A 126,184-nucleotide genomic window follows, 5' to 3' on the forward strand; every position below is an offset into this window, starting at 1 on the left:
GTTTGTGTGAATCAGGATGTTGTAGCCTTCCTGTCAGTCAGTAGTAAATTAATACCTTAACAGGTCTTGGATAACTTCTAGTGATGTTCTCATTTGGAGCAGATCTAAAGCTGATGTTTTGAACAGTTGTTAGTATTAAAGATGCGATGGCACTTTACAGGAGGGTTGGGGTGTAAGTTTTGGTGTCCTGGCCAAATTCCAAAAGGGGTAATTAAATTCTGTCCATCTAAACTTCCCCCTGTGGTTTTAGTTGGCTCAGGTATTCTTAATTTCCTGTCTTAAAATGTTCCACAGTGTTGCAGCGGTGCTGTTAAACAGTTGCCAGGTTTCACCTCGCGATGTGTGAGATGATTCATACCCTGCAGATCTGCAGATAGCAGCACGTTCGGTGCAGCCTATGGGAGCTGGAGAAAATGCAGAGTTGGAATGACAAGATGTCATAATGACTGTTCCTTCCATTCATTTTCTAATTTTGTGATGCTTCAGAAAGATATAATAAAATCTCTCTGGTTTTTAATGAAATAAGCTCCTCTCCCCCTCGACCCTTCCATTCCTTGCATGCCCAGGAGAGAAGAGAGAAGCTGAAGAGATATGTACAGGGTTAAATGAAAACCCAGATCCCTGACTATTCCAGGATGTGAAGAGAACTGATGTCTACATTTGACCTGCACAGAAAAACACTTTTCACCTCACATACTCTGACGCTTTGAGAAATTTCAGTTCCACATCAAAGCTTTATGCCCTTATGGTAGTTTTTCTTCTTAAAATGTAGCAACACAGCACCAAAAGAGTACTGAAGGAAAGATGAGCCCAAGTTAATGTGTCTTTTAAGTTGCTCCCTGTTTTGTTCTTTCACTGGCAGTTTAAAAGCTAAACGAAGTCTAAATTACACACACACACCCCCCACAAAAAAAAAAATACAGCCTCCAGAAAATCCTTGTTCAGAATGGTATACACAAAGCTGTTATTTGCCACTCCTTCGTTGTTATCTGCCCTGGTTTTTCCCTTAGTTTTCTTCAGTCTTTCAAAACTTCTGAACTTAGTCTGGGTATGAGGGAAGAGCATTAAGTATTCTGTCTCTCATCAAAAATAAGTTAGGTGATAATGTCTTTGTTAGGGAAAAGAGGTTTTTCTATTAGCGGATTCAGCCCACCCAAAAATCCAAGGAGTGCTCCAGAGACATCTACCTGAATCCATTGCTCAGGTGAGAAATGCAAAATGAGGCTTTTAACTTTAGCACCTCAGTTTGTTGACTAAGGAGGGAAGAATAGCCCTGCCATTTTAACACAACATGTAATGTGTGTGTCTTGTGGTACAGCTCATGAATTTATCATGAGGTAGCAAAACCAGAATAGTAATAAATTGGTGAGATTCCATTTTCATACAAGTTTCTGAAAAATCTCAATAGCTATAAAAAACCCACTGTGAGCCCAGCAAACTGTCACTACTGTCCTCTGCAGTGCCCAGTATAACAACAATCTCTTTTGCAAGAGCAGGGAAGCAGCTGAGATGTGTAACAGCTCAATACTCCTGGTTTTGTGGCTTTCCCCCACAAACCTTGCTTCAGGAGCCATCAGCAGTGCAGCTCACAGGGAGAGCTTTGTCCAACCTGTCTGCTGAGCAGCTCAGGGAGTTACTGCCTGGATTACAACTGCTGGGCTGCCTGGGCTGCAGCTCTGTGTGAGTGAGGGATAATGGACAAACTTTTAAACTTTTTAAATAAAAAAAAAAAAGCTCTTTCAGAAAGAGACAGCAAATATATGCCAGGTTTTTTAATGACAAAAACAGAGCAGTAAAAAAGGGGGAAAATATTAATGCTACTTTGGGATAAAAGTGCTTTGAAGAGGCACATCTTTAACTAATCAGGAAGCTCTGGACAGTAGGCCTAATCTTTTTGGTCTAAGCAAAAAAATCTATGCATACATTTTTTCTGGCAGAAAGCCAGTTTTTCTTCTCTTGAGGGTTCCTGAAATGATATCAATTGGGGCTTGACCCTAGAAACCTTGGGGGAGCTGAATTCCCAGGAACCACTGAGTAGTAGACTGAAGGGAAAAAAAATTTGTGACACCTTGAGTGAAAAAATGTTGAGCCCTTCTTGGTGAGGATAATAATTGGCTATGAAAACCAAAAAGAGATTAAAAATGTGGTGTAGGGAGTCCCAGTGATGCTGTTTGAAAGTCAAGAGTTTTCATTTTTGTCCTCGTGAATGCAGGCAGGGATCATTTGCTGGAACTGCTCCAATCCTACTGCCCTTAAACATATAAAACTCCCACTTCAGTCAATGGGATCTGTGCATGCTGAAGAGCAACTGGGTTGAGCTTGTAAATGTCTGACACGGACTGTGTGACACATGGGCGCTCTTACGGCTGATTGAAGGAACGACGGATCAGCAGCAGACGAGACCTTTGCTCAAATAGGATAACAACACCATGGCAATATTTTCCTAACGTGTGAATAAGTGCTTGAGGGACAGGGCATACAATATTCCAGAAACCAAAGTGTGGGAGATGGCTGAGAAAGCTTGCTGAATTCTTAGCTAAACACCAAAAAGCCATATTAAATATTAAATCAAATTATTAACATTAGAATATAAAATGTTAGCATGACACTTCACCTTCTCTAAAGCTGCATGTTGCCACTTGCATTTGACATAAAATCATGTGCTAAATGAATGATTTTCTGTAACTGCTTTCCAGTATGAAATCAGTGGGGTGGAAAAGCTATCATTTTGTCAGAGAGGAATTTCCAGACATGACTGCATGATGCGGTTACTGGAAGTGGCAGCAGTGGGGTACATGTGTGACACTTGGCCTTTGTAGTGTGTGAGGACAGAGGTATAAGATGGTGTTAAGCCACCCTGAAGCCCTGGAGCCCTTGGGTTCCAGCTCCAGCACAAGTCCTATGCGAGAGGCAAAGCAGTGTTGTTTTCTTCTGCTTTATGCCTTGTTAAATTCAGCACAGAAACAGCTAATTGTGAAAGGATAATTCTGCATTTTTGAGATCACAAATTTATCTGATTCTAATCAATTTTTTATATATGTTTACTTCAAGCTTAAACAGAAACCTCCACCATGTAGGTGTACAAATACGTTTGAAGAGGCTTATGTGGTGTCTGGGACCACCTGGGGATCATACAAAAATTTTATCCTTGTTCTTCCAGTACCAAAATCAGTGTCAGAGTTTATAGAAGCAATTCAGAAGAGACAGAAGAAGAGAAGTGGTGGTCAGCTGTGTACACATAAAGGGCTTCCCTTCTCAGGAAAGCTGCTTCTTGCTACTTGAGGCTGCTTCATAGCCCCTAACAGGGCAGGACATCTCGTCTGCTTTCTCACAAAATGCAATGTTGCATGTTTATCATCTTTTTTAGTATTGCCATTTCACTGAGGGGTAGGCTTTAATTTTCTTTCAAGTCCAACACAGTGAGAGGGGCCCTTGCTAACACCATTTTTCCCCTTTCCTTAAAAGGGATGCATGTAGAAATATTAATTCCTCATCAGCTCAGTGCTGTCCTTTGTCTTTCCTCCCCCTAACCCTGAGCCCTCACAGTGACACCTCCTGTGTAACCATTCTCAGGGTAGATAGGCTCTCTAAAGACAAAGGTGGATAGCAGTGCTAGTTACCTGAGTTACTTGCATGGTTATGACCATGGCAGACAAAATTCCATCTCTGTCCACAAGAATTCTTTCAGGAGTTTTATGTAAACAATGTATTGGCAACAAAAAAATGGAAGTAGATGAAAGGAACCAAGCTAGTAGTTAAGTCAGGCTCCCTGGAAAAATAGAAGACAGGAGTTATGGTTGGACTACTCTGAGCAGGACCTGAACCAGAAGACCTTCAGAGATCCCATGAAAGCTCCTGGAGTCTGAGTGTGGGTGGAGGGATGGGGTGGAAATGCATCAACATGTTTTTGCAATGGATGTGCCCAGTCCAGATCTTGGACAGCCATAATGAGGCTTCATGATTCAGAAATGGATCCCAGACCTCCCAGAAATCTGTGTACTGCTTGGCAGGCTTGGATAAGCCGCATTAGTTTCAGGACATAAGCACAGAGGCCCAATCACTAAGGAAAATACAGGAGGCCTTCAAAGTGCTTGAAGTGAGCACCTGATGTCTTAAACTCAGGGCAAGAAGCTCTGGGGAATTTGGAAGTCCTCAGCAATCAGACTGAGAAGCTCAGTCTTTTCAGTGCCAAATTAGTGGGGATTTCTGAGGATGTCTGGGTCCTACAAGAAAACTGGTCACGGTTCAGCAGTGTCTGTCACAACAGGACTTTCACATCTGTGTGTTTGCAATAGAATTTGTAATTCTATAAAGTACTTCAGTGCTTGTGAAGCCCATTGCATGAATTAATAAATAATAATATCTTGCAAACTGCAAGAAATTCTGCTTCAAATCTAAGAGGACTCTAATCCTTTCATGCTAGGAGGACAACTTTTCTATATTCCCTTTCTTGGTATGTCAAAGATAAATTTTTCCAAAACATTTGAACAATTTGACTGGAACCCAAGGGAAAATTATGGATGCATTGTGGTGGAGTAATGAGTCAGAAAGTTTTCTTGCCAGGGATTGAGAAATGCCTGACCTCATTTCTGAGAACAGTGCATGAGAGGGAGAGATTTTGCCCTTAGTGGAATTCTAAATGTTTAGTGTAGACCTCTGAGCACAAAGCAACAGCATTCCTGTTACAACAACACACACACACGAAAAAAAAAAAAAAAAAAAAAAAAAAAAGAAGTATGTGTGATTATTCTTGTATTTACCTCTAGAGAAATACATTTTTAGGCCAAATTTAAAACTAATTTTATGTGTCAAAAGAATATAATAGTGAGCATATTCTAATTATTGTTTATTGAATATATAGCTTTGACCTAAAGTGCAGCTTTATATACATATCATTGTCTTTTAAACCCTAAGTCTGGGAAGCCAATGGGGGCCAGCCCCCTGCACCAAGGCAGGATTAGCCATATCTATTGCCTTTTTGACAAGTATTTATCTAATTACTTCTTAGAGATCTCCAGCACTGAAGATGCCCCGACAACCTGTTTCAATGTCTAATCTGAGTCATCCCTGCATTCAAAATTAAGCCCAGTGTCTCTGAATGTAGAGGACAACAGGCACATATTAGCCCTGTGATTACAGTGCACAAGTTTTACTGAACTCTTAGCAATTAAAATTTGGGGCATTTTTGTGTTTGGTGTGATTTAGCTTTTTTTTTATAGTCCCTGGGTCTGTAATCAATATATGTGTTTTATAAAAAGAATTAATACTGTGCCTAAATGTATAAATAATTGCACATTTTGTATCATTTTCTTCTGCAGAGGATGCTTAATTGCTTAAGTGCACAACAAAACTTCTGTGGCTGCAGCTACTCTTTGGGTGGCAGGCTGGGTGTAATCCCCAGTAGTTGCAGGCAGCTCTCTGCTTTGCTTTTTTGTTTGCTTTGCTTTAAGATCTACCTTTGGAAATCAATAAACAGTATTATTCACTGAATTCCATTTATTTGCCACAAATCTGTTTGAACTGACTACATCAAAGATCACTGCCATCTTATCAAGGTATCTGGTCATCAAACCCACACAGGTGAATGTAAAAATCCATGGAAAATTTACCAAAGATGATAGCTCACTGAAGTTTTCTCAGTGGTAATTGTTACAATCAATGATATTCTACAAAGTAAGTTCCTACATATACAAAACTTTTTTTATTATTTTATTTTTTAAGGCAGTGGGTACCATTGTCTTTAATGAAAATCAGCCTTTTTATCCCAGAGGCCAATATAGCTCCTGGCCCTGGAGTTTGAACCCTATCTCCCTACACTGCCAGAGCATTCTCATTTTTCATCCCCGCTGAGAAAACAGCTACAGCACATTTCCTAATTTCTATCATATGTTACTGTATTTTGTGAAATGCAGTTCTTTTTTTTTAATAAAAATAATCAAATAAAACACTTTTGAACAAATAGATGTTTTTCACTTTTTGCCTTACTTGATCAACTCATTTGAGAAGCCAGTTATTTTCACTAAAGCTAGAATTTTTAAGACTTCAGTCAAAAATGTGACTTTTTTATATCTTATTAAATTTCATGTGGGTTATGTAGAAAATAAATTACATGCAACTGCACTACCTAAGTACCACTGCTGTATTTTTTTTTTCACTGAGCAATTTTTGAAAGCATTATAAATCATAGGCTAAATTTTCCTGCCCTTCCTCCAACCTTGCTAAGCCAAAATCCCATTAAAGTTAACTTTGAGATTTGGCCCCATGACTGGATGAGTATGGGAAAGCCTGTAATTTATAAGGCCATATCCAGTCCATTATATGTCTGGAAAATGTGCAGAAATATATTTTTAAGAGACTTTTCTCTCCAAGTTCCTAAAAAGGCCTGAGTAATTTCAGGGAGGCAATCTGATAGACAGATTTGTATGAATATTTATATAACTAATAACAGAGCCAATATTTCTAAATATTTTCTAAGAATGTTCACTCAAGTAAAACAGTGAATGTGTCTTGGCTGTTTGTCTTCTTTCCATTTACTTTCTGTGACTATTCCTGCAGATGAGTTCACAGGCAGGACTGTTGAAGAATATTTGAGAATAATGATACTATTCACCAAGTGAATTTAAACTGGTAGTTCAGAGCAGTTTCATCAGAAATCTCTCCTAATTTGTGAATAGAAATAATGATGTGTAGCAAATGAAGTTCAAAATTATCTTGCATTTTTAATTTTGAACAGTAAGTCTTTCAAACATAAACAATCTACAGGTGATATTCAGAGAACTTAAAAGAGTAATTTCCACTAATTCAAGAAAATTATAAAGCATCAAACATGCAAACAGAGAAAGGTTAAAACAATTAAGTAGGTTATTTACTACAAAATACTCATTCAACCATAAAAACTAACCCCAAACAGATGTACACTGCTCTGATGTACACTTGTGGTCTATTTGAAGACAAATTAAAATGCTTCTCTTAATATCAAATAAATACCCTTCAAAATGCTTCTTCAGATCTTCAGTCATTACCATGAACATGTGTGGCGCAGAATCAATCACTGCAAATATGTGCATCTTAATGGTCAGGATCTGAGTGGTGATGTCTGTATTTACACCATACAAATTAATAAATTCCCACATATCCTAAATGCTTCACATCAAGTTCTTCATTAAATATATTGAATTTTGGTGGCTGGGATGAAAACAACATAATAAAAATTTAGGAATGCCCTAAAAGCCATTTCAGTTGTAGCCTGAGTCCCCACTGATTGGCATGTCCTACAAAGCTGGGGATTCACATTTTATCTCCTCCTTACTGTTTAATTAAGGAAAGGAAATCCAGGGAAATGCATCCATTAGGTCCATTTTTCTCCCTGCTTACTGCCCACCAGCAAGGGAGGAGAGACTAAAACTTCTCTGTCTGAACAAGCAGTATGGACACATTTACAGGACATGCAGAAAAGCTGGCATTGATTATAAGAGTGTCTTGGATCCATTAACAGTAAAGCTCAGTATAGATTTTAAAACGGTAGACTGTTAAAGTAACAGGCATTTACTACAGGGCCAAGTACTTAATTCATGGAAGTTTTATATTCTTATATGTTTAAACTGCTTGCACACATATATATATAAACCCATATGCTTAAATGTGCATATGGCCTACAATTGTTCATAGAAAAACTTCCATAACTTGTCAGACATAGCTGGTTATAACAGTTTGCAAGCACTAATATGACTGATTGATGTTAATGTGTTCTGATTAAATTTACTGCTGATTAGTTGATCATCACTTGGAACAACAAGAAATTATATTTCACTCTTTTTATTACACTGATTGGCATTTAGTTTATCAGCCATGGCACCAACGGGAATTATGAGAGCTAAGTGATTTCTAATGAGGATATATTAATTACACAAATGTAAAGAAATTCAATCAATTCTAATCTGTTTCATTTTAAGATGAGCAATCATGAAACTAAGAAAAGGAAACATCCAGAATCCTACAGTAGTCCTTAAATTTTGCACAAGTACAATGAGTTATACATTAACTTGATCTCCCTGTGCAATGGATATTAGCTTCTGAGGCTTTTTCCTCTGATTCTGACTGAAGATTTGAAGAACTCTATCTTTTTTCTTTTAACATATTGTGTTTTTTTCATCAAGAAGTAATTCCTAATGGGAGAAATAATTATTTTGGTTTTATGTCATAACGTTTCATGTCTTCTGGTGTAAGAGAAAATTATTTTAAATAACATTGTTATTAGTTTAAAAACATGAGTAGAAAAGAATCAAGGACATAAAACATAAAAGTCAAAAACAAAAATAAAGCCATTAAAAATCAATTTAGAGTACTTTCTTAAAATCTCATATATCTGCCTTCCACTGCTTGAGGGTGCCAAGACAAAATGTTGACTAATTTTGCAGTTTTTAATACCAGATTTCTGAGTTTTGGTTCATGATTCAATTACACCCCTACTCTCTGGTTTCACATACTGATATCATCAGTGCCATAGGCCCTAATTCAGCAAAGCACTTGTGTATGTGTACAAATCCCATCCATAGAGGGATTTGCTTTCTGTCAAATGGGGATCTGCTGACATCACAAAATTAAATGGGGGAAAAAAAACCCTATAGTCAAGGTTTTCATATATAACCAACCAGCTGTACATGTAGAACTCTGCTTGCATTTTCAGGATACTGTCCCAGCCAGCCTGCTTAAGCTGCTCTGGACTATGGGGATGCAGTATCTTCCCACCAATGAACTTTCCTGCCTTTGCTTCACATTTTCATTTACCCTCTCCCCCTTTCTCTTTGTCAGACGAATTTGGTGGTTTACAGGCTGTAGTCTGCATCCTGCTTTAATGCCTTCTGAAAGCTGCTTGTTGCAGGCTCAGGATCATATCTATCTCATTTGTGAGTATTGTCTTTAATGCTCTTGCTATCTTTTAGACCTGCTAATGAAGGCTGAAGTGTTTTACTTAATGTACACAGAAGGAATTTCTTTTAATGCATTCTACTCGGGGAATAAGTCAACAGTTTCTTATGAGCACATGCTCCAAGAAGAAAGCACACACGCTCCATCTTTAGGGAATTGCTGGCTGTCTTAACACCTCTCCAACATGATTAATGCTAAAGCTCTTAGAAATATCCGTCTGTCCATGTGTCCAACTTCCACAGGCTGTGCAGAAGCAGCAGGAGTGGCCTATTGGTATGAATTATTTATGGCAGGGGGTAAAGCATTTTTACGTATTCATATGTTCACCCATTAAATGCAATTCAAAACCCACAGGAATGCACAGAATTTAGGGACTTCACCAAGCTCCGGGAGCCTTAAAGGGAAAGAAACTTATCTGCCAACACTGAAAAGAAAAATCATTTAGGAAAACTGTTTCTAATATAGTATTTCAAATGGAGGATCTTAAGACACTTAATATTTCTTAATTATTTTACTGCCATGGTACTGACCATAAGATAGATTCCAAACTGACAGCACAGTTATTACCTGAATGCTAAAGTTCAGCTTTACAGATGGATGTGCTTGCAGCATGCACTCATTAAAGAATACATTTCCAAACAGATTTAACTATTTATATTATTACAAGGCTCCTGAAATAAAAGAATTTATTATTCATTGATAAAATGCTTATAAAGCACAGTTTGTTTTCATGAATTCTTACCTTAACTCACAAAGGTTTGTTTATTTTTACAGTAAAATAGAAACATGTCCTATTTTCAGATGTGTGCAATTTATTAAAATTCTCAAATTCCGTATTTAAATATGGTTCTGCTTTTACAAGGTTGACATTCAACTAATGGTGTTTAGCCATCACTAAATACTACATAAGTGATGGAGAAAGGAAAAATACTCTCCCGCTATGTTTATGGGTCCTGTGACGTGTTTCCAGATGGACTGTGTTGTATGGGGAAGGGGAGGTATTAATATTAAGAGCTTGGTTATTTTAAAAGTGTCTAGCCAGAGCTGAAGCAGCAGGTAAACAAATCCCAAACTAACCATAAATTCAAGAGATTCAGAGTTGACAGTCCTCATCAATCTACAGGAAGATGCACAATTGCTGTAGAAAAGAGTCTTTGAGAAGCAGCCCCTTGCTGGTATGGACAGTGCCAGAATTATCACTTGGCAAATGCCTTCAACAGAGCTGCAGCCTTGCTGGGAAGTCTGAGCAGCCCATAGCCAATATATTTTGGTTAGTCTGGGGAATGGCTCAGGCACAGAACAGTCTAACTGGCAGACAGGAGCTTTAACAGTGTAGGTGAAATCTACTGACAACTGGTCACAAAACTGATGTGTCAGAACAGGGCAAGAAGAAAACACATGAATTTTCATGAGCTTGAAAAAAAGGACTGTCACTAATATCAAACCAACACCCTTGGTCAGATTTCAAATTCTGCAATAATTATGAGCATGTAAGAGACTTTCCTAAAAAGTAGTGTTTCAACTCTAGAAAGGGAGTTCTACCTCTGGAAAAGTTGGAAATCTGTCCTAATTCTGGAAAAGCCATTTGAATACTGATTCCCAAGATCACCAAGAAGTATCACATGGGGCAGAAATGAAGCACAGAATATTTCAGACCAGCTGCTTTATACTTGACAAAATCATAAGAACTCACCATAGGAGTGGCCAAACAAATCACTGATGATGACGGAGACGGGCCTAAGAGCTCTTGGGTGCCAAGACAAGCACTGAGCAGTCTGAACTTGAATTTGTCCAATGTAACCTTCAAACACTTGATGACACATTTCTCTTGTTCCCTCCCATTGAACCACCACCATGTCCAGTGCCCAGAATGAGCAAGGTTCCATTGATGAGCAGATCTTTTCTGGAGAATGGGAGTCCAGCATGAGAAAGACAAGTTTGCCTTTTGCATACTCCTTTGGAATCACTTATTTGTGTTCACTGAAATGACAAAGAAGTTTCTAAAACATTTTTCTGAGCTAGCTATCAATGATATGAAACCAGCAAGGTACCACAAACTTAAAGGCATCATGAAGAAGGCAAAAAATAGGTAAAGGTAAAACAGGAAAGCCTGTGGAACTACAGCAGCAGTGAAGTTAGTATTAAAGAAAAACAACCAATCAAACAAAACTTCTTAAAATTACCTGAAAAAAAAAAAAGCCCACTTATTAAGTTTACATGCACTGTCAGATTCACAGGTTTGTTGATGGTAAGGAAAGCCCAGTTTACTTCTTTAACAGTTACACAGAATATGTTTACAAGTAAAAAATAACATCTTGTGAACACTTATATTTCAAAAAGTGGAAAAAACCATTTTTCATAAAACCTGATTGATAATGTCAGTAATTTTTTTAATAATATTTTGAGTTTAAAAATAAATACAATTGGCTGAAAATTATTCAACAGGTCCTTGAAACCCATTAGTCTTGTCTGCCATTCCTAAAGGAACAAGAAAACTCGTGCATTTAGGGAAATTCAGACCAGTAGTTACATCTGGTATTTTGCTGGATTTATTACCGTGAAGAGAATGTCAATAGGAAGGATGCTGCTACATTATTTTCTGACTTTATCTAAAGCAATACACTGGAGAAGGCATGTGAAGGTAGACAGTCCTTACTTCTGAAAGGGGAATATGCATCCTGGAATATATGCTTTGCATCAAAACAGATTTAGGAACAAAAGCTGTTTCCCTGCAGAGGTATTTCTGATTCTGGATCTTTTATTGTGAAGGTTTTTGTTCCTCTATTGTGATGCTGAAATGGTTAACAGCAAACTTTTGAAATGAGATTTGAAAAGCTTGATGAAAGAGCCTGATGTTTTGCCTGATTTTTCTTTTCCTCTGCGGACAAAGGCCTTGAATGCTGAAGGCTGAAAAGCCTATTATCACCAGAAAGAAATGTAAGTAAACAAGGCATTACAATAATGAATTCTACAGTACACGAAGGCAAGAACCAGTTCTGTGCAGCAAGCAGTGAAAGATTTGGCTGTATCTTGGCAATTTTTCAAAAATGATAACAATAAGAGGTTTTGTCGCTTCAGACATGTAAATCAAAAGGATATTTCAGAACTAAAAACGATACCGAGAGTTTCTAACCATTGACCCCAAACCAGCATTCAAAAATAGACATTAAAACTAAGAAGCTATAATCCTATAAGCACAATCAAACCTAAAGAGCTAAAAAGATTGAATTTTTAAAGTCCATTTGAAGTCCATTTGAAATTAAGTTGGCAGTAACTACCCTTATCCACAGGAGAAGAATTTCTGATATTCAAAGTTAAGATGTGATAAAAAGGAATAATCCAAAAATTATACCAAGAGTATATTTCAAAACCAGCATTTGAAATGGTCTGATATTCCCCAAGCTTGTTCGTAAATAAACAGCAAATACAGAGGCCACACACAAAGGTAGTTTGGACTATAAGATGCAGAGCATTTTATTTGTAAGAAGTTAAAGAGTGCATAACTGAAACATGAAGAATGGGTAATTTGATATTTAGGCTCTTTACAGCGTATTAACAAACTATGTGAATGTGCCTAAAAGCAAATAAAACCAGCAGCTTGGCCAAAGTGGGGCAGTAGAGTTTTGGTGGAGCAGAAGGGACGCAGTTAAAACTTACCTACTGATGGAACTTAAAGTTGTTTGAAATTCCCAAGGCAGAAGAGAGTGTCCGTGTATGTGAGCAATGCCTTACAACCTCTAAAAGAACACAGAAAAGAAGGGTAAAGTTGGCAACCCGTTAATGCTGAATTGAGCCTTTTGCACTGCCTGTCTCATCTGTGAGGGAGGGCAAGAGCCCCTGCTGCAGCAGTGTAGCTTTTTAATGCCACTGACAGCAGAGCACTGCTGTCGGATCTGGGGCATCCTATGGGAACGAGCAGTGTCGCTTCAAGAGACACATCCAAACAGCATGCAGGATTGGACTAGGCACTTGTTCCTTTCCTTACCTAAGCCATCTTCACAGACTCATATGAAGACAAGCAAACAAAAGAGCAAAAGAAGGCTTAAGCAAAACACACACTCAGGTGAAGTGAAACTCCACCACAGATGGGGTGCAGGTTGAATTCAGGTATTGGAAACAATTTCACTGAGATCCACACTGCATCTGGCAATGCCTGGGCCTGCAACACTGCAACTGCTTTTCTCTCATATCAAACTGGACAAGTGTGACAGATTCACAGCCTTCCCTTTGCGATTTGTCCCTTGAGTAATTTGCCAGAGCCAGGTTTGCAGAGTGAGAACACAGGAAGTTCAGTGGCAAAACCCCTCAAATCTCAGTTCATGGTTTTGTGTTCCTCTGCATCAATCTTCCCCACAAAGACAAACCCAAAAGACTCCACTTGACAAGCCTGATGCCTGAAAGGGCAGCACAGAAAAGGCAGAAGAGCCTCTGAGGATATTTTATCATAGGACCTAGGCCAGGAAGTGTAGCTGAGAGGATCTGATTTGGGTGAAGATGACCTTTGGGGTACAGAGTCTTCTTGTATAGATGGTCATCAAAGGGTCAGCACCCAGGCTACAACATGAAGAAGGCAATCCCAAACTAAGGATTTGGTCCCTGGGAAAAACTTTCCCTCTTGGAGGGATCAGACTGGGCTTATATCCAGGCTTGGATCACCCCTAGCTACAAGTATTTCTGTGCAGGTCAGCAAATTTCAGTGCAAACAATGTACAAACCAATGTCAGTCCAAGCCTTCTCCAGGATCAGAAGTGAGAATAACATGCCACAAACACAATAATGTCCCCCTATAAGTTCAGAAATTTCTGTATGGTGTTGGGTGGCAGAACATGGCATGGTCTTATACAGCTATGGGTACTTTTGAGTAGAGCAGAAAAGTTCAATGTGTTCTGAATTAGTATGTTCTAATCCAGATTCCCTAAAAATCTGAGATCTTTCAGTAACAGAACCACCTACAGGGAAAACAAAGTAAAAAACCCCTAAACAAACAAATTCCCAAACAAAACAAAACAAAAAACCCCAACAACAGAATCCCTTGACCTCTTTAAGATCTACAGAAATAAAGTATATTTACATGAATTGTGACATTAGTAAACTGTGAGACCTTTCTTAAGGTTTCTACAAGTGGCCCAGAGTAGAGCTGAAACCTCTACTCTCCAGTGAAATGTCCACTTTCCTAAAGGTCTGCCCTTGCTTCAACATGGAGCTGAACAACTGAAAAAGCAGCTCATGGTTTCAGTTAACACCAAAATTAGAATCAAGACCACAGATTTGGTTTGTGATTTGTCCCTGCTAGATCAGTTCTGCTGAGGGCAAGAAAAGTTAGCTTCAGTTAAAGCTCCAGCTCAGGAGATATAAATGAACTAAATAAAGTGTCAGAAACTATGATCTTTTTTAGTGATAAATAGTCCACTTGGGTTTATTTTACAGATTCCATTTAATAAATCATTTTAATATAGATATGAGGTAATATTTTCAGGCCAATTTGAGTTGCTTGGTGCTGACTACCATAGGATATATATATATACATGCATCTACACAAAATGAGGATGAACTAAGTAGACAAATCAAATGGTATAAATATTTATACTGTGAAACAAAACTTGATTATTTGCTGAAACACGTAATTAGGCATTAATACTTCATAATGTGGAAACATTTATCTAAAAATACAAAAAATTTATATTTTATCCTATTATTGTTAGAGACCTAATAATATGCTGCTTTCAGAGACATAAATTGTTGCCATGAATGTGAAAACTCTTGTTTAAATAGTGTGCAAGGCAAACAAAAATAGCAACATAATTTTCTACATAGACCTTTTATTCAGAAGTAGTTGGTATTTAGTACACTTACTGGAAGCAATGGGATTACAGGTGATCATGCAACTTCTAGCAGTAGAAGTTACTAAATTTTCTGCCTTATCAGCATATCTCATGCATGCAGAAAATTTATTGCTGTCATAATGAAAAAGTTGTTGCAATAGCCACTGGGCTGGTATATTTTTTTCTCAACATATATATGGTTCCTCCAGAATTTTCTACTTTTCACACACATGATTAATTCCCTATGGATGGAAGTGATTCTAGTAACTCATTGACCACATCAAAATACTTTATGTGTCTAGAAGCTGAACCTGATATTTGTATTAAATTACTCCATTTGGATTGAAATATAGGTAGTGAAATACAGCTTCCATACACATTCCACAATGTTCATGCTGAGTAGGTCACAAAACCATTAAAGTGTTATTGTAAAACTCAAGAAGGTCTGGGGGCTTGGGAAGGGTGGTGGGGAATGGGATGAACCTGAGTGAGAACAAACAGGTCAACCTAGAAAAATGCTCAAATTCCATAGACCATACTGACTTAGTGTATGTTATTTATCCAGAGAAGAAAATGTTATGCAGAAGTGAGGAAAAACACAGCATGATATGAGGAAGAATTGCATGGCAAATCAATCCATTTTTTGTGATAGAAAAGGAAGCTCTAATAGGTTGTCATTGGACAAGTAATCCTAATAGGAGAGTGTAGATTCTAGGCCATGTGCCAGCCTGGTTACCTGTGGAAGCTATTGAGTGGGTTGAAGACAAGAAAGCTTGACATATCTGGTTTTGGGTGGCTATAATTGTACCCCTTAGTTTCCAGCCTAAGAACAGACTCATGGAACACAGAAGCTTTGCTGAGCATTGGGATCAAATTAACAAGGTATAATGAATTTTTTTTTTCACTAAAGACTTGTACCTAGAAATATTTTCCCACTGTGGGAAATCCATTCAGCTCACAGTGAACACTCCCCTTCTAATAGAAGCTGAATTTGATGCCTGTTTAGGTACCACCCAGAGCTCTAAGCTTCTTGGCACTGTCAGGATGTATTTCACGCCTAATATGAACATATCTGATAGGTACAGTCCCTGTTGGCCACCTGTCTGATGCTTGGTCTAATAGCTAATTCTGACTACCCCAGAGGGTAATAGTGCTTTTTCTGCTTTTGCTTAGCTTGTCTTTCCATTTTTCATTGGCCAGGGCCTTAAATTATGCCTGTCTACTTCATATATCCTGGTCAGTTACTGCTCCATGCAGCTGCACCTGAGAAACCAAAACCCTATTAGCCTGGGTGCAATACAAACATCAGCTTAAAAAAAAAAAAAAAAAAAAAAGAATAGTTCAGGTAGCGCTGACCAAAGTTTGAAATCAGGCTGGTTTAGCTAATCCCAGAATACACACCAATGCACATAGATCTAGTCTGCCTGAAAATACATCCATTTGCCTTGTTTTTAACAATGCAGCCTGTATTAATGTTTGTATAATAAACTGCTAATGACTAGATAATAAAGATCTACATGCCTTACAGCAGCAGTCATTGGCAGTTGAAGGTCCTCACCTTCAGGGAAAAGAGGTCCTCACTTCCTCATATCTTAACAATCTTGGACAAGACTTAGGCCAAATTGACTAGCTGACTATTACTGGATTTTATGTTCTTTACAAAGAATTTTGGTGTTAGGCTTCTTTCTATTACATTTATAAAATTATGCTGTTTTTTACATATTTTATTCCATATTCTTGTTATATAAATTGATTTACAGTGATCTGGTTTTAATATTATCAATTAACTTATTCTAAAACAAGTGCTTTGAAGTGCTTTACTTTTTTGGACTCTTGTTTCCTGGAAAGCTGCCTGTGATTTCCAGTCAGGTATGGAAGTCTTCTGTCCCTTTGAGAATATATCTTCAGTATCTGACTCCTCCCATTCATCATCTGGTGTCTCAGAACTCTGAAATGGGAGCGTGGCAAGAGTGGCCAAGGGTGGCTACAACTTTCACCATTACAGTATTGAAGGTGTCCCCATGTAAACACTGACTAACCACAGCAAAGGTCCTAGAACAAATCCTTCTACCCAAGCAAGTTAGGAGAGCTGAGCTTTTCCCTAAAGACTGGATGCTGCCAGCTTTCTGGATGTCAGTTAACTCAAACATTGGGGAACCTTCAGTTCTGCATCCCCAGAGTATAAAAAACACTGCTTTACTCCCCCATCCTATTCCTTAGACTTACTGAAAAAAGTCCCTGCAGACATTTTTTACTTATATAATCAACTGATGGGTTAAACTCATCAAGGAATAAAGAATAGGTATCGTATCAACAACTCACTGCAGTAAATCACATTTCTTAAAATTAGAAACTTGTTAAATAGGGCCTTGATGATAATTGCTAATGTTGAGTATTTATGGTAAAGTGACACAGACTTAGTCATTAGAAAAGCAAAATTCAGCATTTTGAAACTGGGTTTTCACTGACTATTGAAAGTCAATATGCTATCACTAGAATTATTTATTGATCCATTAAACAGTTTTACAGACCATTGCTGTATACTTGTTAACCATCTTTTATGGTTCAGTCCATCTTGTACTATGACACATTTCCTGGATGAACTATAAGCAATAAATTCCATGTTTGCAATGTGTTTTTGCAAAACTGTAAAATCTATGGAGGTATCAAAAATAAAATTTTATAACACAGATGATGCCCAGACATTCCTTTCCCATTGAAAATCCTAAGGAGTGACTTGCAGAGGACTCTGGATGAGCATTTCCCCCTGATTTCAGTAAATGCTATGAATAAATCCTCAAAGTAACGTACTGAAATATCTTACTCATAGAAGATTGCCATCTAATACCATCTCCTTTTCTGATTTAGGAACCTGTATGAACAGAAAGCACTTGTGGGAGAAGAGAGAGCTGCTTTGCCCACATACAATTGCAGTTCAGAGGAGAAGACCAGCCCTGGGAGATACAGAGGCTGAGGTGCCTGGATTTGGGCACCTGGCTCAGATCAGGAGTGCTCCTTCAGTAGGATCCCAAGGAGTGAGACACATCCTCCAACCATGCTCTGCTCCTGCTCACAGCCCAAACTTCAGTCAACATTTTCCACCCCCTGGATCAGTTTAGGATGAAACTTTCCAGCTGTCCCACTGCTGCTGTTCTCTTGATGTAGCTAGCAACGGAACGAAGAGAAGCAGAATATACAGAATACTGTTATTTAACATAAACAGAATACTCCTACTCCAAGGGATATCTTTTATTTATTCATAATAAAATATCTCTAAGAAGCCACATTTGAAAAGTATAGATTAATCAAATAACTTGCCCATGGGGGTTCTAGTAGAGCTGAATTTAGGCACATTCTGTGGAACATAGAGAAGAAGAGTATGAATCTTGGTTCTTCATCTCCCTAATGGATGCTCTAACTACCAAACTCCTCGGGACATATGCACACAGTCTCTCCCCCGCTCACTCCCTCTCCCTCCTTCTGTTTCATGCTTCGAGCCCACCCACTGACTGTCCTCCTGTTTCTTTGCACAGACTGAGATGTTGGCTGTGGCACTGGGCAGCACTGATAGCAAACCATATGTAAGTTTCTATATGCTAAAGAATGAAAATATTTCCTAGTTGGGTCTTGTCCTAATTGTTGTACCAATTTTGTCAACTACAAATCTGCTATTTTTAAAATAATTGATAGAGTATATTTTTGCATACTTTAACAGAAGCAATTAAAGAGAAAAAAAAAAGGTTGAAAGATACAGATGCAACAGAAAATGTTTAGAAAATGAAAATGAAGTTTTACACTCCAGTACCCAAATTCAGCTAACACATACTTGGACTGGGACAATTAAATTGCCACACTTTGTCTTACTTCAAAAAATTTTTGTACAATATCTCCATATGTATTCCTATTTTTTTACATTAAATGACAAGAATAGAGAAAAAAAAAAGAGCTTGTATGTAAAGCCTATCCTTTTAGCACAGTTGCTAAAGACAACACTGCATCAGTATTGGATTTGCTTGGACTTGAAGAACAAGATCTTCAGATGTATATAAAAGAGAGGTTAGGTATTTAATCTTTAAATGTAGTACTGAAAGCCGAAGTCTTGCAAAAGAAAATAAGAGATGAGTCTTTTTTATCAATGTGGGTGGGTTTTCACCATCATCTGCTTGTCCTAGTCCAGTGATAACCAGGAAAGAAAGACTGGTGGCACTTAAATTCACTAGCTGGCCTTTACACTGGGACAGTGCTTAGCAGTTGGGCCAGGCAAATCAGTCAGCTGGGCTGCAGGCACAAAAGCTCACCCTGAAATCTGAAGCAAGGACAGCCAAGTGCACACCGAGCTGTCCTCTACACTTGAAAGCACATGACCATTTGTCACAGCTTTCAGAAAAGTATGGATATGAGCAGGTATGTGATCTTTTTCTTACAACCCTGGACAATCTTTTGGTAACATTATATGGGTGCCAAGACCTCACTGCTTTTCTGTCAGCACACCTAGCTGCACACTGACCAGAAATTAGTCCTCAGTATTTTAAGGGGATTAGTCCTAAGTATTTTAACAGCAAATATTTTCCAATAACAAGAAAAAGCATTTTATCCTTTAAGGATAAAATATTTTCAAGCACTGCAAAAGCTAAACAAGAGAGCTCCAAAGGTTTGGGAATTCTAAGCCCTGATTGATTAGAATTAAGCATTTATAATGAAAGAACTGATTGCCTCATTCACACTGTCCTGTAGTATTTCATGAGGTATTTGAGGGGTGCAGGTTTTAAATTAAAATATGACATTTTTAATGCAAAATTCAAAACAGTAGTTGCAGCTAAGAAGTCTGAACTAGAGAGGTAGGCATTCTCCCTTTCTGTAATTTTATTTATAAATCCATAGTCTCTCTGGTGGGTCAGGTTTTGTTTTAATGCATTTGAATATTGTGGCACATCACAAACATTATAAGATGGGGCTTAACTGCTAGAATGGAAGAGTGTTGATTTTATGCTATGCCTTGCGATAAATGTGCCTTTGTGCAAAGCAGTAAAAATTGGTAGAGATGGGATACAAGTAGCAGTAAAAAGAAAAATGTTGAGACTCTTTTAAAATACATCCTGCAGTTTAGCTATAAAGCTCCTTATTTTTAGAAAACCAGTAGAATTGTTCAGGCTCTGCCCCTGCAGTTTCAATAGCAGTCTAGTGCTTTAAAACCCTGACCTTGAAAAGAAAGCGTTTACATTGTAAATGTACTGGCAGTATGGAGACTATTCTATGACTGAGTATCCAACTGCAGCAAAAAGTTCAGAAGCAGGTTTTCTTTCTTCTGAAAGGCCTAATCCATGGGGCTTTTTTAGTGGTAAAAGCACTTGGTGCTAATTGTGACTTACTTCTAGCAGTGAACCTGCATAATTCTCAAATTTCACACAGCCAATTAATTCCCATGAATACCAGGAATCACAGACTTTGATAAGCATTTTTTGATGCTTAGATTTTCTGCAAACATAGGGGACCTCTCAAAGCTGATTCTTGTGTCTAAAATGAACTGTGGTTTCATAGCTTGGGGTCCCACACCAGTTTATGATGACCAGAGTACTTAAAGAATAAGCAGAAAACAATCTGTGGAGGTACCACAGGGATGAAGTGTGCACTGGAGGGATGTGCAGCCCCCCTGCTCTTGGGCTGCCTGTCAGAGGAAGGAGGATGGAGAAGAGACAATGCACAGCTGCAGGGACTCCCTGCATTGAGCCCAATTCACAGCAAATCCTTTGTAAAATGTCTCAACTTCAAGAATCTCCTTGAAAAAGGCTCACTTGCCCCATCTGCTCACAAAGTTAACAGGTCCTCAGCTCTGCTCTTAAGACCTTGGTCACAACCCTACGGTTTAGGTAGACTTCTCTCTTGCTTCTGGAGCATAGATTTACAATCTTTATTACGGACAAAAAAGTAGCACACCTCTCCAATCTTATGATACCCGTCCTTTAAAAACAGGTTGAATGTTCTGAGCATTAATAAACAAATCGGTTAATTTGGGCTAAAATTAAACTGGTTATTTAAAGAAATTTAACATCTGTTCTTTGACCTGAATAATCTTAAAACTACAGACTCTCTCAACTCTCCATGCAGTTAAAATTAGTCAAAAACTTGTGCACAAGCTGTACTTCATAAAAATAGATTGCAGTTAAGATAAATTGCTAATTATTGTTTTATCTAATTGTTGTAACTATGCAGAATGCAAAGAGGGTCAGGTCAAAAGTTAACTCTTAAGTGGAGCTACTTCAGCGATGTAGCTGGTCATCATCCTCCTCTACAGCTGGTCTTCACCAAACCAGTCTGCTAGATATGACAGGGACTCAGCTCTGGGAGGTCATGTCAAGTCTCCAGTACTAGCATATTTTTTGCACCAGTCTCACTGGCTAAGTGACTGAAAGGTCTCTTAGCTGGTATTGTGTGTGTTTCAGATTTAGGATGACAATAATATTGATATCACACTGAAGTTTTAGTTGTTAATGACCAGTGCCTACACCAAGTCAGTGACTTCTCAACCACCTGTCATACCACCTGTCAGTGAGGAGGGTGCAGGTGCCTGGAGCTGGAGGGGACACAGACAGGACAGTTGACCCCAATGAACCCAAGGGATATACCATATCATATGGCATCATAGGAACTGGCAGGAAGTTGACTGTGGGGCAACTGCTAGGGGACTGGGTAGGCACTGGTCAGTGGATGGTGAGCAATTGCATTGTGCAGAGCTTGTTTTGCTCTTTATCATTATTGCTATTTTCCCTTGCCTTTCTGTCTTATTAAACTGTCATTATCTCAGCCCATGAGTTTTACCCTTTTTCCAGGTCTCTCCAGATCTCACTGGAGGAGGGTGAGAAAGCAGCTGGGTGGTGTTTAGCTGCTTGACAGGTCAATCTGCAACATGCTGCACCAATAGCAGATGCCTTCAAGTTGCAGTGGTACCATGACTGTGTTAAAGAAGCCTGATGAATGCTAGGAAGATCTAGAAATTTCATTAGTTAACCCTGCTACATTGAATGAATAACTGATGAAATCATTAAAAATAAAAACCCACCAATTGTGGGCATGTTCCATGAATTTGTGCTAAATATGATATAATCATGACCTTCTAGAGGAGTGTTGTGAAAATTTGATATTGGGCCATCCTCAAAAAGGCTACTGAGGCAGCAGTTATTGCTATACAGGCTCTCAAGCCTCTCAAACATCCTCAGCACTCTGTGTTATGCTTCTTAAGCAACTAATTGGTACGCTCTTCACATCACAGCTGGACAGTTTAATACAGAGCTGGTCATATTCCTGTGTCAATGGCAGCTTGATAGTTATGTCCAGGGACTCCATTTGACAAGATAAATAATCAGGTCACTGTAGACTGCTTGCTACACATTCAATTGAATCCCACCTGCAAGAATTCATCAAATGACGCCAACAAGACAATGTCATTCTAGCAGTTGATATCCTGAAGTAAAACAGTGTCAACTCAAAGGTCCATCAAGCAGTCAATGAAGACCTCAAAAAATAGCAGAAAGTCACAGCCTTGCCAAATAAACCCACCTTGTTAGCAGGGAAAGCACAAAATAGCTATACATTTTTAAGGTTTTATAAATAAACCAGGGCAGTCAGTTTGGGAGTTAATTTTCATTTAGGTTATCTTGAATAATAGTAATGATCTGTTCCTCTGATCTCTGTAAAATAGAAGATTCTTTATACTCCTGAAGTACTTAAAGCTGTGAAAGACTGTGCCCTATCCTCTATCATAGTGTTGTAGGATTAACAACTGTTTCCCCCCCTTAAACATTGTTTTTAGAATTTTTTTCTACAGAAAATTTCATGGACGCATGAAAGTGAAAAACTTCTCATTCAAAATGGTTGCTTTTTCCTTAATGGAAGTGACTTCCTGGTATGAAGTTGCACCTATACTCTGCTTAAATAACCAGAGTCAGAATATAGCCCACCAGACTCCCTGCCCTGGCTCTCTGAGGGCATTTTTATGGGTATGGGATTTGTAATAGCTGAGCTCCCAGTGTCCAAAAATGAAACACTCAGACTGCCCATCAGTCCCAGCTACCTTTGTAGCATATGGTATGAGGTACAGGCTGAGTGCCTTCCTAGGAAAGATGCCAAGAAATCCAGTCTGCAGGCTGTCAGCCAGCCCATGGCACCAGCATGGCACCAGCAATGCAGAGCAGCAGCCTGGTCATCCTGCAGCTCAGCCTGCAGACACCACCAGCACAGCCCCAGCCCACGGCAAGGGACAGAGGTAGCCAGGATTCCAGTCTGATCCTGCTCTTCCCTGGCCGCTTTGAGGCTTGCAGGGCTGGTGAGCAGAGAGCTTATGATGAAAAAGCAGAGCAGAAGAAGCTTATATCAGAGCCATTCTGAGAAGAACAGCATGTTTCCATTGTTCTTCCTGCAGCTGAGATCACAGGCTTCTCTTAATGAAAGTAGCTGCTGGCTATATTCTTAATGGCAACACAATGATGACACAAAGAGGAAAAAAAAAAAAGATAATTTCTATTTTTAGGCAAACATTTGAATCTGGAACTAAAAACACAAAATGCCCCTCGCTGGAATGATTTATTTTATTTGATAATGTTAGACAGCAGAGCTTTATTGGATGCTGTTTCTGAGCATTTCTCATGCTATCTTCTATATGCTTCCTTAAAAGGTCAATTTCCTTTGAAATTTTAGATACTATGTATGTTGGGTTTTGCATAATTGCATGATTTCTACAAACTTCTTGTTTAGCTTGAGCTTAAATTGAACTTTATTTCAATGCAATCAGTCTTTTTCCTTGACACAGAATATTTTCTGCTCTTAAGCACCTGCAGCTAGTTGCACACAAGTCCTTGAAAACAGAATAAATAGGTCATCCTGTCTATTTCTTTGCCTCAAGGAAGAATCAACCATACCTATGTCATTCCTGGCAGATATTTGTCCAACTTGTTCTAAGCAGTTCTAATGTTTTAATTTTAACAATTTTCTTATCTATTCCAACACTTAAATATCTTCTCAAAATTGCAATTCTTATGAGATTATGGAGAATTAAACCATGCCACCACAACTTGCACTGGAGTCCTTTAAATTAATGTGAAATTATATCTTAATGTAAAAATGAACAACTGTGCCTAGCAGTTTGTTCATGATGGGTGCCCTCTCACTCACACAAGAGATAAAGTAGAGCTTCCAGCTCTATAAGCAATTGCAAATTCCTTCTCTTCATTTCCCTTTTCCTAATTCTGTGAGCAGGCATTGCATATCTGAGCTACCTGCATGTCTCTCAAGGTTCTTCAGGGGGCCTTTATTGAGGAGATGTTAGATGTTTATGCAGGCGCAATCTGGTGCTAAGATTAAAATTATACAGTAAGCATCTAGATATGTATCATGAACACAGATCTTCCAATTTTATGTACTTGATCTTTGAATCATATTCTCTAGCTGAACTATTATTTGAGACCTTGGCAATAATCTCATGTTTCTGGGCCCCACACAGCTATTGCAGGCAGTACAGAGCCTTTAAGAGGGTGTCAGCTCTCCACAGACTGACTTTGTCTGCTTTCACCATCTCCCAGCTGCTCACCCCATCCTGCCTCCTTGCAGGACTAAACTCTGGCTGTGAGCTCCTGGAGAAAAGCTGTCTCCTCGGCACACACTGGTACTCCTTGTTGAGCAACACCTTGATCCTTTCACAGTGCCAGTAATCAATACTAAACAAGCATAACTAAATTCAAAATAATGACAGTGTATCATCAAAAGCTGTTTCAGTAATAATAGTAACAAACAGTTGTGGGCATTTCATGTAAATGGGCAATCTTTTAAATTAAGCTGCTCTTCAGAAAATATATTGCATTTCTTTAGAGATTCACAATGAAAACAATGTTTTCATTAAAGAACTCTCCATAGCATAGAGGTTTTTGAGGAAATTTCAAGGTAGACATAGAAAATTTTTACTGATGAGATTTTTTTCCCACAATAGGAGCAATAACTGGCATAGTCCCTTCATTCACCCTCCTGCCAGCTACTTTATTAGCTGTTTTAGCTGTCGTGGCGCAGGACAAACAAGCCACCAGAGAGACCAGTTGAAAGGCAGGTTAAGCAGCTGAATGAAAGAGGGCTGGAGGAACAGGGGAACATAAAGCAAATACCTTTAAAAAAAATTAAATATTTTTTATGCTTTTCTTTAAAGTAAAAAATGCTGTGGGATTTACTGAGTCACCTGTTCTTTCTCCTGAAGTGCAGAACTCTGATTTTCTGAAAATCTGGAGACTGCTGAAATCAGCTGCACTCATAACCTGAACAAAGACTGGCCCATCCTAAGAATATTTTTTCTCTGTAAGTTATAACAACCAAGCTCGAATAGGCTTATTTATTATTGTGCAGGCACAAAGTAACTGGAAAGAGGAAGAAAATTAAGATATCTTTTCCTGCCTCCATTACTGCTGGTTGCTGAGTCACATTCTCCATCCACCCCCTGCAAGACAGTGGTGGGTTTGCAACTCTCCCTCCTCTCCAGCCGAGGTTGCCTGGGGCCGTGCCTTGGGTGCCCTGGGCACCCCTGGAACCTCGGCAACTCTGCACAGCTAAAATCCTTATGGTTTTTATCTGCAGAGCACAGTGGGAAGTCCAAAGGGACTTCTGCAGCAGAAAAAGCACCCAGTCCTTTATGGGGTACATCAAACTGAGTGTCCAAATTGCTTGTGAACCTGACTTTATATAAAGAGAAGCTTTAGAAAAAGCAGATTCAGCTCCTCAAAGGACAAGCCCTGGTGGGGTTCTCCTGAATCTGTGAGGCAGTAAGGCACCTCCTGTCCCAGCAGAGCAGCTCCGAGGCAGATAACCCTGCTCTGCATGCGCGCAGCTGAGCACAACTCCAACATATGTTCCTTGCTTTTTTGGCTGAAGTTACTGTTGTCTTTCCTTTCCTCTTTCTCTCCCCTGAACTCTCTCTCGCTCTAACTCTCATAGGAGCAATAAATGCCAGCAGTAAATATTCTCAGCCTTACAAGAATTTCAGTAAATTAAGGTTCACATCCAAGCTTTGGGCAACTTCCTGTGTTCTAAATGGGATCCAAATGAAGGTTTTCCAAAGCCTATACAGTATAATAATAATAAAAAACATATCTAAATCATTAAAATGAGTGACAGCATTCCCTATACTAGTTCTGGACTCCATAAATAATGTATAAAACCAATCTGCATTACATTAGCAAAAGATAAAAATTAGAAAAGGGTGAGAGTAAAACCGTTTGATTTTTCGGTGACACAAAGAACATCATCCCCGCTCCTGAGCTGCGAGCTCCATCTTATGGGGAGTGGTGGAGGTGCAGAGGCTTTCTGCTTACCGCAATACTATTATTCTTTAGATTTTCAGGCATTTTTAATAAATCATTATGATGATAGAAGCTCTATTTAAAAATAACAGCAAATCAAAGGAGGTAAAGCAAACTAGTACAACTCCCCCTCTTGCAGCCTCACCACCTGACATGCCTCTGCTGCATCCCACCTTTCCTCCCAAACTCACTTGTTAGAAATGGGCGAATAATTTGTTCTATCACTTGTGGTTGTAGCCCAAATGAATGCACGCTGTCACGCACCGTGTCCCCACGGGTGAGCCGAGCGCTGCCCACGGTGCCTGCCAGGGCAGAGCACGGGGACCGTGCCCCCTCTCCGGCTGTCCCTGCCGCTGGCAGGATGCCCACGGAGGAAGGGATGGGCTTCCACGGAGGCACACGGGCTTCGGGCCAAGGGCTTCATGGAGGTACCTGGGCCAAGCCCTGTTTCTGGTCCTACCCTAGGGATTTTTCCAGCAGCGTGAGCCCTGTAATAGCGCTTTGGTTCAGCTCAGCTTTACGGGGTTCCAGAAGGGCTCCATGGGGACTGAGCCCCGTGGAGCACAGCTCCACCTGCTCTGGGGTGGCAGAGGGCAGAGTGGGAGCCCACGCTGTGCTGGCCAGAACAAGGCGCTGCTCAGCCTCCCCTGCCTTCTTCTGCCCCTGCCCACACCTGGCAGATCTGTGCTGGAAGGAATCCTCCCCCAAAAATGTTTGCAATTGCTATTTCATTTATGTAACATTTGGAATGTACTTCCAGGATGAAAGACTACTTATCTGGTTAGCTTTATTGCCTAATTTCATCCCATTATGCCTTGAGAGATACCCTTTGATGCCAGGAGTTCCTGTAGGGCAGCACTATCTCTTCGAGCCACTCTTCAAATATTTGTGAATACATCCCTCATTCTCTTACCAAGAGACGTGAGATAAAGCATTAAAAACCTAAGCTTTTCTAGTGATTGCCTTTTTCTTTTCTTTTTTTTAATGCACTCTACAGAACTGGAGAGGCTTTAAATTTAACCATTATTTTCTAGGCATTATTAACCAACAAAAAGTGCCTTGTTACAGGCAATGGTGAATAGAAATGCAGAGTTTACAAAGCAATACCCTCCTAAGCACTACCAAATGCAGCAACCTCTGCTCTGTCAGTCTTGTAATTAATAGAAATTTGGACACACCCTTGGCTTTTAAAAATTGCAGACCAGAGCTCAGAGGAGGCCTAACAAATGAGACAATATCACAAAAGGGAGAACACAGATATTTCATCAAAAATGGGCAAAGTCTCCCTGGAGGGCAGACCACAACAGAAATGACACCCAGATTAAGCACATTAATGAAGTGTGTGGTTTCCACAGCTGTTGTACCACCAGAGGTACGCACAGGTAAGGAGACACTTCCCTCCACCCACTGCTGAGACTGGAGCCAGATGTTTTTGGACTTAGGACACGTGCTTTGCCTGCTGGGGCTGAGCAGGGGGCACTCTCTGAATTCCCAGGTGTTTTTAAATTGTAGCTCCAGCTGACTCTCCCAGCTCTTCGGGATCTGCAAAAGAACAAAATGCAAATCTAGTTCCCTTCCTTTTTCCTTCCAAAGCAACTATGTAGTTTGGCCATACTGGGCACTTATGCCCAAAAGGATCTGCACTAGACCTCAAAACTCCAAATTTCATATGAAACTCATGGGACAAGTGGAAACCTACAGAGAGGTGAAGGACAATAGGCTGGAGGACCATGCCATTTCTTTCTCAGCTGAGGCAGGAGCTCACCTTGACAGTAGTGGAAGGTCTGAGTGCTGATCCTGCTCTTGAGCACAGAAAAGCGCAGGCTTTGAAGCAAGGTGGTGAGCTGCAGGTCTGAGATCAACAATGCTTTTTGTGATGGAGGAGGAGAAAGCAAGACATGAAAACCAGAGGAAAGAGAGGCAAAAATTAAGGATCTTACAAATTTAACCTTGTATATATTAGACAGAATAAAGTGTTGGTGCTCTGTAACATTTATACTCAAAGCAGGAGGAAGTACTGTTAGGTGGATTACTGCAGTTCAATGGCCATCAGCTGTTCATAAATCAAGTACCCAGAAAGACTGCAAACTGCCCTGCTGCCATGACAAAGACAAGGTGGTTAATGTTTCTGTTGTGGATTAGGGTGGCACTGAGGTAATATTACAAATAACACCAAGATATTACCTTTTTTTTTTTTTTACTTCTCAGTTGAAGGCCAAGCAAAGTTTGGTCAATATTGCTCAGAATCAAACTTTTAGGGGAGTGCTATAAGCTTTATAACATACATACATGCCTGTACTTGCAAATAGTTTCATAATTTTTTGTTATTTTAGTAAATTCAAGAACGATTATGCAGGAAATTTGTCAGTATTTTCTTTCACTTACTTCCCTATTTGTGTTATATAAATTTCTGTACAAGCTGTATTTTAGTATATATGTATATATAATTCCATTCCCTTTGCTGAGGCAGTTTTTCAGTCTCTGCAATTTGGCATCAGTCTAGTAACTACAAATCATCTGGTCTGTTCAGCCTGGAGAAGAAAGGAATGGCTAGAAATCCTCTAGATTCTTTAGGGAGAATGAGCAAAAGAGAGTCTGAAGGCTTTCAGAAGGAAGAATCGTCGTGCCCCAGTTTGCACAGAGACTGATCTTCCACTGCCAGGAGGATCAGGAGGGGTCTGGGATGTGGTGGTGGATATAGCACACACGGCTGTCCTGCATCCAGACCATAAGGTTCTTTCCTCTCATATGCTTTTTGTATATAAACTCCTGCTAGTTAACTCTGACTAGCCTAGCTCTTGGAAGGGACTGTTTTCCCACATTAAATACATTCTGAAAAACCTCAAGACACTATAAGATCTATAAGAACTCCTCCTCTCCAATGCCCTTTTTATGCTTCCTGCTATTTTTCTTTGCCTATGTGCAAAGACTCAGAGGATTCCACAAAGGCATTTCCCAATCTCATTAACTGACCAAACTGGGGGGGGGGGGGGGGGGGGGAAGTCACAGACACTGATTAAGCTAATATTTGAGTCTGGATTTCCACATTTTAAAATGTACCTGTGCCTTTGGTCTTCTTGTACAGCTGATCTGCAGCAGATCTGTTGCTACTCATTGCACCTGCCTAGTGCCTATGACTGTGGGATTCCCGAGTTTTTAGCTGAAGGCACTGTCTGATAGATGGCACTATTCTAATCTAAATTGAAATACATTTGTGTGAATCACTGTAAGGAAAAAAAACCTCTAAATTTAATAACGTACTCTTCTATGGTTTTGTTTGTTGATGAAAAAATAAGTGAAATGAAATGAACTAAAATGCAAACCACATCCATCCCTACATTCATAGAAAAAGTCATTTGCAGCAATTTTAGCAAAATGCTCACAGAACTCATAGAACGTATTTCCTCAGTTTCTTGTTATTATAGGGCAATTGGTCCATGTCTATCAAAAAACTTGGAGAAGCATAATGTTCCTATGTGATAAAAGCACAGTGTTAGTGGACAAACTGTGCACTTATATTTTTTTGGCTTCACAAAAAAGGCAGCTGCTGTATTTTGAATACCTACCATGTTTCCAATATGTGTGCACATCTCACCGTTTGCCTGCTTAATCCTGTCAGTAGGTACATTACAAAGGGTACAGACTGCTGCAAATGATTCCAAATACTTTGAAATTTATTCACCCCTTTCTTTTTGCCTTTATTTATTAAAAAGGCAAGAACATTTGTCTTCCAAATCTTTTACTGACTTTAATAGTTCAGCTTTTATGAAGCACACAGGTTTCATGAGAAAAGCTCATCAAAGTCATTCATATTCTATATTCATTTGCATCAATCAATCCTCAATTCGCCTCATATATATATCAATTTCTTATTCATATTCCTCTATTATCCATTTCTCCCTTGTACAATTGATTATGTTTTTAGTTTAACTTTACCAGGCACAGTCAAGACTGTTACAGAGGGTCAAAATTAAAAATAACATTATTGATGCTGTTTTTTCCCTTGGTAAAATATTAAAAGACATATCTTATTCACATTGATCTTCCTTAGCATACATTTGCTGGTTCAGTAGGTTCCAGCTATTTTCCTTTTGATTTTAAATAAAGCTTTTCAGTAAAAATATTTCTTTCAGACTATTCAAATCTTTTAGCATGATAAACAGGCATTGAAATTTGAATGAATTACTATATAGGTAAATAGTTCTTTATTCCACAAAAATTACAGGAAGTGTTGTGACAAGTATTTGCATTTTCATATACAGTTCTAGCTCTTTCAGATACTCAGGAAAAGTACACTAAATGCTTTGCAGTTTAGTCATAGGAAAGGCTCTTTCTTAGGCATGAGTCTCATTTTAGAAGATCTAATTTGGGAATAACACTATCATCTAACATTAGTTAATCAGATAGGTGTGATTTTAAGTAACTTCAGAGCCTGAGAAGACAAAACACTCAGGCCTTACATTTACTGTGGGTATGCAAAAGTCTTCCTCAGACTTCTCATATGACTTCAACATACCTGTTCATGGTCTGCTGAGGTGCATGGAGCTCCAGGATATAGAAATGTACCTTAAATCCTGATTTGGGGGCCCTAAGCTCTAATTCCTACCTTGAAGATCCTGGCAATTAATGGTTATGTTTTGTTTCCTATACACAGAAATGGTCACTACACACTTGCAGTGTGGGTACTGCTTTTACACACTGGTTCATCACTGCAGGGCTCAGAGCTCTGACTTTCTGGCACCCAGCTTTAAATGGACACTTGGCTTTCCAAGAGTATGGGATTCTCTGCTAGGCATGGCGAAGTCTAAATAGGGGTAGGAAGGATCTTGAGTCTACTGTTATTGTTCTTTGCACTAACTAGCTTACCAGTAGTTTGTTGCGAGAAGAATATACAGTAAATCAAAGTGGTTCCTAATAAAAGTGAACATTAACATTTCTCATTTGGCTTCTTGCAGGTGAAGAAAGAGCTTCCCCTCGGCAGTGTCTTTTCCTGAATAAGATGATGCTCTGTCTCATCAGCCTTTGTCTTTTTAATTTTCCTTTGGTGAAGATGGATCCTTGGCTGTATCAGAACCAGTGGGAGAGGTGTGGATTATGGAACTTCTTTCTTCTCAAGAGGAGGAACTTCTAATGTGGCTTAAAACTGCAAGTGTGAAAACCTGTCAAGTTTTATCAGCTACATGCTTTAATTATTGGATTCGAAGTCTGGTGATATCTTACATCAAGGAATAAAGACATTTACAAAACCCCAGGTCTTTATGGTAATGGTCAATAACTGATCAATAAATACAAAAAAAACACTTCCCTGTGATGTAAAACAGTGGCCCAGAGGAGACCAATAGTTTAGTGGCATTAAACTGCAGCTTTCCTCATTAGAGCTCTTGGTAAGGTGTGCCCTGTGATTAATGGCAGATCATTTATACAGCATTACCAGCAGCAAATAATTCTAATTACCAATAACATTAAATCCTGATCACTATGCAAATAATTTACATAATGTAATGGAATATCTGGTCATTACAGGGCAAACAATTCACAATGTTAACTGAGGTTAGTCAGTTATCACAGAGTAAATAACATTAGAAATTAAACAAAGCCAAGCTAATATCAGGTTTTATCCAGTCAATAAGCAGTGAATATATCCTTAGCAAAACACATCAGACCATGTAAAAACACATCAGACCATGTTACTTTGCTGTCTAATGCAATACAAATTCGAGATAACATAAAAACATCTTATCTAGCAGGATGTTCCTGGCTATCAGGAGATGTGTAAACAAGGGGGTGGAGGGATTCACGGTGAAGCTTACTGATTTTTATTGCTTCATAGATTATATTTTCCTGTCTTTGATGCTTTTTCTTTGATCCTGTCTTCAGAGGCAGGCCACAGGATCCTTACACTGCGGAGGATAAAGCACCATGGCAGTCAAAACCAGCCCAGATGAGGCCGTTCTGTGTTCACATGCTTGAAACATAGCTGTAGAGGTAGCATTATATTAAATCTGGCATTAATTGAAATCTGTTAACAGTTATTTATAATCATGGAATCAGATAACGTCCTCATCCAGCACATGAGGCATACAACATTCCAGGAATATGGTGGGAAAGAAGACAGCACAATATACAGGAGGTAATATATTTGGGGGGAAAAAAGGCAAAAGGCAGCCCAGAGAAGGCTGTAATACCACAATTCTGAAAATATGGATGCAAGAATTGAGTTACATACTTGACTAAGGATAAGGGTGGAGAGAGGTAAAAGGAATGGTTGGGTGTTAGTTTTTGGTTTCCTTACTGAGACGAAAGGGTAAGAGACAGACATTGCTACTTGAAATAATGCCTGAAACCTAACAGCTGCACTTGTGAGCTTCAATAGAGAAGATTTTTTACTAAATATATATTGATTTTATTTGCTTTTTCTCACTTTGTTTTGTCTTCTGAAACGATGAAACAGAAGAGGTTACTTGGGTTACAACGTCAGACACTCAGGTACTCTAGGTAATCTTAGGGGCATTAAAGAATTTTTCATAAGAGACAAGTCTCCCTTGTGATGTTGGAGGTTATTTGGACATCAGCAGTGAATTCTAGTTGAAAACTCCATCCACGGTAATCAAATGAGAGACAAAGCCTTGGTTTGGCCGCTATCCTTATTTGATGTTGCTCTTGTGACTAGTTTTTGTTTTTGCAGTGTCTCAGGTTAGGACAGACATTCTTTGCAAGATCCCACATGCCTGTTCAACCATTCCACCCCAGCTGTTTGCACAGCCAGCACTGTCCTGGAGGCTCTGCTCCTGGAAGGGATCTTGGGTAGATTTGCTAAAATGCTTCTGGCCCATCTAGTGCAAAACAGTTTCATCAGCTGTTTAGATAACCCAGTTGTGCAGCAAATGCTGACAAGATTCCTCCTGAGGTCAATACCCTCTAGCAGAAGCAAGTAGCCATACACCTGGGGGAGAGTATTTCCAATGGGCATAGCTGAGTGAATGTTCACCCTGATCTTGGCTGGCTGTGATGAACAGCTGTACAGTAACTGAGCATATTGAAAGCAGGTTAAAAAAACTAGCTCCCTCATAGGGATGAGAAATGTGGGGCATAGTCTTGAGGTTTGGCATCTTCAAGGACCTACAAAAAAAGCTGAATTTTCATACATGCTGCCTGGTTTCTGCTCTTACAGAATCATAGAATATGCTGAGTTGGAAGAGAGCCATCAGGACCATCGAGTCCAACTCCTGGCCCTGTGCAGGACACCACAATAATCATTGTGTGCCTGAAAGCTCATCTTGTCTTTTTTCTTACACATATGCAGAATACTGCTTAGAAATTATTTATGGAAACATTGTTGCATTACCTATGATCCACCTATGCTGTATTCAGGCTACATAAACTAAACCAGGGAAGAACACGTTCATAGAGTATTGCTCTATCTACATGTTTTCTACATGAGCATTTGTATTTGGTAATTTTCTCATCAGAGAAAAGTTCTTGTATTTCATGTATATTCACATATTCTTCTTCCTAACCCTAATCTTGAGGCCATCACCTCTCTCATTTTAAATAGCACTGAGCAGAAGATGGAAATCTCACCAAAAAGTATTCATTTGCTGACCCCTCTGAATTTGGGCAGAGGAGATAGTGTTTGATGGATGGCATGGAGTAGGAAAAAATAATGGTGTTTGCCTCTTGCAAACTGATGTAGCAAAGAGAACATAAATTAAGCAGGAGTAAGGCAGCAAAAGAGAAAAGAAAGTGGTAACTGACTTTAGAAAATTACTTTAGAAAGGGGAAAAGTACATAGACTGCCTATATTCTGCACTATGAAGAAGACAGCTGGAGTAAGCAGCAATAGAAGACTTTAGGAAAATTTCAGGTTATGGAAGTAAGTTTTATGGAAAGGCAAACACAAGCAGAAATGGGAGACAAATCTTGACAAGTTTTTAACTTGAGAGAGCAGTAAAAGAAGAGCAACCTCCTCTGTTAAATGAGTCATAGGTCAGTATTACAAGTATTGAAAACTTTTAGAAAACTTGAAAGAAAAGGTAATTAAAAAAAAAGACATTTATTTTGCAAAGTCAAAAGAATGGAAACAGTGATACTGAAATAACTGCATGACCTCAGACAAATCAGGTGTTTTTCCGGAGTGTTGTCAAACTTAACTATGAGTATCTAGCCAGCTCTTAGGCAGTACCACGAATGTCTGTGATCCTTAAAAACTGAAATAAATTTAACCATTCCATGCAAAACAACACATCAAAATACATTAGAAAATCCTCAATTTATTTGAAACTTTATGGTTGATAAAAGATATATTACTTTAACAAGTAATTATTTTAACCAAGGTTGCCCTGTTTTGGTGACTGAATTAGTCAGGAAGGCCCACAGCCAAAAATCATCCATATATGATTTTATTTATTTTTTTAAAACCAGCAGTTCCACTGAATAAGTCAAACACAGGCCAGCTTTCCTATTGCAAGTTCAAGCTGTTAGGGAAGCAGCAAAGGTAGAAGCTCCCCAGTTCTTCCAAGGTGCAGCACATCCAGAAACAGCACAGCCTTGTTCAAAGATGCAGGGAACTGCAGGGCACATGCAGAGAAGTTTGGATTCTGGAGATGGCTGCAACTTGCATGTCCCCTTTCAGCTGGATTATTGAGGTATCTCTAAGGTACAGAATGCAGAAAGTGTGCAGAGCTCCCTGGCGAATGATACAGGGTGAAGGAAAGTTTTTATGGCCATGAGAACTTAATAAATAGCAGCCAACCCAGTTTTCTTACCACATGGCTTTGTCTTCTAATCACAAAGTAGGTTCAGAAAAGAATGTAGCCATAGATGGTATATGAGCCATGTGTCTCACCACTAGCTCTCTGCAGTTCAAAAAGAGCAGGTTATGCTGTTAGCATTTGTCAAAGCACCCTGTGAGAAAGCAAGAACATCATGGCATATCTAGGTTCGAGAGCTTTATTTCCTCTGTCTGACACCCCTCATCAGTCTCCAGCCTGCTGTGCTTTCTGAGCACCTGTAAATGACAGTGTATTTACTTTTACTTTGCTACACCCCGTGGAATATTCAAAAGATTACTGTGGTAATCTTTTATTTACTCTTGTTGCACAGAGTGCAACATACCAGATCTGCTGCAGGTACTAAAAAATCAGCTCCACATACTTTCTACAAAAACATCATTTCTTAATTCACCATGATCATGTACTATTTGATCAAAACTGAAGGCAAACAAATACTTAAAGCAATTCAATATCATGATGTTGTCTTAACTGAATTTCTCACTCTTCCCTATGCAATCTTCCAAACTGGAGCTACAAAATCTTCCAACAGATGCTCCTCGACCTCACTACAGCTGCACTTCCCTGGGAAAAAAAAAAAAATCTCGATTTTGTTATAGACCAGCAGGTCACAGGAGCAGTCACAAGATGGCAGCAGAGAATTAAAGATGTCTGATACCTTGCGTTTGGACTTCGGTGATTTCGCTAATATTGACTTACACTATAAACAGTGAGATATTTTAGCAGTGCCCAAAACATTTTCTCTTTGGCACTACATTTAACAAATATTTTATAGAAGCCTAGTTAAATATTTCGTTTACATTTTCCTAAAGAATTTCAGGCCTTTCTTTAAAAAGCTGATTACTGTTTGATTTTCTCCATAGTGAGTCTTTCAGAGAGAAATTGTTCTTATAAGCAGACAAGCACAAAAAATTTATATCCATGTTACAATTAGGGAATTAGTGATAATTCAACTCCTGTCAAGAACTCTTCACTAGCAACTATATAGATCTAAGTCCACATTGAAAATAAAAAATACAGTGCAGTGAAATGCATTTTTAAAACTCAAGAAGTTACTCATAAATAACTGGACACGTCAGTAAGACAGTAGTGAACAAAGTGCTGAGTTGAAGGTCTCTAAGACCAACAGAGAGCCAAGAAAAGCCATCATTAAAAAGGATACCACAGGTGTGTACAGCCCCTGGAGTACACTTGCCTAATCTATGTCTCCCATAATTTGTGCTGTCTGTTTATTTCCCCCCCTAGAACTTACCAGAGCCAAGCCACAGGTGGAAGGATAGACTACTCAGGGCATATTTTTCTCCTACTTCAATTTTTCCCCCGAGGTGGCTTTTACAGACACATCTCGCAGTGGCTCTGCCAGCGGTGTGTCAGCACCACCAGCTGCACACAGCTGTGTTGTGGAGCCTCTTGGTTTGGCCATGCAGTCATTCTTTGTTAACCTAGCTGTGGCAAGTCTCTAGAATACAAAATGTAATTAATAGCTGATTGTTTCACAGTTCACAATGCTTTGTATTATTACTAAAAGTGTTAATTACTTAATGTCAACAGAGATTGTGGGCTTGTTACCATTATTACAGATATGCAGATTCCATAGGCTATGTCACTAATGTTTCCAAAATACCCCTATAATCCATACATACTCAGAATCAATGGAATTTCTTCATCACACACATGATCAGTCCCTGCACATTTTTCACTTTCAAAATGGCATAAGCTCACAACTGACAAATCAGGAACACATGAGTGACCCAGAAGCAATCTTCCCTTTCTGGCTGCTGATGCAAAGAAAGCCACCAGGATCACATGGAAGCAGAAGCCCAGGCAGAGACCGATGCCCTGGTCCTGCCTCCAGTGTGAGGTAGAGACCAGTGGTGGTCCACCAGCAGAGTGAGGTAGAGACCAGTCAGCATCCACCAACCAGCAAGACAAGAATGATCTCAGTCAGCCTGAAATACTGCTGAGCCAATTTTGTCAAAGCTGCAAAAGGGGGTGAAAGCAGAACATAGCAGAGGCATGGGGTGGGCCAGAGCTAGTCCACTGCTTCACCTAGCTGATCCACAGGAGTGCAACCACAGAAAGGCAGCATTCAGTCACTTGGGCCTCTTTTGGTTTTAAGTGGTGAGTTCTTTTCTGTTGCTGGTATTTGCTCATTGTGTAGCCCTAAAAAGTCCTATCATACTGGAATGCACAAAATCTCTGTATGTTTTGGATAAACAGATAAGCATAGCCATAGCTGGGGGGATTTCTGCTTACTATGAGGCAGTTTCCTGTCTCCAGCAGCCTATCTTCAATCCCAATTGTTTTCTTCTGAGGAAAGAACAAGAAATCCTGAAGTATACCAGGCTGGAATAAAAAGTGGTCATATAGGCAGATTTTTCTAACTCTCATCAGTTAAAATTTGATTCATGTCCAAAAAAATTGAAAATTAATTCTTACGACAGAACTGAATCTTTGCCAATTCAATTCTGGATATTACAGCTTCATTTCCTATTTGAACCTCTTGTGCAGCATACCTATATGCTATTAAAAGAGCTTTTCTTTATCCCTACTTTAATTCAATTTCAGTTGGGGAGATAGTCTGAATGCTTTTAGCAGGGTGAGGATTTATATATGTATGTGTATATATATATATGTATATATATATATGTATATGTATATGTATATGTATATGTATATGTATGTATGTATGTATTTATTTCTGACAGGCATGATTACACAATCTCTGGATGACAAAGTGAACCCTTGCTATCCTTTTCCTGAGTGTTTATCCAACACTGACATGAATTATCTTAGATATTACCTTTTGTTTATTTATTGTAGCTATATGACTCTATGAATAACACAAAAGTAAAATTTTTGTGGGGCCTATATATTTTAAATCCAAGCTTAAATTAATAAAAAAAAATAAAACTGATATTATTTTCAAGAATAACTAAAAGTCATTTGCTTTGGATCATTCATGTAACTCTTCATTTGCCTGTTATATCTGCAAGCTTCATATCTATCTTGTACTCAGAAAGAAAACCTCCTGGCTTGTAAAAAGCACCTTGTCCTTCCCTTTTGTTTCTTGAACAAACTAACAAAATGTGTATATCATAGTAACTGCTTTTTTACCTCTCACAGCTGTATTCTTCATTTCCTCGTAGTTCACTCATTTTTCATTGTTATCACTTGATTGTATTTATTAAAATCTCCTGTTCAGACAAGAAAATTCTTGGAAAAATTTTGTTGTGCTTTTTTTGTAGGGATGATGCAGTGAATTGATATGACGACATACACAACTGTAGCCCTCATGCAAAGGAAATCCAGATGTAAACCAAAGTTATGGTATTTCCCTTCCTTTTTGATTTCCTATTTGAGAATTTCAGAGATTTCACAGATACAACACTCATTATGCACATCACACACACAAACACACACCCACCCCATGGCAGCAGGATTGGAACTAGATGATCTTTAAGATCCCTTCCAACCCAAATTGTTCTATGATTCTGTGTTCCAGGATCAAGCACCACAGTTCTGGTAAAAGGTGGCATATGTAGTAGTATCCTCATTTTATACATAGGGAAAAAGGGCTATAATGATTCTACATGTGGAATAAAGAAAGAAACATGCTTATTCCTTATGTGTTAATGACACACTGTTCTATTTTTCTTCTATTTTAAATGGTCATTGTGAGTCTTCTACTGCAGAGAAATCCCTTACTTAGCCCCTCTGGCTGGGAAGCAGAGATGCTTTTAATTTGTATCCAAATTGATGAGATAGCTTTTTAACTAAAATATTCTACTTTTTGTTCCATGCATTTCATTTCTAGTTGGATTCAAATGTCAACAAATTGATCCTTGGCAAACTAAGCTTTCCACTACGTAATATCATTTCCTCATTGAACTAATTACTTCATCATATCATTGCTTTTAAAGTAATTGGGGACTCATACATCCATATTCTTTATGCAAATTAAAATGAACAGCTATTTTAGCAAATGGGAAAACTGCCTTGTTAGAGTAGTTCCCAACCTGGAAATTCATTTCCCACAAGAGACGAAGTCCAGTTGTTAACCCACAGCTAAATTTAAGTTCCAATTTTTAAACCTGGGTATCTAAAATGACATTCTACAATGCAAATCTAAAATTTTAAATACAAATGGCTCCCTTGCAAAACTGCTTGCCACCTCCAACTGCCTCCAACCCAGTAGGACACAGCGCTCTCACGTTCTCAGCACTGAGTTATCTGCTCAGTGATCCCTGAAAGCCCATAGAAACTGGGCTTTGCTGCACAGAAAGAGCTGGCCCAGGATCAGTGTATTCCTTAACTTCCTAGAACAGACAGCTTCTAGCACAACAGTGTTTGGGCAGCTATTGCAAACATATGGGAGGGTGTTTCTCTCTCCCAGGACACCAGTTATTTTCCAGAGTGAAACACGCAGCTCCTGGCTGTGCCTGCTGGACACTGTGGTGCTCATCATGTGCCTGATTCAGCCGGACATTAAATGTGCTTACTCAAGTTGGGCTAGAGGTCTGAAAAGTCCACAATACTGTTCAGGCAAAGTTGTAAAGTTTGGCTGCTGAAGACCTGAGCAAAACGTGTTTAAAAAAAACGTGTCCTGGAGGAACTGTAGGATAAAAAGTGGTTGATTTGACATGAGTAATCTGAAGTCACAGCCTCAGAAATCAAGAACATGCTGTGAGTAGGAAAGAGTAAATAAGAAGGCACAGTAGTTCTGTGAACATCATTATTTTTTTTCTGCTAATTCTCAGGTTTCTCTTTCTTAGCCCGTATCAGGGACTCCAATTTAAATGTATCCTTGTGCTCTGTGGATAATCAGAAGGTATACTTTGTATATTACCATAAAGTACGCTGCTTTCAATTAAGATGATAGCTTTGCATTCATCCAAGGGGCAACACGCAGGCATTCAACTGTTCTTAATACAATTTATAAATCTCCTGATTTTATTTCAAACAATCTCACTTAAGGAAATGGGAGAATGATGGTTATGGATTGTGAAATATAGGAGTACTGGGAGGGAACTGAATGTACCAGTTGGGAATATAAAAACGAGGGAATGAGTCATGTAATTTCCAGTCATTCGGAAAGGGTCATCTTGACTGGGCAGGGCTACAATTATTAAAATTTATGTATCAAGCATTTATTCAATGAATAAATGATCTTCTAGAAGACCATAATGATCATAAATGACCTGTTAGCAATGCTGCGATAAAGGTTCTGTCAGCAATTAAATTATAGGGATTTATAATACAGAACTAAAATAGTGCACCCTGGTCACTAAAATAACTCCAGAGTCAGACTTTGGATCAAGTTATCATAACCAAGCAACTGACTAATGCCCACAAAAATATCCATATACATGGGAGTCATCTTTATGCAAGCTGATTGGATAATTGCATGTCTAGGCTTGTTTTCATCAACACCTCCATGGGATATTGGGTACTTGGTCAGGTGAACATGCATCTCTGTGTGCAGGTGCTCTAAATAAATATGAATATCAATGCATATTGGTGCAAGTTTTTTAGGCCAGAACAAGCCATTAAAATGTAAAGAAGCACATATTCATAAAGCTGAGCTAGAAATTAATCTAGAACTTCTCAGTAAATCCTGCTAATTCAAATGTTGTCAGTACTTTAAATGCAATAGTGTTTCCATACATAATTTACATGACTATTTCTTAGGCATCTGCCTGTGTTTGAAAATGTGATCTCATTTTCAAAAAAATGAATATATTTCATTTTGTTTCAATTAAATTGCTAGATTTTTTAACCTTTTCCTGAACCAGTAGGGGGAGGGGCCACTTGAATCTGCTTTCTAGAGGGACCCCTTTGGAAGTTTCCTCCCAAATTTGCCCTTAACCAGGACAAATGGCTTCCCCAAGACATATGTTCTGCTATTCCAATGAGAACTCAGCAACTGACAAACAGAATCTCAAGTTTTACACTTGATGTCTCTCCATGAGTTCTGCCAACCCAAAATGTGACTCTGGGGCATATAAATTGTTGAGAATTACAGAATCTCACATGAATAATTTGAAAATGGAAAGGAAAAATATGTTTAGTTATTGTTATGCAACTTGATTCAAATATAGGGCAGGTAGGGTTACTCTGCACGAATATTTTCAGCGTCAAGTGCCTTTCTTTATGATCTGTCAGTACTGAAAGAACAATCCCAATACATTTCACTGGATCTTGTTACTCATCAAGGTAGAGCAATTCCAACCCCTGCAGTTCCAAATGATAATTGGACTTGTAAGGAGCTTGCCAAATTAAAATTGCCTGCTTAAAGTATAAAACTTGAGCAAAAAAAGGACAGAAGATTTTGAGTTTAGTTGATGATGTGTTCTTATCAGGCTACTACAGAGGGTCTTTGGCACATAAGAAATCATTCCCTTGATGCTCTCACTATGTTGTTGATAGACACAATTTGATATATTGATGGATATACTTTGTAAATTTATCAAAACTCTATACCTGCACACTAACATATAAAATATCATACAGACTATATTGGTGTTACTGAAATTAATTTAGAGTTGAATTTGATCCAAATTCTGTTCTCACATTTGACAACTGAACTGTAAGAGTTAATACCAAAACCAATAAATAAAGCAAAAATCTATCTAAAGGGGTGATTATTGTTAAAAAAAAACCACAGCACTGAACACCTTCCTGAAAGAGAATGGATGATTTTAGAACATCTTTCATGTTAAAAAAAAAAAATTTAAATTGACCTTGATTTCAGCTCCTAAAGTTGACCTTGATTTCAGTATTTTGTTGTCATATATATGTAAATAAACATTTGCATGTCTATATATGTGGAAAACAATATGTGTGTTCATAAAGAGCAGTTCTATAGAAAGTTTCTCACCCTCTTTATATGGATTAAGTGGATTAAGTGGATTAAGTGGATTAAGTGTACCTAGTCTAGCATTGTTTAAATAACAAGTAACAATTAAACAGTAAAACATTTATTCTTTCAAACTTCAAATATTTCAAAACCAGTCCCAACCTCATGAACACTGCATGAGTAAGGTGAAGGTCATGACTTTATTTTGACTTACAGTGACTGAAGATTTAGTCTCAAAGTCATTAGTCCTATATTTATAAACAATACATTTCATTTACTCTGCATGCTATAGTTTATGGTTTTCACATGCAAGTATAATTACAAAATGAACCATGATTTTCACAAATAGAAATCTAAGCTTAGTGTCCCAGAACCTCTTAATAGATTCAGTTAGTCCTACAGGAGGCACAGCGTTTTTGAAGAATGCACAGGCCTTGGTGGGATGCATCAATGAGTGCTGAGAGAGCTGGCAGACACTACAGTGAGGCCACTCATGATCATCTTTGAAAGGTCATGGAGATCAGGAGAGCTGGCTGAGGACTGCAGGAAAGCAAATGTCACCCTGGCCTTCAAAAAGGACAAGAAGGAGGACCCAAGGAACTACTGTCCATTCAGCATGGCCTCTGTGCCTGGAACGGTAATGGAGTGTCTCATTCTGGAGGCCATCTCTCTTCACATGGATGACAGGAAGGTGATCAGGAATAGTCAGCATGGATTCACTGACCAATCCACTTTCTCTCTATGATGAAACAACTACCTGGAGGAATAAGGGGAGAGCAGTAGATATTGTCTACTCTGACTTCAGCAAGGCTTTCAGCCTCCCACAACCTCCTGATAGGGTCAGGAATGGTGGACTGGGTGAGTGGACAGCGAGGTGAATTGAGAACTGGCTGAACAGAAGATCCCAGAGGTTTGTAGTCAGGGGCACAGGGTCTAGTTGGAGGCCTGCCACTGGTGGTGTCCCTCAAGGTTCAATACTGGGCTAACTTCTTCATCAGTGGCTTGGATGACAGTCCAGACATGTCCTCAGCAAGTTCGGTGACAACACAAAGCTGGGAGGAGCTTTGGGCTGGTCCCCCTGAGTGCTGTGCAGCCCTTCAGAAGGACCTGGGCAGGTTGGAGAGACAGGCAGAAAGGAACCATCCAGAATTCAACAAAGGCAAGTTCAGGGTCCTTAATCTGGGAAAGAATAAACCTGGGCACCTGCACAGGCTGGGGGCTGACCTGCTGGAAAGCCCAGCTCTGTGGAAAAATACCTGGGGGTCCTGCTGGACAACAAGTTGCCCATAAGCCAGCTGTGTGCCCTTGTGGCCAAGAGGGCCCATGGTACCCTGGGGTGCTTTATGGAGAACACTGCCAGCAGGTTGAGGGATGGGATCCTGCCCCTCTACTCAGCCCTACTGAGGCCACATCTGCAGTGCTGTGTCCAGTTCTGGGCTCCTCAGTACAGGAGAGACATGGAGCTCCTGAGGCATGCCCAGCAGTGGGAAATGAAGATGATGAAGGGACATAAGCATCTGTCTTATGAGGAAAGGCTGAGGGAGCTGGGCCTGTTCAGCCTTGAGAAGAGAAAACTGAGAAGGGACCTCATCAATGTCTGTCAGTATCTGAAGGGAGGGTGGCAGGAGGATGGAGCCAGGCTCTGCTCAGTGCTGCCAAGCAATAGGACAAGAAATAATGGGCAGATACTGATGCCCAAATAGTTACAGCTGAACATGAGGAAAAACTTCTTTACTGTGCAGGTGACTGCATGGAACAGGTTGCCCAGAGAGGTTGTGGAGTCTCCCACACTGGAAATAGTTAAGAAGTGTCCGGATGCAGCTCTGTGCCATGTTCTCTGGGATGGTGCTGCTTGAGCAGGGAGGCTGGACCAGATGATCTACTGTGGTACCTTCCAACCTTATCCATTCTGTGATTCTGTGATTTTTACTGCCTAAAGTCAGAAAACACCCTTATGCTCAAATCTAACACATTTGAATTCTCTTCTGAGTAGAGATGTTTCTCAGAAGCAAAAGACTTAAGATCTGAGATCTCACAACCTAATTTTAGGCACAAAGCTTGTATATATGTATATCTATACATATCTACATTTCTATACCTATATATCTTCTTACATTATCATCTTCTTACATTATCATAATAGAAATGCTCTTGCTGAATTGAGATCTTCAACTTATTAAAATCAATAGGACCATTTACAGCAAACCTGATTGCTAATGATTCTCATAACAGAGATTTCCAACTCCACTTGGGTTTGGCATGACTGAAAACTCATATTGTAAATTCAGTCATAAAACTTCAGACACTCCAAATTTGGGATTTCACCTCTGCTCCCTGGGTCTGAAAAATATGAAGAAACAGTAGGCTGAAACATATACAATAGCATTTTTAGAGGTACCTTATTTTCTGACACCTAAATGAAACACCAACCAATTTCTGTAGGATATTGGAAGTTTCATTCTTAGGTACAGGAAACTCATGTTTAGGTGCTGACCCTATTTGCCAGGTGCTCTCCTCTTCTCAATTCTTGACTTTTGGAGCTCTTTATAAGCATTTTTCCATCTGCATTTTCTCCATCGATTTCCTCCCACCTAGTCCTCTCACACTTCATGTCTGGCTTAGCTTTCCTGAGGAAGCAGCTGGGGATGGAGTCAAAGGCAGCTGCACTTATATTTTATAACACTTAAAACTATCTTGTCTTGTATAGAACCATCTTTGAATGCTATGCAGCTACAGGCACATAATGTAAGAAAAAGAGAAAATAAGAGATTTCAAAACCTTTTTTTCCAGCATCTCAGGGTGAAGGATGTGATAAAAGTAACTTGGAATTGAAGAGACTTAGGAATCGTGGTACTACTCTACTCCCAAACTTTGCTTTACTTTGAACTTCATGGGGAAATGCCCCATCACAGAGTTCAGTGATGCTGATGTTGAAAAGACACTTTGTTGCTTTTCTTGCATAAAAGCTGTCAGAGCTTCAGATGTTTGCATTCCAACAGATGCTGCAGTTTAAGTATTAGTTGTGTCATTTTAAACAAGATATAAAACCTGAAGAAATCTTGGCACTGAGAAATGGAGATCAGGTCATGAGCAAGAAAACAGTCACAGATGGTCACAAAAAAAGTATTGCCTTGATAAAAAAACCATGAAATTTGAAAGAGAAAGAAATATAAAAATATTACACTGGGAAACTCTTAGAAGTCTTAAAAATCAAATAATATTATCAATTTTATTTTTAAAATAATGTGAACATGCATTTAAAAACCTGTAATACTGAATTAACTTTCTGCAACTCTTCCCTTCAGTCCTGCTTGAACAATGGACCCAGGATAAAATGCCATATAAAAGCATCTCAAAAGAACTATTTATCCAAAAAATTCAAAGATGGCAGGTGTGGACAATCATGGTGGACAATCATTGATTTTTAACTGTGCAGTAGCTCCTGTGCTATATAATGAGGTATCCAAAGCAAACAAACAATGGAAATGTACCAGTGAGAAGTCAAACTTGACTTTCAGGTACTGTAGTATTGCATAACATGATTTGTACTTTCATTATTCAAGGACATGCTGATGTTGAGTAATGTCTTTAGCTTACCTAGGAGTCAACCTAATCTTTAGCTTACAGCATAGCAAAAAATATGGTAAACCTTAGCATTGTCATTTTCTATTGAATTTTTTTAAAAGTGAAACAGCATATGAAAATTGCTGATACTGATTATTTTTCATATGTGAGGATTATCCCATGCAAAATTAATGTGCTGCTTAGATGTTGAAGATAAAATGAAGGAAAAAGTCTTTACGGGATTTTTTCCCCTGTGGGTGTAAACAGATATTTTTAACTTTGGCTACCAATCACAACCGACTGAGACAGAATTAGATTATATTTCCAACCAATACCTTGCAAATATATGACAGCTGCAACTCTGAAAGATTTAGAACTAAGATTGTTAATATCAGTTGTTGCTAAGAGATGCATTGCCTTCAGTAGAAGAATGAATATGCACTCACATAATAAATGGATCAATGAACTAAAAGTCACAAACTCAACACAAAATAAATTGTTTATATTACAAAAGGGGCTAAAAATATTTTATTGTGGAAATAAGTCAGCATTATTGCACTTAGAATTCACCGTTAATTTTGTTAACTTGCCTCCTCACAGAAAGTGTACACACCAATGACACTTTTAAAAATGAAAAATTATTGATAATCACATTCAAGAGCACAATACAAGATAATTCTTGCAGGAGACTCAGGAAATTAAATAATTAAACCATACATTTTTAGTATCTAGTCTGTTTTGCATAATATTGCAAAGTCTAAAGACGTTTGAGCCCCACTAGCAAAAAACTGACAATGGAAAGAAACCAGATGTTTTCACATAGTTATGAGGATTGCAGTTACTTGTAACTGTTTTATATTGCAGTGTTATTATCATCATTTTAACACCTGCCTCTTCTTTATTGTTACATAATGTGTTTTTTTTTTTCACTTAACTCTGCTTGGGGCAGTACACTGAGTTTCTCTAGACTTCTTTCACATTTCCTAACCTATGTCTGCAATTTACTTCTCATATGAAATATAATTTTGGTGATAGATCTATCTTCCATGTTTCTATTACTACCTAAAAAGAAGATTTTAGTTTACTTCTTTTTAACACACATCACTTATATATCCTCTCTCTTAATAGGGCTGTCTGAGTTGGTGGGGGGTGAATGACGTAGATGACAAGGTCTGAAAAGACAACAAAGCCAGCAAAAAGCATTAACAAAAAAATTATTATGCATTTTCAGAGTCTTCTTCTTTGCGACCTGTTGTGGCTTGTGGGGTAAAAAAATTCACTCTCCTCACTAGAAGAGAGAGCAGTTGCAGCAATGAGTACTCAGGGACTAAAGCACAGCTAAGCTGGATACACTATAAAAGTTTTAATACTTAACAGTGCCAGAAAAACATTTCTGATATCAAATTAGTAAAAATCCCTCTATGATGATTATACATAAGATACATTTGTGGTAGTTTAAACATTGGTCTACTATATGTATGGAAAATTTAAGGCAAAAAATAAAGTAGCTTGTGCAAAGAAAGCCCCAAAGATCAAAAGAGCAGACATTCCTCATAAAATTTAACTAGCTCTTACTTCTCAGTCTGTATTCACCATCCTAGTGGTTTTTGCTGTTCTAAGAATGAAACTGGGTTTTCCTCCTGGGAGACAGTCATTGTTTTGAAACAATCCTCCCCACCTGCTAATTATCTCTTGGGGAAAAAGGTGGAACTGCAGCTGTAGGAACATTGACAGGGCTGTGTCTTGTTCTAAGAAAATCATTTCAGGAAAAAGATTCGAGAACAGTGCTGCAGAGTCACTCCATAGCATGTCTCAAAGCAGATAAGCTATGGAAGACAAAAAAAAATCAGCTTTTCCTGCCCAAATAGCAGATGGTTCCAGGTAACTCCCAACAGCTGATATCATAATGAACCACTACTTCCTCTGTGAACACTGCTAACCTTTCTCACCAGGAAAATTTTCTCCTCTGTCTTGGCTAGTTCAAGGCCTCAGACACCTAAACACTGGATTTTGCTGCAGTTGGGTTGACCTTCCAGAAGTGGCCACTGTGCCAAAATACCACATGTAATATTTGGAATATATGTATTTGCTTGTGAAAAAGAACATACTAATAATCCAGCAAATTATGTTTATAAACTGTATGTAAATACAGAAAAAAAATTAAAATGCAGAAGGACTCCATGGGTAAAAACTCAGGATATCTGCACAATGTGCTTTTGAAGAGTCAAAAATAGAGTGAATTCTTAGCTGAACCATATTGCAGTCATAATATTATCATGCTTTCAGCTGAATTACTGTCTTGGGTCAACCCCTGGAGACAAAAATGTATGTGCTGTCACAACTGGTGCCAGCAACTCATTAGATAGCTTCTCAGTGGGCTTGAATAAGATGTTAAATGATGCCTGATGCTGCAAGCACCTTCTTTTCCGTAAGACTGACAACGAGGTTGTGACAAGTTGTTGTCCTTAAATATCATGCAATGCTTCTTATAGCTGGATAAAACTTTGATACAGTTGGAAGGAGAGAAGCAGAACATCTCTCAGGGCGTCATGTAACTTTGCACAGACTGCACCAGCCTTTCAGCTGAGAGAATTTTTCAGTTCTTTTTGGGGCTTTTGTTCTGCATCCTATTTTTCAAATTGCTTTTTTCATCTAAAGAGAAAAGATGAGAGTCCAGACTGATAATGTGTAGTATAGTAGCTATCACTGTTAGCTCCCTCTATGATACTCTTATTACACAGTATCACTGTCTGCAAAAAGCACTCCACTGTCTGAAAACACAAGATTCGGATTTGGATATAAAAATTGGATTGAATACAAAATTGGATTGGATACAAAGTTTGGATTGAAAATACAAGATTTGGCTTGAAATGCTAGATTTGGGGCATTTAGAACTACTAATGGCAATGGAAATGGACACATCCAGTCTATCCAAAGTCCAAAATGCTCTTTGAGACAACTCTACAATTAACTTATAGAGTTATAGGTGAAGACTACTATGGCCTTCCAAAGAAAGAATACAGCATTCTTTGTTTTCCCAGGGTGAGAGGCTAAATATTAAGCTGACTGAATCTGGCCTGTGAATGCATGATAAGAACAAAAGAACTGAATGTGAAGGAGATCTCCTACTTGAAATCCAGGCCAGGTATTTTGTCCTCGTGCCCACGTGAATTCTCCTGCAAACAAGTGGTTCATTGTTACCTTGAGCTGCCCGCTTCTTATACACACGTTTGTGTATAAATTAGAAGCAGACTGTGGCAGGAACAATTATTTTTCATTAGTATGGTCTCTAGCAAGCCTCATCACCGCCAGTACCAGGCTGCCAGGAACGAATGGCATTTGCAGCACTTCACGAGCCGCGCGATTTCAGGCCCTGTATTTCGGACTAGCGGGGCTCGCTGAGCTTTTGCGGGCTCTTCAAGCCCTGCGGGGCGCGGCGAGCTCCGTGCGAGCCGGGCGGGGCAGGCTCGGCAGCCGCGGCTCCCGCCAGGGCCGCCCCGCCGGGGCAGCGCAGGGCCGTGACCTCAAGCGCCCGGCCCAGGCCAGCTCGTGCTCTCCGGTTCACTGAAACCCTGTTGGCTTTAAAGTTAATAATTCACCACTCGCTTTCCATTTTTGAACAAGGTCTTTATTTGCGTGGTTCAAGGTTTAACCAGCTTGTTAGCAACCGCTTTGAGGTGCTGTCCCACAGTCCACGGGGAGGGGAAGGAAGAGGGACGTGAAACCGTGACCATCACACGCATTTTGCGAAAAGGGGCGGGGGCCCCGCTGCCTCTCCCCCGCTACGCAAACCCGGTTTCTTCCGCTCCAGGACCCTCAGAGCCAGGGCAGCCGCGGGGCGGGGCAGGGGGACGCGTCGGGTGAGGGCCCGGCCCCTGAGGGGTTAACGGCGGCAAGATGGCGGCGCGCCGGCCCGCCCCTCTCCGCCCCCCGCGCGCGGGGCAGTGGCGCGCGGCGGGGCCCGCGGCTGTCGCGCGGTGATGAGTCACCGGCAGGCGCGCGGCGCGGGGGTGGCGGGCGCGCAGCGGGCGGCGAACATGGCCGGCGTTGCCGACGCCGCCGCCGCGCCGGGCGGCGGCGGGGAAGGGCGGCAGGACGGCGGCCGCGGGGAGCCGAAAACTCTCTGGGGGAGCAGCGAGCCGCGGCCGCCCGCCGCCGGCCCGGGGCAGCCGTCCCCGCAGCAACGAACGGAGACGTTGGGCTTCTACGAGAGCGACCGGGGCAGGAGGAAGAAGCGGAGCCTCTCGGGTGAGGGGCGGCGGCGGCGGCGGGGCGAGCGGGCTCCTCCTCGCGGCAGCGGGGGCCCCGGGACAGGGTGGCCCCCACGGGGGACCGGGGCGGCCGTGGCGGTGTTGCCCGGGGCGGGTGGCTCTTGGCTGCGCCGCTGCCCGTGCGAACTTGGGCGAGCGACTTGAGAAAGTGCGCCGGGACCGGCCGGGCCCCGGGCACGCCGGGCGGCCCGCAGAGAGCTCTCGCTCAGCCCCTGCCCGTGGGTTCGGTCCCTGCCCGTGAAGTGGCCCCGTCGGTGCGATGGAGCCCGTCGCGTGGCCGGCTGTGGCCGGCTCTCCGCACGGGGCTGTTGGGGAAGGGGAGCGCGGGCGGACGGGTCCCCTGTCCTGTCACGCAGTTTGTCAACTGCTGCTGCTCTGGAGGTTTGTAAGCAGCACGGGCATCGTCCGTGGAGGTGTGCTGTGCCCTGAAGGTGGGACTCTGGCTGTCAGGCTCGACACCTGCTCGCTTCCAGCGGGCGCGGAGTGTGGCTGGAGCGGAGAGGGGCCGCTCAGACCGAGGCCTCGCGTTCCCGAGCCCCGCGGGCCGGGAGGCTGCGGGTTCGCTCAACTTTCTTGCTGAAGTGCTAGAATGTTTCATCGTCTTACCAGTTCTTGTTACACGCTCACAGCTGCTACTACAGTGGTCTTTGCTTCTGCTGCTGGCAGTGACGATGCCGTTAGAACTTTAAAGTAGTACGCGGATTATTAAAAGTTATTTAAAGTAAATTAAATATACCAGCTGGGGATTTATAAGGAAAAATAAGGGGAAATGTCATGGCCTTTGCTATCAGTATGCAGCTATATTAACATTTAGATTTAGATTATGTCACAACCTGGTTATTTCAGGTATCTACCAAGTAATTTTTTAAAATACCCTTGCCGTTTCTGTAAAAACTGTCAGTCACCATGTCAGGATTAATTTAATGTTGGTAAGGTTATAAATAACTATATTACCACTGTATTCTTAATTTATTGGCTTACCGAAAATCTGGAAAGTGTTTGAGGTGTTAAACTTTCAAGGCTTTCTCAGTCTTGGCTTGAATGTAGTAACACAGGTCTTATAAAAAAAAAGAAAAGAAAATAATGGGAATTAGAATTTAACTTTAGTAATGTGTCATCAGTAATTGAATGCTTCCCTTCGAGTTTGATGCGTGCAGTGTCTCTTTCCGATGTGTTATATCATCAGACATGCAGCATCATTGACTGCAGTTCTGTGGTGTTGATGAACACTACAGAATATAAAGGTGATGTAATTTTCATAGTTATAAAGGAATTAGCTTGATTGTAGTAGTATCAATTGCTTTGAGCTGAAAAAAAAAGAATGATCAAGATACAAACTGATGTGCCTGAAAAACAGCTGAACAAATAACTTTATAAAAAGGAGATTGTTACTGGAGGTGGTGGAGAATATTTAACTACGTTCATGCAATTGATTTGAAATTTTAAAATAGCTGAAAATGTTCAATGCTCTTTGAGGCTTCATTGTAAGAAAGCATAAAAATGGGCTTCTTGATTGAGCAACTAAAAATTCTAACTCATCTAAGGGTAGCAATATGTTAAATAATAGAAGTAGGGGTTTCTTCACTTTGATGTAGCAGGACTAGTACTGTAAAGAGAAGTTGATTAGAGGAGAAGAAAATACTTTTAAAAATATTTTCTTGATTGATTAATTGGCATGCTTATGAAAGAGTTGCGTATTTAGGATTGACAGGAGTGAAGTGAGTGCCTGGAACTGCTGTATTTAGGATTAAATTTATTATTGTAGAATAGAAGCTTACTGAAGTGCAGTGCATTTCACATTTCCACAATTTTTCCTCTTCTTTCTGGTTAATGATTATCCTTTGTGCAGCTATGCATTGAAGTATAACTTAGCTAAATCATTATCTTCTTACCTTGAAGGAATTTGTGTCTTTTGTGGTTTTTGAAGATGCTTATGCTTTCCTGTCCTGAGGTGTGGAGGTAAATGAGCATACTGTAAGCACTAAGAGTATGAATCTGTCTGAACAGATTAAACTTGGGCCACAGTCTAAAACTTTGTGACTGCAAAAGAGGGGAATTTGAAGTAGGGAAGGAATTTGAAGTGGGAGGTAGAGTTTAGTTTTAAAAGAAAATGTTGATGCTTTGATAGCAGAATTAAGCTGTTTTTCAAATGATTTATTACTTTGTTCCGCTTTGGTGTCTCGTGCTGTTCTTTTGGTTACTGTGTTTTTCCTACAGGGTCAGCCTCTAATCTGTTTCACAGCTGGCATAGAGCTGAGGCTGGTGCTGGGCGGCAGTAAGTGCTCAGAAGGGAGGTGGCTGAGTGACTGCGTGCTCCAGTGCATCCCCTGTCACTGGAGAGGTGATTTTGCAGTCACATTCTGGAGCTTGTGTATTGATCAGCCTCAGTCATGAGGATTGATTATCCCTCAATATCTAGGGAATGAAAGTCTAAGGTGTTGAAAACTTAAAATAATTTGGTTTTCAGCAGTAGGCCTCCAAAATACTTTGTGTGAGATAAGGAGGGGTGGGAATAAATAGCTCATTAGCTAAAATCTTAGAATATCTGAAGTTGGCAGTGAAGTTGAAGTACCATGAGTTACCTCATGGTACTTGCCCATATGCATGTATTTACCCGGCAGGAAACTTGAGTTGTTTGAGATTGCTGTATCTTTAAGTTAGAGAAGGTTTATTATTTGAGATGGAAGAAAATATACCTGGGCAGTTAACAGAGTAATTACATGGTGTGTTTATATGGTTTTACTTTCAAGTTTTTAAACATTGAACAATTGGCCTAACCAAAAATGTTGCATGTGGTAGTGTTACAAAGGAAGACTCCAGAAAACAAGTTAACAAGAGGTCTGAGCAGTGATTTCACGGAATGAACTTTGATTGAAACTTTATATGTAAATATTAGTTTATTACTACCCATTAAGCAACATGTTTTTTGTTTTAAAATAAATGCCTTTAAGGCATTGAGTGGTTTTGGCCTGTTTACTAGAAGTGGATCAGCAATACATAGATCATCAAAATCACTGTCCGGTGACAAGCTCATACACAGGAAAATAGGTCAGTTCTCATCATTTAAAGAAAATCATTATTTATTAACAATACATAATTAACGGGTAGTTAGTGAGTTTTATAGCTGTGATCAGTATCAGCAACATGATAAATCACAATACCAGACATACAGAGAACATTAATGTACCACCACAAACTACAAGGTGCCTGTAATACCCACCCCCCACCCCCCGAGGTAATGTGGGCTGTAAGCACACCCTCTTTTGCTTCTTTTATATTTCTGCTTCAGCTGATTCCTTCTTTGCTTTAAAACTCTTTGTAATCTTCTGGCTACTGTGAAAGTCTTCATCTTCAATGTGATGACTATTGAGAAGGCATTGCCTCAGACAGTTTTGGGTGAATTCTTCATGCAAAGTGTCAATACTTGCACTTCACTCTTCACAGCTAAGTTGTTTTACTAAGAATGTATATACAGCCTCTTCCTGCCCTGAAAAATGTACAGCATTCTATCATGCAAGGTTACTTCTCACTCCTCTACTCCCTAAGACTTTGGCTGATATTTGAATTTACTACTTGTGAATGTGTGCTTGTATCATAGTAAGTGTCTATAGTTTTTAATCTGTTTGTCTAAATAAATTATTTTCATCTTCTGGGTGTTGTGTGAACATTGAGAAGTTATGTTTTTAAATGCCAATAACCAGAGACATTGATCTTCATTGTAGTGTTCTGTCACTTCTGAAGTGTTACAAGGATGTGGTAATGTCAGACCTCATCTGTGAGTGTTGAAGCTTAAGTTCAACCTTCTTGTGCTGACAGCCTGAATTTCATAATTATAATTTCATATATTATAAATTTTGTAAGACTCTTCTGTGCAAAGTCTTATTTAGAAGCGGTATGAGCTGCTTAAACACAGGCCAGTCAGCCTTCAGGTTATTTACATACAGCCATTAAAGCATAGGAGATCTGTACGTGCTTGATGGCTTTTTGGTTGTGAAAGACCTGGTCACCAAAGGTTCAGTGTGTTTGTACTGTTTGTGCACTGAATCGCTTGGGGTTGTGCATCTGCAAATGTTTTGCTGTTGCAGAAAGCTATCCTTTAAAATAAAGAACAAGTTGCTAATGCTGCTGAGAGAGAAAATAGCTTTTAAGAAGTCAAAAATAGAGTTTAGTAAATTTAGGATGTCTGATAATACATTAAGGATTAGATTCACTCAGCATGTTGCATTTTATGTAGCAGCTTTCAGTAATGTTTTATAGAAGTGGGATGTCTGATTGCCTGGGAAAAGTAGCTTGTTTGTTGGGAGGCAGCAGGGGAATGAATGGGAGAGCACCGGACTTGCATCTACTGTAACTCCTTCCATGCAAAGTTATTTAACCATCAGCAGAAACCTTTGGGGATAAAGGCCATGCAAATGAAACATGTAGTAAGTAATAAGTAACAAAAGTATAGCAGCTTCTCACCCTCTGGAGGCCATGCCTGAAGTGACTTCTGCTTATGTGTGTTCCTGAATAGATCTTTCCTTGCTGAGATTCATCAGTGCTGAGCTAACAAGAGGTTATTTCCTTGAACACAATGAAGCAAAATACACAGAGCGGCGAGAGAGAGTGTACACATGCATGCGGATACCAAAAGAACTGGAAAAGGTGAAGTATGCTTTAACTTTTGATTCAATTTGGAGATGATATCTGTTGAATTAAATTATTTAAAGAACTACTTATTTTAAAAACACTTTTGCTACAAAAACAAGGTGTAAACCTCTATAATGAGGTTTTACAATGTTTTTCAATGTTACTAACTTAAACATTTTTGTTAAGGTTTTTTTTGCCTCTTTGCTTGTTGCTGCTGGCAACTCGTGTTATTAGCAGAGACAAGTGCAAATGATGACAAATTAATTCAAATATAAAGATGTCACTGATCCTTAAACGAATAATCAAGCAAAATAAAACTTTCTACAGCAAAATGTAATTTTACATTAATTTTTTTTTTTTCAAAGATTTTTTCCAATGTAAAGTTCTTTGAGGATGGGAAGGTTTCAGTCTTATAAAAATATGGTGACAGATGAGTTTTTCTAAGGTTTTTAACTTAATTTTCATAGTCTTTTATTTTACTTCTTGCCACTGTTTTCCACATCTCCCCTCTCTGTCCCAGTGTTATGGCCCTTCCTGAGGGATTCTTGCCACTTCCTTTATGTCAGCTTAGATATTCTTCTGGCCCTGCAGTGAGCCAAGGTTTTGTTCTGGCTTAACCATGTTGATTTGGGAGCAGCAGCAGCAGCAGTATGCTCAGGATTGATGAGTAAGGCAACAGCAGTTAATAAGGTTTGGCTAGGCTGCAGTATAATGATAACATTAATACTACTGCAATTCCCAAAATCTCTAGGGATGAAGTTACATAGGGCTAAATCATTCTAATTTAGACTGAAGGAAGAAGCTTGTTTTGCTCTTTTCCCACTTCAGTCTCCTGCTTTATGCATACTGCCTGTTTTGCATGAGCTGTGGTGCTTGTTGGACCGTTCCAGGAGTTCAATCCACTCATAATTCGGCAGTGAATGTTTTACTTTCCTTGCTCTGTTTGCTCTGTGCTAGAATAGTGAACTGATTTGCTCAGCCAATATTCTTGAGAATCCAGAGTCTACACAAGGACAGAAGGAGAGCTTTATAACTAAAGATGAAAGAGCAGTGGAGGAGGGAGGAAGGGTGGGCAGGATTCCCTTGGTCAGTAGTGCTTGTATTCCCCCTTCAGTATCATTAAATTCATCCTTCAGCCATGATGAGGCCTGGCTTTACCAAGTTAAATTTCCAGTCAGTTACTGCAGAAAATCTCAGAATGAATGAGATTGGGATGGACCCATGGAGTAGTCCATGCCCTTGCCTAAAGCTGTGTAACCTACAACAGGTTATTCAGGGTTGAAGGCTTTGAACATCTCCAGGAATGGTGTCTTCACATTGTCAGTGTTTACCCATTCCAGTTTATGACAGAATATTCCACTTATGGCAGAGACTCAGTTCAATGATACAGCATTTCTACATCATCTCCATTTTTAATTATGTAGATTACTACATGCCATTTCCAAGGCACAGAAATTATTCTAAAGAATTGTCACTATAGCTTTTCAATAAAACTTTTGGTGTGTCCAGCAGTCTTTTTATAAATAAGATTAATGCTGTAAGTGGTGCAACTGATGGGTTTTGCATGGTAAATCAAACTTCAGTCAGTGCTTTGAATATGAAATATTATGAAACTGAACAGTAAAGAGATTTTTAAAATGATAGTTATCTTTTTACAGTGAGATTATGAAATAGCTTTTTAGTTCTTTGCATTGGCTTAGTCCATGTTAGTATACATACTAACTATATAAAATTGAGCACATAGAAATCAACTAGTCTACAGATCATCACCTGTTGCAGAAACTGCTTGCCGACGTGATACAAAAATCCACTTACTTGAAATAAAGCATGTGAGACACTAGTAAAGGAAGAGAAGAATTTTCTTGATGGCTTGTTTTTTTAGTACCTAGTAGTATAATTACAGAATAAGAATGAAAACTATAATCAGAGTGAGAATAAACTGGAATAAATTTATCAAAGCCTAATCTTGGGTGATATTACTTAATAGGCACTTATTTAATATCCATAGTTTTAAACAGGAGTGTAATATTCAAAGGGTAGTATTTTTGTTGTTGTTCTGAGTACCTCTTTTTATTTAGAGAAGCTAGATAATTTACCATGTAAGTGCTACTTCCATTCAGGCATTTTGTGTAGTTTCAGTGGGAGCTTTTCATTGTAGTAGGTTACTTATTCTAAATAAGGTCGTCTGGTAGTCTCTATTCCTGCCATCTTAAGGGAACAGTTTTCATTTGATCTCAAAATTAAACTTTGTGCTCCTGTATTAAATTATAGTTATGATGATTGAAAAGCTCTGTAGGCTTTTCTGTTAGTTCCTTAATATCTGGAATGGATCAGCAAAAATAATGTTTACAGAAAGGAGTGGAAGGTTCAACACTGATTATATTTAATCGAGTGTCTGTAGTAAAAACATTGGAAAAATGAGGATGTTAAACAATAATTGCAAATATTAATGCAACCTTATAGAAGGTGAAAATATGTCCTTGCACTCAGGTGGAGAAGAAGTCTGTCTAAATCTAAAAGAAAAAAGTAGTGTTGTTTTTGAGATTATAAAGATGTCCTCAAAGAACACAAGAAAAATGACAGGCTATCTTTCTGTTTTGTTTGGGTTAAGGAGTTTAAAAATACTAAGTGTTCAGTTCTGGTCATCTTCAGTGCTTGAATATTCAACATGTAGTTTAAAAGTTATTTTAAAAGAACTAAATAGCTTAATGTCATGTTAAATTGCATACATTTATCCACAATTCATGTAACCACTGCTCCTGATAACTTTGAAAAATAACTCAAAATGCTGACATTTTAGAAAATGGCAGTAGAGGTGAATGAGTAACTATCAGGAAAGAGATGTTAACATCATGATGGTATTGAAGTATTCTACCACTGTAGAATTGGTTGAAGTAATATTATAAAGGAAAATAAAAACTCAGGGATGATCATAGTGCCTAAGTCAGTTGACTTACGTGGCTTGTGGAGAGTTGGAGTGCAGTCTGTAGGATTGCTTTTGGAGTTACAAGAATGGATGAGGTGTAAGAGTGCTCACTGGACATGGGACTGGCCATTGCACAAGCTAATGAAGAAGGTACTCTGAAAGGCAAAGGGACTGTGAGAGATAAAAGTAATTTGCTTGTACTTTGCTTTACACCCTCACCCCAGTATCTTCCTTTCCCATCAGCGGTACATACAACTTTCACATGTAAATGCATATCTGACATGGATATCTAGGTCTGCTTAGATGTTGCTAGTCTTAATTGTGTAGCCAGTTAAGCTGGCTTCTATGGGATTATCCTTGCAGAAAAAAAAACCTAGCTTATGGTCTGACAGAAGCATAAAAGCATGTTTCTAGATTTACATTTAGATAGAACACAGAATCATTTAAAGAGCAGATAAAGGAGGAATGTCGTACTTTGGGATTGTAGAATTTATGTCAAGTTTAATTATCATAGAGTTGCTTGGCTTGTAGCCACAATGAATGGCTTTAATGTTTGTGCAAATTAAGGATAAGACATTTAAACTGAGAGCACAACTGGAAGTTTACCTGTTTGTATGTTACATTCTTTGTGTGGAAAAGGTGGTTATTCTCTGAAGGAGATCTACCACAGCTGTAATTAGCTGTACAATAGAAAATTTACAAGGTAACAGAAAACTTTTTGGGGGGAGGAAATAATGTTGAAAAAGGAGGTAGGAAGAAAATGGTTGCGCACACTTATGCACAGCTCTGTGGGCTTTTCCCCTAAGGTTAAAATATGAACTTTGGTAACCTTACGGGAGAGTCCCCATTGGAAAATGAGCTACAGTTATATTCAGCTGCAGTTTCTATATTAAATAAAGACTAATAAGTTCAGTGAGCTGTGAAAGTCTACAAAAGCCTTCACTGCTTGGACCTTGTGGTGCAGAATTTTTGCTGAATAGTCTTCAAATGCATAGCATGTTAATTTTTTTTACAGTTCAGCTGATTGAACAAGTGAGAATATTGTGCTTATTTGGTTAATTAGTCTTATAAAGAATTATGTTATGAAATATACATTACATAAAACTTTTGTGAATTTTATAAACTACTAACGTACTTCTGTTTATTTTTGTAATTTAGTTGATGTTTTTTGGAATCTTTTTGTGCCTGGATGCTTTTCTGTATGTGTTCACCCTGCTTCCTTTGAGAGTTTTTCTGGCCATGTTCCGGTTCATCACTTTGCCTTGCTATGGCTTACGGTAAGTTGATTCAAGAGAAAGGTGCTGCTACCCTTAAATAATATTTCACCGTTTATGTGTGTGCTTCATTTTATGGGCTTTCAGTGCTGTTTGAACTACCAATGACTTCTTCCACTGTAAAATAGAAGTCTTAGTCTAAATTAGCCAAAGTAAAGGGGTGTGTGTGACCTTTAAGCTTTACCAGCAGTCACTAACTGTCATCATTGCTTCCTTCAGACACAACAGTTTGATAACAGCACCACTTAAGCATATTCAGGTTAGTAAAGGAGAGAGATGTCACCTTACCTTATAGTTTTGTTCTTTTATCTAACATCTATATGAACTTTTTTTTTAATTTCTTAGACTTGGCTCATGTCTTTTGATAGGTTTTGATATCAAAATAGAAGTTGTTTTTTAATAGTGAAAAATTCCTTATTTTCGTGGAAAACTTTGCTGAAGAGATCCCTGAATAAAATGTGTTCTTTTCTTTCCTCTGAAGAATCCTAGATCAATGCCTTGATTTTTTGTTCATATCAATACTAAGAAGTTGCTAATACATAAAATTTTTAGTTTTTCTGGCATAGGCATCAAAAAATGGATAGAATTAATCTCCTTCATAAAACCTGCTACTTCATGGTAAAGTTGGTTGTGAAAGCCTTAAGTGTAGCCTAAAATAAAAGGAGCATTTGTATTGATGTAATATTTTTTCTTGAATAAAGACTTCAGGATCTTTATTCTGAATTTTTCCAAAACTTGAAGTTGATTCATGGTTACTGATTTTATTTTAATTTTTTAATCAAATTGTTTGTATTTGCATTATCAATATTGTCTTTTAGATATAAAGGTCTTTTATATGCATAGTTTAGAAATGTATGTTCTGATTACAGCAAATGCAAAAAAATAATATTGTAATATATAGTCTGCAGTTGAAATGTTTGTATTTGGTAATGTTAAACATAGGCACTAGATGGCAGTCTCTTATGTTTTATTGTGCTGTTAATTTTGAACTGAACTTCAGACCTACTAGGTCAAGAAAGTTTTCTTAGCAGTGTAAAAATGACAGTTATTTGGTTTTAGCCTGATGACAAGGCAAATTATGTGCCTATTTGTAGATATCTATATAGATGCTATTAGTAAATTCAGGTAAATGCAATGGAGTTCAACATATCATTTGAATCTTACTTTTTCTGTTTAAAAATTTTCTTCCTTGTTTATAAACTCAGCTTTGCTTTTGGCAAAAAAAAATTCTGCTCTTCTGAAATTACAAGGAAAGATTTCAAAGACCAGTTGCTGGTTTAGGTTGTTGTTCAATATGCTGACAAAAGTGACATTTGAAGCACCAAATGCACTCACACGTATGTGATATGTGTATATATGCATACATGCACCTGCAATGTAGTCTGCTTGCTTGACAGTATTTCGTGTGTAAGGCACAATAGAAGCTGGTTTAATCTGTTGAACTTGACTGTGTTAAAGTGTTATCAAGTAAGATGCTGTGAAACTGAGATTATTTTGAGTGAAGAAGTCTTTGTTTTTGTAACAACTCTTGAAGCAATTTCTTCACAATTTCTTCCAATGTATTTGGAATTTAGTTTGCTACTTGTTCAGAGGCTTTGTCTAATTCATTCACGTTCTAAAGTTTGTGGCTTTTTACTGAAAGTTTTACAACTCATGTCTATAGTATGTAATAGAACTTCTTCAGATGTAATAATTCTTATTTCCCAGTATTCAGAGCCTGCACTTTGAATTTTTGGGGGTTTTCTTGTTTTTTGTAGTTATGCTGGTTTTATTTGTTGCAGCAAAAAATATTGGTGATTTTCTTCCAGCTCAGGAAATACATTTTTATATATTTGTAACAAAATAGAGTTGAATAGGTAAAGCACATTTGCAATTACAAAAGGTACTTACAAAGCAGGTGGCTGTTTATCTTCTGGCTTGCTCTTCCTTGCAAATATCAAATAAATGTTGACTAGTTGTTGCTTGAACCTGCCACATCATATTCCATTCTGTGTAGTAAATAAAAGTGCTCCTCCCTTCATCTTGACTTTTCTCTCAACATCTCAGTGATGTAATTGAGCAGTGAGTGTTCTGTTTCTCTTCCAGTTTACTCTTCAGTTTATTTATTTCCTCATAATTCTATCTTCTCTTTTCAGTGTAGGGAAAGATTATATTACCCATTATTTTTATTAAAACAATAAAACCACATTCCATATAAATGGGCTAATTCCTGTCTATGATATATTATGCAAAGTGCTTAAATACAGGGGAAGTGGTTTATAGCCTCTTTCACATGTTGTAATAATTCATTTTACAGAGTTCTGAAAGGAAACAAAGAGTAATGTATCTTAAAGAAAATAATTTCCTTTTTCTGCCTAGACAGTGTAAGCACTTCAATTTGACTTCTGTCTTCCTTCATCATTTGATCTTTCCTTTGAGCAAATTTAGTTCTTGTCAGAGCTATATTGGTCCTTTTTGTCAGAGCTATATTAGTCCTGACAAATCAATCTTTTTAAAAACTTCAAGAAGTTCAGTCAGAAGAATCCAAGATTCTATCATTGAGTGTTTAATTGTTTTTGTTTAATTACTGAGATCAAACCGGCAAAGGCCGAATCATCGCATGGTGGTAGTTTTGTCAGGTCCAGCTTCATTAGTCTATAAGTGGCAGGGTGCTTTTAAAAATTTAACAAGCACTTTACAAAATTAAATTACATCTTTTGAAATTAGAAAAAAAACAGCTCTACTGTATTTTCTTTTGAGACAAGAAAAGAACATTCCTAAATTATTATCTTTGAATCTTGTAGGCTATTCTCACTTTATTAAACATTCTTTGACAATATAAAAGGTTCATTGTTCCAGCGAAGTATATGCCAAGGTAGACAGAGAAGTGGACCTGGTGGAGTTCTGTTTGAATTAGAGTCCTTGGTGACAGGCTCCTAACACTAACTCTACCCAAAGTTGAAAGGTACAGTTTCATTTTACAATTCAGACAATTCTTTTTATCAATACCTCAGACCCAGAGATTCTGGGTAGATTAATACTGCTGCCTGTTTTGAAGCTCTTTCATAGAGCTAACTTATTTTTCTTGAAAATATGTTGCATGTCAATAAAAGGTGATACGGGAATGTGGAAAAGCTCTTCTGTATTATTTGTAAAGCTCCCTAATATGAAAGCTAAAATTGCATGTTAGTGAAACTCTGATAAGATTCCCAATTTAATTATGTTTGAAGGCATTTTCCATCATCTCCCCAAAGCAAGAAAGGATTTGTGAGGGAAAGTAAGGGTTTTTCTCCAAATTCTAGTTTTCTCAAGAAAATACAGGAGCAGATTATGTATTTTCTTACATGTAAAGATAGATTGACAAAACCTTTACAAGAGACCTCTCACACACACCTCATGTGCTGTGGTTCCCCACCCCCTACTGCCAGGAGTGGGTCCAGGGATGAGGGCATCACCTGGATGATGGAATCCCAAAAAAATCCTGCTTTGTGTGAGCAGCACCCACCACCCCTCACATGCCCCAGCTCCTCCAGTGCCTCAGACCGGAGCTGAATCCCACCAGGAACTAGAGCACGGTGCCACTGACACCACAGCTGTGGGTCCAATCCCTGCGCAGGCTATTTACTTAAGAGTTGGGCTTAATGATCCTTGTGGGTCCCTTCCAACTCAGACTATTCTGTGAATTCTTCCATGTGGAAGTAGATATAGATAGATGATAAATACCTGTTCTGTATTTTTCTTTTACTTTGCTCTCTGAAATAAGTGAATTTAGGTCTTGTCAGCAATAACATGAATAACTTCAACTATATTGTATGTACATCTTAAAATTCCCATTGGCCTCCTGTGAATTCACAGATTCATGTTTTTCAGTAGGAAATACATAGAACAGTGTTATTCCAAGAAAGAAACTATTGAAATAAAGCATATCTGGAAGAATAAAACAAACAAATACAGTGGCATTCTTCTTGTGGACATTATTTGTTCATATAATCAGGCTATTAAATAAATTTGAACCTCTGTTATACACTTACTCCCAAGCCTTTTTTTTTTTTTTTCTCTGAGGAATTTAGCTATGAAATCCATAAATTTCCTGTTGTCACCTGGAGTTCATTTAGAAGTTGTGCATCTTGCCCACCAAAATGTGTAGCTTTCTACCAACCAAAAAAGGAAGATGCATTCGGTTTTTTTTTTAGTATACTCTCAGGTCAAGTACTCCTTTCTCCTCTCCATAACAGTGCATAGTGTAGCAACATTACAACCTTCTCTTTCTTTCTTTCTTGTAAATCAGACCGAAGGGAAGAGCACTTTCACTTCCTTTATAGGATGGAATGTGGTGTCACAGGGATTCCTCTTTGGTGAGTAAATCCTGATTTTCTTTTTCCTTCTGTGCTCTCAGCCAGATTCACACACCTACAGGTAATCAGTAAAAAGGCTGGTTACAAATGAGTGGTATAGCTAAATTAACCAACATACCTCAAAAGAGAAACCAACACTTAGTTTTAATAACAAACACATGAAATTGATTCAGTGCTATATGTGGTAGGTGTCTTTTTTTATGTAACTTTACATCATTGTGAAAATAAGTTATCTTAGATTTAAAGCATTTTTCACATAGAGACTGTAGACCAATTTGGCCCAGTTTAAAAAATGGTATCTTGGAAAAGCTATAGCCCCTGCTGTACTTCAGTTTATAGTGCCTTAAGCTTTTTGAGGTGTCTTCTATGCTTCACTCAGGTTCATAGCTATATTTTTGTGTGTACTTAAAGCAGGTTTTTTTTGTAATGCTTAACCTCAATCTTAGGAAGTTCAGAAAGTTCATTGCCAGGTGTCTTAATATTAGACTTATAGATAATTCAATGCATAATAAAATACAGCACTCTAGCATATGTTAACTATCCTCAGTTATATTTCATTCTGTTATTTAAAAAAATAAAAGCTTAACGAAAGCTTATTCTAGTTGTCACTTATTTGAAACCTCGTTTTGTTTTTTTTTGTTTTTTTTTGTTTTGAGACAGCTCTCATCGGGGCCTAACAGCAAGGTTGGTTTTGTTTCATTCTTAGCATGGTCTCGTGCTGTATTGTGTGCATGTAGAGGCTTTTGTTTGAGAAATGCAATGCCACCTAATCTTGGCAAGCTTGGCTCTCAGTTTCTTAGAATTCCACATTTGGGACATATTTTTCTTATCAGTCTGTATAATCACAATTTTACATCAGTGAAGTCCTGCATACTGTATGGTGTACCACTTCTTAAAATCTCAAACTGGAAATTAGATTTCCTCAAAATAGCTTCTTTTCCTGAAGCTAAACTTGAGCATTATTGTAGGAAAATATTTCCAGTAGATCACATAGTCCGTTTAAAAAAATTTTAGTGTGTACTTATGTGGGCAAGTATACCCTTCAGACAACCTCACTTGGATTTTATTTTCCCTTACATCTTTACTTATGCTAACAGGAAAATATACCCTTATGTGTTAATGTAATATTTTTTGTTAGTGCTTAATGTAAAATTGGAAATTTATGACACCACAGTTCTTTTATGAAGGATATATTGAAGAATTGAGAGTTAGGTAAAAACTACACATAAAACAAAACACCGTTGTTCAGTTTCCGTGCAAATATCTTTGATGTAAAATGGAGAAAGCAAAGATACCTAAACAAAACTTTAACTAGACCACCATATCAACAACTGAAATATATTAATATAAACCTCAATGGTTGCCTTTTTGAAAATGTTAGCATTGATAATACATAATAGCATAGTACAGTTAGAAGAGGTTTGCTGTAAAATACATGGTTAAACTGGTAACATGCTAAAAGACTTCTTCAGTGCATTATTAGCTGAACAATAAACCCAAATAAAAAGGATATTTTAAGTGTCAGCATTTATAGAAATATTACTCTTACAAAAAAACTTTAAAATATACATATGTGTTTGTTATTAAGATGAAAATATCAATCTAAAACATTTTTACAATGACTGTATTCATATCTTTAAATTGCTGTATATATGACATCAGTATTGGAAATTTTGTATGTGATGACTTCATAGGAGTAATTGTTTAGAGTAGTCTGAATTATTTGGATGAGACCAAATAGTCTAAACTAAAGGAACCAATTAAAATCTAGTGAATTATATCAATAAACAAGAAAAAATATTGAATGCCTGTTGATTAAAAAAAAAAAAAAAAAAAATCAAAACCCAAACAACTCTAAAAGATGATTGGAAAACCATATGTAATCAGATTATTGAAGAATTGAGGAGCACCAGGAGGCCTGTAAGACAAAAATAATCATATGATATCATGTGACAGTCTGTGCAGTTAAGTTTAAAATAATATATTCAGAGTGCATTTGGGTTGGATGCCAAAGTAATTAAGTACTCAGACAAGTGTACTTGTCTGCAGATTACACAATGTAGTGAAAGCATTGTTCATTTTGTAGTGTCAGTTGATGAAAAGCATACCAGAAACAACCGTAGTGAGACTTCTTTTATATAGCAAGAACAAATTTCTCTTTGTTCAGGTTGCATTTCATGTTCCAAATGGTTTAACTACTTTAAATTCAATAAGCAAATCTTATTAAAATACCTGACACACCAGTCTTGGTTTTCTTGGAAATCACTTGCTTAAGCAGTCTTGTGCATTAGCTACTTGTGATTTTGAACATATTAAAGACAAATATTGGTGATTTATTTTTAATAACGCTCTACTTGATGCTGAGTAACTTCAGTTGTACTGCTGTTGGAACAAAAATTAGTTTGGTGGGGTAGATACCAATGCTTTGCTTCTTTAATTTATTAAAGAGGAAGTACTGTGAAATACATCATGCTGTTCAGTAGCAAACATTAAGGATCAATAGTGTGACCACCTGTTAGTCATAGCCCCTGTGGATGATGGAACCTAATGCTTTTCAGCCTGTAGATGGAGACAGAAGTCTTACTACTTCATAAAATGTGGATCATGGCATTTTGACTATGATGCTAAATAGAAATACCTTGAAAATTACAGACAGATAACTAGTTCAACTAGTTCCTTAAACTTTCACTTGAGTTTGCTTAAGATGAGCACTGGTTTTCACACTAGATTTTTCTTCATTGGGTAGGTGTTTTATGTAGATTGTGATATAAGTTTGACTTGATTTTGTAACAGAGGGGATTTTTTACAAGTGCCACAAGTTATCTTGAAAAAAAAATTGTTGTTTACCCAAGTTTGTGGGTAGCCGGTATATTTGGTAACATTCTAGTTTGATAGTATTTAAATTTAATTATATAGAATATCAAAGTAATTCTTCTAACTATTTGTGAGGCAATTTGCTTGCTTTTAGCTTTCCGAAGGGAGAGGACATACACAGATCCAATGGTTTTCTACACAGAGGAAAGGCTTGGATTTACACTTTCTAAATTTGTCTCATGGTTGACTAACCAAAAATTGGAAATTTTGAAGCATGAGTATTAACCCTTGTTTTTTATTGTGTTGTAAAAAGTAGGTTTTTTCTGTAACACTGATTTGCTCAGTTCCTGGTTGATGTCAGTCAGTGCATTGTGGAAATTTTGCCATAGTTTGACTTTCAGCTGCTTTAAATACTGCAGGATAAGCATTGAGCGTGGCATGCTTCTGCTTTTTTAACAACTGACTGGGCTGAAACAGAAGCATGCTGAGGTGGAATAGTGAGGTATAGTAGTATGTCTTGCACATCACTTTATGTTAAAATGAATAATAAGCTTGTATATCCCCTCCAGTATGGATTTCTGTGTTTATGGTATTTTGAGAAGGAAGGCTTTGTTTCAGTGGAGATTTTCTGTCAATTAGTAGATATAATGATAAATATCCCAAAGGCTGAGGAGTTTGAACATCTTTGTTAAGTGCATGCTGTAGAATGGTGAAGTCTCTGTGTGGTTTTTTTTTCTGTATTGTCATAATTTGCCGGTTAGCATTACAGTCTGAGAGAGTTTATCTGTAAAGGAATGCTTGGATTTTCACTGAATTTATGCAGATTGAAGGATCATCTCATGTTTAAACATTTTGGTGTATTCAGCGCTAGTAATAGTAAAGCAATATTTTGATAGTAAAGCAAGATTTTACATAGTGGATATTAGAAAGAATGGATAAGTCTTACTCTTTAGTATTAAGATACTTGGCTGTTTGAAGAAATTTTAAAATTTGATTCCTTGATAGTCTAGGCTATACAGCTAATGTGGGAACTTGAGACTTAGCATAATGAAACCACTTGTACAATTCTGTAAAGAGCATCTTAGAGGGCATAACTTGAAACAAAAAATCTTTGAAGTAGTAATGGGATGATCATAGAATCATTGAATGGTTTTGGTTGGAAGGGACCTTAAAGATCACCAGTTCCAGCCCCCTGCCGCGGGCAGGAATACATTATACAAAACCAGGTTGCTCAAATAATGGCAGAAAATAATTCGGTAGAAAGATATAAATCATGTATCACAATAAGGTGCATTTGAAGGACAGTCCAGATGCTCTGGATCCTTTTATTTACTAGTTTAAGTTGTGAAAATTGCAAGGTAAATTATATTCAGCTAAATTTTGAAACCATGTAACATTATTTCTGGAATCTGGTAGGATATTAGAGGAACTATATCTTGGACAAAGGCTCTCATGATACTGTCTTTCAAAAGCAGAGTTCACTAAAGCCAGGCACATGTTAATATTTAACTCAGTTGTGCAGCATCACTGTATGCCTGGGATAGCTTTGAAGGAAAAGACTAACTGCTTTCTACAGAAAAATTCTACTGCCCACTGCTTTGTTACATTGCTGCCAGAATGACTGAAGCTGTATCATTGTAGTGCTCTTTAATTATTGTTCTCATTTTGTCACTCATGAGAAAAAAGACCCATATGTAGTTTTCCTGTGAAATCTTCCCGTCTGTGTTCTGTCATACTTCATGCACAGCTGTAAAAATGTGAAGTGTTTGGAAGTGAGCTAAGCTGTTTCAGCTTCTCATATCTCCATTCAATGGTTTCTAAAGTTGTACGTTATCACATCAGCTCAGTAATGTCTGATTCTTAAAACTTGGGTCCCTACTTTCAAGTGAGATATTGAAATTACCAGCACTATTTTATGTTTTTCCTATTTGTTTTTTGGCTTTTTTGTAGTTGTCATAGCTTGACCAATGTGAGCTTTTAATTTTGTTTCTTTGAGATTCTGCAATGTGAGCTTTTAATTTTGTTTCTTTGAGATTCTGTAGTACTCATGATGTGCATGACTACAGCAGTATGAGTTTGGTTATGATATTAACCACAAGGTCTGATTAGTTAGTGCTTAAGATGTCCTGAAAGTACTTCTCAGTGTTGGCATTGAGTGGTTACTGGAGACAATAAGTAAAAACACATATTGAGAAAAATGAACGCAGAATGCTGGGATGCTATGACAGGCATGAAATCGCATCAGCCTGTGTGTGTTTATATGTATTAAACAGCTTAATGCAAAGGACAGGAATGATTTGTGACAAATATAGATTGAACCGTGTGCCTGATTGTGTATTAAAACTGCAATGGTCAGATCTCACCGAACACTGACTACATCATTTCATTCCTGCAGGCTTTGCAGTCCTGTGTATTCACCAAAAGGTGACAAATCATGAGACCTAATCCATTTTCTTGATTTCCTTGTCTTTGTAGGAAATAATTGTCCCTTTTCTATATTATATGCAGAACTACACCTCAAAATCCTTTTTTAAATGTTATTAACCAGAGCAAAAGATGATTCAATAACAATGCTTCTGTGGATTTATGGAGGAGACATGTTTAATCTCTCTCAATTGGAAACATGTAGACATTAGTGGTACACTGTAGATTACTTGTTTAGTCAATATGTAAGGGTCTTTTCTAGTGTACAATGAAAGAACAATGGAATATATTTTAAATACTAGGATCTTCTTACTTTCTAGAAAGCAGTTTTCTGTAGTTAATCTTTGTAGTAATCCCTTGTACTGAGTAGATGGTTGAGATGCTGGCAGCTCTTCTATCATCAAACTGAGGAAATTGAAACTGTGAGGATATTTTTGTGACTAAGATGTTGTGGTTTAGTCCCAGCTGGCAACTAAGTACCACGCAGACACTCACTCACTCCTTCCATCTTCCACCCATGGGGAAGGGAATTTGAAAATTATGGTAAAGCTCATGGGTTGAGATAAGAACAATTTAATAATTGAAACAAAATATGCTAATAATACAAAATACGATAATAATAATAGTAGTGAAAAGGAGAAGGAGAGAATCTAACAGAACCCTAAGAGAAACAAGTAACAGAGTTGTCCACCAGCCAGTCCCTGAAAAGTGATAGACCCATTCTGGGTAACTCTCCCAGTTTATATACTGGGTGTGATGCTCTGTGGTGTGGAATATCCCTTTGGCCAGTTTGGGACATGCTGTCCTGGCTATATTCTGTGCCAGCCTTCTGTGCAGCTCCTCACTAGCAGAGCAAGAGACACTGAAAAATCCTTCACTCAGGGTAAACACTTCTTAGCAACAACTAAAACATTCAATGTGTTATCATCATTCTTACACTAAATCCAAAAAACCAGCTACTAAAAATAAAAGGCAGTCTGTCCCAGCCCAAACCAAGACACTTGTTCTGAATTTGTCAGAGCATTACTGTTGTTTATGCTTCTCATGTGAATGAGAAGCACAAGAAGTAATGTAGAACTTTGAACAGAACATTGATGGATTGTATTTTTAATTAAAACAGACAGAAACAGACAGAAAAATACTGTTTATTGCATTTTTTCCCTAGACATACTGACAGACTACTGAGAAAATAAACCAAGTCACCTCTTGAGATGTAGGACAAGAGGACTTCAAGTTATGCCAGGGGAGGTTTGGATTGGATATTAGGAAAAATTTCTTGACCAAAATAATTGTAAAACAATGGAACAGGCTGCTGCTCAGGGGAGTGGTGGAATCACCATCCCTGGAGGTACTTAAAAGATGCATAGACTATGGTTTAATGATGGACTTCGCAGTGATAAGTGACCAGGTGGACTTGATTATCTGAAAGGCCTTTTCCAACCTAAATCATTCTGAAATTCTCTAAAAATATTATTTGAATGGAATCTGTTCTACAAAAGTTTAATTCCTGTAAAGCCACAGCAATCAAGAGTAGTTTATCTGACTATGACAGCTTTTGAATTGAATTTCAGTGATAATCAAGTTTGTTCTGTACACAGCACATTGTCAAAATCTTTTATAGGCTGCAAGTTTGTATGCAACTTCATACAGAGTTAGTCTCTTGAGACAGTTTTCAGAGTTGAGACCACCTTTAGAAGAGCAGCTGTGCTCCTGGTTTTATGTAGTCTCTTCTCAGAATTTGTAGTCCCCTGTCATGGTTGCTGTGTGCATTTACATTGGCTTCTCCTGAGTTGATTTTACTTGAGTGTAGTCAGATGAACATCAACACAAACAGAAGAGTGATGGAGTTACCATGACAGAACATCTGCAGCTTGTGACTGGTGGTTGAGTGTCTTTGATGCTACTTGTAAGCCAGAAAACCTTTGACGTGATATTCTCAGTCTGTATTGGCTTGTGGCCATGAAAGCATTTTCCTTAGACAATCTTTCTGGACTGCTTCAGAAGCTTCATAAACAGATTCTACTCACTAGTGCATTTCAGTAAGAGACCATCCTATTGTTAAAACTGGTACCTTAACAAACTTTTAAGAGACTGTGAATGAGATTTTCAAGTGGGTGTCTCTTTTGTTCATCAGGTTTTCTCTACCATGTACTCACTACTTCTCTAATGATAAGATAGTTGTTAGCTGGAAGAATGAAGATGCTGATATTCTGAGTAATAAATTCAGATTCTCTTTTTCATGTGTTAAGGCCTGGCATTACTGTTGTGGCATAATAGTACCTTTATGACTGTATCCCAGTCTGTGTTTCAGAGTTTAAGTGTTGGCTGGGAAACTTGTACAGAAATGACTGAATGCACTTTCAAAATGGAAGTAGATTGGAGAAAAAGGAATATGCTGTTACTCAGCATATGAACAGTAATCGTAATCATGGGCTTGTTTAAGTCTTGTAAATATTTCAATATATACTATTATATTTTAATAACTATAATAATTTAAGTCAGATATAATTAAATAAGGCAGTAAATTTTCAAAGTGTGATTTTACAGGTTGGGGGGGTGCGTTTTTTTTGTGTGTCATGCAAAGACAGTCATAGGCTTTTTAGACAGTGAGCAAAAGGTACACATTCAGTTTTCTTTAATTTTTTCAATTGGTGTTTGCAGTTAAATGTCAGTTTGGGGGCTGAGGAAAGGAAGAAAATTCACTGAGGCATTTTGTCAAGGACTTAGGCTGATGTAAGATATGGTGTGAAGATTGTTTGTTATTGGAGGACTTCTGAAAGCAAGAAAATGTCTCTTAGGGAGAGAAAGCCCATGGAAGCAGTTCTGGTATGCTGGACAGGTTGAATTCTTTTATTTAGAATGTAATTGTTTTTAATACAGTTTATGCAGTAAAAACTATATCATAAAAGGAGCAGTTGCTCTCTGTTCAAAGTGCAATACTGTAAATCTGAGAGTTCTGGGAACTTTCTTGCTCATACTCCCAGCAAGAGCATGACCTATATGCCCTTTGTGGAATGTCATTGTGTGGTTCCAGGAGTGATATAATGCATGAATGTTCTTTTCAGGGCAATTTTCTTTTGAATGGAAGACAGCAAAGAAACCCATATAATAACACTCCAGGTGTGATTTAAATAGAATGAGTGAGGTAGCAGGGATTTTAGACTTCTCTGCAGGGTCTGTAGAACTACTCCAGAGGTCATAAGTAACTGTTTGGATGTTTTTTACAAATGGCATACATTTTTACAAGATAACTCTTAATTTTTTTTCTAAATGTGTTATCTGTTCATGGGAACATTGCCTATTCACTGGATGACCTACTGATTTAAGAATGCAGAAGCTGAAAATTCATGACTTGAATTCTGCTAATTGCTTGCGACTCTGTGAAACATTAATTTCTGTAAAAGCATTTCAGTGTATTTAAACAATTAAATATATTTAATAGAAATTATTTCCTCCTTCTTTATATTTAATTCTCAACCTTTTGATATAATTCAAAGGCTTTTTAACTGCTTTGCCTCCCATTAATACTAAACTAAATAAATAGACAAGTGAATACGACCTTGCAATTTCACTATGCTTATGTATACTATTGTGGCAATTGAGATAAAGATATTTTCTTCCTGTAGTTTTACTAGGAAGAAATTGTGTAATGATTCCTTTAGTCTCCTGGGTTACTCATGGAAAACTTCAGCATTTGGTTCACAATCAACCTCCAGCTCTGATGTCAAATTGTTTGCATTTACTGCTGCAGAGCTTAGAGCTAAATGAAGATACAGAATTTACAACCTGTTCCCTCAGCATCTGGTTCATTGTACTGAAATTGAAGATGACTGCTTCATATCTTTTTGATCATAATGAATACAATTTTTGTACCTGAGGAAGTCAAAATCATAGAATTGTGTGGAAGTGGGAAGGTAAATTAGAAACAAAGGGCATGCATACAGAAGGTTATTAAAAAGTGGGAACTCTTAACAAATATAGTGTTTTAATTACAGGGATGTGGCTAGTAAGAAACTGTGATCCTGTTTGTTTGTGAGTGTGATCTATAAATGTGTGTCATAGTCGTGGTGTTGGAGTGAGGGGCAGGGGAGGAGGCATAATAAACTACATTAAAATATATCCATGATGAACAGCTTCTGTAAATTCATATTCATTTTGTAACATCTGTATTTTGTGGGTATATGACATTTAGTGGAACTTTTTGCCCTTTGTGTTTCAGTGACAGACGTTTGCTACAACCTGCTCAGGTATGTGACATGCTCAAAGGAGTTATATTGGTCATCTGCTACTTCATGATGCACTATGTTGACTACTCTATGATGTATCATCTGATAAGGGGACAGTCTGTCATAAAGCTCTACATCATCTATAACATGCTTGAGGTAAGAATGTTGACATCAAAATATGAAGCATGCTTTTGTCAGACTGTCTAAAATATTTTATGTTCCAGTATTTACTTAGAATGTGGCGCATCTGGTATTGTCACAAATCAGCTCATACCTAAGATAAGAAGCGCAGATGCAGTGAGACAGGTTTGTGAACAATAAGATTTTAGGTACTGTTTCATAATGCCTAATTTGTGGAGCTTATCTTAATCAATTTCATAGCAAGAAACTTGAGAAATGGAAATAAAAGAAGTGTCTTATGAAATGCCAGGTAATGAATGAGATTTTGAACTTGCCAGGAAAGTAGAAACTGTTGATTTGAAATAATGATAAGATCCTGAGAGAGAGCAGAGGAGGAAGATGATAGAAAACATGGAATTTGGGTTTAAATACATCCTTATGGAAATATAGCTTTCATTGTATGCAAGGACACATGTTACAGCTTTACCTCAGTCTTGGCTAGCAGACACAAGCCTTTAAGGTGAATGAATGAATGTAGAAAAACAAATTCTCTTTTGGGAGGTAAGATAAAGAGAAATTCTGTCAAGAAAAACAATTTCTCTTCTGCTATTAATGTAAAGTATAAAATTTTTAATTGTACTTCTGTGATCAGTGGTTCACAAAGTAAATAATGTTTTCATGGGCACAATCTTATCTCCATCCTGCAAATATAGACATAGTAGGAATACAGCCTCTTAAACAGACTCAATCAGAGCTTTGTACACAAAAGTTATTATGCTAGGGTTCTGGGATTCCTGAATGATATATTAATCCTTGTTTGAACATATGTCGTACCTTTGTTTGAAGACTGCTGAAACAGGGATACATTTCTCCAAAATCTGAATATTTTGTCTGAAGGCATTTGTTCTTTCCTAATAAAATATGAACATATTGCATAAGGAACAAACTTTATTATAATAAGCAAAATAAATATCATACAAGCCGCTCCAGTTGTTTATTCATAGGGTTTTTGTTGCTTTTGATTTTACATTTGCTGGAAAATATGTACAAATATTAAATTGGCACTGAGTTACTATCTAGATTTCAGTTGTGTGGGGAAATACTTGTCCATATATAGTTCCATAATTGATGAGAGATTATCACTTACTAAATAAATCCATGTGCTTAAAATACTATTTTCTCTTTATTTCAAGACTACTTCAAATCACTTAGTGGTGTACTTTCTCAGCTTTATGTGCTTACCACATAATTTGAAGCCATACTGCAATGTTTGCTGTGAATTGAAATCCGTGTGCCATTCCGTTTGGAATGACGAATTCAATTACTTTGCTGTGTTTGACAGAACCAAAATCGTGTGTTTTAACTAAGAAAAGTGCTGCGTGAGTTTTTTTGTTTTAGGAAAGGGGGAAGTTTGTTACTACTCATGGTTATTAGAAAAATTACATTAGACTTTGAATTTGGAAACAGTATTTAATTTTAATGGTGTCTCATGAAACCCAGCATGCCAAGCAGAGTGTGTGTTTTTAAGGGGCTTTTTTACCATGACAGGTTGCAGCAACATTGGCAGAAAATGTTCGTGGTATCCCACTGAAAGACTTGGTTGCTAGTCAGCTTTCAACAGTTTGAATATTGGCTTGCTTAGACTACTTTTATTAAAAGTCTTTGCTACTGATGCAAGCAATTCTTTTTAAAGAATTTTTAATATGCTCTTTTTTAAGCAATATGCTTTACATATTTTCCCGAGTTTTCAAAATAAGGAAGATCTTTTTAGTCTAGTAAATCACCGAGCAACAGAGATGTTTACAATGTCCTAATGTTTTCGGCTGTTGGCAAGTCCAGGGAGTATTGTCCTGGACTGATACGAGGAATGCAAAATCTTCAAATTATGTGCTGAATGCTCCCAACTGACAGGCTAAGGGGAGCATTCAGCACATTTGGCTTAAATGACACTTTTCTTTTTTAGATTCAGACCCACCGGCTCCTGCTCCTTTTGAAGCCCCAGTGTGCGTTACGCTGGTGACAGCACTCACCATGGAATTCTGCTGGAGCCTGGAGCCGGCATTTAGGGTTTAGGTAAGTCATATTTGGAAAAGCAAGCAACAATATTGTGTGGTGGGTTTTAATATTTTCTATCCTTTCAGCAAAGAACGAAGGACTGCTTATATAGAAAGGAAAGCAAAGCCACCATTTTATCTATTAAAACCCTCACAATATTGTGGACAAAAACTTACCAAACTCTTAAGTTTCTGTAGCTGGTGTTACTACACCAGGTGTAATTACTCAATGGGTCATCACAATGAGCAGGAACCAAATAATGCAGACAATCTCAATTTACAAAATCTAAAAGCCGAAAACAATGCCACTGTAAATATCTCTCAAACTGATGGGGTTGGGAGCTTCAGGTTTATGATAATTCATCAGCTCATGGCTTTGTTCATTTTATTTCATAGGTGATTCTTAGAGCGCAGCACATTGTACATTTACTTGAGGCATCCTGTAAAACTTTGTTTTAATTCAATTTTCCTATTTTAGGAAACTTCATTCAGTAATAGTGTCAGAAAGAACTACGACTTTCCTCACTTCAGTATCTTTATCTTGAGAACTATTTAATTTCAAAAGTCAGGAAATTATCTGAAGTCTAGGTTTGTGTTGTCCCAAGAACTTATTTCCTATCTAGTAGGATCAATATTTGCAGGGACATTGTGCACCTGGTTCTGTACTGCTACATGTTGATTAAACATGTCCAAAATCGTTATTTTAAAGAAAGAGACTAAGAGAAAATATTCCTAGTCTGTCTTAAATAGAGATAATCAGTTTTTTAATCTTTAACTGTTTCCAGTTGGTTGAATTAGAAAGCAATGAGAGATAGCTTTTTTTTTTATTGAATTAGAAAGCAATGAGAGATAGCTTTTTTTTTAGCCAGACATGTGCCAAGTTTAATTTTTGAAGTTCTGGTTTTGTTTTCCTGTGCAGCTTGGTTTTAAAATTACTAAACTGCAGTGTATAGGCAGAAAAAAATGTTCTTCCGTGTAATGATTTTCAGTTTTATTTGTTTGCTGCTGATGAAATTTTGGGAACTGGTGGAACTCCCCGTGACCTTTCATGCTGTGGTATTAAATTACAAGTTCAAAATGCTGTCCATATGTTTTCTATCTTTAGAATTACTGCTAGAGGATTTTTTCCTATTTGTGTATATATTCTTTGGATTATACTCCAGGTGTTTGTTGTTTTTTCAACATATTTTCGCTTTTTGGCAGACTTTCAACTTGATCACTTATTTTTGTGTTATAGTACTTTTAATTTTGAATTCTGCTTTATGTAGACATTTGCATTAAGTATATACTTCAGTATATGGAAAGCAGTAGAGCCAAGTCTAATTTCAGGCTTTTTGTACCTGTAAGCTAATGTTCCCTGACATCTGAAATTAACTTTTTATTGTTGGGGCTTTGTTTCCATTAAACCCAGAGAGATGGGCAAAAACATTTTAAATGGTATGATACAACATACATACTGCTTTATCAAAGGCTGAGGTTTGAACTGTACTTGAGTATCTTTCAAGAAAGCATCTAAGATAACAATATATTATTTATTCCAAATACTGTTGCAAACTGGATAGTAAGTTTGAAAGGGAAAGTAAACTGCTTAATATACAGAAGGAAGGGTATTGCTGTGAAATCCAGAGAGAAAATGAAATAAGAGATCAAAAGTGATATATATGTGAAACTTTTTCTGGATTGAGCTGTACTTTCAGTTTGAACTGTTCTTGAACTGGGCATACTCAAGTGTTGGAGAGAAAGGTAGGCAGTAAAAGGCAGTAAAGTTGTTCTTGTTTAGGTGGCTGATCGTCTGATTTCTTCATTTGGACAAGATATTTTGGATGCTCTTTATTGGACAGCTACAGAACCTAAGGAAAGAAAAAGAGCTCACATAGGTGTGATTCCTCACTTCTTCATGGCAGTGCTGTATGTCTGTATCCTTTGATAATTTTCTTTGCTATCAATTCTTGATAAATTTCTTTGAAAAATTATCTAAGTTAAATTACAGAGTAAGTGCTCTGATTTATTTTATTTTAATACATTTGAAAAATCGGTAGTATTCCTAAATCAGTCTTCCTTGACTTGAAAAGATTGCCAGTACCACCTGCTTTAAAAAAAGAATCTCTTCATGATGGTGTACCTATAGTAAAATTAAAAACCACATTTGGATAGTTGAAAATTGAAAATTTTATTTCTGATTTGGTTTTGAGTATTTTGGCTCACAGGGCCTTAAAGACAGTGGGGCATTGTTATTTAGCGGAATGTTAAATGCATCTAGCTTGAATATATTTTCTTGCAGTGAAGGGATAAACTCATGCATATTCAGAATGCAAATGTTCTTAGTGTAAAATAATCTTACAATGAATTTATGAATCTAAAAAGATACTGTAGTCCAGTAGTTTTGGTAATGAATTTAGTATTCTTACCATTTTTCCCTATTTTCTCTGAAATCTTTAGGATAATTCTGAATCTTTACCTGAGATTTTTTCTTCAGATTGTATTGATTGACTAATGTTATTGGGTTCTTTTAGAACAAGAAAAATTAGCATCATTATTACATGCTACAAAGCACTGTGCATATATTACATACACGTAAGTATTGTCTTGTAGCTTTCTCTCGTCTGCGTAGCTATGCACTACAACATCGTCTTGCTGTAAGTCTGGTTTACAGGAATATGGAAACTTTCCCGTTAAACTTTGAAAGTAAAATAGGAAATACGTGGTTCACTGCTCTTCAGTAGTGTTGTGCAGAAAACCTATTTCAAATATTCTTCCTTAACCCTGCTATGCAGTCCTGCATGCTATTCTTATAATGGTTCAAGCAACAACCCTTAATGTGGCCTTCAACTCCCACAATAAATCACTGCTCACCATCATGATGTCCAACAATGTAAGTATGTAGCTTTATCATATAGCTATCCTAATTTGTTTCAGAATCCTATGTCTTTGTGAATCATACGTCTTAAATATTAATATTTTAAAATAATATATTTTTGGATAATATTACTTGTTTATATCAGTTTTTTATGAGTAAAAACTAACTAACTGTTTCTAAAAATTGCAGTTCGTTGAAATAAAAGGAAGTGTTTTCAAGAAGTTTGAGAAGAACAATCTTTTTCAAATGTCTAATAGTGGTATGTATAGCAGTGCTGATCAGGAGAAAATGTGGAGAGGCTGTTTATTTAATTCATTAATGTACTTAATATAATCAATGTATTTAATATTGTTCTTACTATAAACATTTTATGTTGGTGAATTTGAGTGTTCTGACTTGCATTCCTCATCACCCCTTTTATTGTTTGGTTCAGTAGGATGAAACTGAGATCCACTTCAAGGTACATTTAGTCCTTTTATGGCAAGTTTTTATTTGAGGTGCTAAAACAGCCTGCTGGCTTTGTGCTGAAATGCCCGTGCTTCCAAGTGATAAAGCTTACTGTTTTCAAAAAATTGACTTTATAGTGTTCTGTATTGACACAGTGATCTCAGAATGCATGTTGTTGGGTGGCTGTGAGGGTGGATCTTGAAATACCTCCCTCCTTACCCTAAAACAAACAAAAAAAAACCCCAAACAAACAAAAAACCAATGCAACAAAGTAGCTGATCTATGAGGGAAATAACAGAGATTACTCTAATTTGTGATATGCTCTCAAGATAATAGGTAGAGGGTACTTAGGAAACATGCTTCTTGCACATCTTAACTCTGTTGCTGCTTAGGATGAATTTTGGGAACTCGTACTCAGTGTGTCTCATGAGGAAAAGCTGTTCAGGTATCTTTTGATGGAGATTCTTCCTAATACTGATATCAGCCATTTGAAATATTTATTGAATTCTTGATTTCAAAGCCAGTAGGAATGATTGCACTTTAAGGCTGTGCTAGAGCTTCTTTGCTTGTACTAGTTTTGTAGAATCTCAGAATGCCCTGGACTGGAAGGGGCCTCAAAGATTGTCTCATTCCAACCCCCTGCCATGGGCAGGGTCACCTTCCTCTAGGCCAGGTTGCTCAAAGCTCCATGCACCTTGGTCTCGAGCCCTCCAGGGAGGGGACATCCACAGCTTCTTTGGGCAACCTGTGCCAGTGCCTCACCTTCACTCGCAGTGAAGAATTTCTTCAGTATATCTGATTTGAATTTCCCCACACTCATTTATACAGATGAGCAAAGAAAATAGATTATATTCTTTTCATTCCAGCTCAAAGTTTTTAAACCAGACAACTCAAATATGCAGTAGGTTAAAAGAATAAAATAGTTACTTATTTAGAAACAGATGATTCATATTTTTGTATCACAAGGTAAAATTTTAATAGGCTTACATCAGGTTTTGTGTTCTGTTGATATGACCTCTGTCTAATTCATCTGCAAACTTCAATATTACATGCAAAATTCATCTGCAAACTTCAATATTGCATGCAAATGTTTTGTAATTCTTTGGATGAAAGAATATTTATGTAAAACCTTAAATATATCACAGAGAATTATATAACGAAATTAACACTAAATTTTAAGCTACCACATAGATGCTCTTAAACCTCCCCAAAAAGATGTTCCCAGCTATGTAGATAATGTTTATTCTGTGATAATAATACTACTTTTAGTTTCAAGATTTAATTACTTGTATTTTTAAAATCAGAGGTATTTAACTGTACAGTGAGAATGCTAAAAATGAAATTTACTTAACTATTGACAGAAAACCTAGATAAGGTTTATTATTAAGGCAGGAAATAGTTATAACTATGCATCTAGCTCTCCTGCCTAAAGGTGAGGCCTCTTTCATGTTGAAATAAGCAGTGGACTGATATTAGAAAGTGCTAGCAATTTCCTCTATAAAAAGAAAAGGATATCAATATTTTATTGCTGGACATTATTATTGAAGACACATAATAGCAAAACCAGGTCCTTTATCAGTTGATGGAAGATGTATTGCCATTCATTAGACAGTGTGGGGATGAAAGCAGTGAGTACATACATAGAAGAGTGCACAAAACAAGCTAATTTATTCCTTTCAAACAGATAACTTTTCCTGGAACACCTTTCAGTATGGTTATAAATAGCAGTGATTTTCTTCTCAGAGATAAATGACAGATTTTAGTAGAGCTTTTCACCTCTTTTGAACTTGAACAAATTTACTGCATCACAGCTTCAGTAAGGGATGGAACAGTATTGTTTCGATTCATGTATTCTGATCACTTTAGTATCCTTTAAACATTTTATTTCATGCAGCTGAAATGATGGTGCATCTTTTGATGGTGTATCTTTAGGATGGTGTTGGCATGTTATGCCAATATTTCATCCTACCCTGGAAATGAGGCTAGTCTGGTCCTGTCAGCTGAGCTTCCAGTTAGCCTTTAGTGTCGTGTGTGTACTAGAACACGCTGTGCTTAAACTGCATGCCTGGGCTGAACTGAACTTCTGAAAGGAAACACTACATCTAGGCACTCCCGTATATTTCCCACCTTTCTCTGCTTCTTTCAGTAGTTTTCTGAGGTCTGCATCATCTGTAGGGTAATGATGGCAGCAGTAGCTGATTAAGCTTGGACACACTGAATGGATTCACCTTTTCTGGGGCTCAGCTCAAAATATTACTGTTGTCAAACATGTTTTCAGTTCAATGTAAAGGTACTGATTAGTACACAGTAGGTAAATAATTTGAGGGCAATAATAGGAGTCTCACAGGGGCATCTGCGGAATTTCTCATGAGTACGTGAAGCTGTCATAGCAGAAAAGATAAGCAATGTCCACAAGAGTAGATATTGTGTTCAAGAGAAGTTACTAAAACTAAAATTCAAAAGCAAGTTGTCTTGTGAATAAAAGCATGAAAACAGAAAAGAACTGTGCAAGCTGTACTTTCTATGAAATGCCCTGTATCACAAGTTGAAATACCGTGCAGAGCCCTGCCTGGCTCAAGCTTCTATGTAGTAAGACACCAGGATAGGAAATGCCACCAAGCTACTGGTTTAGATCTTGAAACTGTGAAATCATTTTCGCTTGGCATCATGCTCAGCACCAGTTGATGGATAGCAAGCTGATGTGTGGCTGTATTATTTTTCCCAGTATTTACATTTCTGAACTTAGTGGAGTCAGTGATCCTTCTCACATTTGTATGGTCATTTAAAATTCTACTGTAACTGCTAATCCACTAAAAGTTCAAGATTAAAATAACTGTGAATTGTCTGCAATTAATAGAACAGAACACGAAATACACATAAGTTAACTGTTATCTAATAAAACTAAACCTGTTATCTTTTAGGGGCAGATCAACAAAGACCTTGGGGCTTTATTGCTGCTTGAGACTGCAGCTACAGAATCTGTGACTTCAGCCATGCTGTTCCCACAGCTTTGATTTGTCAGCTGCAGCAAAACTACTTTAGCATTGTCACCCTGACTTTTACAAGGAAATTTATGCACACCCAGGCAATCTAAACACTGTGGCCATTTGAAAGCACTTCCATACAGAAAACCTTTTATTTGTTGTATCAGGAAGAAGTATTTCCCTAAATTTATATAGTATATTCTCTTTTTGAAATAGTTACCTGTAAACTAATTTTGTAGGGTCAGTATTAGAGAACAAGGAGACCAAATTATAAAGAGAAGTTCTTTCATCATTGTTGAAAGCTCAGCATGCTGCCTTCCTTTATGCTTTTAAATGTCTTATTTTAATTTCAAGCTGTGCTCTAAATTAAATTTTTTCACAAAAGTCAATTGTACCTCATACAAAGAAGTGCATTAGATGTAGTGCATTCGGTTATTTCCTTCAGCTTGTTACTAAGCCTGACTCTTCATTGTTTTTTAAATCTCTTGTTTCAAAAATTTAACATATTTATTCTAAAGTTTTAGGAACTTCAGTTTTCTTCTTTATAATTCTGTACTTTTTCTTCTCTGTTCTTCTTTGTTCTAAATTTATCAGTCTCTGACTTTGATCACAATACTGAATAGCCTTTATTTTTACCTTTGGTCTTTGAAATTAGAACTGCTTTCTCATGTGGCTTTAGGTTTGTTTTAATACCATTATTCTAATCAAGTTGTTCATTTTAAGGATGAGGGATTTGGGAGCAAGATTATGTTTGAGATTGGTGTGTCCTTGATGATTCCTTGTTCAGTGTTTGATCCTTTCTTGTGCTCTGGTCTAACAACTACCTTGTTAAGAGGTAGTTGGTACTACAGCTATTTAGGAGTTCCTGAGATGTAAACCAAAAGATCTTGTTTCACTTCTTACATGCTACAGTTTACAACTAGCTTTTGGTCTAAACATATAAACAGTGGGATTAACATGATTTTTTTTTTTCTTTCTGGTTTGGGATTCCTGCATAATGTGTCAGGGAATGTGGAAGGAAATAGGTATATGTTCTAAAGACTATTTACCCCACTTCAGGATCTCTGTTCCTGGGCTCTCACCGTGATGCAGCCCAGGACACATTTTGCTCTCTGGGCTGTGAGCACACATTGCCAGCTCGTGCCCAGCCTCTCATCCCCCAGAATCCCCAAGTCCTTCTCAACAGGGCTGGTTTTGATCTGTTCATCCCCAGCCTGTGCTGATACCTGGGGTTGTCCCAATCCAGATGCAGCACCTTGCACTTGGTCGTCTTACACCTCTTGATACTCCCATAGGTCCACTTACTGAGTTTGTCCAGGTCTTTTTGGATGGTATCCTACCCTTCTGGTGTGGCAACCTCAGCACTCAGTCATCTGCAGTTTTGCTGAGGGTGCACTCAATTCCTTCATCTATGTCTTTTATGAAGATATTAAATAACACTGGTCCCAATATGGATCCCTGAGGGACAGCACCTGTCACTGATATTCATCCAGATTTCATGCACAATATGTCATCAGCACTGTGCATTGTTGGTGCTGACAAGAGACTGGTCAAGGGGATAAATATATCTGAATTAGTGCTGCATGTCAGCTTTTTAACACTTAGGATCATAAACATTGAGAAAGTAAGCTTCTTAATCATATCCTTGTGGAGGTAGCTGAAGACCATTTAAAATGTCACTGGTCTGTCATTCTGGCTCTCATTTTACCCTGTCTTATAATGGCAAGGGTTATTGAAGCTATACTGTATCCTAACAGAAAACCAGTTATGTGGTATGCTTATCATATATACTTAGTGGAATACATGCAAAACTGAGTTGAAATGGCTTATATAAATGTTACTAAGCATTGTCACAATGGAGAATGAAAAGAGATCATTTTTTCTTTGCTCTTCATTATGCTGAAGCAGAATAGAATGATTGCCTCCTGCTAGTACCTGTGCTGTCTGTAACTGATCACTAACCCTGGTGGTTTGTCACTGTTTTGCCAAATTCACAATTACAGTGATATACTTTGCCTTTGTTGTTCTTAAGAGCATGAGCAAGTGTGGACCCAGGGATGTAGCTTCACTTGTTCTGTAGTTCACCACATCATTCAAGAAGTGGCAATACATGGTACAGGAAAATCCTCTCACCAATTTAAAAAAACCAAATGTACATATACAACATCAAATAAGTTCATAATAAATGATGAAACATTACTGTACATATTTTGTATTCTGGAATTTCAGTTGATATTTAGGACTGATTACCTGTGGTTATTTTGGATATCCTGAAGCCTTTTTTGTCCTTGTCCATGAGGGTGAGAAATGAAATGAATTTTTGATTTGTTTGAGTTTACTGTTGAAGCTGCTGTAAAGTGCCCTGCTTGCAACTCTGACAGTTGATGAGAGGGATGAAGAGCAGCATCCACAATCATTCCTCTCCCTCCTAACAGCCTTGAACAGCTGTGGCAGTAGAGATAACAGATTAGAAGGGAGGCCACTGGGAACAGGGAAAATAAGCAGAGGGGGGAAAATAGGTATCAGCCTGTCACCCAGTCTCAGAAATTAGTGGAAGAAAATTTCTATTATTACAGCATTATAAGAGGAAATTTAAAGTCCAGAATGCCCCTTCTCAAATGCCCCAATTTAATCCTATTGACTGGTGAGTTAACATATACCAAGCAGGTAATAAACGTCTGGAGGATTAGCCTGAGACATGCTTTAATGTTAGGCCTGAATTAAAGTCCTTGCTTCCCACTTGAGAATATCTCTCTGTACAGGCCTCCACAGGACCTGAAAAACTGAAGATGAGATCTGTGTTTGTTATACATTGCTGACCAATGAAGTGTCATTGCAGTGTGGAAATATGTGATGTGGGAAATAGAAGATAAAACTATTTTGAAATTCAGTGCAAAAGTCTGAAAACTCAGTGATTATTTCCAAGTCACTAATGGGTATGATAAAGCATGTAGATCAATGAGTGCTTGACTGCATTTTCATCCATTTGTGACAGTGGCAAGTGGTATCTTGTAACTAGGTTTTTCAGACAATACTGTCTTCTGGTCATTTGGGCAGTATTTTATGAATTCAGAAGCATAGAAGAATGTACTTCCCTTGTTGGAGTGTTATTGGCAGAAAATGAAGAAATTATGGTTAGATATTACTTATGTCCTTTTTTTCTGCTATAAATTTATTGTACTAAAAGATTTCCTTTTTCTCCCCCCCCCTTTTATATATGCCATTCATTCTATTTTGAAAGCTTGTGCTTCCTCTGTCCCTTCCCCAGCCCATTCTGACAAATGAACTTACTTACCCCAAGATGTGCCTTTTTATATCGTGCATGAAATCTCATTCTTCTTGATTTCTGTGTGCTTTTTCTTTCTTTCTCCTGGAGAATTTCTTCTTTTATTTTTGCACCATTTTTCAGACCTGCCTGTATTTCCAAACTTCTATTCTAAAATGAGGGATACTATTATACTGTAGTAACTGCAGCCACAGGCATTGCTGTTGGCCTGTAGTCAGTCAGAATTGATTGAAACTGTTGACAGAAAGTCAAATTGTTTTTTGTCCAGCTTAATCCTTGTGTGTTCTTCTGAAAATTTCTATTTCTTGTTTCCCAAAATCAGTAGGTTGGGAACAACATTGGAGGTGCTTAAGAAAATGAACCCCTTGGATTTGGAGGGCCCACAAAGAAATTATTTTTGTGGTTATTGACAGGTGTAACAAGCAATAAGAGTGTCTTCATAGATTCTCTTAGTAGCTCTATCTTCCAAAAAGACTTCTTTGGATTTCTAAATTGTGATGACATTATGTTTTAGGTTTTACCCTACTTTTCCGTAATACAGTTTCAGGAAGGTGTTTTAAGAGGGCAGTGTGAGAGACTGGTAGGATCCTTCTAGCTAAAGTGTAACAGTTGTCTTCAAACATTTTTTTCTTCCTTTTACTGAACCCAGTATACAGTAGTTTGGATATCTATGATCTGTAGAAAATGAAATGTGCCTTGCTAATAACTTGAAAGGACAGATAGGTATATTCTCTTCTTTTTAGTAACAGGAAGTGCTGGTTCTTTTTGAATCACAGAAGGAATGGATGGACTTTATCAAGAAGAATGATTATTTTATTAATGTATTAGAAGAGGTGATAGTAAGTCACAATTCCCTTCTGCTGCTGAGCACCCCGAGGTGAGGCGGCATTGGACAGACCAGGTCACAGCCTACTGTGGAAATCCTGTCCATGGTGTGGTTCCCAACATTTCCCCCACCCCTTAAATCCAGTTAAATAATTTGTGGAAAATGTTATCTAATCCAAGAATTAATAAATGATAGAACCTCAGAATGAGTAGATATCTTTGTATGCAAGTAAATATTCCTTTGGAGCTAACAGATTTTGGTATTTTTTAATCCAGATATAAAGGAGAGGTTCACCAATTATGTGCTGCTACTAATTGTATGTCTGAGAAATATGGAACAGTTCTCATGGAATCCAGGTGAGTAAACTAGAAGAAAAAATTCTGTGCTATCAAGAGCTGTATCTCTTGCTTCTTCCCTCAATCTGAAAGATAAGGGTAATCAGCACATTAACAAATCCTAATTTTATTAAATATCTTAGATTCTCATTTTTCTATTTCTGGTATTCTTTTAAGAATGACTGTGTTCTTTCTGCTAGAAATATATATTGTTATGCTATAAACACATGTAGTTATCTTTCAAGCAGTGTCTGAAGCAATTTCTTCCCAGCCCTTTCCTTTGACTACACTGTGAATGAAGGAGTCCCTAGAAAGTGGCTAGTCAGATTGAAATGTGATAAAGATTATGTTAAAAATACAATTCTTAATGTAATATTGATTATACTTAAGATTTTAATGACATGTTTAATAAATATTGTGTAAAATAACGATTTTATTAAAACATTGTTTTAATACTTTTGACCCCTGATCTGTGTGATATATTTTGCCTGAATCTTACCAGTCTACCTAAATTTTACCTTAAACATCTAAAATGCAGATACTTGTCTATGTCTTACATATACTGAACACGTAGTATCTAGTACTTACAAAGGTTGTCTTCCTATTAGAGGTAGATGTTTACAAAGTGAAGAGTTTAGAGCCTGATTCTAGCTGTGGTGTGATAGTACAGTACTGATAAGTTTTTAGGACAGCAATGGAATAAGCAAGAATTTGCACACTGCATGCTTAGTGATATGTAAACTTATATATTCTTCAGACTCATGAGGATTTTTCATTGTTGAATAGAATTGTTATAATTCTTTTTGTATGCTGACATTAAATTAAATGGCCTAACTTGTTTCTTTCCAACCTTCAGATCACTTTTGGGTGTTGTTCCCGGATGTTTGCATGGTGGTTGCTTCAGAAATTGCAGTGGATATTGTGAAACATGCCTTTATAACAAAATTCAATGACATCACGGCAGATGTAGGTATCTGTTTGGAATGCTGTATTAAATTGTATTTAATTTTGCTAATATTCTTTTAAATATTAATTTTTTTTCCAGTGCAGAAAATGTAAAAATTATTATTTTCATATGTTGATATCACTTGGGAAAGCTTGCTAATTTCTTGATACAATATACTTTTGAGGATCTTTTTAATGAGCAACTAAACACCTCTGCTTCTAAATTAGTAGTTCCAGATCCATAAATTATTGCAAGATTTGTATAACAGCTCACATAGTAGCAAAAATTCACATTACTGGCAGATCATTTTGTGAGTATTAGCTAAACTGAAAGAAGGTTAGTTGTTCTGCAGTCTAGACAGAGCTTATAGCCTTTACTAGGAAAATGGATTGCAGGTTAAAATTCAGGCTTTTGGAAAAATAGATCTTGTTAGGCTGCTTTAACTCTATTCTTGCACATGTGTGTTAAAAGTGGAGTCTGAAATCAGAGATCTTCTTTCCCACTGTCCCTGGAGCACTAATATGAAGTAGGTTATGTTAGTTTCCCACTCCTGAAATTTCTTAGGCCACATATATTATCCAGTCCTTCTTTTAAAGCAGTAGATGAGGTTGCTTCTTGTGTGTTGCAGCATGATAAAGGGGCCATTTGTGTTCCACATGGTGTGAATTCGAATGCATTTGATAAATTTGTGAAGATACGAGTTAGTGTTTTTTCACTATTACAACCACTTCTCAGGAAATGAGATCAGAGCTTATGAGGTGCTTTCTTTTTCAGCATCTCTAAAGTAACTACGTTGTGGGGTGTAGAAACAAGTGTAATAGATGCACTTAATAAGCTCCCTTATGCCAGAGGCATTTATGCATGCCCTACTTTTGTATAGAGCGTGTGGAAAAGAGCAGTAATGAAGTCATGGTAGCCAAAAATGTAGCATGCTTCAGAGTGCTGAAACAGCTGGAGGATGGGGGTAGTCACTGGCAATTTTGCAAGGTTTATTTAATAAGCTTTGTGGGTTTTGTGTATGAAGTTCTAAAGATTTATGGTTGCTATGTCAGACTTTTTCCAGACTTTTTTTATTAACATCTGCAGTGCAAGTTGTCCTGCCACTTATCTTTAAGATCGATGCTTTTCTTTCTTAATGTGCTGAACTGTTTTAAAGAGAATGAAAAACTTAATTCATCTTCAGATGCAATTTTATTTTTTCATAGTATCATTTGCTTAGTGTATAAGAAAGCTTTCTCATTTGTTTAATTTGATCCCAGGCCTAGCTTTCCTGTAGCTCAAAAGCAGTTGTGAACTGTGGGGGGGGAACTAAATGTGATTAATGTGATTTATGTTATTTTGTGTTTCTCACGATCCTGAAATTCAGTAACTTTATGAAGTCTCATTCAATTCCTAAAGCATAGTGTAGTGTTGTTTGTTTGTTGTGTGTATATATATATATATATATATATATATATATATATATATATATGCAAATTACTTTCTTGCAGAAATAGAGGCTCATCTCTTGAAGAGTGCCCTTAGACCTCAGAAAAACTGGCTTTGACTCTTTCAGCAAATGCATAAGTTCCTAATACTTTATGGAAATACTTTGTTAATATCAGTCTTGCTTTTATGACATGTGATAACAAATTAATCACACATCTGATGTGCTGGATTTTTTCCAGGTCTACAGTGAATACAGAGCCAGTCTTGCATTTGACCTTGTTAGCAGTCGACAGAAAAATGTAAGCCTGAAAATAAAATGCTCTTTCCTGTATTAACTCACACAATTGGTATTGGGGGGGGTATTGGAACAAACACTTAAAGAAATACATACAGTACACTTCTGCAGCACTTCAACTCTGCTCTGCTTTCTTTAATTAGAGATAACAGAAATATTTGTTTATGATTTATATTATATCCAGTTGTTCAGGTCAGCTTGAGCTTCATTTAATATACTACTTTGTAGTCTCTTCCAAATACACTTACAGTAAGGGGACAGTTGTAACAACTTCACATTTTTGACATACGTGGGAAGTAAGTAAACTTAACAGGGTAATTTTAGATTACTGTTCTTTTCATGGTATTTTCACTGTGTGGGGTTAAAACACAGTATTCATTAGGAATTTATATTTCTTTACAGATAAAATGCACAGGTGTTTAGAGATGTTTGCACTATGCATGTTATTGTCATGGCATGGGTATTTATAGAACACAGACCACTTGTTTTTAATTAGTACCATTTTTTGGAAAGCTGTTTAATGCACAACTTTCATGGATGAGGACTCGTTATATTTCACTTGTTGGTATTCCACTCATCAGTGCTTTAGACATATGCTGTAACTATTAAATGAACTTCATTACTATGATTTCTGTAGTTTTCTTGGGCTTGTTTCTTGGGCTGTTGTGAGGAATGCAGTAGGAGGACTCCTCATAAAGGAGTTAGACACCATCAGCTACAAATAGTTAATATTAATTTCTTAATAATGAAAACACCAGTGAATTAGTTTTGAAAACTCCATTACTTTTCTTAAGGATCCTCAGTGGGAAATAAAATAGCATCATTTAAGCACTGACTTGGATGTGATGTTCAATACTGCAGGCAAGCTGTCATGCAAAGTACTTGTGCTTTGAGTTCAAATATAAAAACATTTCCAAAATAATTTTAACACAGTTATCTTAAGGCTAATTATAGATGTTTGTAGAATGATTTAAAATTGCTAGTGTGAGGAATAATTGTTCTTTTATCCCTGTAACAGCTTTTTCTGTAGAGTATTTGAGGATCAGTCAAATTAATACAAAAAGGTCTCTAAGCTGGTAATAATGTACAGATGTACATTATTCAGTGTCCTAGTTGCTCTCGGTTTAGACATTTGTATTATACTCCAGTTGCTCTTGATTTAGAGCACTGAAGTTAATCTTACTGGTTATGCTAGTATTACATTTTTGTCTGAGAGTGCAGCTATCTCCATTTGAATTCCAAAATCTGAATAGGTACACTTTATACCAGTATAGTGTTTGTTAACAGAGCTTTATTCTTATCTGGAGGGTGTGCCAAGCTAAAATAAGCTCATTCCTTTGCATTAGTAGTTCATTATTCTTCCTCTTCTTTTCCTAGGCATATACAGATTATAGTGATTCTGTTTCTAGAAGAATGGGTTTCATTCCTCTTCCACTGGCTGTTTTAGTAAGTTGTATCATTCCTATCAGTTTTCTGTCAATAAGATCTCACTTTGAGAATGTGTCCCTCTGAGATAGCTGGCTGGATGTTTTGAGGATGAAATTATCATCTGAAGTAACTGAAATTATGCTGAAAAGTTGAGTTAACACTCAGTATAACCTGTATCACATACTACTTGTGGCTTCTCAAATGCATTATTGTTTCTCAGCCTTTCATAGAAAATGGAATATATATTAATTTTGTAGAATTTGTAAGGACTTGAATTGTACCAGTGGAATTAAACTACATCTGTGTTTACTAAACATATATTCCTTTTGGCAGTTATCCTATTCATTCATTTGGAATAGTCAAAGCAGCTGGTTGCCAGAAGGTTAGCAGTAGTGTAGGAGTTTATTGAGATTTTTCATAGGAGTCCTTGTGGCTGTCCCTGTAATGGCACACTTCATGACTCAATATTCTTTCATATGGGGCACTGAGCTCCTGAGCTGTTGTTGAGTACATCACTCTGAAATAGTTGACCTTGTTACACATACATGTTGCTATAAAATGAATGACTTAATTAATGGAACTCTGTCCACATGCTGTTCTGAATTAACTATTGCAGAATGTTTTCTCTAAATAGCTGTTCTGACTTTCCCCATACACACATGTAGACAAGCAGTAGTTACCATAATGCTGGGGATCTGTACATGCTTTGTCAGCAAATGTGCTAATTCACAATGTTCCTGGAAGAATATAAAGATAAATTAATTTAAATGTAACGTTCTCCCATAGAGGTGGGGAAAAATACTATTCATAGGATTTGCTTAAACTACTGAAATAAAACTGAAATTTCAGGATCCATTTGTTAGTCAAACTTGGGAGTCATGTGCCTTGTCCACAAAGCAATGTTGTAATCATAAGGTTAGCATAGTGTGTAACACTGATTCTGTTTTGGATTGCATCTCTTGACATTTACCTCAAAAATTTTTAACTCTCCTTCTAGCCCTTGAGTTTCAGAGCTTTTTTCCACTTCTTGTTTTACTTGAAAGTCAGTGTTAAAGAAACATTGTCAGATTCTGGTTTTGGCAAAGTTGCAACTAAGTCCTAGTATAATACTTAAAAAAAAAATCTGGAGTAGTACTGCCAAGGGGAACATTAGACTAAATTTCTGTTAATGTAAATGTTTCTACTTCTTCTTGAATTTACCAAATAAGAAATGTCTGTTACAGTGTTCTAGTAATAACTGTGTGCTAAGTTTTAACTTTTATTCTTAAAACAGCTCATCAGAGTCGTAACAAGCTCAATAAAAGTACAAGGAGTCTTAGCTTATGTTTGTGTTGTGCTGTTCTACTGTGGGTAAGTAAATCTACACAATTGAAAAGTATTCACCATTATTTGATTGCATATGTGAAAGAAGTTTCTGTTGATACTTCTGGATGTAAGGATAAACACAATTTATATTTGGTAGAACATAAATGTAAAACCCTTATTCTCATAATCTGAAATTGACAGTGCAGATTTGTCCTTAAGTACTGTGACTACATTGGGGGATTATAGCCCTCAATAAGTAATTTCAGTAATGGAAATAATTTATTGCAAAAAGACTGAGAGAATCTGAGAGACAAGCACCATACTTCTGTATAAAAAGGGAAATTGAATTCCAAGGAACGAAGACCAAAGACGAAAAGATTCAATAAGCGAACAAAAATGAGCAGTTCAAGTGCTCTGAGCAGATAATGAATTTTTCTCTCAGGTAGTTAAATGCAAGGTTTACTTTGGTTTAGGAAACTGCTGTTAAAAAAAATAAATGCAAGACTCATATTGTTTGGGAAGGGTGGGGTCAGTAAGTAATCTTAGGTAAGAAATACAATGTCCAGTGGCAATTTGTTTTCCATAGCCAATGATGTGCAAGTATCCCTTCAGCATCCTTTCGCTGCCAAGTCAGTTTTTACTTTTCTTACCTTTAAATTCTCACCAGCTGATAGGTACTTCTGAGACTGCATAAGTGTACTTTGCATCCAGTTTAGTTTGCCTGTCTTGAGACACTTGCTGTGTACTATCTGTACTTTCTAGCAAAGCTGTATCTGCACTGTCATTGTTTGTTGTCTCTCAAAATTGATCATATGCAATTAAATGTTTCAAGTTGTTGATGGAAGAGCCTGCCTGCAGTATTGTGGGAGTACTTCTTCCAGTGTCCTACCAAGTTGTATTTTAAGTGAAGGCAGCAAGGCTTGAGAAGCGTAAGACTTCTGAGGCTGAGGCAGTGGTTCAGCAGGAAGAGAGGAGGCCATGCTGGAAGAGAGGAGACTACTGTTCTACAATAGCTTGTGAAAAGAACAGGATTACTACAGATTCTTTATTAATAGGTAGACTCTTATCTCTAATCTGACATTAATCTGCAGAAAATAGAGCTCGATCAGATGTGTTTTGTCTACATCAGTGTAGGGACACATCTGTTTAGTGTCAGATAACTACGACTTTGAGATGCTGCATATAGGCCAAATAGTAAAATTTTAGCCACATTCCTCTGTACCATACTTTGACTTTTTCCCCAGCATACTACATGCTGTGCCCATGTTCCCCCTAAAGGCAGCTTTGTATAATTCAAAGCACTATGCCCTGATCATCACATTCAAGCTGTGGTATACCAAGGTCAGCACTTTCATCCTGCTCAGTGGTTTTTCCTTTTTCCCAATATATGTAGTATTTTCCTACCTCTACCATTCCACTGCTACAACCCAGGATTTTTCACTCTCTGTGGATTGGAGAATGGAGGGCAGAAAGAAGTAATGTGATTGACATTAAGTGTTAACTGCTGCTCTTTAAAGACATAGGTCACAAAAGTAAATACATTTTGGTCTATTTTGTCCTTATTGAAAAGTGAGAAGAAATTTTTGCTCTTGCTCTGATCTCAGACTTGGAGCTAGCTCGCCTCTTGCATCTTTCAAGTAATTTTTGTTCTGAACATGAATTTCAGCTTTTCATCAGATGTGAGAATATATATAGGATACAAACATAATAGCATAGATATGGGAAAAATGATGTGATAAAATCTGAAGCAGTTAACTGGGCAAAGAACTGAGCCTATACTATGGATGAATTAATTTTGTATTGTATATTAACAACTCTAGTTAAACTTTAATTGTAGTTAAAGAGTCTTGACAAAAAAGCCCATGAGTTTTCTTTTTCTAGAATTTTGAACAACTACAAACTTACATTGTTAGAAATTTGAGCCTGGGGTAGACTGGCAGAAAAAAATAAAGGAGAATTGCTAGAAATGTTTGCATAATTTTCCATGAGAAGCTGGAACTGATACAGGGAAGTGGTGATTTATGGGCTTTTCAACTTCTGATCTCATTAAATCAGAGTCAAAACTATGCTGTGGAAACCTATTCTCTCAGAACAAAAGCATGTTACATAAGAAGCATAAGAAAAACACCTCTAAAACCTTAAAAATGAAGGAGACCTTCTCAACTCTCTGAAACGAAATCTGTCCCAATAATATTATAAAATGGAAGAGAAGCACAGCTTTCAACTGGTATAAAATGATATCTTCTTTGTGGTTGCTTGGATACTAAAATGTCACTTTCTTCTGAGTACTGAAAGTGGTGTGCTGTGCTGATTCTTGCATTTCTCTATTGAAATAGAATAAACAAAACTTACTTTTTCCCTTAAAAGTGTAGTGTAGTTTGTTTTTCTCTTTGACAAGTTCTGATTACATTTACACAGAGAGATAGGGGAGCTGCTGCTGGAGTGTGCTTGGGTCACTTTATGATTAAGCAGTTAGACCTGGATCTGTGAATGTTCAAGTTGTCTTTTTAGACTGTTAATGATGTACATGATAAATAGACTTCAGAGAGTGGAGAATGAGTTCAGGGTCTGCATTTGGTTCACTCTTGTTACATAGCTTGATTTGCATAGAGAATATTTCATTTAGATTTGCATAGAGAATATTTCATTCATCCTGCAGAGAACAGGTGGTTTTCTCCTTATGGTTCTGCAGTGAGCCTTTGCTCCCTGGAGTGGACATTGGTCTATGAGTCATGTGTTGCTTGTAATGAAAATTAGATTTTGCAAAACTCAGCTGAATGGTAAAAAAGCACTTGATTGTAGATGAGGCCTTCCTTTTCTTCAAACAAGGAGACAGGTGGGAAAGGGATTCTGTGATGTTTGTGCTGCAATTTAATCCTAATAGAAAAAGAATCAGCCATCATCTGGACTGTGCTATGATGGTAATGCAGTGCTGCCTCTTTGGATTTGTTGAGTTTTAGGGACTGTCTTCTGTGATGTGAAAAAGGACTTACTATGATTAGCCTGTGGTTTGTAAAAGCTAGATATTGGACTTGGCACTGCTGGGTTAATGGCTGGACTCAGTGATCTTGGAAGTCTTTTCCAGCCTTAATGATTCCATGGTTCTGTATTTGCTGTGCTGTGATTCCAAGTCTACTAGAGATCCTTGGCTGGGCACACTTAATTTGGGTACATTTATTTTGGACTTGCAGTGTTGAGGGCACTTTTTAATTCTGTGTTTAAATATTTAATTTCTTAAATGGATGCTTAACTGTCCTTGTAGTTGTTTAGTTAAATAATAAAACTTGATGTTTTTCTCTAGATGCTTTCTGGAGGAAAAAGAAAATTAAGCATTGAATCTGAAACAAATTTTTAGGAAAAATTTTACCTTTTGATCTTGATATTGAAAGAATTTAATTTCTTAGCTAATCTTTCTAAGACAGCACTTACCATATCCAATTATTTTCATATGAATAATTGCAGTATAAATAATATGTGATTATTTTAATGTGCTAATGTAAATATGTAAACAATTTTTTTCCAGGTTAATATCTCTCAAAGTCCTTAACAGCATTGTATTGCTGGGGAAATCATGTCAATATGTAAAGGAAGCAAAAATGGAGGAGAAATTATTCAATCCTGTCGTGACTGCCACCCCAGGGAAGCCAGCTGGCAAACAGCAAGGCACATTTAAATCTACCCAAGGTAAGTCCAGCTGCCTTAGTTTGTTTTCAGTGAAAGTTTTTCAGACTAAATTTGATATTAGACCAGATGCGTGACAATGTTTTCTGTACAAACCCTGTTGCTGGACCTTAATTGTGCCATAGCCCAGCTGTGAATACAAGTCTGTAAATATAATAGAATTTATTGCTTTTAGTTCATGCATCTTCTTTAGGTAATCAATTCTCATATCTCTGATAAGATATCACTGTGATTATATGGAGGTGACAAACAATGGAATAGAAGAATGCTTTTGTTTTAAAATCATAACCAATAGAATGGTTTGGTTTGGGTTGGAAGGAACCTTTAAATACCATCTAGTCCAACCCTCTCTGCCATGTTACTGTGCAAATAAGTGAATATTTACGCATCATCTGTGACGGTGCTTAAGTTTAGTAGGGAAGCAATCTGTATTTCTCAAGGAAATCAAAGTAAAACATGGTAAGTTTATGCATAGGTATAATTAATTGTAGTTGTCACGAACACATAATGAAAAGCTTTATGAAATCCAGATAGGAATTTCAGTGGGTCTCTATCCCATTTCCAGTCTATGCAGCACAATTTCCTCTTACAGGTCCTCAGCATCAGCAGTTAATTTATAATGGGAATATGGCAGTATTGTGTTTGTGTGACACATTATGGAAGGAAACAGAAACCTTCATTGTTCCTGTCAACTGAATTGGATTGCATGTTCCTGTGGGAAAAGCTCAATGAGAACCTTAGAGAACTTAACAGTGGGGCTTTTATTGTGTTCACTCCATGGCTTGCCAACAACTTGAACAGCTTGAAATGCAAGGTGCTCGTTAGTCGTCAGAGTGTCTCGCCAGCAAGGGGAGAGTTAAGAATCTGTCAGTGTTTGGCATAAACCTCTGTATCTTGTATGTGTCAAATCGCATCAGGCAGAAACTTGGTGCAAATGTTTACTTTTAAGTTCATACAACTGCTTTACTTTCATGATGAAAGAATGTGATCTGAATTGTTCTGAATTCTTATTTGCATTCAATTTTGCATTTCATTAGAGGACTATAATGATGATAATGTTTTAATTAAACATTCTATTACTACATTTGTATATGAGACTTAGTAAGTTGTACTTACTTATATTGAGCCTTTAACTTACAGTATATAAATCCTGAAGACTGTTTTGAGCTATAGTAGCAGGGATGCTTATTTCCTCCAACAGAAAGATTTTGAACAAAAAGTAGCAACCAAAAAGCTTTTGTGGATTTTATTCAGAGTATTCCTTGCTTCCACTGGTGATGGGAAAAGCTAAATTTTACAGTTTTTTGTGGATTTTATATTTTTAGCACCTCTTTATTTACTAGAAATCTTGATTACATGAAAGAATGATTTTACCTTCCCCAGCTTTTGCATTATTACTGCTGGACTCTGCAGTATTAGTTAATCTCTGTGCCCCACTTACCAGGTTTTTACAATACAGTCTCGCAACCCATCTCTTCTTAGGATGAGGGTATGGGAATTCATTTGTCTGGTCTCCTTTCTGCCAGTTTATAGTTTTAAGTCAGTTAATTTCCTAAAGAGTTTCCACCTTGTCCACAAAAACAGTTAAAATTTTGAAGAATAAAATTCTAAACTTGCTCCCGAAGGATGAAAGCTCTAATTACTGGTAATCATTTATAGGCTTACCAGCTACATCTGGAAGCTGCTGGGTTAGCAAATATTTACGTTTGTAACCAAGTTCTAGAATTAAAATTACTTGTCTCCGTTTTCAGTGCAAGTTTAGTTCCTTTAACTTGCATAAGATTGTAGAGGGTAACCCATGTACCTCCAAGTAGTAGATGGCATACTGTGGACAGATGCTCTGCAGAAATAAGTTTTTGTAGTAATTTGGATAGTGCTGCTGTTCTGACAAATAACATTTCCTTGGGCTGGTCTGCAGTACTCTCCACATCAGTCAGAATTTTTCATATTCCTTTAGAAACAATAACTCAGTCTTTATTGAGCAGGAGATAATTTTTTTCTTATCTTTTTTTCTTCTTGTAATTTGCTTGTGCATTTTAACTCTTTAAATGTTTTAACAAAATATGGAAAAAATACATGGATATTACTTACCAATATCCTAAGTTAATGAAGCCAGTGTTCAGTTCCACTGAAGTAAGAGACAGGAATAAAAATAGACATCTTTAACAGCACTGCTTTAGAAGCCAGTGCTATTAAAGTGCATCACAGTGCATGAGTCATTTATTAGCTATCCCTGGAGAAGGCAGGTTTATTGTACTTATGTATTAGACACATCTAGTTCCAGCCACAGAGATTCCTTTTGTTCATTTCAGTAGCAAACATTTGTATGATTCACACAAGGACTGTCAGAAATCTTGTTGCTTAAGCCAACAAAAATAAGCATGTATGTCCTAACTTCTGCTGCTTATTCTCTTACTGATTATTTAAGCTTCTGTAGGATTTGTTTTTTTCTATTTATTTTCTATATGTTTTCTAAATCAGAAAAGGAAATATCTTACAGTAAATCCAAGCAGAGGTAGTGGCTTCCAAAAAGCATTTTTCTGTTGCTTCTGCTGACTTGCTGCAGCACAGTTTTTCAGGATAGCTTTGGACGAATCTGGATGTTGCACATTGTATCAATTTGTCTGTGTTAAATTCGTTATTATCTTTGTAATTCTGTTCCAACAGGAATTTCCACAGATGAAAACGGTTCTACATCAGTTACCAATCAACCAGTGCATCAGAAGGAGAATATGCCATCTTTACTTGTAACAAGCAATTCTGATCAATTTCTGACAACTCCTGATGGAGAAGAAAAAGATATAAGCCAAGACAGTTCAGAATTAAAACACAGGTCTGCAAAGAAAGACTTGTTGGAGATAGACAGGTTTACTATTTGTGGAAACAGAATTGACTAAGAATTTTTTTTTTTTTTTTAATCAATGTGCTAAGGATACTGAGCTGTTGGGACAGCAAATGCTACCAGAATGGACAGTTGCCAAAAGGCACATAAATATTTATTTAAAAACTTAAATTATTAATGGCAAAAAAAAAATTATTAATTTCTTTCTACAAGTAACTTGGCTTGGTATCTGGTCAGGTCAAGTAAGTGATCTTTAACTTGCCTCTTGGAAAATGTGATGGATCGTGAGTCTCTAGCCTGGTGGCAGAGCTGCAATATCACTTTTCTGGAAAACAGACTGGAAAAAAGCATAACCCTGTTCTGCATTATGAAACCATGCTTCCAGAACACTATTTTTCATGAAGGTTCCTCCAGTGTAAGGATATTCCTGGAAATGTTTGGTGACTTGACCGGAAGCCTGCCTATCCAGTTACCGTGTTTTATTAAACATCTGCAAGCAGAATTCAAAACTTGTGCTTATATCAACAAACACATAAAGCATTGGTACATAAAACAGTAAGTCAAGATAGTTATTCTTGTCAACAAAAACATTTTCAAGATGTATCTTGAAAATCTTGTAATCAGAATAAAATTTTGCCTTTAAGTGAAAGACTTACTGCTTAGTATTTTATCTGAATACTAAACATCAAGGAAAGATCACAGTAATGATGGTTCTGCTTAACTGGGCAAATATGAAGCATATTCATTTCATGCGTTGTGTGTCCTGCAAGGCAAATTATTTAGAACATTTTTTTTAAAAGCTGAGGATTTTTTGTTGCTGTAGGAAAAAATATTATAGGGGCACTTCTAATGTTAAGGGACGGCAGTGTTAATTGCAGCAAGCAAGTGTTGTGTTGGAACTGTAGGTATGGCATTAACACAGCAGGAAAGAACATTGCACTGCATTTTGCATATAACTCTTAGAAGAATGACATCTGTGTATGAACTTGCCTGAGAACATGCCTATAAAAGCTCACACGGACAATCAAACCATAATTATCCATTCAATGTAATTGATTGGTTGTAGTCAAACTTCAGTAGATGGACTAGATCTACAAAGGGCATTTAAGCATTACAATGCATCTTAATTTCTGGTGTGAGATGCAGAGTTGGAAGGGGTGACAAAAGAAGTTATGGAATCCTCAGACCATGAGTGGATTAAATTTGAGATCAAAGCATAGGCTGAAGAGTTTTATCAGAAGAGACCCCTTAGTTAATGATAAATTCTTCATATATTGTTAAAACACAGCATTAGCTTCCAAAATGCCTTTCAGACATTCAAGTAAGCACCAATTTTACTTTCCAAGGGAAGGTATCATAAAAGTACTTCAGTACTGAACAAATGAAGACAATTTGCTCTTTGCTAATTTCATAATTTGTCAGAATGGGAAAGCCAAAGTTTCTTTGCTGTATGAACATGTGAAAGTTTAACATATCTGCTAATCCCTGAAACTTGCAGGACTACAGTAATATAGCAGATGGAGGCAGTTGGTCAGTAACGTGTCTGAGCAGACTTGATAATGAGAGAACTCTGCTGTACAGTTTAGGGTTGTCTGCTCTAGTGGGAACTCCCTGCTGCAGTCTTTCAGCCTCTCCTCTCCCATAAGAGTAGTGGGAGTAATGGCCAAAATCCGTGGTTATGTTTAGGGATGAAAGTAGAAAGAAGAGGACTTATGCTGTGGAAAAATCGGAAAATCTTTCATTTTTGATGTATTTTATACTAATTGGAGATGTTCACACATTGAAATTAAGATTATCTGTCAATTTGGTGTATCTTATTTTATAATTATTTAGCGGTTGCTAAAGAAAGCTTGAAATTGCTTTAATTTTTTTTCTGTTGAATGACATTCTGTATCAATTTTATAAGTGCATCTTGTGTGAAACTCAATAAAATTCAATTTTGTAATATTTGTTTAAAAAAGGAAAAGTACAGCGTCAACATTTCTTTTTTAGTATTCAGAGTTGGTGATCTTGCGAAGTATTTAATGTATTAAATTCCAATTTCCATAAAGTAGGATTCTTGCAAATGTGGGACACGAATAAGTGTTAGAACTGGGTTATCAATGGCTTCAGATCTATTTCTGTAGCAGTTGGTTGTTGCCACTTGTAGAAAGAAGATACTGATGTCAACCTATTATTAATTTGGTTTTTAAGGGCACACACCATGTGAATGAAAAAATATCATGTCTCAGAGGAGTTGTAGTTTCTGTAGTCAGTTACTACAATTGGATTTACACCTACCCAGCAAAGCCAAGTGTGAATGCAGGAGCAGCACAGGCAAAGCCCTTGCTGAGCACATGGTGGTGGCAGTGGAAGGGTAATGGCTCACAGCACTGGGGCACAAGTCCTGGCCTGCATCCTCCTGGGGCTTTGTTCTGACAAGTGAATTGTGGTGCCTGCATCTAAAGCAGGCCAGGTGGGCTTTGGGTATGGTTGGTACATCTCTGCCTGCTGGGGAGGTGAGACTCCATTGCCCTGGGATCACCATAACACCAAGGTGTACTCGAGGCACTGTTGACGAGGGCATGGCAAACACAATGCTTCCCCTTGAACTCCCCAAGTCTGGTAGGGTCCCAGCTGGGCTTTCCTTCCTTTGGCTGCAAGCTCTCTGATTGTTCTCCTCATTTTGTTCATGATTTATAGGGATTCCTTGGATATCTAGTAGTGTATCTTTAATGAAAAGTCGCAGCTGCTTCTCTGAACCTGGGTGGTCCTCTAGGAACTCTAGGGGTGGCTGAGGGGGAACAAACCACCAAACAGGAAAAAACAGCAACACCAAATTTCTCATCGATAGATACAGCTGTTCATTAGGGTTTTCTTGAAAAGCTCCTGACTTAACAGTGATACATATAAGAGCATCACAAGTTAAGTAGTGAATAAATTAAGTTCTTCAACTGATAAATCCCTCCAAAAATAAAATCTAGGCAAGCAGTGATATTTCAGCTAAAGTCACAGTTGCCAAATTAATTCCAAAAGCACACATTGAGTACAGTGTATATTCATAATTAGTATTATTCATTATGGGAGCATTAAGAAACAACTGGTTTTGACAGGATTATTTAATTAATCTTTTGAAGCCTTTCAGATTTCATCAGCCAAGAAGAATTTCCCCTCAAGCATAGTAGTTTTACAATCATAACCATGCTGTTAATTTACTCTCCTCTTAATTTAAACTGAGTTTGTGGAAACTTTTCAGTTTTGTCTTAATTTTTTGTGGTGCAAAATTTTGTGTAGTCTACTAATTTCTTCCCAAAGTCTGTTTCTGTGACTCAGCATAACTGATGAGGTCACTGTTGTTAAAGCCAGTGTTTGCCCAGTTGTGCTGCTGTGCCAGCTCACCTGCTGGGCTGGAGATGTGAATCTTCTTGGTGGTGGTGAGCAAGGATGGATGCAACTTAATTATAGCACAAATGTAATCAGACTCTGTGAAGCTCCTGAAACACTGCAACATATTGTCTTACAAACTGGGCTCCTCCATTGTGAGTAAACGAGGTGTTGTTCAACTCAGTCTTGGAGAGTCAGCTTCAGAATGTTCTTCACAAATGCTAAACAAAATTTGCCTTTAAAACTTCTTCAGAGTAAGTGCTCTTTCTTAGAAATTTGGACTGGCTTCATTTTCCTGACTGCACGGAAGCAAATAGCTTTGTGTAAATACTGAGCAGCTGTCATGGGGAGCTGCAGTTGGGACCACCTTTATCTCAAGGAAATTTCTCTGTATATAATGATATAAAATGTTTAGACTGTGAAGGCTGACAGAAAACACTTGATTGTATCATTTCTGTAAGTCTTTTTCATAGTAACTTTCATCAACCATACCTACCAAGCCTGAGTCTACTTAGGCTTTTTTTAGGACTTCAGTATACCCTGATTTAGAAAAACACTGCCAGCAGAATTGTAAAAGATCATAAATATATAACACCAAAGAACATTTATTAGTGAGCTCACAGTTATAATAACAGAAAAATCCAAAATTGCAATAGGTTTTTAAAAATTTCTCAATTTTGACCAAAACACTCATCATATTTGTGATTAAATAAACTCAGATTTTAAAATGTGCCCTTGTAACTCTGCTGCCCACCTGTGCCTCACAGCTGCAGCTTTAGGCTGTGTAGGCCACTGTTGCTTCCATTCATCGCCAAGTGACCAAAATTTTCCTGCAGGTTTGATTTGAACTTGGCACTCCTGTTAAAGGCAGCAGTACAGCCTCCAGCCAACCTTTCTATAGCCAAGGCAGCAGGAGCTGTGACGACTGAGTTCCTTCTGGAAACAATTCCTGAAGTGCTGCGTGTATCTAACCTGGAAGCGATGGGACATTGTTTTGAGGTGTACCTGCAATGAAAATGAACCTTGTGTTGAAGCTCAGCACTAACCACTGACGAGAGACAATGTTCCTAATGCTATAGCAGAGGACACATCTGTTGGGCTGATCAAAAAATCTGTGTCTTTAGTCACTCTAAAATACTTTGACATTGGAGTAAAGTGAATTCTGCTGCATCTGAGGTAATGCTTTGTGGTGCCTGTTCAGCCATTCACTCACTGACCACAAACTATTTGGCTTCCATGTTAGAGCAAATAAATTCTCCAGCCAGTCTTTGTGCTTGACCCTTATTTCTCAAAAGCAAGGACCAAAGCCCCAGTAGTGAGTCTTTGCATAGATGCTCTGCTAATGGCATCAGAGTAATTTTGTGGAATTTATTTATCTGCCTTGTAGAAGACAAAGGAGGCATTGGAGTCATCCTAATGAGCTCCAGCCCTTCCACAACTGTGTTGCATCCGCACTACTGGGCCTTTCAAAGCCTGGAACAGTCACAGCTTGTAAAGAATCTGGGAAGACAGTCCAGTGCACTAGGTCAGAGCAGCTGGAGTGTTCTGGAAAGCCAATGTCACAATTTTGATCTTTCTGGTTCTATTCTGCTGCTGCTCCCCCGTTGTTGCTGTGTGTTGGTGCTTGTCACATATTCCAGCTCTGGTGGCTGGGTTCCCTGCAGCTTGGTGCCAGAACTGATATTTGTCCTCTGCTCTGTCCAGCTGCATCTGCTTGCTTTGTTCCAGTGCTCACTGCTGCACTCACTTGTTTTACCTATTTTATTAATCTTGTTAATGAAGCCTGTTTCACAGTATGAGAAGTTGGATAGAGCTACTGATTCTAGCTCAGGTCCTGTCTAATGCAGTGTCCAGTCCTGATATTAACATCTTTCTCAATCTCAAATGGCAATCTTCTTGAACAGTAAATATGTACATGGCAAATGCTGTTATTACCTTCCTACTATCTGCTTTAAGACTTCCTTACTGAAATTTAACCCTCCCTACTTTTTGTCCATCTGTGGCATGGAGAATAGATTTTGCCTCTCCCTCTCTTTTCTTCTTACATCCTTGGCAGCTGAGACTGCTTCATATTTCCCTTCAGGCTTCTGCTAAACCCCCACACAATGAGTTCAGCTTCTGTTTGTGTGGAGAATGTGTCCCATGCTCATTCTGAGCACAGATCTCCAGCTGATACCTTCCATCCCAGCTGAGCTGAACCTGAGGATTACATCAGCCAGCTTTTAGCTGCCATATCCTGGTATGGAATTTACCTCTTAAAAACAGGATGCCACTTCTGACCCAGGAGAGTTCAAATGTGCTGCAGGAACTAGATACTTCCAATGGAACTGCCTGGTTATTCCCAAGCCTGCACTCATGCTGTAGTATACTGCTGACAAAATGTTGAGTTGCTTCAGTTCAATTTTTTTACCATCTGTTTCTGTGATTAGTCAAGTTTGTTTTGAACTCCTGTCAGGTAGTGTATCCACAGCCTCTACTTCACCTTTCTCTGGCAACTGCCCAATATTACTGATTAAAAACACTGAGTGGCAATGGAGCATGCAGAGACCTCTGCAAAACCTTACTGCTGTGTGAGGATGAAATAGTGATAAATATTCCCCAAGCAGGATTTCCCAAGAAGCTTTATCAACTGCTTCAAGCAATTTTAATCTCTACTATGTTTCCTTAGTTTAGAAATATCACATGAAAGAGTATCAAAAGCCTCATAAAAGTCAACATATGTGATTATCTGCTCCTTCTCACCTTATGGCGTGCTGCATTGTTGAAGGGAAATGCATTGGTTTGAAATGATCTGACAAATTTATGCTGGCTTTCATTCATCATCACATTACTCTTCAAATGCTGAAAAGAACAAAACCCAAATCTGATTATGTGCCCAGAAAAAACTGTGGAAGACTGCAGTTGGTTTGATCTATCATTTCCTTTTTCACTTTTCCAAAGATTGCTCTTTTAAATCACAAGAAATCTGTTAACAACTTCGTTAGCCACTTTTCAGAGTTTTCTGTTTTGGTGCCAAGGATAAGACCTAAGCTGAGTGAAAAATCTCACATACCTCCATACTGATGTGTCAAGATCCCCATAAGTTCCCATGAGATTGCTGGTGGTATATTTGGTAGGGAGAATGGTGGGTTTGTACTGCTGTGTTTTGTCTTAATGTGGTGTTTCTACAAAGAAGGGTGATGTGAATAAAGTAAGATGCTCTCATGATGTGCAAAGCCCTACTAATGTGCCTTCAATTGTCTCTAGGGGTAAAAGGACAAAAGTCCTAAGCTGTCACCAGAACTGATGTTTACCAAAGGCCCTTCAGCAGGAATAGAGAATATATAAGTCCCTGAAGCATTTTGTGATGTCCTAAGTGCCCAGTGATGAGAAACAAGAAAGCAAAGTCCTGTCAAAGTCAGCTGCCATGACCCTCAAACACAGGGTAGGGGCTGTGGCTCTCTCTGTCCTGGTGCTTTGCTGTCTCAGGGAGGTGGAGTGGTGTGCAGCTCAGGCAGTATCCACAAGCATCTGAAATGTTCAGTGGAGGCATATTCCTACCTGTCCTTCTCTCAGATTTACAGTAACTACCTGATTGTTCCTCGTCCTTCGGCTTTAGCTGAGATTGAACAGTTACTGCTTACCAGTGGGCTCCCGTTATTCTTTTCCTCCCAAATCTGACTGAAAGCCTCTCCATCCTGGAAAGCTGACAGACAAAGAATCTTCCCTTGTCAAGAGGGTTCTCATCTTCCTCAGCAGCAGATGCAATGCCATCCCATGGCTGAGGGTGACAAAGCCATCTTGGAAACATTACCTTCCCTCCAGGAAGCTTTTGGCTTCACCTGACCCTAGAGCAGAAGGCTTAGGATTCCCAAGTCTAGAGCAGCATCCCTACTATTTTCTCTCCTGCTCTTTCTAAGTACCTTAGTTGATTGGCCAGGGTCCCTTCCTGTGTGACTTGGATATCTTTGTGCTGCTTGGGTGCAGACAACATATCTCCTGGGCAGGAGCCCTTCTATCACACCCATCTGAAAGTTTCGCCAGCCCCTGCTGCTTTTTCATTGCAGTGATGACTGTAATTTGTATTTTTGGCAAGACATCTGTTCTTTTCTTCAACAAAGAATGAATTCTTACTTGCTGGCAGGATACTGGAGCAGCATAACAAACCATCTTTATTGTGGTGCTACCTGCTAAGAGCGGAAGCAGAGGAAGCCTGTGATACATTAATTTCCTTTCTCCTTACCCTAGCAGGTAGAGTGAGCAACAAATCACTTTCTTCCAAATTACATTTTTAGTAGAGGACTGTTATAATAACTCTTCTTGATCACCTTTTTTCCTAGACTAAAGTAGCTTAAAGTTCTTTCCTCTAGACTCTCCTTAATTTGTCTACATTGGTCCCAAAACTGGAGGCCGTCCTCCTGTCAAGGCTTCACAAAAACCTTCTGTTGGAACAAAACCAACAGTGTGATTCTTCCTTTCCATGTTATGCTCTTATTGAAGTACCTTATAGTTGATAAAGCAAATCTATCATTAAGTTGTCTCTGTCAGCATAAAGTTTGGATGTTTCTCATGTAGAAGCATGGCCAAATTGCACCAAGTCTGGGCTGGACTTTAAGGAGATTTAGATGTTAATTAATTTTATTTAAGCACCTGAATACTTTTATGAAACTGATCTCTTGCATATTCTGTTGAGATTGGCACTTCTTATTATTGAGGTGTAATAGCCATAAATATAGATTAATGGTTTGGCTTTAGGACCCTGACACCTTGATTACAGATAATCAAACGTCACTTTATTCCAAGACCTGAAGCAGGCAATTGAGATGCAATATCAGCTCCACTTACAATGTCACTATCTTGACATGAAATCCTCTATGTAGTGCTGTGAAGGGGAGATGAAAGCTGCAAGCTTTGCCCAATTTCCTTTACACTTCAATAATCTTTACATTTACACTTCCAGCAAGGTGTCAAAGATCTGGATGTTATATTTTTGGATGAGAGTTGAAATAAAATACATCAGGCATGAAGTTAAGTCCTTGAGCCTGAATACTCAGTGAAATACCAGCAGACCACAAAGAATCAGAGACATACTTCACCCTGACAGGTTTTCTGTGCCATGAATGTATTTTTATACAGTACTAATTTAGTGTAAAGACCCCAATCTTGTGAATAAAATAAAATGAAAAAAAAATTTAAAAATAACACCTAAAAAAAACCCTAAAGTCAAATACTTGTTAAAAAAAACCAAATAAGAACCAAAATTCCACCAAAAAATATTAAAAAAGCAAACAAAAACCCACAAACAGTAAAAGCCTAAATAAACACAAAACCCCACAAAACCCATCCCACACTATTGCTATCAGGCAAATGGTAGCAATTTCTAGGGCATTGCAATTTACAAAAATCTTTTAAATTATGTGGGGCAGCTCCTCAACTGTAGCTGACTTTTCCTAATTAAAACAAATTCAATTAGTAATTTCTAGGTTGTAAGTTGAAAGCACCACTATCGCTTTCCCTTCAATGCAGTAACATTTAAATATCCCTTTAATCTGAAGTAATTAGTTAGGAAATATGCTATAGATTGTCCTGGGACACTCCTCTAGCAAACAACTGGCACTACTTAAAAGTTTGTGTCTGCTTGAAAGTGATACACTTATGAAAGCCTACACCCGAGCTCTATAATAGCTTTCACCTAAGACACTTTCTGGTTTTTGAAATGTGCAATCAATCCCTGTGCAAATGTAATATCATGCTTTCACATTTCAGTCAATAATCTCAAACCCAGCAAATCTCAATTAAGCCCCACAGCAGCATGTTCTCTCACAGTGGGATGTGGAAGACTATTTCTGCTTAAGAAATCCATGAAGTGAAGAACACAGAATCTAGCTCACTGACCCAAAATCTGTCTCAGAGTAAGGAACAAGGCCAGGAGGACTTATAGTGCTAGTCCATCCTAAAAAGCAGCACTTGCCTGAGGGAAAGAAACTCTTTGATTTACTTTAGATTTACTCATTGTATTAGGCTTCACCAAGGGAATGTGCAGGGCAATTTCAAGTCCAGGTTTTGGGATTACCCATTCTCTGGGGATAAACTTCAGGGCAGGTTCACCCCTGTCTGAAGCACCATGATTGATGCACAGTGTGAGATTTGAAAAACAAAAAGCTTTGAATGCCACTTTCTTTGCTTGGACTTCCAGGACATCTTTTTTATTAGTAGCAATTACTTGGAGGCTTTTGTCTGTAACCCTAAGAACTGGAGACTTTTTCTCTAAAATAAATACATAAATTGCAGATTGCTGTACAATCAGAAGACCCCAGGAGTTCAAGCCTTATGAAATACAGCAAACACAAGTGTTGTGAGACTACAGTACAAAAATGACGCTTGCCACCTTAACTAAACATTTTCTTCCAGGGTGAAATGCTCCTTTAGTGCAGAGAACCCACAGAAGAAATTCTGCATCATATTATCATATAATTATATGGGCTTATTAAGAGCAATCATGGTAAGAACTGAATAACTCCTAATTCCCAGGTCTGTAACGAGCAGGTTACTGAATTGCCTTGGCTGCACACAGTTTTTTTTCAAGGCAGCAATTGGAGCAGACTTGACTGTGAGCAGGGTTAGCTGACATGTGGCTTGCAGAGCAATTTACTTTGACTGAACTGTTGTCACAAATTGTTGAGTTTGCAGTCACACACAGTCCTCTAGAACTAATAATAATCTGATAACACAGAGAACATTTTTTCTCTTTCCTTCTTTAATGCATATCTGAGAATTCAGAAATCTAAGTTTAAAGAATAATCTTCCTCTGTCCTGACCTTATGATTTCTCTGTGTCTTTGAATGGTATAATTAGAAGTGAGAAGGCAGGTCTGCTCCAGTTCTGATGTACAATTAGACCAAATTTAGTATGGCAATATTAAAATGATTGTACCACTCTGGTGAGGTAAAGTACACATTATTCATACCTACCAGTTAAGTTCTGACTGGCAGCCATCCTGTACTGCAGCTCCTCTGTTCATCTGGCAGGTGTCATTGGCTGTAGTAGAAAGCAAACAGTAAATTTCAGGTTGGGTAAGTACTGAAAAATCATCTTTTCCTCTATTTTCATTTCATTTGAGCAACATTCTCCAAAACACATCAATGTGTATGTCTGTGCAATCATAGAAATGGTTCTTTAACATGAATGAAATTCAGCACTGGTCACATGCTTGGGGATGAGCACTGAAGGCATTTCCCTCTCTAGCAGGAGCATTTCTTATCTGGTGACCACAACTGTACTGAGTAGAGGCCAACCACTGTGTTTCAGTTTCAGGGAACACTTGAGGACAGTAACTGATGATCTGAAACTTGGCTTGGGTGAGTACCATTTGCTTCTAGCAATATTCACCTGCAGAAGTTGGATGGGACCATGAAAATATAACAGCACAATTCTCTTGTGCTAAAGAAGGCAGGTTTTGTCTGTCCAGGTGTTTTAATACACTAATTCTCTTCCATAAACTCTAAGTAAGTTGTAGTTCAAATGTATTTGTTTTCAAGAAAATCACAAAATTCAAATCAAATGCTTCTGTCTCAAAATCCAAACATAATACAACTCTAGCTTATAGAACTGATAAAAGATGTACTAACACTGTTTGAAAAAAAATGCTGTTTTTCACATATTCCTCAATGCAAGCACTAAACATTCCTTTAATTTCGGAGAGCTTTATTAGGAGGCTTTCTTACAAGAGTCAGAAAGAAATATAATGCTCATCTTTGTTTTCTTGTTCATGGTAACACGCAGACAAGCCCTAAAGCAATGCAGATTGTTGTGCAGATTTAATTTGTAACTCGGGGAATTTCTTAACATCTTCATAGGTTTCACTCTGGATTGCTGCACAACTGAACCAAGACAGTGAAAGATCAGAAAGGTGTTTCAGGCTCTTTTAACTGCAGGAGGGAACTGAACATGGATGCATCTTTAACGGGATGCTGGCAAAGACTGGCATAGTTTAGCAGAGCCTGAAAAAGACCAAACAGGATGGTGTCCTGTCTAACATCTCATCAGCCTTACAGCCAGTACTGAGAGCCCTGTCTTTAGAGATTTTCTTCTAGGGTCCTGCTGTGTGTTCTTTTGCAGCTGTACCCACGGCAATCCCCCCGGCCCCCTCTTCTGAGTTCTTTTTTCTCTTGTGCTCATACCTGCACCTACTTAAGCAATACCCAAGCGAGCTTTGTGGCTAAGCCTTCTACTTAATAAGATTCAAAGCTTTCCCCTTGCAGTCGGTACCACTCCTGAAAACACAGTGCCGTGGGTTAGGAACGGCACTCCCTTAGGTGAGTGACCTCCCTGAGACTCCTCTGAGAGTCTCCCAGGGCAGATGGTTGCTCCCCTTCCCCCCTTCATCCGGTGGGAGACTGAAGGCAGAGATTACAGGGCGAGATAAGAACGATTTACTGAAAAGGACAACGAGATAAGAAAACGAAAGTAACAGCAACGATATTAATAATAAAAGGTACAAGACAAAGAAACAATTTACACAAACTATTTACACAGAAAAAAAACGCGACAAAGTATCAACCAGCTCTTCCCCACCACACCATTTTTCCCTCCTCGTAAGACTGAGCGCGTCCCTCACTCCCGTACCTTTGAGTGATGTGAGATGGTACCGAATGGGCTATCGTAAAAAATTAACCCTGCCCTGGCCGAAACGGGGACACATACATCCACTTTACTATAGCAGTCCTCTCCCCTTGCTGGGCTAGGTTTCAATGCTGGTAGCTGATAGAAAGAAATGAGTTTGAATTGGACTGCCAACGCTTGCTGAGGGCACACATTCTCCTCTCTAACCTGTGACCCTCTTTTTAACATCCAGCCCCTCCTCTCTGTTTATATCCTGCTACAAGACCCTTCTAACACCTGAATAATCTCATTGAAGGTAACAATGTCCTATTTAACCTGTGGGTTAACAGAAGAACCCACGTGGAAGAGTGAGGCCATCAGAGACAAGAACAGTGCCCTAGCACAACAAAGAGCAGCTGCTTTTCCAAAGACCCTGCTTCACAAGCAGCAGTGAAGAGATGGAGATAAATGCAACTGTGAATTACTGTACAAACTGGGTTGTCAACAATTTCTCATTTCCAGTCAGCACTACTTTTTCCAAAACATCTGGTATTGATCCTAATAAATTCTCCATCTTTGATTTTCCATTTTTTTTTACTGTTTTACTACTATCTCTTGCACAATTAATGCAAGTTGTTTGTCCCCTTTTATGGCCACCATATGTTGGAAACCTGAGCTCTGAAGGCAGACCCAGTGCTGCACAAGCTGTTGCAGTGTTTGAGAGGAGCTACTGGAGTTCTGCCAGGGGAGGTTCCTCCAGACCTATCCTGCTGAAGCACTTGCTGTTGTCTGTTTCCCAGATTCAATAATATTCCTGATAGTTCTAGTGATCAGGGAAAACACAAGCAAGAGCAGTTCCTATAATGCCCATGGATTGTCAACAATTGAGAGACTGAGCTGGAATTTGATATCTGTAAAAGACTCCAGTGAGAAATTTTCCAGGTTTATGTGCTGCTCTGTCCAGTAGTTGTTTGATGTCCAACTCAGAAATAAAAAACACCATTGTCACCAGAAATTCTTTTGATGAATATCTGAAAAATACTTCTAGCAGGATCACTATTTCCTCTGATGTCTCTTAAAAAAAAATTAAGTTACTCAGGAAAAAAATTAAACTTCTTGTATATTATTTTGACAAGAAGCCCAGTCAATTCCCAATGTTTATGTAAGTATTCTGTCCTGAAAAAAAGAGAGTCTTTTTATCTGGGATATATAATTTTCTAGCAGGTAACTTGTCTGTTTTCAAGCTACAGTACAGGAGATTTCCTGTACAGGTGATTTCAGTGTAACTCTGCACAGCCACAAGTGTCTGAATTAAAATCCCGGATTCCTTCAGTGACAGGGACTGTAGTGCTGCACAAGTGAAGGCAGCAGCAGCTCTGCCTGTCTTAGGTGCTTGACAAAGGCTGCCCTGATGGTGAGCACAATGAACACTGAAAAACAAGACTATTGCAGTACGAACCAGTTGTCAGCTTGAGGATGGACTTTTCCTTTTTTAAATCTTTCTCCAAACAGGTAAAGGGAGAGGTTTCAACATTGCCATTTTCTTGTGGAAGTAGTAGTTCTTCCTGCTCAGGAAGAAATTTTGAGGAATTGCGTGTGTATTTTTTTTTTCCTCTTTTAAACATCGTTATTTCTGTGTCTTTAAGCAGCTTTGCACTATGGATCACCTCTATCTAGAGACTAAGTTTTGTATGAATACCAGTTAGAGAATCTGAATCCTTATCAGCAAGACTCAAATCCCATTAGTATTACATTTTGCATAAAATATTCAGAATGAGTTACATATATTTGTGGGGCAAAGGAGCTGTAAATTAGTAAATAGGAAAAAAATTATGTAGGAAAGCATGGCCTGAAGTGTGTATCTGAGACTTGGGAAGTTATGCATAATGAATAGGTAAGCGTGCTGTTGAATTTGGATAGTTTCTGTAGGTGGATGATGGAAATTGCACAGCACTGATGTGTAAATAATGCACAATCACTTAGTAACTCTGACCTGTTACTTATGAAACAGAGGAAAATGTGCCAGGAAAAGCCTGACAATAATACTCAAAATAAGTCTCTGCATGAACATGCACAGCTCCCAGCAGCCACTACAAAGGCAGTATGGCAAGTTGGGAAGGTATTTTGATGCTTCCTTCACCTCTCTCACCCTCACTCATCACAAGGGTTTTTTTGCAACTCTATGGATGAGGGCTTCCATTGCAGGATGTTCAGATACTGAACTTTTCAGTTGCTGGAGGGAAAATTCACCTAAAATGTGTGACCTGTCTACGTGCAACTGAAAACAAGTACATGCACAGCCTAATTTATTTATAAAATCTCAGAAATGGGCATGTGCTGCTGTAGATGAATCTAAAAGAACAGCTGGCTCAAGCTAGATGCTGTGGATTGAAATACTAATTAATGTTTTTCTAAAGGCTGCATCTCATACTGCAATTCACCCCAGGACTAGGGAAAAAAGATATTCACAGCAAGAGGCTGAGCATTGCCAGTGTTTATATGCTATTGAAACTTCACTCAAAAGCAGCACAAATTTACCCTGAGCTCTTCCTCTGCTTCCACATCCCTAAGTGGCTCTTTGCAATAGACCACAGTGTTTGTATTTGGAGCAAAACAATTATAAATACAGAAGCCAGCAAGAAAATAGTGTTTTCTATATCCTATTTTATCTGTTGCCTCTCTGCTCTGGTAATTGCCATGGTGTTGGCAGTGGAGGGGCCCCCAGGTAACTCTGCCTAGCAAGAGCATGAAAAATTGTATTGTCTCCAAGAGGGGCCACATGCTGGGGAGTCCTCCTTCAGACCCTCCTGTTTTGGTAAGTAACCAGATCTCTTAAAATCTGGAGGAAATAAATCCTCTACGTATTTTTCCAATTACAGAGGACAAGAAAACCCTTTTACCTTCTCTTTGATTTCCACAAATTAACTGAAGGGGACTAGGTTGAAGGCCTGAGTCTTTCTCAGTTGGCAGCAGTGTTTTGGTCTTTATTTCAGCCCCTGGCCTCTGCGACACCACGATTCCTGCTGTCCTGGCAAGTCTCTCCAAGATAAAATAATGCTGTGGCTTTGGTAGCTTCCCATTAGGCTTTTCATTGCCCCACTGGTGAAGTGCCCCTTCCTTGCTTGGGGAGCCTCAACAGCCTCTCTCTTACTGTTTGCTAATAAGACCAAAGGAAGATCTTTCCACAGTACAGAACCCAAAGCTTTGCCCCTGTCTGACATGCTGTCTAAAAAAATCGATAAAGGAATTAAATCTTTCAGGAAACACCTTAAATATTTGTGCTATTTGTACTTGAAGGTGATGTATGTTTGTCTCTGAATATGGAAAACTAACTCCTGTCCAGTGCATTCAGAATGGATAAACAAGTTGTCATGCATAAATTTAATGGTGAAAATAACTTTCCATGGGTGACAGAATGAGGATAAATGCATTTAATATGAAATCCTTGTTTATATATGGACATATAGCTATATTTCTCATACACGGTGATGTATTTTCTGAAGTGTTTTTAAAGATTTTACAGCTCCAGTTCTCAAAAGAGAATTCACCAGATCATGTGGAAACGCTCCTCTTCCTTTAAGTAGTTTAATACAGGCAAAAGAAGCAGCTGCTGAAGGCAGAAGCCTGACAGGGTCAGCAAAAAACCCACATGAGGCAGCCACTCCCTCCTTTGCCTACAAGAAGAGGAATTACTGCTGGTGGTGTGGGGCTTGTGGGGCAGGGCTGCTCTAGGTGGGGGGCAGAGGCAGCTCTGCCCCATTCTTCAGTGGGAGTTGTATCAGGAGATGTTCACTGCGAGAAAAGAGAAGTTCAGCTCTTTCTGTTCTGTCAAGAAAACTTGCTCCTGTCCTGACCCATGCAACACTGAACCTCTGTGGAGGATGAGTCTGTGCTCTAACACGACACTCTGATGTCAGCTGAGCTTCTCTGGTGTGGTGGGGGAAGCAAATAAAAGCATGGAAAAGGGGCTAAAATATATTTGGAATCTTCTGTCCTGATGTCAGTGGCTATGATAGCTGCACAGTTGCCATGCTGCAGGCAGCCTTTTTCTCAATCAAAACACAACAAAAGGGAACAATTCTCAATGTTGGTGCTGTAATTTCATTTCTAATGGCTTTCCTACTATCTGAAGCGAAAGCCCAGCACTGCCAGAGGGCTCTTGAATGGTTTTGACCAATATAAACAAGTATTCCGATGTGATTCTTCCTTTGCAAGCTGATCCCATTGTGTATTTACCTAAGCCATTCTCTTCTGGGAGTAGCTTGATGACACACTTCCAGCATAAGAATCACAAAACTAGATTTAGTCATGCATACTTGAGTCACAGACTTGTGTTACTTTATTTAGTACAGGCCATTAAATATTTTTACCTCTGTATTAGGGTCAGGATAGGAGAACTAATCAAGAGAGATTCACGGAGGATTTATGTCTCATACAAAGTACTCAAGCTAATCTTCCACACTCAAACTTACTCCTCACCACATGTGACTGAGAAAAAATCCACAGAGGTCACACATTTCATGTATTTACATGTGAATTTGCTGAGACAAGTGTGCATGTGTGCAAGGGAAATATTATACATTAAAACCATCTTCATTTCAAAGCAAAGCATTTTTAGGTGAGAATAACGATGTTCAAGGTCAGCCAGAGCAGAGGCACAGAATCCCCAGCCTGGTCTGACCTGAAGATGTTTTGTTGATACAACATGGAAGTATGGCAGTGGCACAAAATACTGCTTAGTTCAGCATTGTTACCTTGGAGCAGGATATGCTTGTTGGGGTTTCAAAGCACATGGTTTATTAATATATTAAGAGATCGTTACACTGGTGCAAATATCCTTGCTACACAGAGGCCCAAAGTAAAAAGACACATTTGGCATAATCATTTTGGAAATCTTAATCTATTTATGCTCTTTAGTATTCATCTTGTTAAACATGTACAGCACTAGATAAATTGGTGCTACTTAAATATTTATCAAATGTCTCCCTGCATGTTTAAATAGCAAGCAGGCAGCCAGTCATAAACATCAACTTTTTTTTAATCATTCTTCCAGGATCATCTACATTTCTTCTTTGCCTCTCAAAGGCTCAGCATCACAGTCAGCCCAGTGCCACAGAGCAGGGAGACGGTGGCAGGGTCTGACAGGCTGTACCAGAGGTGTGGGAGCAGAGCCCAGAACCCCCTGGGGGCTGAGCCCCGGGTGCCTGGCACAGCAGTGCAATCCCTGCGTGGGGCTGCAGGGCTGGAGCTGTGCTCAGCTCCTCGCATGGTTACCCGCTGCTCTGTGGGGCACCAAGCAAGCATTTCAGCACGTTTATTTGGAACAAGTTTTGTTTACCCCCATGATTCCAAATCTCACTCTGGCTTCAAGCTGTTGCATTATCACAACCTTTTTCTGCAAATAAGCTTTAAAGACCTAGACTGCATCATTATTAGGGAGCTTAAAAGCAGAGTGGAAAAAAGAGAACTATTTTAATATGAATTACAAAATCATAGCAACAACCATGAAGACAATCTCATCCCACCCCCCTATATTCCGGGTGACTGGTACATTTCAGCAGGGCTGAAGTTTGTGCCAGGTGCACGCAAGGAATTGCAATTAGAATTTGCTTCCAGCCACGTTTCACACAGCACCGGTGCCAGCCAAGCACAAACATGCGTTCCACTGCTGGGCACTAGAAGGAGAAATGGAAGCAAAGGGTCCTGAGCAGACCAGGGCATGGTACAGACCTGGGCTCTGACACCAACACTGGATGTCCTACAGGTTCACTGGGCTCAGCACAGTTTGTTTCAACCGCATGAGTGAAGACAGGGCCAGAGCACAGCCACAGACATCCTGCACTGCAATAGCAGCTCCCCATGAGGGTCCATGCACTTCACAAGCATCTTTGCTTCCCTTTTACAGACAAGGAAATCAGTGAAAAGAGGTTATAATAACTTTCTGCCATATGTAGTAAAAGGTGGGGACAAACAAACCAAAAAAATAAAAGCTCTCAGACTCCTAGTTTTGTGCTATTCCCACAAAAACATGTTTAACCCTGCTCCATGTGCAACCAAGAACTCTGATGGTGCATTATTCTTTTCATTCACACAACAGGACATTTAGCATCAATGGTTCAGTGACAATATTTGAAGTTGTTTCAAGTAGAGTTTTTGGGAGCCCAATTCTGTGCCTTTCAAAACTTTCCTTAATGATACAGATAAAGGAGTGGAGGGTGTCCTTATAAAATATGGAACTGATGTAAATTTCAGCAAGCGTTTTGGAGACAGATTTATTCAAAACAGTCTTTAGAAACTAGGAAAGTTCTAAATCAAATATACGAAATCAAATAAAGCAAAGTGAAAAGGAGGAAAAAAAGTCAAACCCACACCCAAAAAACCCCAACCCTGAAAATACATGCCTTACCAGCGGTATTGCATAAGAGATTCTGGATATTGCAGGAACCAACATACACACTGAGCATGTGCCTACCAAGAAGGCAGATTCACTAGTGCATGAAGAAGAGACTCTTTATGATGTGGGATGTTGTTAGGTTGCTTTCCTCAGGAAAGGAGCTCTCAGCTGGAGTAGCATGTTTACATAGGGGAACTATACATGCAAATTGGAGAGAGGTCACAAGACAGAAATGGCAACATGACTCTTAGGATAGCTTTGAAGAATTGGGCTTTGATCCAGAAACCAGAAGACCAGAGAAAGGACATGATAACATGTTCCACTGCATGTTTCAGTATTCCAAACACTGTTACAAAAAGGACAATCAATTATTCCCCATGTCTACTGAGGGAAGGATGAGCAGAAATTAACCTAATTTTCAGCAAGGAATATTTAGGTTAAATATCAGGAAAATTTTCTTATTATGAGCAGAATTAAGTGTTGGACCAGACTGCCTGAGGGACACAGTGTGAGGCACTGCCTTCAATGGAGGTGCTAGGGTGCAAGTTGGACAAGTGCCTCAGGATGTTCTGGGAAGAATTTGCTGCTGGTAGGGGGAACTGGGGAACCTTCCCAATCTGTTTCTCTACACATGTGGTATTTCTTCTGTTATGAGATCCACTGACCCAATGAAATGTAATATTCTTGACACTACTATCTGTCTTAATAATCATCTGGTCTTCATAGCAGCTTCTGGAGCAAAAAAGAGAGGCTACAAGCTTGCTCCAACTGATTAAACAATTCAGCTAATAAGACTGAATAAAAGTGCTCCAGATAAATTATTTTGGTCACAAATAAGTTCAAAATGACTTCATACTATGATCAAAGCACTGCTAAATCTGTGCTAAACCTCTTCCTACCCACCAAAAAGAAGTGACATTTTGCAGATTTGAAATACAGCAACTGAGGCAGCCTGGATACAAAGGTTAACCTAGACAGATTAATATGAGCTTGTATAAAGCTCTTAATGCTATTCCAAATGCTAATAGTGACTGACATTATAGGGTTTCCTGGAACTGATTTAGAAAGACAAGACTTGTTTGCAATAAAAGTCTGTTTATCTTACAAGAAGAGATAGAATTCCTTAACTAACCAGCAATTTAACCAATTATGATCTCATTTAACAGAAAAATCATTTCTAAACATGGCATTTATCTGTCTGATTTCCCAGGACACTGGACTGTACCATACACTGCTCTTCAAACAGGGCTCTAGAAGCACTGCTGAAATATATGTTGGCAGAAAGCTGTGAAAACAGACAAGTTTTATTTTAACCATTTTGCCAGTCAGTAAAGTGAATAGTTTCCTCAAGGTGAGAATGAGTGGGACAGACATTCCTGGTGAGGGGCTTTAGATTCTCATTGTCCATCCCCATGTCTGCTGTTCCATGCCCTGGGATGGATAGCTCCTGGTTAAGCAGTAAATGATCCTCAGTGCTTTTCAGCACACAGGTGCTCTGTGGAGTTGCTTTTGAAGCTTTTCAGCCATGTACATTTCTCCCTTTTATTTCAGCCAAACACATAATTTTCCTTTTTTTTTTTTTTTTTAATTTTTATTTTTAGTGAAATAACAAATGTAAGACTATTGTGAATCTGGCAAAGGCAAAAGAGGAATTTTGAGAACCTCAGGGAGCTGAGCCATTTCACTGAGAATAATCTTAGCTCACAAATAGAACAGCAGTCCCTGGTAGTATTGCAAATCCTGCTTCAGCAGCAAAAATATCTTAGATTTTTTTCCCCTCTTAAAGAAAGAGAGAAAATAATATACTTTGAGAGAGAGAAAATAATATACTTTAAATCTTTAAGTGTCTCTGCCAAGAACTTTGGACCAGATGATCCTTGAGGTTCCTTCCAATCTGGTATTCTAGGATTCTGTGATTTAGGATTCCGGTTATGAAATACTATCTCCTCTCCTTTATCACAGAAGAACCTCAATGTTAAAAAAGAAGTTAAGCTTCTCAGAAAAAAACTAAAATACAAGGTACTTACAGAAAATAAATATCAAAATGGCTATAATATAAACTAACTTACGCTGGAAATTCAACTGGAAGAGTTTTTCAAGTGTATGTGGTATTCTGTGCCATTAAGTACAAACTAATAACATTTGGTGTATATCAGAATTCAAATTTGGCCAACAGCTAAACACAAATTTTTACAACTCTTGCTGAGTTCAGTGTAAACTGTATTCATTCCCATCCAAGGGAATGTTTCCTAGTATTTCTGGGAATTTTCATAGATTCACATAGGCAGGAAATATTTTTTATGTGATCTCTCTGCTCTTTGGCAACTCTTGGGCAGAATTACTATGCACACTCTTTTATAACATTTTGCTGGGTTTTGCTCTGTGTATTGAGATATTCTGCAAACTACTTAAATCCAATTACAAAACCACTGCACTGTGCATGTTTCATAATATGAAACAGCTGCTAAGGAAAGCTCAAAATACATCTCGTGCACTTTTTTAATTACATGCCTTTACTGTACCAACTCTCAGCTCATACAGAATATATAAACTAATACATTTTACTGCAGTGAATTGTGGATTACTTTTTATAGGATGATTGCTTCTACAACTACAGCACAAACTGGGAATTTATTTATTTCCATACTACAAATAGCAGAGGGTAACAACTACAAATCTGAAAAAGCAAATATTCAAGCCCGTACAGAGGCAAAATGCTAGGATGACCAAGGTGCAACAGAAACAGAGAAAGTTGAACCAAAACATGGTGAAAATTACTACTATCTGGACTATGTCTCTAATCCCCTTCTAAGGCCTTTCTGTGGCTGCCTCATCAAATGGGCAGAATGAAATGCAGAGGAATTTAATGAGGTATCCATGTAGTGAGAGAAATGGGAACAGGAATCTAACAGCAATCTAAGCTCTATTAGACCCAAGTATCTGTAATTCAATGTACAGGGAATTAAAGAGCAGAAAGACTGCCACAATATGAGTGAGGCTCAGATTTATAGATAAAGCATTAGAATAATAAATAATGGCTTCCAGATTTGTCAAAAGGCCTTTTCTACCTTAGCAGCTGTGGACAATTTGCAGGCTTCATATGCTGAAGGGAATTCAGCTGCTTTCTAGTTAGAATTGGCACCAAAATCCCAATTTTTTTATCTGTCATGCCCACTTTGGACCACTGCCTGTTCCAAGAACAGACCCTCTTTTTAAAAACTTCTTTCATTATTCAACATTTTTTTTTCCTAATACATTATTAAGAAAAAAAGAGAGAAGCGTAGAAGTTCTACCTGGCAAGATTCAAGAATGGTGCTACACTATCAAATATCTTCAGTTTGTCAAAGGACAAGACTAAAATAATGTCATAAAGCTCAAATGGCACCAAACAGTATTGGGCCAAGATGTAGAGGTCAGACTTGAGGACTTACTATCACCACTGAGTGGTACCACACCTAATTCTTTGGTATTGCCTGGTACTATGGACCCACTACACTGGTCATCACTATTGCGAGGCTGCTCAAAAGAGTGAAAAAGAAACTGGAAAATTAAATTAGACTGCTGAGGTGAAGGCTAAAATTTTAGTCTTTAATGATGAGAGAAGATGTCTGTTCAGACATTTCACACAACACTGAAGTCTACTCTCGTCTGACACCCAGGTACCTCTTCCCAGGAGTTTGCCATACCTGCTAGCTTAATATTGAAACTAGTCTAAATCTTCCTGGATTTGTGTATGATGTGCATATGAATCACATGCAAGGTAATCAGAACAGTTCTCTCTGGCTTAAAGAAAAAGAAAAATATATATCAAGGAGCTTATGAAAAAACACCTGACCATTCCTTTTTTCCCAAGATGCAGTACAGACTAAAGAGTGCAGGACTTGCTGCAGTCCCTTTTATGAAAGCAGATGATGATCAAACTCAATGAAAGTCAGTCTTTGTTTTGCTCAGATTATGGATTATGTGTGCAATGTCTCTGTTTTCTGTGTATATGTGGGCCTCTATTCCCAGGCCAAAGGGTGCAGACTGCAGGGTGTACTCAGGTGCATGACCTGCACCCCTAGACTTCATTGTTCCTTGACCTGTACTCATATGGACTTATGGAGCCAGAGACTGGACACTTGAGCACAGATCAAACAAGATAACAGCGTGGATGCACCCCTGCTGCACTCATCAGCTCCCCTGTGAACTCAAGCAGGGAGGGCAGCTGTAGCCTGCAGCAGGGCAGAACCAAGAGGACTCTGTGGCTCTTGGAGCATGAGGCTGATTCTTGCTCTGCTGCCTGCACAAATACAGCTGCGTGCTACCTCAACTCAGGCCACATTTTAAGATTATAGATTAACTTTAAAGGAACAAACCTCAGGTGTTCTTCAACATACATGTTCTCTATTCTCAAAGGCTTAATGTTGCCATGAAATACTTAAAAATAAAAATAATTTGATGTTCTGACATGCAAAAAGACAAAGAAATGGGGCTAAAGGTCAGTTTTCTTTTCCATATCTTACATGCTTCAACAGTAGAAATACTTCACAATTTCTTGGTCTCTTATAGATTAGCAGCAGGAAGGTAAAATACAGGGAATAATAAATTAATGAGAACATTAGGGAAAGGAAGAGCCAATATTCACAGAATTCTGAAAATACCTTCCTTGGAAAAAAAACCATTACATTATAGGAAAAAATGTAATTTTGCTTGGATCATGTTATCATCAGGGCTGCAGTATTTTTCTCAGCCATACTGAACGGTTTTGTATCAAACTGGAGAAGACCAAGGAGGGAGCTGGAGCTGTGAGGTGGCAAAGGGGAGAGGTTGCACTCCTGTTTTGTGTGATAACAACTTGTGGGTAGTAGGCTGCTATCCCAACCGTTCCGTGGAAATTGGGAGCTTGGGATGGGGACAGAAATGCTGGGGGAATTTTTAAGTGTGGAGCTGAACACGAGGAGAGGGAGCAAAAATTTCATCACCTAGACCATAAAACCTGGACAATGCTAAAAATTGCTCTCTAATCACACTAGAAGAACCTTAGGGATCAGGTGCTCAGCACAACTCTGTGAAGGGCTTATAAAACCCAAGCCTTTACTATCCTGGTAATAAATTTACAGCTGAGGTATAGTCTGTATTAGATAAATTGTTATACCTCATATAGTTCATTTGAGGAGACTTGCAGTAGGTGTAAAGTTAATAATAGAAACTGGAGCGAAGGGGCCCTGTCGGGTTAATCCTACACCGTGTGTTGTTTATGAGCTCCCTACAAGATGTTGTAGGTGGTGGTGTCATTCCCCCTGAAAACATAATGAACATATGCCTTCCTTTCTTGTATTTTGTTGTGCTATAGATAATTTAATACTGATATTAAAAATAACCTTCTTCCAATCTTCTTTACTCACATCAGACAGCATTTACTACAGAGCAAGGAGACAAAACAAGGTCACTGCAGCAGCTAAGCTCCTGAGGTAGGATTACATTTTGTGGAAAGCATGGGATGAGGGAGCTTCTGCTTGTCAGAGAGTCACAAACAGAGATGAAAACCAATCTTCTTTTTCCTGAAAAGTGACTATCCAGATCAATGACTTTGCTTCTGTGATAACATTCACGTATGTACTCGGTTTAGCTGATTAAATATTTTTGTACTGTTCTGTTCTTACTTTTATTGGATTCATAGTTTGTGTAAACTGTGTATTACAGCCTGTCTGGCCTCTGCTCAAGCAGACCATCTCAGATCCTGGCTTTCAGAAGAAATTTATAAATGCATTCATTAAAAAAAAAAACCAAAATAAGTAAGCCACAAGAGAGAAGAAGAATCTATCAGTTCTGATGTCCAGGTGTCCATGACAGTAGCCTGAGATGAGGCCACTGTCTAGGCTTGTGCTGTCTCACGTACAGCTGCTGGCCACTTGCATCATCTGCACAGATGAATTTGTTAGCCAGGACTAAACTTTGAGACTGTGCCTGAGGGACCCAGCCCAGCTGAAGCCTATATATCCCCCACAAGATATCAGTATATCACAAGAAAGAGCTGTACTGGTAGCAGTGCTTAACTGGTCACAAGCAAGGAATTACCAGTATTGAAAACAGACAGTCCTATGTCCCATGGCAGCACACCGACTTCTGAAGGGGAAGGCACCAAACTGTGTTCAAATTTGGTAAACAGGAGCATCTTTATTTAAAATCTCTTTCTCTATCTGGTGAAATTACACATGTGCAGAAGGTTTTCAGGACTTCATCTGAAAGCGTTCATCCAAAGCTGTAAGTTGCTTTCTAACAAACTGAAATGCCCTTGCTGATGTGGCTATGTCCTCTATCAGACAACTCATTACATCCAGTTCCCACAGAAAGAACCGTGGAGATGCTGACCTGAACCTTTTTGTCACCTGAGAAGTGTAAGGTGCTGGAGCTGGAACCAAAATCTGGAGTGGTAGTTGGCCATTGCACCACAACCTGTTACCAAACAGCAGCAGAAGCACATCAGGAACTTGAAAAGAATGTGCAAATGCAGAGGAGAAGAGTGTAGAGTAAAGCTGCAGAAAATCTTGACTTGCTGGAGCCAAAGACATTTTGATTTTCTTTTGTTCTAGTGTCAAAAAGACATGTGCCTTTCCCATTTTTGTTTCAAGCGTTCCTGACTTTGTCGTTTATCAGAATGCCAAGAGGCAAAGCTTGCAAGCAGAAATAAATGATGGAAATAGAATAGAATAGAAGCAGAATATAAATGATGGAAAAACAGAGTGAGTCTGTATGGGGGGTGGAGGAGCTCATAAGAGAAGATACAAGCCCCAAGTACATGCATCATGTAATCCCTGTCATTTTGTATCTTTGTTGAGCTGTGAAATCTGTTATAGCAACTACTACTGGTTTGTTTCCTCAGATGAAAAACAACAGATATAATTTTTAAGTTCCCTGACGAGTTGACATGCAGATTTATAACAGTCACAAGAAAGGAGCACAACAGAGCATAATGGCAAGACATGTAGCTGACAAATTATCAACTCTCTGAAGGCATCCTGAAGTGATATAAATCTTCCATTCAAATGAAGGCAATCCTTACTGAAATCATATCCTAAATTGGCATGAATCAAAGGTCTACAATGAAACATCACACTGTTTTCTAAGCTTGAGAATTAATTATCCATTTCATTTTTTAGTTTTCCTTGGGAGTAAATTAAGCAAATACATGGTGGATTATAGCACACAGCAATTGTGGTGTTTCCCACCATTTTTATGGATTCCAATAATTCTTTCAGATTTTGCATGCTTTGATTCTAATACAGCAAGAGATTTCTCCTGCTTGCTCTCCATTTCTCTTCTCTCACAGAGCCTGCAGAGCCTGGGTGAGGCTGGCTCCAGCCTTGAAGAGTTCACAGCTTGGAGGTCGGGTTGTGAACTCATACAGCCTGTAATCCTTTAAGCCTTGCATCCCACAGAAGAATTAAGGATGAGGAAGGCTGCAGCTGTGGATGTTGGAGAGGGGAGAAAGGGTGATGATGGGGAGCTGAGCAGAAGGAGGCCATGGGCCATGCAGGCAGCATTTGCTAATTGGGAGGGCTGGCAGAATCCAAAGGGCTAAGCCAGGCCTGAAGGGAAGGGAGGTATTGAGTGGCAAGGGGCAGAGCTAGGCAGGGCTTACTGCACACAGTGGCAGAGGACAGGGAAGGACTCAGGGGCTATAACCCACTGAAAGCAGAGCAAAGTGGACAGGCATCGGGCTAAAGGGTAGAGCTGACAAGAGGGATAAGCAGACTAGTACAATTTTGGGATACTGGCAGAATGCTGTATGCTGTCACTCTGACATGTTCTTGGCAAAGGGTGTACGTAAATCACTTTTCTCCACAGCCCTGGTGCAAAGAAGCATGCTGCTCCTCTGCTCCTCTCCCACACTTCCATGCACCCTTCTCTCCCTAAACAAACATCCAGATGAAGACTAAACACAATATAAGAGGTCCTTATACCTTGCACCTTGTCCTTTTTCTTTTTTGGGAGGTTTTGGAGTTATTTTCTTTTGGAAAGTTTGGAGTTATTATTTAAGTCTCTTCAGGGAATATTATACCTAGCTGGACTCCAACTAACGAAAAAGGCTATTTATCTAATAGACCTTTAATCACAAGCTCTACTTAAAAATCAATTACATGATACAACCATTATAGTTAAGCTCTAAATCTCATGTATCTTCCTGTTATCTGAGGATTTTCCTCTGAGATAACAGAGGTGATTGATATGCAGCCAGATTTTCAAATGCTCACCACAGAGTATGGGTCAGTTTTTTTCTTCCAGCTGTTACTGTTTTGGATGCTTATACAGCAGGTTTTCAGAGGCCTTATCACCTACTGTGCTGTGTTTTGAAAGATTGCTTCCTCATTTATGTGAGCAATTAGGGTTCAGCTGCCTCGGGAACCTGACCACAGCTCTGAGTGCTGACATAATTTAAAAGTTTTGGCTATAAAGAACAGAGCTAGAAGGTATCCTGATTAAATTTAGCCCAATTGCCCTAATAAAGCAAAAAGGACCACAGATAGAAGATGATGCATTCCCTCAAGGACAAGTTTTCTTGATGTCTCTGAGCTTGCTAAGACTCCATCCTGTTTTTACACATTGTGCCTCTTGAATGTGGCTGTGTTCCACACGCAGGCAAAACACAGACCAGCACATCCTTCGCCGTGCCCACAGGAGTGTGCAGCTAAGCTAGCTCAGGCAAAGCTGTTATTCAGATGGCAAGGACACAAGAGGAAAAGGACTGCAAACTGGTGCAGTATTTCCCACTTTACAGTTGTCTGCCTCTACCTGACATGCAGTTAGCAGAGAAGAAATATCAAGGAAAGGTCACCAGCTGCTCAGAGCAGTTTCAGGTCAGACACACGCTTGGGGTTGCCAGCAATGTAATGGGAGGCAGCTGAAGAGGTCATGCTTCCATCTACCACCTCACAGTGACAAGCTCTGACGTCCTAACTAGGTGCTACTCAGACAACACATTTTCAGTACCCAATACAAAATTATCATAACTCAATCACTTCCAGGCACCTTCGGCAAGTCCTTTATTTCAGGCTAGATCCCAATAGTACAGAGAAACTCAGAAATGACTGGAAAGCTTTCTTATATTGATAGCAACAACCATGAAAATAAACAGGAGATCTGTCATACATGGATAATACTAATCATAAAATAGGTGTTGGCTTAGTCTGCTGAAGAAATGCCTCCATTAGTAGTGTCAGTTTTGATTCAGGTTCAATATTTGTCCAAAAGCTAGCATCTTTTTCCTATTATTCTAGTTTCATGTCCTTGTTTATGCACACTACAGACATTTCTCATCCAGAAGTACTGTGGTAGCCTACCATAAATGGTAGAAAACCTATCACTTGTATAAATTAGTAACCCAAGAGAAAATCTAAATGTGTTTGGCTCCAGCAAATCAAGATTTTCTGCAGTTTAATTCCACACTCTGCATTCCCACATTCTCTTTCAGCTCCTACAGACTATTCCATCCTTGCAGATATCTATCACTATAGCCATATGCCTTCGCTCTGCATTTTAAAATCAGTCAGTGAGTCACTGAGGTCAGTAGGACTTGGCCTTTCTGAATGGAAGCAAGGGAATCTAACTCACCATACCGGCTCATTAACAGTGTTGTGCACTCACAGCCCATTATCTGGAAGGAATATTCTCTTCTATTTAGAACAAGGTTCATCCAAAGCTTAAGACAGGACCTGTAATTCTCTTTGTCAGACTGATTAATTTAACACATTTGTCTATCGGTCAAGGTGTTTTGTTTTCTCCAAGACTACTCTGTTCCTCTCTGACACCTGGCTTAAGGTGCCTATGACAGCTACATCAAGAACTTGGACAAGAGCCTTTCTCTGAGCTCTGTACCACTCCATCTTGGGTTGTGCCTTTACATATCCTCCTGCTGAACAAGCTAAGATTAGCTCTGGTCAGAATAATTGTTCTGTGTGCAGCCAGTGTAGCAACTTTGATGTACATTGCAATGTACATTCTTTGATGTACATTGCTGGCAAATGCCCTGAGCTGAAATACAGGTAGATTTCAGCAACACTGAATACTGCCTGTGGGAAAACTGTTCGATGTTTGGCCAGGCTTAAATTAGCAATGCAGAGTGGTGCCATAGCTGTAGCTTTGATTTGTTTCTGCCTGCAAAAAGGAGACTAACTGCCTTCTCCATCAGTTTTGTTACTAACTTCCAAGAAACCAGCATAACCTTGGATGCCTAACAAAAATTCTTGCTTCGTCTTGCAATGCATATGTGATGCTGAATAACAGAGGCAAGAATCATGTTCATATTTTACTGTTGCAATAGAGGAACCACATTAATACACTAAAGTTGCAAATAAAAATCAAAAGCACAAACAAATCTGCACAAGGCAAAAGGAAAGCACAACAGCCATTGGAAGTGTATGTTACTTATTGCAACTTGTAAGAAAAACACTTCTCATTTTATCAATAAATCACTGGCCTTCGGGAACAGAGAACACTTAGGAACATAGATAGCATCCCTAAAGGAAATACTAAACCCAACAGGAAATAAGGACGCCTCTCGACAGGAGTAAAACAAGATTTTTTTTTCTCAAAAGCTAATGGAGTAAGTCACCTTGATGCGAAAAGCAAAACCGCCTGATCTCGAACCAACCCCAGAGGCAATGGCCATGCCCGGGGCGGCAAGGCGGGATGTGCCTCGGCAGAGCCCGGCCACGGGTCCCGGCGTGGCGGAGCACCTTGCCGGCCGGGAACAAGGAGGGAGCGTGCTCGGGATGCAACAGGTCACCGACCGCTGCGCACTCGCAGGGGTGCGGGTTCAGCCTGACCCGCTCGGCTCCCCT

General features: G+C 38.3%; 1 protein-coding gene across 3 annotated transcripts; it reads left to right on the forward strand.

Moving 5' to 3' along the window:
• Positions 1-49,329: 49,329 nt before the first annotated feature.
• On the forward strand, positions 49,330-98,827 carry TAPT1 (transmembrane anterior posterior transformation 1). 3 transcript variants are annotated; one of them, XM_053940825.1, is made up of 15 exons: positions 49,330-49,540; positions 54,077-54,207; positions 58,277-58,395; positions 63,387-63,410; positions 72,184-72,346; positions 76,145-76,280; positions 77,139-77,236; positions 77,411-77,480; positions 85,040-85,120; positions 85,956-86,065; positions 87,713-87,772; positions 89,146-89,214; positions 90,470-90,546; positions 94,025-94,185; positions 96,850-98,827. In XM_053940825.1, the coding sequence occupies exons 1-15, from the start codon at positions 49,330-49,332 to the stop codon at positions 97,077-97,079; spliced, it is 1,740 nt and encodes a 579-aa protein (XP_053796800.1). In that variant the 3' UTR covers positions 97,080-98,827. The 3 variants fall into 3 exon arrangements, with proteins under 3 accessions (XP_053796800.1, XP_053796801.1, XP_053796802.1); XM_053940826.1 differs by lacking the exon at positions 63,387-63,410; XM_053940827.1 differs by lacking the exons at positions 49,330-49,540; positions 54,077-54,207 and adding an exon at positions 62,660-62,726 and having other exon boundaries at positions 58,319-58,395.
• The last annotated feature ends 27,357 nt before the right edge of the window (positions 98,828-126,184 follow it).

The sequence above is a fragment of the Vidua chalybeata genome, chromosome 4 (genome assembly GCF_026979565.1).
Source record: "Vidua chalybeata isolate OUT-0048 chromosome 4, bVidCha1 merged haplotype, whole genome shotgun sequence".
Lineage (NCBI taxonomy): Eukaryota > Metazoa > Chordata > Aves > Passeriformes > Viduidae > Vidua > Vidua chalybeata.

Bases quoted from the DNA above. Each gene is read 5' to 3' on its own strand.
- TAPT1 (XM_053940825.1), top strand. From the start codon at position 49,330: ATGGCCGGCGTTGCCGACGCCGCCGCCGCGCCGGGCGGCGGCGGGGAA. The intron at 76,281-77,138 runs GTATCCTTTGAT...CCTGCTATGCAG, and splicing joins CATGGCAGTGCTGTATGTCT to TCCTGCATGCTATTCTTATA. The intron at 77,237-77,410 runs GTAAGTATGTAG...TAAAAATTGCAG, and splicing joins CCATCATGATGTCCAACAAT to TTCGTTGAAATAAAAGGAAG.